Raw genomic sequence first — 137,841 nt, forward strand, 5'->3', positions numbered from 1 at the left:
AACACATGAATGTAGTTATAAACTAAACAAGTTTAGAAATATATATATATATGTGTGTATACATATATATACCACTAGTAAGTATAGATATTAATATGGCACACACACAAATATTCATATATAGGGTGAACACCAAGGGCCTGGCTCTGAAAAAAAGTTTACTTGAAAATATTGGTGAGGTCTTGGGAATTAAAAAAAATAAAAATAAAGAAAATAGTGGTGGTTTTCATTCTAGAGAAATGCAAATCCAAGATAAACCAAGATGTGATGAGGCTGCTAACGAAGCTAATGACACTCCAATCCCAGGGAAGAATCTAGAGAAAGAACAGCCTAGGTTTTCTGGGATGATCAGATCACTTTTGGACCATAGCTCCAACCTACAACCACAATGGCTGTCGCCATGTTGACATCTGAAATGGCAGTGAGTCTAGACACCGTGTCCTTGGGAAATTTTGAGGCAACGAGGTGAATTTAGCCATGGGGGTGCAAATGTATAACATCTAAAGTCTGTCATCAAACTGGGCAGTAGGTGGAAGCTCCTCTGCTGGGATGCATGTCATACCTCAGTGGAAGGAAAAGGTCTGTTGCAGTCTCAGGTGATGTTGGTCCACAACGCTCAGTACCAGGAGGCAGAGCAAGCAGCTGAAAGATGACAATAATTTTTGCATTAAACGCAACAGCTCCTTCCTTGAATAATTAGAAAATTGTAACAACCAGTATTATAATCTCTAAGTCATACAACCCTACAAAATAAAGCATATTGTCTTCATTTTATGGATAGGAAAAACCAATGCTCAGAATGATGGCTTAACAGAACCACAGCCACACACCTATTCACTGATAAAACCACAGCCACACACCTATTCACTGATAAAACCACAGCCACACACCTATTCACTGATAAAACCACAGCCACACACCTATTCACCGATGAGCCAAGACTCAAACGTGGCTCTTCCTGTAAACTGTACATTCATCTCCTGGTGCTGACACCAGCTTGTTGGTTCACAGCTCCCTTTGTTTCCATCATTTCCACTCATCATTCTATTTCCACCTGACTGGTCACAATGAGGTCTAGCATAACACATCTTGTCACTTGAAGTATCTCTGGTCAGAGTTGCTTTGACTTGTTTGAAGAAACTCATAGAACTGCCAGAAGGGAAAAGCAAATAAAGAAATAGTCTCATGAATCTTATTTTTAATGCTATGTAAACAAAATTTTCTCAAAGAAAATGTCTCACACAGAAGACAAAATATGGTTCTTAAAACTTGAGCTAAGGGCTGGCAAGATGGCTCTGCAGATAACAGTAGCTGTCACCAAGTCTGGTGACCTGGGTTTATCTCCAGGACCCACCCAGGGTGTCATCCGACCTCCACACCCACACCATGGCTCATGCATCACCCCTACCACACACAACAAACAAACAAATGATGTAAAAAACAAAAACAAACAAGAAACTCAAGAAGCTTGGAAATGACTCAGCAAAGTCAGCTTGCAAAGGGGTTCGTGTTCGGATCCCAGAATCCAAGTTTAAAAGCAAAGCGTGGTGCCTTGTGCCTGGAATCTAGTGACAGCAAGATCTCAAGAGGTGGAAACAGATTGATCTCTGCAAGTCCACGGCTGGCTACACTGATCTACTCCACAGAGTTCCAGGCCAATGGGAGACCCTGTCTCAAACAGAAGTGGGGGCTGTGCCTGAGGACTATCACCAGGGTTGTCCTCTAACCTCTATATGTTTATTATATATATGCTCAAGGCCCTCACACGTCCACTTTCACACAAAACCGGATTGGCATTAGTTCCTTGGGGGTGGCAGGGGAGTGGGGGAGAAAACACCCCTCTGCCCTTTCTCTTTGCATGGTTACCATCCAGAAGCTCAGTGACTGAGTGGGGCTGGAACTGCTGACCAAGGGTACGTACCAGGACCCACATCAATATCAAGGTTCCTCTAGGAACATTGTAGCAAGGTCTTCAGACAGAGGACATAAGTGCTAGAAATTCTGTGATTACACACTCTACTTCCTTCTAATTTTACACATGAAGAAATTGAGGCACAGGGGGTAGAGTAACTCTCCCCAAGACCCAGGGGAAGTTTGGCATGAGACTCTGGGAATAGACACATGGCCTCCACTCCACAGCAGTGCCAGTTCTATTAAACCAAAGGGGTGGTCTCACCCCGGCAATGGTGAGCACATGTGGACATGTTCTACAGACTTAACTCCTGTGCCCACAGGATGAAACAATTACACCACAGAAGCTCTTTTTCATCTCTATTATCTTTTTTTTTAATATATTTTTATTTCTTCTTTGAGAGTTTCATACATGTATACAATACACTTCGGTCATTCTCTCCCCCACCCTCAGCTCCTCCTGGATCGCCCCATATCGGCTTAACTTCATGTCTATCTTTTCAGTTTTTAGGGTTTTGTTGTTGCTGTTGTTTGTTTGGTTGTTTTTTATTGTTGTTGTTATTTTTATAGCCTACTGAGGGAAATTATTGCTGCCCATATACACACTGGTATGAGGCCTTCCACTGAGCATGGCCTACTTACCAGGCCATTTAAAGGAAACAGACTCTCCCTTCCCCAGCAGCCGTCACTTGCCAATGGGTCCTCAGCTAGGGGCGGGACTCACAAACCTCTCCCCTAACCCTGCTGAATGGTGGCTTGAGCTTGTACAGGAAACCACAGCTGCCTAAATTCAGAGGGGTGTGGTCTTTATTTATTTATCCTGCTAATCTATTATTTTTTATTCCTATCTGCTTTTATGCTTGTTTTAGTTTTTTGAGACAGGGTCTCCCTTTGTAGCCATGACTGGTCTGGAGCTTGCTATGTAGACCAGGTTGCCCTCAAACTCACAGAAATTTGCCTGCCTCTGCCTCCTGAGTGCTGGAACTAAATGTGTGTGCCAGTATACATGGCTTTATTCTTATTTTTATAACAAAACTTGTCTAAGATATAATTCATACACCATACAATTCACTAACTCAGCCGTGGCGGCTCATGCCTCAAATCCCAGCACTCAGGAGGCAGAGGCAGGCAGATCTCTGAGTTCAACGACCGCCTGGTCTACAGAGCCAGATGTACACAGAGAAGCCCAGTCTCAAAAAACAAAACAAACAAGCAAACAACAACAAAAACAATTCACTAAATCAAAGTATACATATTAGTAGATTTTTTTTTTTTTTGGTTTTTTCGAGACAGGGTTTCTCTGTGTAGTTTTGCGCCTTTCCTGGAACTCACTTGGTAGCCCAGGCTGGCCTCGAACTCACAGAGATCCACCTGGCTCTGCCTCCCGAGTGCTGGGATTAAAGGTGTGTGCCACCACCGCCCGGCTACATATTAGTAGATTTTTAAAGATCTATTTTTATCATTTTTAATTATGTAGAGGTGTGTGTGTGTCTGCATGTGGCCCAAATTGGCCAGAGGCATCAGTTCCCCTGGCACTGGAGTTCCAGAGGATTGTGAGCTGCCATGTGAGGGCTAGGAACTGTGCTTGAGTCCTCTGGAAGGGCAGCAAGTACTCTTAACCATCAAGCCATCTCTCCAGCCATTTCTGTAGTTTTTAGAATGTTGATAGTCATGGGGCCAGAAGCACAACTGTCCCTGAACATTTTCATCGTCCTGGTCTACACAGCCTTAGCAGCCACGCTTCACTCCCCCGCAGTCTTCAGCCCTAGGAATTTGTTAGTCTGTTTTCTGTCTCTATGAATTTGTCAATTCCGGGCACTTTATTTAATGAAATCATGCCAGCTATGGTTTCTGCTACTGGCATCTTTCACTCAGCATAACATTTCGATAGGTAATGTTACTCCATTCCTCTTTGTAGCCAAATAATATTGTGTTGAATGGATTAGCTGATGCACATTTGAGTCATTTCTACTCTTTGGCTATGATGGATAATGTTATGAGCATTTGTGTACACACTTTCTATCATGATATGTCTTCCTTGGTCATGTGTTTATACTTATCTAACAACTGCTAAGTTACATAGTACTTTTCTGTTTAAAAAACTTTGTGAGGAACTACCAAACTGCTTTCCAAAACGGTTGAACCATTTCTACCCTGTCTAACACTGTGTGAAGACTCCAGTTTCTCTGTGTCTTCACCAGTGTCTGCAACCAGCTTGATTGTAGCTATATTCGTTACCTTTCTTAGCACTCTGACAAAATATTTGACAGACACAGCTCAGGGGAAGTGGGGTGAACCTTGGTGGACGGTGTGGTGGGGAAGCCACAGCGGCTGGATGGGTGGCGTTCTCCGCAGTGGTAGGCGTGTGGGCGGGTGCATCAGCAGCTTGTTCACATCATGGTGGCTGACAGGATTCAGTTACATCCGCATCCCAAGGCTTCCACAACCTTCTAAAACAGCTGGTGATCAAGGCTTCAAACACACGCACCTGTGGGGGAGTTGACATCTAAATGGTGACAACAGCCATATTTCATTGTGGTTTTGACTTGTATTTTCAGTCTATCAGCTTTTTATTGAAAATATGCTTTTAGGTACATAAATATGAATATGACTTTTTGCTGGACTCTAACCCTTACCAATAACAGAATAACCCAGTTCTCCCACAGCATACTTTTTGCCTTAAACTCCGTACTGATTTTGTGTTTTTAGTTTTGTGAATATTTTCCTGGCATATATATTTATAAGTTGTTTTTAGAGTCACACCCAGCAGAGAGCTGATTTGCCTATTTTTTTTCTGTAACTACTCTTAATTGCAGTTCAAAACAGATAGTTTATATTCATTTTTACTACCTACAGATTTTACTGTCTCTTCAAATTTACTGGATTTTTTTTGGGGGGGTAACTTTTTTATTTCCTGAGTTTTGTGAGAGTGATTCAATTTTTCTTACTCTGTTTTGTTCTTTTAGTGGTTTCTTTAAAGATTCAAACTATATGATTTTTCTATTTTTTAAAATCTTCATACAAATACATGTGTTGAGCATACTGCCCCACTTTTCAACCCCCACTCTTCCTGTTGGTCCCCTGTGTCCCCCAGACAATTTTACTTCTGCTTTCATGTCATATATACGCCTGGTTTCATGTATCTGTCTAACATCTAGATCCACAGTGAGAGAAGACATGGAATCTATCATCCTGAGACTGGCTTACATCACTTAATACAATCACCTCCCAGTTGCATCCTTTTTCCTGACTCCATTCTTCTTTATGGAAGAAAAAAATCCATTATGTACATACACTACATTTTCTTAATCCATTCCTCAGTTGGTGGACACTTAGGCTGGCTCCATAATGGCCACTGTGACCAGTAGTACAGAAAATATCACCTGCAAAGTGTCTCCAAAGTGTGCTGACTGGGAGTCTTTCAGACAAATACTCAGGACTCACACAGCTGTGGTAAATCCACTTTTATGATTTTGAGAAACCTTCCATCTGACTTCCATAGTAACTGCCATTAGGGCTGGAGTAAGATGGAATCTCAATGTAGTTTTGACTTGCGTTTCTCTGAGAGCTGTTGAGACTGAACATTGTTTTTCCTATATTTACTGGCCATTGTTTTCCATCTTTTTGTTATTTGTTTTTGTTTTTGAGACAGGACACCACCATGCCCAGCTATATTTCATCTCTTGAAAACTGTCTCCTCAATTCATTAGCTCATTTGTTGATTGGGTTGTTTGGTATCTTGTTTAGTTTTTAGTTTTTGGTTTTGGTTCTTTGCATGTTACAGGTACTAATCCTTTGCAAACGTATGGCCAGCAAAGATTTTCTCCCACTCTGTATGGGGCCCAGCTTTTTAATTTCACGAGATCTAATTTATCAATAGTTGGCTTCATTTCATGAGCAACTGGAGTCCTTACCTATGCCTGCATCTTGAAGTGTTCTTCCTATAAGAGTTTCAGCCCTTACATTAAGGCTTTTGAACGATTTAGGTTTATTTTTGTGCAAGGTGAGAAATAAGAATCTGGTTTCATTCTTGTACGTGTGGCTATCCAATTAAAACCACACATTTAACTGCTTACTTCTGTTACTTAGTATCAATTTAACACGCTTCTCTTTTGCCTTTATTTACTCCTGCTTCATCTCAGGTCACGATTACCAGGGACTTCAGATCCAATAAGGAAACTATTAAGAATAACGACAGCAATTTGCAGTCACTTGTCTTATCCTACAGCTTGTCTCAGGCTGCTGACAACATGAATTCCTCTGATGTCACTAACCTGTCTGAAGGGCATGTGGCTCACCGCACAGGCAGGAAGGAGAAGTCAGGGGAGTTTGTTAAATAGAAGAACCTGTGGGTGAAAACTAAGTAGACACCAGGAAATCAAAAACAAACAGGTACAAATATAACCAATAGAGTAAAAATTCAAGTCTTCCTCAACACCAAAAAAAAAATTTTAAATAAAAAGACAAAGAAAACAGACTATTCAGGAAAATTGTAAAATACAGGTCAACACACATAGTAATATTTAACAAAATATTCTCGATCTGAAATGAACTACAGCAGTTATATTAAGATGCACAAAGACGAGGCTGGAGAGATGGCTCAGAGCACTGGCAACTCTTCCAGAGGTCCTGAGTTCAATTCCCAGCAACCACATGGTGGCTCAGCAACCATCGATAATGAGATCTGGTGCCCTCTTCTAGCATGAAGGCATACATGCAGGCAGAACACTGTATACACAATAATAAATAGTAAATAAATAAATCTTTTAAAAAAGATGCACAAGGGACTTAATTCAACAATTAAAGGAATAATTTTCCACCTGCCTCATAAAGCAAGACCCAGTTCTGTGTGTCGTACAAAAGACACGCAAGGCTTCCCAAAGGAGAATGTGAAGGAAGGAATGCCAAGCAATTCCAAACAGCAAGGAGGCGGGGTGACATCAGTTGACTTGGCAAAGAAGGACATGCTTAAGTGATAAAAGAGAACTTAAGATGATACAGCCCTCAAAACTGGGTGGCAGTGGTGCGCATCTTTAATCCCAGAACTCAGGAGGCAGAGGCAGGTGGATCTCTGTGAGTTTGAGGCCAGCCTGGTCTATAGAGTGAGTTCCAGGACAGTCAAGGCTACACAGAGAAACCCTGTCTTGAAAAACCAAAAACAACAACAAACCCCTACCTATCTTGAGTATCTATGTACCAAGTAATACAGCCACAACCTCTATAAGGCAAAAACTACAAAAGGCACAAGGAGAAATAGATTAATATGAGAAAAGGTTTACATAATATGCTAGAAAGACAAAAACAAAAATGGGCATAGAAGAGTCATACTGTTCAATCAGCAAACTGAATCTGTCTTGGAGGGTTGTATGTGAAATGGAGTTTTGCTGTGGATCCTAGGCCAGCCTGGAACTCAGTTCATAGGTCAAGGTGGCTGTCTGTCCTTCTCTCCCCCACTCCCAGTGCTGGGTAGGTCTGTATCCCTCAAGCAATCAGCAAGGTAAGTCTTACTGAGGTGTGTGTACCATTGATAGAAGGGGATGCCCTTGATCCTGGAAAGAGAATGCACTATCTACTCAAGGGTACAGGGACAGTCACAGGGAATTAGATTAGTATATCTCAAAAGAGCATAGGCCACTCCCTAGCATGGGAATACTATAAGCACTCTCTAGTAATGATGGAATAAAACCAGAAATCAATGACAGATTGGGGGGGAAATTGATTTTTTTAGTTCATGTGGAAAAAATTTAAAAATATATTATTAAAATGCTTTTCAGGGGCAGGAGATACGGCTCAGTGGTTAAGAATGCTTACTGCTCTTCCAGAGAACCTTGGTTCGATTCCCAGTACCCATATCAGGCAGTTCCACTTCCTTCACACACATGGTGTGCGTAAACTCACACAGGCACACCCACATATGCATAAATGAAACTAACTAAATAAATCTTTGAGAATTGCTTCTCAGAACTTTTGAAAATTAATGATAATGACACTATATTTCAGAAGGTATGGGATATATTTTAAAAGTTCATCAGAGAAGGATACATAGTTTCACATATTCATGCAAGTAAAAAATTGAAAAATAAATATAAAATTCTGCTTGAAACTCCTAGAGGGGCTTGGAGAGATGGCTCAGCAGTTAAAAGCACTAACTGCCCTTACAGAGGAAACAGGTACAGGGTGGCTCACAACCATCTGTAACTCCAGTCTCAGGGATCTGACGCCCTCTTCTGGCCTCTGCGGACACTGCATGCACATAGTACACACACACACACACACACACACACACACACACACACACATATATACAGAGGCAAAACATATCATATATAACAAATGTAAATCTGCTTTAAAACACCCAGAAAAAAAATATATCAAAGGAAGTAAAAGCAAAAGAAAGAAGAAATAAGCGCAAAAATGTAAGTCATAGAGAATAGTTACATACATAACCACATGAATAGATGAGCATTGGCCGCTATTAGTAGGAAAATGGGAGAAGACAAGACGCAGCAATTGCTCTGGGGCGTGGTCCTTCTGGCTTCGCATATCCACTCCCCCTGGTGAGCGAGCCTAGGCCATACTCTACCCACTGTGATGTTCCCTCAGAGTGAACCACAAGCCTCTGCCCCGTGAGCGTCTAAGGGCCCCAGCCAGTCTACCCTCTGTTGTCCTGGCTGGGATACTTGAGGATGCTGAGTCCCATTGCCCACCGTGACTCTAGCTGGGACCAGGGGCCGAGTCTTCCCACTCACCCCGGCCTTCTCTTCTGCCTCCTCATCCACTCTTAAGATAACAGGTGGCCGGGCCGTGTTGGTGCATGCCTTTAATCCCAGCACTTGGGAGGCAGAGGCAGGCGGATCTCTGTGAGTTCGAGGCCAGCCTGGTCTCCAAAGCGAGTTCCAGGAAAGGCGCAAAGCTACACAGAGAAACCCTGTCTTGAAAAAAAACCAAAAAACAAAACAAACAAGATAACAGGTGGTTACACTAAACCCACTCAAAAAGCTGGGCTCCTCTTCTGTCTTGTTTGGTTTTCCAAGACAGGGCTGGGCTCGGTACTGGGTGCTCATTCATAACCCAAGCTCTGGGGAGGCGGAGACTGCGGGATTCCTGGGGCTCACTGGCCAGCCCGTTTAGCTGAATTGGAAGGCTCCAGGTCCCAGTGAGACACTTTGCGTCATAAAAACAAGTTGATGGTTCCTGAGGAAAAACCCTAAGGTTGACCTGTGGCTGCCACACGAACACATACATGCACACACACAAAGACCAGCTTTCAGGAGATACCTTTATCTGGATAGGGTGGCCTAGAACCCAGTAACTTTGTAGAGGCAAAGCCAGTGATGACAGAAAAATGGCGGAGCTGAGGACTGAAAAGAATCTAAGACAACCAGGGCTCAGTGAGCACCACTTAACATTGTCACAGCCCAAGGAAAGACAGAAGGAAACAGGATGGTTAAGGGTGCCTTGTGAGAGCTACATCCCCACAGCGCATTTTGCCGAAGCCAAGAGATGCTCCCAGATGAGGCACAGTCACTAGAAACCGAGCACCCACCGCAAAAGAGGGGGAAATCCTTTGGCTGCCCAGGTGACAAATGGCTCTTTTGCATGCCTGTGGTGTGACCCTTGCCTTAGTCACCCTGCGGAGAGGACCTTTGTGGCTGCAGGCATCAGTTGGGGTCCTACTAGGTAACAGATGGCTGCTCCAAGGGGCGAATGAGAAGCGTTTTAGGGAGGGAACTGTTTACAGATAAGCGGCTAAGGACTGAGGGACCCCAGAGAGCAAGGAGGCTCCCCTGGGTACTTAGAGCGCTCTAGTTACACCGTTCAAGCTGTAGGCGGCAAGGGGTAGGGCCTGCTGCTAAGAACCCTGTGGGAGTTGTGGGCAGGGTGGACAGCAGCTATCTCCTGTTCTCTGGCCGCCCTCTACTCAGCTGCCACAGTCCACAGAAGTCAGCCTTTTGGGGGGGGGGGGAGAGAAGAGACCCAGAAAGGCTGGGCCGAGTAGAAATATTCAGCCACTGTCTGCTCATTTCCCAGTGATTCTAGAAATAACGGGAATTGGTGAAACATTTGCAAGGATGGCAACCACACATTTTCATTTGCCCAGGTCTCAGATGGCAAGGAAGGGAAGCCCCAAGAGGACAAGGCACAGGAAGGAAGATGTGTCCCCGGAGGCAGGGTTGGGTGAGTGGAGGGAGGCAGCGCTCTGTGCTCGCACAAATCCCAGGCCGGCGGCGCTCCAAGCCCTTGGTTAAAAATCAGAGTTGTTTACTCACCTGGAGCACTCCCGACAACCCCGCATCTGTCGTCATCTTAGGTGTACTCATGTGGCTCTCCCGCTGCTCCTGGGCCCATTCCCGGGATATTAAAGCACTTTTTAAGTTGCCACATCTTCCAAGGCAGAGAAGTCCTGATGGAAATGCAGCTTGAAACCAGCAGCAATCAGCAGAGATCCATCAATTAGCACTCGGCATTAAGCAAGGCAGAGTATTTTCTGAGGCTCTCAAGGCCCCTCCACACCTGAGCGTTTCACAGCGCTTGCTAGTTCTTGTCTGTTTGAATAATGTCCAGGGCTCTTGACTAGCAGTTTGACTGACAGGTTTTTTGTTTTGTTTTGAGGCTGCCAGAGAATACTGAGCCCTTAGGGAAGCTGTAACACAAATGGTTCAGCTCATTCAAGGCTCTTCACCACCCATCTTTTTTTTTTTTTTTTAAGTATCTCCGTTTTAAACCACTAATTATAATTTATTATAACAATACTTCCCAAGAAGCAGAGTCCTTACTATAATTAACTGCCTGAGAGTAGGCACAGCAACTGTTTATTTAGTTTCAGTCTACTTGTTCGGAATTTGTTACCCCTTGAAATTTAACTCATAATCAGATCTAGACTCCAAATGTTAGGGAATCATCACCATGGGCTGCATAGTCCCCAGCAATTTGCTCCTTTTTTTTTTTTTTTTTTTTTTGTGATGGCTGCTATTTTATGCAGCTGAGAGGGAAAGATTTTATCCTAAAATGTTAACATATTTATGCCTTTTCTGGGAGATTGAGATGCATGGCTCCCAGGCATCATGCACAGCTTTCAAGTGCTGGGTTGTGAGAATTGGAAATGTACTCTCTACTGTCATGCTTCATCAAGCATCGAAATGAAGAGGCGCTGTCTCCTGTGGTCTGTCCCAAGACTTGCACTGGCTCTGTCTCCTTATCTATAAAATTCGGGTGATCACAGAGCTGTGCGGCCGAGCATCATCTAAGCATTTGGCAGAGGGCTTGGCAGCAAGCATGCAATTCTGACTCTCATTCCGGGCCAGCCAACAAGGTCACCGTGGCAGCAGCTAGAGCAGATGAGAGAGTAGGTACTTGGGCTTGTGCTGAGGCAGGACAGGCTCTGCCTACAAATGAACAGCAGCCCTTTCTTCCCCATGCAGGTCAGACTTCTAAGACAACTCTCAGTGCGTGATTCAGACACAGTCACCAGAACCAAGTGGTTTGAAATTACTTGGCTCTCTAGTGGTCGGGTGACAAATACTTCGTTCAGGCACCTTCTTATCAAGCTCTTACTGGCTTTCAGGTCCTTTAGCACCCTGGACTCAGATTTTTGTCTTGAGAATGAAGTAAAGAGTTTTGTTCTTGGCTTCATGTACTGTGAATTCATGAGGATATTTGCGAGGCTTTGGAAGTGCCTACCAATATTCATGTTTCATAGGGTACCATGCCACCTACAGTTATAGAAATGTCGCGCTGGTAGTTCAGAAAGTTGGCACATAAAGATTTAGCTTGGTGACACAATACTAAAAGGACACCATACAGGTATGTTTGAAGCATTGCCCTTTTTTTTTGCAGAATAGAAATATTAACAGTTTAATTGCACTAGGAGGGCACTCAGTTGATAGACTATTTGCCTATCATGCACAAGGGCCCTGGGTTCAACCCCCAACACTGCTGTAGCATAAATTGAGTGTAGTGGTATACATCAAGGAGATAGAGGTAAGAGATTAAAAAATTCAAGACCATTCTTGGTGACATAGTGACTTTGAAACCAGACTGTTATATATAAGACCCTGCCCCCGACCCCAACCCCCAAAAAAAGAGTGAGGGAAAGAAAGAAGTAGTTTAATTGCTGTTTGTGGTGGTAAAGGCAGCATGGTTATTGCCAAACCACTACAGATAAGAGAAGTCATTGCACAATGAAGAATAACTCACTAGCCTTGGGTTGCTCAACCCTGAATGCTCTCCCACCAAGACTGGCCCAGGGCCCAGCTCTTGGGAGTATCCTGCTTATAGTGCCTGTATACTTGAGGCCTTGGCATCAGATAGTTTATACCAACAATGAAATTTATGGTGAACAATGTCATATGTCAAGATTTGGGGCCACGATGCACTGCTTTGACCTCTGAAATGCTGGGTGTCTTCGTTACTGTTCCATTGCGGTGAAGAGATACCACAACCAAGGCAACTCTTATAAAAGACAACATTTAGTGAAGGGCTTGCTTACCATTTCAGAGGGCGAGTCCATGATCATGGGAAGCAAACAGGCATGGTGCTGGAGCAGTAGCTGAGAGTTTACATCCTGAACTGTAGGCAGCAGGGAGAGAGAGAGAGAGAGAGAGAGAGAGAGAGAGAGAGAGAGAGAGAGAGGAGAAACTGGGCCTGGTGGGGGGCTTTTGAAATTTCAAAGTCCACTTTCAATGACACAAGTCCTCCAATAAGGCCATACCTACTCCAACAAGGCCACACCTCCTAATCCTTCTCAAACAGTTCCACTAAATGGGACCAAACATTCAAACATATGTGCCTATAGAGGCTGTTCTCATTCAAATGACCACTCTGGGGCAAGGAGCTGAAGCTATTTGCATAAGCACCGTGTGTCCACATGACTGCCCCCTGAAGGGTTCCTGCATGGCAGCAGTGACATGTGCCATGTCACATCACAGCTGGGAGAATCTGTGAGTGATTCTCCAGGTGATGACAGCTAAAAGGGGTCCTTAGCTTTTCCTGTGCCCTATCCTATGTTCCTTTCCCTATCCTTGATATTAATCTCTAGTACTTTGCTATAATAAATAAACTGGATCGTCTTTGGGGGATCCTCTGAGTCTTCCAGCATGTCATCAAAAACAAGAATTGTCCTGGGGACCCCCAGTGCAAACAAAAGAAAAATTGTCCATTGTACACCTCCTAAATATAAGTTAAACACATGGAGATCATACATGCACTCAAGGTTTTTGTTTTTAAGTGAGAAGCAGATCATTCTGTTTAACAAGTTTTCCTTGGCTAATACACAATGGATGTATTTTCTTCCACCCTTAGATACAGTCTACCCATTGTATAGAATGTATAGAATTTGGGGTATGTTTGTTTAATCAATTATCTACAAATAAACATGTAGCTGCTTTTCTCTGTTCTTTGTATTATAAACAATGCTGCAGTAAATACCATTATAGATAATCTCCTTGTGAGCTTTTCTAATTGTCTGTGATATAACTGTAATGCAATTATTGTATAACAAGGATAGTAATACCGAGCCATTGAGTGGGCTCAGTAAGTTATGTCCCTTGCAGCCAAGTCTTATGACCTGAGTTTGATCTCTGGGACTCACAAGATGGAAAGAGAATTCCTGTAAGCTGTCTTCTAATATCTACAAGAATGTCACATCATGCGGGTGCTCCACACACAAATTAATGAATATAGTAAAAATTTTAAAGACTGTAATACAAAGATTTAAAAATTATGATGAAATCACTTAAAGTGATAAATGAGGTGTGTCACAGCAGGTAAAGTTTTTAGGACTCCCACCAGGAGGAATTTTGATATTAGAATAATTGGAATTGGTCTAGAATCTGAAGAAATCCTCGCTTTCATTAATGGAAACCTGAATCCCCACTATTTCCAATGTATCAACATCATAGGATGTTATTTACTATAAGTCTAAAAATATGCAAGACTTTTTGCTGAGATTTATTACGATCCTGGCACAGCCATATCTGAATGGAATGACAGAAGTCATAAAGCCAGCACAGCTGCTTGACAAAGATCCAGCAAAGCTGAGCCACATGATGGCCACCATGTCACCTTTGGTTTTCATCTCTACCTGTTACATACTTGGGGCACTTTTAATATTTGTACAATTTGGGAATGTTAGATTGATGGAAAATTCCTTATAAATCATTTATGCCTTCTCCCAGGAATGCTGCTTCTAAGCTTATCCAGGAAAGTCCTAAACATACTATTCCCCGACACACACACACTTTGAGGGAGATGTCCTTATCTACTTGAAGGTTTTCCTTATGCCCTGGAGGTTGTGACACATAAAGAAGCCAGAGGTCTCTTCATGAGGCTATGAGACATTCTTGAAACATCTCTCCCTGCACTTACACTGGAACAAGATATTCAAAACAAAGTAAGTTTAAAAAGGTCAACAAGATTCGGTGGGCTAGAGGAATTGTCTGCAGTTCAGATTACAAGCCTCTTCCCACTGTACACTCAGACAATTACATAGCATACAATTCTGCCCTACATAGAGACATATTGATGAGCAAAGTATGGAGTGGAAAGATGATAAAAGTATGAGGTGTTAGGACTTCCCTCTCTTAGAAGTTAGCTCAAGTAGAGCTACTACAATGTCATATGACCAAGGAACAACAGAATGCCAGGATTAAACATATAGACAAATTCTATAAGGATATAAATGTGAACATTGATTGTATTATGCCAGAATTTGAGTAATAACTGCAGCAGCTTTAGCCTGAGGATTTTTCCTGGGTACTCTGACCACTAAGAGCTAATAATACATTGCTTGAGATATGGCAAAATGCCCAGGGTAGTTGAAGATTTTTGTTTTGGTCTAGTGTCCTTGAAGCAACCAAAACAACCAGCCTGAGCACAGGCTGTCATATGCCTCTAGATTCTCAAAAAATGGGTTATGGGGTTAATGAGTAAGAATGATAACTCTGTTTATTAATGATGTCAAAACTTGAGGGAAAATGATTGGAAATGATAACTCTGTTCTGTCATAGTTTATTAATGATGACTAAAAGATGAGCAAAAGGAAGTGAAACACATGTCCAAAACAAAAATGATATGATCTATGTTTTGGAACATCATGAATGTATCCCTGCTAACTAAATTCTATATAAATCAAGAAACACTCTGGCTGCCAGTCAGTCAGGCTGCAAGATTCTCCTGACCACCATGGCCTGGATCACTTCCTTCCCCACTGACTCCATACATCCACCGTCGGCGATAGCTCCCAGCACAATCCATTTGTCAAAGGTTTTCAGCTATAAAGACAAAAACCTGGCTCAAAACCCAAACACTGTAAGATCAAGTGTACCTACTAATAAGAATCTAGCCATCTCCAGAATAAAACTAATCAATCTTAGACAAAGGCAACAGAGCCCAGGGTCGACACCACATATCAATAACAATGCCTAACATTCAGAAGAAAAAAAAAAGATCAGAAAATGAAATCTGTAATCAACAGGAAACAGCAAATTAACAAGATACATGCATGACTGAGATATCAGAATTACCAGACAAAAGCTTCTAAATATAATTATCATAGATCTGTTAAATGATTTTAAGAAAAAGATGCAAAATGAGTGAGCAGGGAGGGAAGGAACTCTTAAAAATAATCAGAATTTTAAAAAAGTAAAATCTGTAGAAAAATGGACAGATTTGGGAAGTATATTAAATGAGGTGACCCAAACTCAGAAAGACAAAAATCTGAACATTCTCTCTTATATTTGTTCAAGTCCAGACTGTGCTACGTGTCAAGATCATATCTCAAAAAAAAAAAAAAAACAAAAACAAAACAGAAAACAGGCCAAAGACATCAATGGATTTTCCACCAGGACAGACAGGCAGGTGACAGATAATTACGAGAAAAGACCTCAGCACCACTGGCCTCCAAGGAGATGAAAACTTGAGACCACACTGAAGTGGCATTATAATCCTCATGGGATGAATCAGTAAGCAAGGCAGCAGTTGGGAGTGAATGGGTCTCACACGCAGATGATGGGGTGTGCCGTGGACGCCACTCTGGGAAACACTGGGTGCTTAGCATCTGCCTACCACTGTCCCAGAATCTGCAATCTTGGGAATTCGTCTCAGAGGAATGAAAACCACTGTTTCATGCAAAACTTGTGCATGAATGTTCCTAGGAGACGTATTCACAATTGTCAAAATATAGAAATGTTCAAATGCCCTTAACGTGTGGTGGTTTGAATGAGAATGGCCTCCAAAAGCCCTTATATTTGAATACTTGGTCTCTGGGTGGTGGGACATTTGGGGAAGGATTAGGAGGTGTGGCCTTGTGGGAGGAGGTGTGCCACTGGGGGTGGGCTTGGAGGTTCCAAAAGCCCAAGCCAGGTCCAGTGGCACTTGCACTCTGTTTCTCTCTTTTTCTCTGCCTCCTGCTGGTGGATCGGATGTAATTTCTCACCAATGATTCAGCACCATGCTTACTTGCCTGCCACTATGCCATGATGAGCATGGACTCGTCCTCTGAAACTGTAAGCCGCATAAGCTCTTTCTTCTATAGGTTTCCGTGACCATAGCATCTTATCACAGCAATAGAAAAGTAATTAAGGCAGTAGGTAAATAGAAAAACAAACTGCAATGTATTTCTCTAATGGAACCAATATATTTCTCTATTGGTCAGTGACACACAGTTGATTGGATTTTAGGGCATCGTTGCAGAGTGAATATGCCTTTCTTAAGATTACATGCTGTTGGAGTCAAACTCTACAACATTCTCACACTGACAGAGTTATAGAGATGGGGAACAAGTGTAAGGGTACCAGGAAACAAGGATCAGCGGGACGAGAGCAGTGCTGGTAATACAATAGCGTAAGGTCACTCCTGTGCAGTGATGGACAGCTCTCTATCTTGATGGGTAACTATGTAAACCACACGAGAGCAAACTGCATAAAGGCACACTTATGCACTCATCTGTGAAAACATCTGAGGAAGAAACAGTCCGCAGTGCTGTACCAATATCAGTGTCCTGGTTCTGTGGTTGTGCTCAGGTAGCATGCTGCTGCTTGGTGAGGGATGCACAGTCAGGATCTCCAGGTTACTTTCAAAGTGGAAAGACTTTGAAGGATGATTCATTGCCAAAGGCAAAATCAACAATGGTGTTTAGAGGGATTTATAACACACTGAGGAGGTAAAATACACAACAAACACCACAGAGTGGGAAACCGCATGGAAGGCTGTTGTGTTTCCGACTGTAACATAGGGTAATATTGAGTCAAGGTCAGTCGTAGTGATTAAAGAGTGCACACTGACTCTTTGATGTGACAGAAAGACAGACTGGAGGGTTAGATCTCTGTCAGGTGTAGCTAGAAAGCAAACAAGGCATACAATAGAATACTGCAAAGTTCAAGGCTAACCCACAAGCAAGCTGGGAATTATGGGATGAACAGAAAGAGCAAAATGGCAGATTGAGTCTAACCATGCCAGGATCCCTGGTGACTCCAAATGGGCTAAATAACGCAGTAAAAGATATACATTATCACTTGTGTTTTTAAAAATCTCCAAGTACCTGCTGCTTACAGAAAGTACACACTGGATTGCAAGTAAGGTTCAAACGATCCAAACACTAGTCCTAAGAATGTTAGTACAACTCTGTGTTAGAAAGATGGGCTTTGAGATGAGAAGGGTGGCCAAAAAATTGGGGGAATGATAAAATGAGGGCTGGAGATGTAGCTGAATGGCCGAGTGCTGGCCTGGCATGCTTGGGACTCTGTGTTCCCTGTCCAGTTTGGCATAAAACAAGTATGGTGATATATGTCTGTAATCACGGCACTTGGGAGGTACAGTTCAAGGTCATCTTAGACTACATAGTAACTTTATCACAGCCTGGGACCCTGAATCAAAATTAATAATAATAGTGAAAATCACCTTAACAGGATGCAGTAACCTTAAAAATACTCACGGATCAATCTTCCTTCATGTACAGCTCATGAAGCAGAAACTCAAGGCTGAAGCCAGGCATGGTCCCAGCCCTCTGTGAGCTCCAGGCCAGCCTGGTCTACATACTAAGTTCCAGGACAGCAAGGGCTATAGAGAGACCCTGTCTCAAAAAACCACCAACCAAGTAACCAAACAAACAAACCCTGAGGGCTGGAGAGGTGGCTCAGTGGTTAAGAGCGCTCTTGCAGAGGACCCAGGTTCGATTCCCCAGTACAGATCATCGGGTACCATAAACAAAGGATGGCGTAAAAAATGATGAGGGAGGATGACAAGATGGCTCAACAGACAAGCACGCCCTGGCCTGAGAGAGGATTCCAGCAACATCTCCATGTAACGTGAATTGCTAAACGGTCTTATTAATTAAAAAAAAACCCAGAGCCAGATATTGAGGTAAAAGCTGAAAGATCAGAGAAGCAGAGCAGCCAGCCACTAGTTCTTACCTCTACGAAATCCTCTACCAAAAGAGAGTGTGCGCCTCTCTCCACCCCACCTTATCACTTCCTCTCTCCACCCAGCTCTATCACTTCCTGTCTGTCTGTACAGACCTCCAGACCTCTGTGGTTAACTAGTGGCTAGCTCCTCCTTCTGATTTTCAGGCAAGCTTTATTTGTTAGAGCACAAATAAAATATCACCACACCTCCACAACAACCAGGAGCCCTCCCGGCACTTTGCTTGGGCACTATTATGATCTCTTTGTGATGAGGAAGCATGGTCCTGCCCACCACCATGACAAACTGAGTAGGACAAGGAGACCCACATGCAGGCCTGGGGGTGCTCTGCCCTGGGCTCTGAGGAGAAAACATGGGCCCACCCGGCCCCTGGCTATGTGGGCTATGGTGGTTACACTACTATGGTGAGCTAATGTATGGTGTGGTATGGGAGAGAGAGAGGCAGAATGGTTTGTGTCCTGTGGACAGAGGCATATCTGAAGAGGTGAAAGTGGTGAGGAGCAGGCTGAGGTGGGTGACTTGATTGCCACCCAGGGCCATAGTGATGTCTCGGCCTGGGCTGCTGCTGGGGCCCATGTCTGGGTTCATGGCTCTGTTGATTATGGCTCCTGATACCACTGAAGGCTGAGAGGATAGGGATGTACAAAGTTGGCCCTGCCCCTCACCTGCTGAAGCACTCAGGAGAGAGGGTCCTACACCCCACCTGGGCAGCACAATAGATCTGCAAACAGGGACATGGGTGAGCTGGGCCTGAGGGTGTAAGAATGGGAGAGCAGGTTGTTCCCCTCTTGTATGCCATGTGGTGGCAAGGGTGAGGGAAAGACGCCCTCCTCTCCTTGATCCTCACCACCTGCAGCAGGTGGGGGATCTGACCCAACCCCTCACCAGCTGCAGCACTCAGGAGAACAGGTCCTGGGCCTTGCCTGGGCAGCACAGTAGAGTTGATCCTGCAGAAAGATGCACAGATGACCCAGCCTTGAGGCATGGGAGGGGCATAGCTGGTATCACCTCCCTTGTCTGCAATTTGGTGGTAGGAACAAGGGAAAGATGCCCTCACCCCTCACCCCTCACCCCTCACCCCTCACCCCTCACCCCTACTGTCTCCAGATGGCAAGGAAGCTGACCCTCCCCTCTACCACCTGCAACACTCAGGAAAGCGGTCCCTGTACCTTGTCTGGGCAGCAGTGGAAATGACCCTGTTTACAGGGCCCCAGGTAAGCCAGCCTTGAGAATGTGAGCATGAGAGATCTGGCCCCACCACACATTTGCCATATGACAGCATGGGCAGGGAAGAAATGCCCTCTACTCCACCCGTCTATGCCTGAGACAGATGGGAGAGCTGCCCCTGCCCCTCATCAGCTACAGCACTGGGGAGAGCAGGCCCTGCACCTTGCCTGGGCAGCATAGTAGAGCCAACCCTGTTGGCGGAGGTGTGGGTGAGCTTGCCCAATGAAAATGGCCCAGGTGATTCAGCATCCAAAACAACTTCAAGGCTGCTGGCTGAGATGATCCAGCTTCACAGAATCCTCCAACCAAGACTTAACAATTATACTAATTTTCTCAGAGTCCCTCAAAGATTACCAGTGCCACCAATCAACAGGAAGTAGTCTAGAAAACTACTCGCACATTCCCAAAATATTGGTTATAAATGTTTGTTTTTATTTCAGTGGGTTGGGTTACAAATTGCTATTGGTCATAGTAAAAAAAAAAGTCTAAACAAAGGAGTTAAATTCAGAGCTCTCTTTCTAAAAGAAGAAAGGGGGCTATGATATAGAAATGATGGGGGGAAGGTAGATTATTGAATCTACTTTCAAACTAAAAAGGCAACTACTAGTCTTAAATAATATACATTGGTATGGATATTTGTATATTGATACAAATTTAAAGTTAATTTTGTTATACTGTGTGTATATTTCTACACTTTTTTAAGGTATTGTGTTTATGCAGCTCATTTAAAAATATAATGTATAATTAAGAAATACAGATTAATCATCATCTATAATAGTTAAACTTATAGTCATATTAGGTATGTGTTCAAGGTCATACACAGATATATTTAGATAGATGGTCTTCAAACACTTCAAAGACCTGCAGAATATGGCATTTAATATGTTTAAAAACCTAAGACTTTTCATGACAGTGAGACACATCTGCTCCTGGCAGAACCAATTTACTTCAGAGAAGATAATGGGTATTGAAGAAACTCCTTATGGAGTTTGCTTTCTTGATGGCAAAAGCTAGCCACGTGGGCAAAGAAACTGCCTTTGCTTCAATTGCTGACAGTTACTGTCCAAACTGGACAGGAGGATGCAAGAAAGGTGACTGTCAAATTTTGCCAAGACAGGGTAGGACAGTCCTTCAGAATTTCCTGCTTCACAGGAAAGTCTGTCAGATATGCTAGGCCTGTAGGCCAGAGCTAGATACCCCAACATTACAGAGGAACTTTGAGTGACTGTCCAGACAGCCTAATGTCCCTGTTATTAGGTAACATTTCATCCTTCTGAGGTCTTTGATGGAGTTAATGACTAAATAGTTAAACTTAGTTTTCCTTAGTTATGATAGCAAGCAAATTAAGTATAAAATTTTAGACTCACAAAAATAAAAGATAATAAAATATTTTCTCTAATTTTGCCAAATACAAATAGACTAGATATTGTAATTGTAATTCTTACTTGATAACTGTTTTTGTTGTATATAATTTTACTATGTTAAAGTTAAAACCTTCCTTTTTAATTAGACAAAAAGGGGGTAATGCTGTGGAATAATCCCTTTGAACACTGTGTGAATATATGTCACCATGACTGGATTAATAAAGAAGCTGACTGGCCAATAGCTGAACAGGATAAAGCTAGGTAGGAAAGCCAAATGGAAAATGATGGGATGAAGAAGGGCAGAGTCAGAGAAGTTGCCAGCTGGACGCAGAGGGAGCAGGAGATGATCGGGCCATGCTAATAAAGGTACTGCCTTGTGGCAGAGGGTAAATAAGAATATGAGTTAACTTAAAATGCAAGAGCTAGTTAGTAATAAGGCTGAGCTATTAGCCAAACATTTACAATTAATATAAGCCTCTGTGTGATAATTTGGAAGCGGCTCCTAGGACAGAAAAACTCTGCCTACAGTTGTCCTCTGACCTCCATAGTGCATTCATACAACCCCACATCATATATTATACATACTAATGGTGGTTCCCAGCCATGGTTAACTCCAGTTCTAGGGATCTGATACCCTCTTTTGAGCTACACAGCAACCAAGCACATACATGCAGGAAAAACACTCATACATATAAAATAAAATAAATCTAACAAAAATTTAACTGAAAGAACAGAAGTAACATCTACAATCATACTCAAGAGATTTTAACATGCCTCTTTTGGTCTCCACTTGCTTTTGGGACATTGAGTTTTTGAACATTATCGGTCGGCTATTTTCTAGACTGCATCTCAGTTTCAGCTTTTCTGATGTTTCCTTGTGATCAGATGTAGGTCATTTGACTTTGGCAGGGGTCTCACAGAAATGATCGTGAGTCCATGGTTCTCATAGAGATTGTGACACAGTCTGTTCTTTGTGGATGATGTATTTGATGGAGGGCGGGCCTTCCAGGTTCCTCTCCTCTGTAGCAATGTTATCCTTGTGCATCTGTGAATGGTGTAAACCTGCTCCTCATTGAGCACTTGGCTCATGAACTAACTTTTTTTTTGTCAGCATGGGCTCATGGTTTCTTACTATTTATCAATACGTATTTTGCTATGCTGGATATTGTGGCACATGCCTTTAATCCTAGCACTCCAGAGTCAGAGACAATCTCTATGATTTTGAGGCCAGCCTGATCTACATACATAGTGAGACCCTGGACTGTCCCACCATAAAACCCCAAAACATACATGTGTATTGTGGTGATCAAATAGCCCCAAGTATGGTCATGGAAGCTTCTTTAGGTGGCTTCTGTATCCTTTTGATGAGTCATTATTTTTTTTAAAAAAATTATTATTAGGGTGTATAATATGTATGTGGTGTGGGAGTCAGATGCACACATGGAAGTCAGAGGGAAACTGTGGAGTCAGTTCTCTCCCGTCGGGCTTGCACGTTGCCTAGTGAGCCATCTTGCCGGTCCCTTCAGACATTCCTTCCTTTATGGTACCAGATGATCCAGGCTTATTTTGCATGTCTTATCCCAGACCCAACATCAGCCACTTCTTTAAGGAGCTCTGGACACTGTTCACATAACATCTTTGCAAACAAAGATCCGGGTGTGAGGTGTGCTCTGTGAACAAGAGTTAAGGAATAATTATGTATACATACACACACACACACACACACACACACACACACACACACACACACACACCGTGTGTGTGCATCTATATTGAAACCATAATCTGATGGTTTAGAATGGAATCATAATCCTTCTGATTCTCCTTCAACACTACCATTTACTCTAGCATTTGCCCTCTCCCAGATACAGAACTATCTCTTTCCATCTTATAAAAGTTTTCAGGGATGGAGAGGTGACTCAGCCATTAAGCACATTTGCTGCTTTTGGAGAGGACCTGGGTTCAATTCTCAGTACCCAGGTGGTGGTTCACAACCATCCAAAACTCCAGTTCAGGGTGCCCAATGCCATCTTCTGACCTCCATGGACATCAAGCATGTATGTGACACACACTACATTCAGGAAAAAGACAAAATGAATAAATCTAATTTTAAAACAGTTAAAAGACTTCTCGTTTAGGTAGCAACATTACTTATATTGTCCCTAATATGTTTATTTATCTGATTACTCCACTGTATGTATCTCATTTTCCTGACAATGTCCCCCAACATGGTCATGGAATGTCTTACAGACGTTACCTGCACATTGATTTACACAAGTATCTGTTGGCTTCCTTCCTCTGGATTGTCTAACTGGTGTCAGCCACGCTTGTCCTGATCTGTTTTGAGTTTCTTTTTAGTCTTTACAAAGTAGGACACCACAAACGTAGTGTCTAGGTTTATGGATGCAATGCAGCATGGCTGTTTAACCTGATGGTCACCTGTTCTGAGGCAGAGCAGTTCCAGACTCAATCCTTTCAAATTCCTGGCTTTCCCATTATTCAGATTAAAATACAGCCTCTCTTGTTACTCAGTTTCCCTCCACACCACTCAAGAGAAGGGGGGAAGAAATACTGAACTGATTATTTTCTAAAACCAATCCATTTCTTGTTTTAAAAAAAAATGCCCTGTAGATGGTGCAAGGTTTATTAAAAGTGCAGGCATTTGGATGCTTTCTGCCCAGGATGCAGGGCAGTCATGGAGAGTCACAGCAGACAGTCTGAGATACTGGGAAGGATCTGGTTATAAATTAAGGACAATGCCTTGGGATGGGGAATTGTAGACACGTAACCCATGGGCCTCCTCTTACTATCAAGCATGTTCAATCTTTTGAAATTGCAACACTAATGTTCCATTGCCATCTACAACATTCCAGGTCAAAAACTACAGAAGAGTTACCAAAAAAAAAAAAAAAAAAAAAATCCCATTGTGTTCCAAGTTCATGCTTTCGTGTTGTGCTGCATTCCTGGCTGTGTTCAGCACACACAGCCAGCCTCACCTTCCTGCAGGCCCCGGGTTCTACATGTCCGGATGAATAGATGAAGGAACCTTGTGTTCAAGACCTCTGGTATAACCCACTGCCCTTCTGCCCTAGCTTTCCCAAAGTGCCTGCCTCTGTTCCCTGTGCCAAGTCCCTCAGGGGCCACCGGGCAGGCTCTGCTGCAGACCTGCGTCCCTCCGGCTGCAACACAAGACACGAGGGGTCAGAGCAGCGCCCGGGTCCTGGGTTGTAGCCTGAGGACCCGCATGGAGTCCTGGGAGCCCTGGCAGCCTGCCCCACATGGCTCCTCCCGTAGGCGAGCTGCTGGCTTCTGCTTGGGGAGTCCCATCTGCTGTGTACCCAATGAGGAAGCTGTAAAAGAACAGAGGGCAGTATGGGCAGTGGGGCCTGGGACTGGCGCTCCACCGCCATCATTAGGGGAAAACCCAATGGATAGAGTTGAGGCTGAGTGTGCCTGGTGCAGAACCCTGTCTAGGCCACCAGCCTGGTGATGACGCTGACAGACAGGCTATGCGCACATTCATGACCACGTCTCTTCTTCCTCTAAACAGTGAATTAGGGCTGTCGACAAGCCACTAATTATAGTTTATTACAGTAACACTTCCTAGGATGCAGCTCTTACTCCAATACCATGATGAGAACTTTATAAATGCCAGACTGATTCAATGAATTGCCCTGGATTATAAATATCTTCACTGGGAAGGCGGCAGTAAACACAGTGTTATTGCTACCCACTTGCATCGGGCCTATGGAGAATTTATTGTTTATTTATGACTTATTTTTATTCAAAAACTCTTGTATATCATTTTTATGTGGGTTCTTTTTGGTGCTCAATTTTGGTGCTTTTTTTTTTTTATACAAATCAAACAAAGTAGGTCTAGAATCAAGACAGTGTCCTAACGTCAATTCCCCCAGAGTGACACGCTGATATTTTTTTCTCCAGACTCCCTGTCAGGTAAACTCTTTGCAGAGAAGCCCTCAGGACTGAGGAGTGAAGTGCTGTATTCCCCTCCCTCTGTCCCTCTCTCTTCCCTCTTTCCTCCTTTCCTTCCTTCTCCTCTCCCTCCCTCTTTTCTCTGTTTCTCTCTTTCTCCCCCATCTGTCCCCCTCTCCTTCCCCTCTTTCAGTCTCACTGTGTTTGCTAGGCTACTCTCCCCCACACCCCACCCCACCCCACCCCCGGCTCAAGCAATCAGCCTCTTGAGTAGATGGGACCAAGTGCACCACTGGGTCCAGCTCTCACCTGGCTTCCGCCTTCAGTAGAGCAGGCATGTCCATTGGTTCCAGCAGAAGGCAGGGGACTTTGGTGGCAGATTAGACACTGTGCTTCAGTGCAGAACTTACGGGTCACACGTTTTCCTACCGATGAAAGAAGACAAGAATCTCAAGACTTGCAAAGCAGGATGCCGGATGATGTCGTATCATGTCTACCTTTGTACCCAGATTTAAAATTAAACAATTTAGAGGGGAAATAAAATCTCTTCTCTTGCCCAAATTATCTAAAAGATGCCTGAGAGGCTCTTCCCAGCTGGCGTGGCACAACCTGTTGTATCTGCTGAGCCATCCTCTCCCAGGACTGTAGAACACGATGGAAGAGAACAGAGGCTGTCTGGTAGGCAGTGTGGTCTCTGCTGGCAGCCATTCCTCCCCCTCCCCTGCATTCTTCCTCTCCAGCAGAGCTGGAGACCATGGCTGAGTGACTGTTTTCTCCAGACTGAAATCTTACCTCTAGAGGGAGGCAGGAGGTTCACGACATGTCTAAGATTCACAAGCCCCTCCCAGAGGTTAGCTAAGCAGTAAATAATTACCAAGGGAGAGAAGACTCTTCTGTGGAACTGCCTGGAAGTGGTGCAGGGAGCTCCAGAGATGCAGTTTTTGTGAGGCATCACCACCCTGGGAAGGACTTTTTGTGAAGCAACTGTCATAAGCCACCTATGCTCCCGTAAGCAACCCCCGATAAATTCACTGGCTTACACCGACAGACTTGGGCAATCCTTTGTCATTAGCACCTATCTATGCACAGATGTTCATTCATCTCCCTAGGAAAAGTTCCACGACACTTGAAAGTCAAGATGAATCCCCACATCCCCAAGAACCAGGAACAACTAAAGAGTGAGCCAGCAGAGGCTGTGTGAGGCTGTGTGAGCCTGTGTGAGCCTCTGCACCTGCCTCATGGCGTGTCCTCCCAGGTGCCATGGGCTGGGTCCTCTTCCCAGACCACACACAGGACTGGAACAGCAGAGGAGCAAGCCCCAGACAGCAGAGAAACTTGTGGGCTGGAACAGTAGCAAGTGAGGCATATAGCAAGCCAAGGAAAAGACAGCCTCGGTCCCTGCTGGCTTCCAGGGACTGTCCACCTCCCATGTACTGGAGAGAACCAACCACACCCTCTTGGCCAGACCGAGGGGTCTGCCTGGCTCCACGTGACAAGGAGAGGTAGAGGAAGAGAGAAGAAAAACTAGAGAGGAGCCAAGAACAGACTGGAAGCACATCGCTCCTCCTTTCAGAGAGGATACAGGAAAAGGAGAGCATCGGGCACAGGACAAGGACAGAGGGCTCTGACTATTGTAGTGACTGTGACCAGTGGAGGGTCAGGAGCCTCCTAGGGATGGTGAAGCCTGGGGTAGGGTAGGACTTGGGGTGGGGGGGACAAAAGAAGTTCCTTATTGAAGAGCAGTGTGGTCTTGCTGGAATGCAGCCAGATTCCAGGGCCATAACAGGAGGCACCAGGTGTCCCAGCAGCTTCTCCAACAAGCAGGGATAGGAGGCACAGGTGGACTAAGGCCTGTAGGAGAGGGCAATGGCAGAGCTCCTGCCAAGGCGGGGGGATGCAGATCCCGGGTGTCCCCAGTAACTGAAGGGCACATGATGACTTGTCCAGTGTTTGGACAGAGGGAAGGACTGAGCTAGAGGGCAGGATGTTGGAGGATTTTGAAGCATGCACAGAGTAGATCATCGGGAACTGAGGAAGGAGAATGCAAGCTAAGACACTCCTCGTGTCCTGAGAGTCCTAGACACCTCGTGAGGACCTTCGAGGAAACTGAGAGAAGCTGCAGCACTGATTGCAAGATGGCCACTAGGCGACAGCAGAAATGGCTGTCGCCGAGCTGATGCTGTTGCACATAACGGGCCCGTTTGCCTGCCATTTGCAGCAGGTTCTGTTTGAGCTCTGTTTTCCTCTGTTTGTTTCTACGCTCTAAACAAAGGGAGCCCGCACCTTAAGTAATCACCTTGCACCCACTTGCAATTCCCTCCCTCTGGTGCAATGTAAGTTTCCGCTGCAGGATTATCGTAGCAGAAAACAAGCACGTTTCAGTTGATAAAGTGTTTATCACATGAACACAAGGACCTAAATTTGATCCTCAAACCTATATGAAAAAATGGGGCATGGTGAGGTGTGTGCTTGTCATCCCAGTGCTGGGGAGGTAGAGACACGCAGATCAGTGTGGCTTATTGACCAGCCAGCCTAGCTGAACCAGTGAGTTCCAGGTAAAGTGAGAGACCTTGTCTCAGAAGAAACAAGACGGAGGGTGCCTGGGGAAGATGCCTGGAATTGACCTCTGGAGTCTACATGCACCACCCATGCATGAATACACACACACACACACACACACACACATGAATATACACACACACATGAATATACACACACACAGACACATGAATACACACACACACACACACACACACACACACACACACACACACACACCAGGACAAAGACCCAGATCTGGCCTCTGTACAGTTGTATTTACAGACAGTACAGGGTGAATCTTCTCTGTGAGCCCAGAAATAAATGCTTGGAGGGAAATGATTCACTCTGAATTCATCCATCAAATGTATGTTGAGCCTTTTTGCGTAAGAGGTGTACACCACACACTGAAAAGGCAGCGAACCCCTTGCCTGCTTGGGTTGAGGTCGAATTCTCCTGTCCACAGGCAGACGCCAAGGAGCAGCGCAGAGGTTTAGGACCTGACCTTTGGAGTCAGGTTGTTCTGAGTTCAAATACAGCCACTGAGCTACGTGACTAGAAGACTGTGTCTCTACACCTGAGAGACGGGAGGGGGTGAGGAACGTCACAGGTTGAGAAGGACAGCAGACGACCTACGGGGCACTGTCTGTCATAAGGGGCTTGCTTGCACCTGGAGAAGATGGACACCTCAGGACTCAACGTTTTTGTCGTCATCTGTAGCAGTGTGATGCACTAAATGTGTCCAGTTCACCTGTGGAAATCCTAACCCTTACTGTGACTGTATGCGGAAGACGGAGCGATCACAGGGTGAGACGGGACAAGCCAGCTGTTACAGTCACCCATAACCTCCAGTCCGCTGCTCCTTAAGCTAAGTGAGCCTTGACTCCCTTAGCCCTTCCCTGACTCTCCTTGCTGTGCCCACACCCCCGTCCACCAGATACAGAGTCCAAAAACACCCCCTCCCTGATCCGACTTCCTTCCCAACTGCCCTAACCAGCCTTCCCTTCTGATTGCCTCTGCCTGTCATCTGTTAGTCTCTGCATTTTCTAGGGTGAAGTTCAAGACCTTAGCCCGCATTTCCTTGTCCTCCACCCATGTCAGCTGCTCTCCCCACAGGCACATCCAGAGGAGCTGACTTGCCCCTGTCTCCCTCCCCTTCGCCTCCACCATGTCCCACAGGCAGCCCCCTCCTGCCCATGATCCTAGGGCCAGCTGGAGCGGAGAGGAGCTCACATCTCATCTCCTCATGGGTTTGGACTGTGTTGTGCCTCTGAGGTTTCTTTATATTAAACATCTTTGGAAACAGTAAATGCAGTTAGAAGCTCTGGGCTGGAAAATTCTGTCCTGCCAGGAACCGAATCCTATATCCCAAGGTCTCTAATAAGGAATATTAAATATTAAGGGTATGTAATAACTATTTGTTAGATAAATTAAATTACTTTAGAACCCTCCCCCATTTTATCATTGAAAGGGCCCTTTTTTCTTGCAGATGTAACGCAATTCAGTATCTCAAAAGCTTTAGCTGAGATCATTTTCTCAAGCACAGTTATTAATAATTTCCCTTAAAATGCTCATTTAAGTGCCCAACGCAGAGATAAGAGGTCTGCTTTCCTGTTGATGCTCACACTCAACCATAATTATCTGTCACAAGAGGCATGAAGAGGTATGAAGATGAAAGCTGTGGGTCCAGTGTGTCACTTCAGAACCCTGAGACGGGGGCAATTAGCAGCAGCCTTAAGTGCTAGGGTGGGGAGGGGCACCGCTAATCATCTGAGGCCAGTTGTTCTGAATGTCACAGAGATCAGTGTTCTCTCCCACACCACACACACACACACACACACACACACACACACCCCTACACACACGTGCACACATGCACGCACGCACACATGCACGCACGCACACATGCACGCACGCACTCACGCACGTGTGAGCACAAGCTTGTGTCCATACACACATCCTTGTCCCTGTCATGAAGGACTGTCTACAGACAGAGAAGCATGGAGACAACTGCATTGTGTGAGATACAGTCTTTCCTAAGCATGCAATTGTTGGCATCAGCCAGCCATTCCCCTTCACTCAGGGTCACTGTTGTGGGCATTGTTCACAGCATCATGCATCTGTGATTTCCCCAGCAGCTCCGTGCCTTTTCTTCTTGGCTGCCAAAACATTCAGTTTCTGTGTCTGTGACTTTTCAGTCTTGTTCTGACTGCCCAGTTCTCTGTTGTTATGAGGACAGACTGCAGAACAGCCCCGAGCCCCCGACAGATACATGTACAAATGCCGGGAAGATGAGCAGGTTGGCCGATCGTGACCAGGCATGATGCATGCTGCTAATGTGGAGAGCAGTTGTCCCAGCACATTTATTCTGGAAAAGCTGGAGTCTCTTGCTGTGTAGTCTGAGCTCATCTAAATCTTTTTCGAGCCTCTTGCCTCAGCCGGAGCTGAGGTGCCACCACGACAGAATGCTGGCAAGTTCAAGAGGTATGTAAAGAGACTCTGTTCCAAATGAGGATAGCAGAAGAGCTTTGTCCACTCTAGGAGTGGCAATTTAATTTCTGTGCACCAGCATTCACCAAATGAAGTGAATACTGCTAATCTGAAGTGTATTGGGGTTTGCAGCTTTTATGACATCTCATTTAGGAATCTGTGTTGGCTTTACAGCAGTCAGTGAGCTTGCACACGCTGAAGTAGCTCTACAAAAACAGAGTCAGCCCTGGGACGCCACAAGAATTTTCCTCCATTCTGCCCCACAGAATCTCCACTGCATGACATCTGGCCTGCACTCAGCAGGGACACTTGTCCTCACCTCATCTTGGCCGGCAAATCCTGCTTTTTGATGCAACTGGTGTTCAGCTGCTTTCTTCCTTTTTCCTTTCAGGCAGGGACCCATGCAGAGTGGGTCTCCTCGCCCTAGTTAAACCACTCTATGGACTCCCTCAAAGGCACATCCAGAGGTGTGTCTCCTAGGCGATTCTAAATCCCATCCCGATGACAACGAAGGACAAATGCTCGTCCCTAACTTCCATCACTCAGCCGCAGGAGCATGCAAGCAGAAGGGAAAACCAGATCGGAAACGGAAATGAACACACTGGCTGTGGACAATCCTAAACCTACAGGGGTGTAGAGCAGTCAGCAGAGGGGCTGGTACTCTCCAGCCAGGGGCAGCGTGAGGTCTCAGTGAGGAAGCGTGTTTGTGAGAGACACTAATCCATGAACGTTCCCCTCCACCACTGGAGAAGACTACACTATAGGCCAAACATCATGAGCTGCTGAGGTTTTCATGAGCCCCGTGGTCCCCCTGCTTGAAGCTGCTTGAGCTCCTTGATCCCTGACCTCTGTTGTCACATCTCCCTTCTGTCACCCCTGCCTCCCCCTCACAATGACCCTTGTGATTATACCTGGCCACTCCAAGGGAAGCTCTGGCCTCAAGACCCTCTCACCTTCTAACAGGGCACATTCACACACTTCCTGGGTAAGGATGTGGACGCTGTTCGGGACATTATTCTGTCTACAGAATAGTGTGACCCTGATGAAGCCATCCGCTTCTCCGATCCTGCCTCATCTTATACATAATGAAGAACTAGTCATTTATTTCTAAACGTCTATGATTCTGTAACGAGGCACGATGGCATACTTTGGTGAGATGTGAAGACAAGCCAAGTGCTGTTTCTCTGGCTATGGGTCCCTGAGGAAGCCACACAGCAAGGAGATGAGATGGGGATTCGTGGTTTAGAGCGTTAAATTCTGTTTTGAAGACTCTTGGAATAATATAAAAGACATTCTCAGAAGTCCTCCTCTTCTTTTTACCTCTGTACAGCTGCCTGGAAAAGCAAAGGTGTCTGCTGTTCTGTATGGATTTAGATGTGCAGACTCTCTCCTCAGAACACTTCATTTTCCCATGGATGCTTTACTTAATTAACATAACACATGACTGTTTCCTGCGTCTGCTGGCTTCCCATTTCCACCTTCCCCAGTGTGCTCAGGGGAACGTCTCTCTCTCCCTCGGGTATTCTGGTAGAGCTCAGGCCTTTCCCTCAGCTGTCCACTTCAAATCGCAGCCTCACATCTGGCCCTTCTTCTGCATCTGGCTAAACTCGCCTAGTGTACCCAAGCCCTCCTTTCTCCCACAAAGATGGAAAGGGGGGATCTGAAAATGTGGCTTCTTTTTTGTGGCACCTCATGGGCTACCTGACAGCTGTGCTGTCCTCTAGAAAGTGGGCAGTGGGGGGTGGGGCATCCAAATGTTGCAGACCCAAAGGGGGCAGGTTTACCTAAATGCCTGCAGTCCCCTACCCTACCTCTCCATCACCAATGAACCCAGAAAAGCCGCCCCGCTCTGCCTCTTCCAGTTGTGCCCTGGATCCAGCCTCCAGTAGCTCCTCCACCCCACATCCCAGCTCAGCCAACCACTCAACAGCTACATGAACCGCCACCATCCCAACCAAGGAAAGGGCAGGCCCCCCCCCCGCCCCCAGAAGCAATTCCTCTGTTTCCTTGCAGCACTCGGAAGCTCTTGGTCCTCTGCCCAGGGTGAGTTCTGGAGGTGCCAACACCAAGCCAAGGAGGGGCAGGTAGTGGCTCTGCCTTTGGTCCCAAAATTTACTCAACAACCTATTGAGGGGGACGCTAGCGGGCAGGCAGCTAGGGGGCAGGAAGCTAAGGGGCAGGCACCACTAAAGGCACCGGGAGTATAATGACATCAACTCCACCTGGTGGAACTTTCCTACAAGTAATTTATATGCTAACAGAGAAGAAATGGGGCTGAGCAAAGTAGGCCGGATAAAGTACACCAGTGAAGAGGGAGAGGCATTTCAGAGGAAACCGTTGAGTGAAGACTGAAGAAACTAAGAACCAAGAGGAGGCCAGGGGTATGGCTGGGGCAGAAAGAACAAGGCGAGTATCAGGAGGTGGGTTTAAAGGGGTAAGTGGGTGGAGCCAACAGTGAAAGACTTTATAGGCTACTATAGTAGTCTGGTTTTGTTACTATAATGAAGTAACCCAAGGCAGACTACTTTATGAAGAAAAGGTAGCTACTGGGCTCATAAGCTCAAGATACAAGTTCCAGGGGCCTCATCTCGTGATGGTCTGTTGCCAGCAGAATTTCAAGGTGGCCCGAGGCATCACATGGCAAGAGACTCTGTGTGTGTGTGTGTGTGTGTGTGTGTGTGTGTGTGTGTGTGTGTCCTTCTTCACATAAAGCCACCAGGATCCAATCATGGTCATTACATCCTGAGAACCATATCTAGTACAATTCCCTTTCTGTAGGTCCACTTCCAAATGTCAAATTAAGTCTCCCACATCCTCACACCTCACAGTGGGACTTTTGGGGCCCCTACGGCCGTATCCATGTAAGATCTCTGAAATCCCTCCTGAATCCAAGAGAGAGAGACTGGAAGGAACTGGGCAGAAGAATGGCATGATGTGGCAGGAACCTCTCTCTAGCTGCTCAGTGGCCAACGGACAACAGGAAGTAAGAGCAGAAGTATCTGGATCAGTCAGGAGGTCTGAGTGACAGGAGCAAAGCAGTGACAGAGGCTGGGACCTGCAGGACAAATGGTGAGAAGTGGTTAAGTTGCTGGTCTGCTCTGAAGAAGAGTCAGTTGTTCCTGTCATATTTCATAAGGACTTGAGAGATGCTGGAGATCATGATGCGGGGCCTGAGCAGCATGGAAGACAGAGTTGTCACTAAGTGAGATAGAGGAGGGAAAGATCGGGTGATGGAGCTGTGTTAGTGTGGACGTGCTCAGTTTTCTGTCTACTAGACATCGAGAGGAGACATCAGGGAGGCAGTAGGCATGTTCCTCTTCAGGGGAGAAGTCCAGGCAGGATGCATAAATTGAGTGTCATCGGCACCTAAATGATTTAAAGCCGTGAGGTGGAAAAATAGAAAACCCAGAAATAGACCCGTGCAAACACAACCAACTGATCTTTGACAAAGGAGCAAAGGCAATTAAGTAGAGGAAGAGTGGTCTTTCCAGCAACCGCACTGGAACAATCAGATGTTGATAGGGAAACAATGAAACTGACATGCTGCCTTAGGCTCTCCCTAAAAAGTGGCTCACCGTGGGTCATGGGCAGAGATGTAAACCACAAAACCAAGACGCTCGTGGAAGACACAGGGGGCAACCTGGGGTTTAGTGGCAAGTTTTTAAATGTAACCCAGAAGCAGAACTATGTTTTTAGTTTGTTTGTTTGTTTTGTTTTGTTTTGTTTTGTTTTGTTTTGTTTTAAGGACAGAAGGAAGTAGTTGACCTTATTTTTAAAAAAAAAGCCACAAGACTAGACAAGGGCACATGGAGGAAGCAGAGCAGCCCAAGGAGAGATGTTCTCAGGCTTCTCCACAAACAGCCCTCTGAACCCCCGTCTTAGGATTGGTTAGGGTTGGCGCGATGGCTAACCTTGTCAACGTGACTGAGAGAAGTGTCTAGGGGTTTAATAAGGCACACTTCAAGTTAGTTGCTTTTCTTCTTACTGACAAAATGCCTGAGAGAACTTAAGAGAGGAGAAGTTTGGGGCTGGAGAGATGGCTCTGTGGCATCAAGAATGCTTGCTGCCCTTGCAGAGGACCCAGGTTCAATTCCCAGCACCTCCATGGCAGCTCACAATCACGTGTAACTCCAGTTCCAGGGGAATCCACTGCCTTCCCCTGACCACATACATGGTGCACATACATGGTGCACACATATAGACACATGCAGGAAAATACATATACAATAAAATAAATAACCCTAAAAAAAAAAGAGAGCGGAGAGGTTTGTTTACAGTCATGGTTTCTAAGGGTCTAGTCTATGACGGTGGGAAGAATAGTGGTTGGAGGAGCTTGGTCTATGGCAGAGGGAACCTGAAGCACTTTTTCCACAATCTCATGGACCAGGAGGCAAGAGGGTGGGGCCTGAAGTAAGACCAGGCTGTCATTCTCAACCTCGCCTCCATGATCCCGCCCACCAGCTGGTCCCCAAAACCTCCCCACAAAGAGCTTGACCTCAGGTGTTTAAACACCAGAGCATGTGGGAATAGTTCACATTCAAACTGCAATAGAGGGGAGAATGGCCATGAGTGTGGGTAGCACAATCCCCATGCTGAGGGTCTGTACATAATAAACAGGAGAAGGGAGAAATCTCACCAGTGTAGGGGAGTAATCCGCTCCTCCACACCTTTCCCACATAATGACAGAAACCTTCAAAACCGGGAGCCAAGATAAATCTCTCCTTACATTATAGTGCTCAGATGTCATGTCATAGAGAAAAAAAAAAAAATGACTAACACAGTTGGAGATCCAAACACGGAAGTCAGCACGGAATATATTTAAAGAACTGGCCTGTCTGCACGAGCTGACCGAAGGGTTATATGGGCAAAGGAGCAGATAATGATGGTAGCGGATCTGAGAGTGCATATGCCACTCCTAAAAAAAAGGAAAGCTAGCAGCAATAGCGCCTAGGGTTGTGAAAACCTTAATTCAGTGCAGGGCAAAATAATGCAAGTGTCCCGGGATTAAAACAGGGACTTGAAAGTCTAGAAGAGGCGTGTCCCAGGCAGAGGAGGAGAAGGAGGCTGAAGAACCACGGCCTCCCCACCCCCTGGGGGCAAGTCTCCACCTGGCCTTGGCTGTGTTAATGGGCAGTCGCCAGCACAGCTACAAAGAGATAAGGTACAAGCCAGGTTTCTAGAAGGGAGCCAACTCAGAGTGGGACAGGCTACTGAAAAGCCAAGGGGGTCTGAGGATTAACTATGGATTGTCCATGAGGACCTCAGCAGCTAAGCTCTGGGCTGTTCTGGGCCAAAGCTCTGCCTAGGTGCATTGCTGAAGGAATTAGTGGGGCAGCAACTGGGAGAGGCCACAGGCAGTTCCAGTCACAGAACTGTCTGGAAAGAGAGCCAGAGATAATGGGCAATGTGTGACGGGGAAATTAGTCAAAGGGAAGGGTTTGTAAATGGAAGACATTGCAGCAAGCTGTGTCTATTGTGAACGGTCTAGAAGAAAGGGGCAGCTCAACCACACAGAAGAGGAGGGAGGAAGCATTCGGGAGCAGAGGGCTGGGAGAGGGGGGAGGAAATGTCACACTCCACCACCTAACACTGCGGGGGAAAACAAGCGAGATGAAAGCCATCTGGGAAATTCGAGTGTTGGGACCACTTCCTCATACTTCGCAAGAGCAGCCCATGCTCCGAGGAGTACCCAGGGGCAAAGTTAAACCAATGACACAGAACTTCAGAGGAAAATAAAAGGCTAAGCAAAAATGAACGCTGGGACCTTCAAGTCAGCCAATGACTGAACAGGTCTTCCCTGCAGGGAGCACTGGTCTGAGCAGGGAGTCACATCTTTCAGCACACTCCAATTGCCAATCCTTTACTTTTGAGACTAAAACTTCATCTTATGCAAAAATTGTTAACTTAGCTATGCTTTGCACCACTCCAGGCACAGGGCAGCTGTGCCTGAAAAGCATATCCTGTCTCCTCAGAGATAGCACATCCATGTTCACCCAGGCCTGAGGTAGCCACAGGATATGGATGCAAAAATGCCAGTAGACTCATCTTGAAGTGATGGACACTTTCTGAAACCAGGCCATGTGATATACCTACAACTCTAAGGATACATTTAAATCCACTGAGTTGTATGCGTCATACAGGTAAATACTGTGATGTATATAAAATGTTTTTATCTTAATAAACTTATAAAAGGAGAATATTGACCATAGAAAATATGGGTCCCCTGAGAAGGGGCCACCCACCCCTATCTCCAGGATGTCATGCTCATTGCCTAGAAACCAGTTTGTCTTCCATGCTGCTTGACTGGAAAACTCCAAAGTCACGTGTAGAAATCAGGGCTCTATCCTGTGGCAACCAAGAGTTCCTTGGCTATAACAAAGGCTAGTCCTGGAACTGTTTGGTTAGCTAGTTAATCTACACTGACTTGATCAGCAGCTTACATTAAATACATGTATCAGCCAGTGAAGAACTCAGCGGCGGGCAGTCTCACAGTCACAGCAGTCCTCAGAGAAGGACAGATGGAACTCACAGGAAGAACCAGTGCTTGCCCATTGGAGTTATCCTTGCTGATATAACAAAATACATAAAGCTGGGTAATAGATAAAGAAAAGAGGGTTATTTAGCTCAGTTTTAGAGATCAAGGGCATGGTGTCTCTGTGGTGTCTCTGGTGATGTCCTCGTGGTAGATGATCATGGAAGAAGTATGTGGAGGAGGAAGAAATCACACAGTGACACAGGAAGCCAGGGAGAAAACGGACAGGCCAGCCATCATATCCATCCATAACCTCCTTAAGAGGATAAGCCAGAGCCCCTATGGATACACCTTGCTAAAGCCAGGCCCTAGCGACCTACTCAACTCCCACTAGGCCCCACCTTTTAAATGTATCATTACCATATTGGGGGTGGATTTTTTGACATATGAGCCCTATGGACACACTCTTGCCAACCCCATAGCGCCCATCCAGCCGAAATTTCCTTGTTCACTTTTACTTATCTAAACTCCCATTTTCTCGAATAAGTCTAGCTCTGTGTCTGTTGGGCTCTTGCTTCTGACTGTCTCAGGGTCTCTGCACCTCAGGTGGATCTGTCCCTTAGCTTACAGGGCCATGCACGCGACAACACAGTTCAGCATGGTCCTCTGTGAAAACTGCCCGGAGTTGGCATAGGTTCCCTCTGAAAGCCACCGAGTCCTCTGAACTACCCAGGAAAGAACTAAGGAAGCCTTGGCTGGACCTTTTACTAGCTGCCCCCGCCTCTGTGATTCCCACACTGTGGCTGTCTCTAACAGCAGCAAGCCTCCGGGGTGGCTGAAGGATGTGGACAGTAGCCGCAAACTATGTAGGGTCCCACGCGGGATTTGCGTCCGTGTTCAAGGCTGCCTTTCTGCCACCCTCCCTGGCTGCTCACACAGCCATTCCTCCCCCGTCTGCCCGTCCTTCCTTCATTGGCACCTCACCCTCCTCCTCAACACAAACCTTTCCTGTCTGATCTGAGCAGCTGGATACAGAGACTCAAATCACTCCTTCTCTGGGCACCTTGGGGAACCATGCTGGGTGTCTTCCTCTGCTGTGAGATTAAATGGCTAATGCAGAGTGAGGTGTTCATTAGCAAGTTTGTAGCTAGCTCTTCCTGTGGTCAATGAGCCGTGCCATCCGCTGCAATGCCTTGGGAGCCTGCAGGTCTGGGCACTTTCCAGCTGCCTTCAATCTCGTCGCTTGTGACTCAGGGATGCCATTTTATGGCCAGGAACCTCACTCTCTTCCCTCCCGCACCACCCAAGTTCAAGATCGCTGGGCTATTGACTCTGAATAACAAACTCCTTTTCTACTACTTATTTGTAGCGAGCTCCAATCTCTCTGATAGCAGAGTGGCCTGAACTCCTGTCAACGTTTCCTTGTCCTGTTCGTTCTTGCCCTCCTTGGTTCTCTGTCACCCCCACCCCACCCCCACCACCCATCCTAGAGGCCACAAGTGCATCTCCATTTGTCCACACAAAACCCTTGGCCTCTGCGGGGACTCATTTCCATCGCCAGTCCTAATTCTTTGCCCTTTTAGACCCAGCTATTATTCCTTCTAATTTGCATTGAATGGCCCCTTAGCAACCATCACACACTGCTTTGGATACCAACTTGCTCCTGATCCTGCTAGATTCACCAGAATTGCAGCTCTTCCGGAGTACAATTTAACATGTGATAAACAGAGACGTGAACAGCTTTCATCGCATCCAGACACTCGCATACCCTCTGCCGAATCTACCGCACAGAACCAAGCTGCTCGGAAGGCACATCTGAGGTGGAGCACGCTGTTCCTTGGCCATTAAAGGAAGAAAAACCAATCTCAACAGTTTACTACCCTTGAAACACTATTAGACCCGAGACAGAGCTACTTCTGGTAGCACGAACTTGGAGTGGGAGACGTGCAGAAAAATAAGCAGTATGAGCATGAAAATGTCCAGTGTGACTGATAACCAGGAAAATGGAGATCAAAGCCACAGCAAGACTCTTCCTCTCTCCAGTAAAGTGGTTATTATATAAATACATAAAATAAGAAGTGCTGGAGAGAACCGGGAGAAAGGGGGAGCTTTGCATGCTAACGGCAATGTGAATTAGTACAGCCATTGTGAACAACAGTATGAAGACTCTTCCAAAATTATAACAAGAACTGACAGCTGGTGGAGGGATGCACACTTAATCTTAGCACTCAGGAGGCAGAGGCAGGAGGAGCTATGTGAGTTTGTGGCCACCCTGGTCTATATAGCAAGTTTCAGGCTAGCCAGGGATACATAGTGAGACTCTGTCAAAAAACGAAAACAAAACAAACAAACAAACAAAAAACCTCCCACAGAACTACCATGTGATCTAGGAACCCCACCCCTGGGTATATATGACAAGTAAATGAAATTACATCGGCACCCTGTTCCTTACTGCTCTGTTCACCACAGTGAACACAAATGGGTTTGGGGCTGGAGCTCAGTTGGTAGAGCGCTTGCCTAGCATGCATAAAGCCCTTGGTTTGACCTCAGCTCTGCATAAAAGTGGGGAGGTGGCAGATGCCTATAATCCAGCTCCCAGCAGGTGGAAGCAGGAGGATCAGAAGTTCAAGGTTATCCTTGGCTATGTAGTTTGAAGCCAATGATGCAGAGAGAAAAAAATAGAGTCAGAGACTGAGAGATAGAGACACAGAGAGAAACAGAGACAGAGAGGAAGACAAGATAAGGAAGAAGAAAAAGAAGGAAAAAGAAGGAAGGGAGGGAGGGAAATCATTTAAATGTCCATCAACTGATAAATGAATAGCGAAATGTCATACACGTACACAACAGAATCCTATTCAGTCAGAATCCACAGAACAGAATCCTGACATTTGAGACAACCTTCGACGGAACTAGAGAGCATTTAAGCCAGACACTGAAAGACAAATACCACATGGTCTCAATCATTTGCACATTGTAAAAACATTGATCTCTCAGAGTTGGGAGGAGAATGACAGTTACTAGAGGCTGGGAGGACAGCAGGGAGGGAGATACAGGGTGAGGGCGACCAGTGAGTCCTATGGGGCAGCTGCACAGAGCTGGAGGTTCAGATGAGTCTGAACAACAGGGTGACTGTAGGTGATAAAGCACTGCATATCCCACAGAGATGCGTTTGAAGAGACCGGCTGCAGAACCTGGTTTAAACAGTATAGATGTGCTGACTCGACTGTCTCACAGAACGCCGTTAAACCCGGACGTTTATGTATTAATGCATCAGCCTAAAGTGATTTGCATTTAAATTTTGAAAAGAATAAAGGAAAGACTTTAAACAATGTATGATATTTAAGGAAGTAAATCATTTATAATATCCTTTTAAAAAGCTGTGTGGTGGTGGCGCACACCTTTAATGCCAACACTTGGGAGGCGGAGGTAAATGGATCTCTGAGTTTAAGGCCAGCCTAGTCTACAGAGTGTGTTCCAGGACAGCAAGGGCTATGCAGAGAAACCCTGTCTCAAAAAGCCAAATAATAATAATAATAATAAAATTTTAAAATGATCACATTGAGCTAGAGTCCACTTTTCCCAGAACATATAAAACACTACTATGCTGGGAAATTAGTTCCCTGGGAGAAGAAACTGAAGGTCTAATTTGTAGTGTTTCTTATAGTCATGAGATAAATGCTCCCACCATGATGGTTTCAATGCATGGACTGTGGGAAGAGCTCTCACTGCTAACAAAGGCTCTGCAGACCTGAGGAAGCCTTCCTAAAGCAGATACCAAACACATAACCTAACAAGAAGCCCGGGAAACAACGAAATAAAGCAAGGACAGAGGTTAAAAATGGAGCCAGGAGGGCTGCGGGGGAGCAGCTCAGTCAGCAGAACGTTTGTCTCTCAAACTTGGGGATCGAGTTCAACCCCCAGAATCCACGGGAAAAGGCTAGATATGGTGGTGTGCACTTGTAATCCCAGTGCTGAGGAGGCAGATCCCCGAGGCTTGCTGGCCAGCCTGCCTCGGCCATTGTGAGCTCCAGGACACTGAGAAATCTTGTCTCAAAAATAAAAAGTGGGACCAGCAAGATGGCTCATCGGGTAAAAGTGCTTGCAGCATAAGCCTGGTGGTCTGAGTTTGTTCTCCAGAACCCACAAAAGGTGGAAGGAGAGAACTGACTCCACAGTGTTGTCCTTAGACATCACACACACACACACACACACACACACACACACACACACACACACACTAATAAATCAAAAATATTTCAAGGCCCTATGGATGACAACCCAAGGGGGAGACTACTTTTTTTTAAAGTGGACAATGGCTGAGGGATGATACCTGGGGTTGTTCTCTGGCCACACACACACACACACACACACACACACACACACACACACACACGTATGCACATGCACATACAGAGGCGATGGACTCAGGCATTTGTAAATATAAACATGCATTGCCAGTCATGGTGGCACACTCCTGTCATCCCTGCATACAAGATGCTGAGGCAGGGGGACAGAGTCTTAAAACAACAGTAAAATGAACACCGTAGAGCCCGAGACACATTTAAATACTCACATTTGTCTTTAAGGCTCCCCTAGGCCTGCAAGGAAACACTTACCTGGTCCACCATGTTCTGAAGACTAAAGTCACATGCTGAGAAGTGCCACTTTCCTCTTCTGCAAGTAGGTCATGTTCCTCCACCTCCCCCGGAGCCTGGGAAGCAGCAACTGCGCCCTTCAGTACTGCTCTCATCAGCATCAGCCTGGGGCTCTGACCTTGGGTCTGAGATTATGAGAAGGCCAGCCACAAGGCTAGGGATGCAGGAGTGTGGGGCACAGTGTCCCACTCCTGCTTTGCCCTGCTGGGTGGAGGTGTATGCCATGCCACAGCCTTGGAGGAGTTGTCTATGCCTACACCAAGGACCAGACCTGGCAAGTTTGAAATTGCTCTCCCTCCTGAAGCACAGCTGTCGGCTGTAAGACCTTCTTATTCTCAAAACATGTAATAAATACTGTGTGGGAAACTTGTACTTTTTGTGCATGCCTTTAATCCCAGCACTCAGGAGGCAGAGGCAGGTGGATCTCTCTGAATTTGAGGCCAGTCTGGTCTACAAAGAGAGTTTAAGGACAGCCAGGACTACGCACAGAGAAACCCTGTCTCAAAAAACAAAACCAAACAAACAAACAAAACTTTGTGCTTTCATAACTGGGCATGATGACTTATGCCTATAATCCCAACAGTTGGGAAGTTGAGGCAGAAAGATTTCTACAAGTTAAATGATAGCCAAATTGCAAAGTGAGTACCAGGCAGCCAGTACTACACAGTGAGGCTTTCTCAAAACATACACATACACACACACACACACACACACACACACACACACACACACACAGACACACACACAGACACACAGACACACACACACACACACAGAGACACACACACAGACACAGACACACAGACACAGACACACACACACACACACACACACAGTGATCCCACACTAGAATCAGGCTGTGCCCTGCTCTAAGCTGCTCCACATTGTACAAAACACAGGTTTTCTCAGGCTGTGTTGTCCTGGAAGATGACTCCACACCTGGGTGGACATGTGAAGGATACTGTCAGGTACCACAGACTGATAAATGACTTATTCCTGGGAACACCCCACAGATTTACTGGGGTGAGTTAAGACTATAGGAGCACACAGTGTGTTAAAATCATATCAGAAAAACCAGGCCTCAGAACCTACCAGATCCAGCATTATGATGGTGACAATCCCCGCTGTCCTGTCATCTGACCACCCAGTGTCAAGGACCAACAGGCAGAGAACCTCCATCTGTCCCAGGGGCTTCAGCCCAGTTTGGTCCCCACTGTTGCTGTGACCAACTGACATCTGCCTGTCCTCTTGTTCCCCCATCTAACCTCAAGGTCACCTACCCATTCGCCCGTCTAACTCAAAAGTCCTGCACTTTTGCTTCTATAGCTGAGCTCCACCCCACAGCTTTCCTCTCAGACGTGCGGCCCACAGTGGCCTGACTCACAACACCAGTCTCTCCAGCTGCTGGCTGTTTTACTTCTCACAGAGACATCATCATGCCTTTCATGCCTGCCTGCCTGCCTTCCTGCCTCTTGGGTCTCTGAACCCTCCTGAGCTCTGCTGTGGCCTCTTGGGCTTTTACAGCTTTGTAATCTACATGTATGCATATGGAGACATGTCAAGTGTGTGACATGTGACCTGAGAGTTACTATGTCCACCTCAGTCAGTGCTACCATGGAAATCTGGTAGATGGGTGCCACTGTGGAAACACGCATACATGTTCACACGTGTTACCAATAAACACATGCACAGCAATAAGGTTGTAGTGTGATACACACATGGGAAAGTTCAGAAATCGTATGAAAAATGAGTCAGAACATCCAGAGCCCCATCCCTTTACAGAACATGGTCTGTCCGCAGTGGTCCCCTTGTGCCTCTTCCCGGTCACTCCTCCACAGCCACTGACACTTTTGACTAACGGGCTCACTGGTTAATGGTTAGGGAGTGTGGAGGGGAAAGGCCATTAATACGAGACCAGAAAATGGAGCAGGTCCCTGTTACAGAATTTTCAGAAGCTTGGTCCAGAAATCTCCGACTGCTAGCTGGGACCACTGTCCCCTGACTCCACAGAGCCTCAGCCCCACACCCTGAGACGCACTGACAAGGTTGAACTTTGATCAATTAGGACTACACATTTTTGACATGGCTTTTATTTGCAAGGCATGGACTGCATATCTGGAAATGCACAGTGGCTCACACTAACTTCCTAGAACTGAACACTAGCCAGTCTGCGCTGTCCCCCTCCACATGGCACAAATGACGTATCAGGAAACTGAACAGAAACGGAGACGCCCTCGCACTCACCTCCCCGTAGCCCGTTAACCTAAGCCACAGAGGAGACTACCGCCCAGGCTGCTGTCATCTGGCGGTTTGGTCAATGAACTGTCCTTACTCTGTTCCAAAGGGTCACTTCATTCCTTGCCACCAACCCTGTCCCCACTACTGTTAACCCACTACACCAAGCAGTGCTTGGAGCGTCTGTTACTCACGCTTGTGAGATTCAGCTACACAGTTACAAATAGATCCTGACCATTCTGTATCACTGCTGTATGCAGAGTGAGTGTTTTGCTGTTTGAATATATCCTAGTGTATCCAAAAGTCTGCTCTGCTCTTCAGCTACTGTGAATAAAGCTTTTATTATCATTCTAGCACACATACACACACACATATATATCTTTGGGGTATGTATACACTAGGAAAAATCCATATCATATTGCATTACTCTATTAGACGTGGCTATAACATTTTTTCAGAGTAATTGTACCAAAACTGTAACATTTTATTCATAAAGTTAAATAAACAAGACTATTTTAAAATGTAATGAACTGTGTTGAAGAAGTTGTGGCAGATTTGGTGCTCTAGTGTACAGCTCATAACAGTTCTCTGCAAGCTAATATCACTGAACACTGCAATGAGAAGATCTGCTGATCCAAAATGAAGATTTTAGGTTATTGGTCCAAAACAGGGAGTAGTAAATATTTATTCATTTACTAAGCACACAAGAATAAACCATTCAGGCTGCGTGTGACCATGACAGGGCTTGCTCTGTGTTCCTGGACTTCTGTCACCATGAGGAACAGGCGTGGATGCTCTCCTCCAATCTAGCAGTAGCCAACACATGTAGATTAGAGAAAGCATGTAGAGCCTGGCTTAGAGAAGGGCCAAAAAGGAAATCGGAAATGTCTATCTGTAGCTGACATGGGCTCACAGCTGCAAACACCTGGAACATCAATGTGACCAACTCCACAAAACAACTGTCGAGGTAAAGGAAGATAACGTTAATCTTTTGAAGTAATAGCCTTCCTATGTCAAGAGATTTGAGGCAGGAGCAAATCCTACCCACAGACAGCAGTAAGAAACAAAGTGAAATATGTAGGACCAGGTGGTGAGAAGTGTCTAAACCTAAATAAGAAACTCATCAACGGTCCCAATAGTGGGAAAGGAGCCTGGGACAAAGGGGGCTGAGTGTCTGCTCTTAGGCAGGAAATTCCACACCCCAAAGACATCAGCTCTCATCTAACTAGTGTACAAGTGTAATGAACTACCAACTGCGGTGGTCTGACGGAGAAGGCCCCCACAGGCTCATATATTTGAATGCACAGCCCCCAGTTAGTAGAACTGTTCCATAGTGATTAGGAGATGTGGCTCTTTGGAGGAGGTGTGGCACTGGGAGTGGCTGTGTGGTTTCAGAAGCCCACCCAGGCCCAATGTCTCTCTCTGCCCGCTGCCTGAATATCGGGATGTAGCTCTCAGCTACCTCTCCAATACCATGCCTGCCTGCAGCCATGCTCCCCACCATGATGATAATGGACTAACCCTCTGAGACTGTAGGAAAGCCCTCAGTTAAAAGTTCTGTTCTGTAAGTTGCTTTGGTCAGGGTGTCTCTTCACAACAATAGAACAATAACTGGACACCAACCAAAGCACCAATGAGCATCTTCAAGCTACATAAGTTGATCAGTCAACAAAAGGCCACATATTATATGAATATATTTATAGGAAATGTCCAAAAAAAGGACGTTCATAGCCACAGAAATGACAATGACTGCTTAAGCAGGGACAGGGGTAGAAGGTAGAATAGTGATTAATGATAATGAATGGCTTCATTTAGGAGGGGCAAATTACTCTAAGATTAGACAGTAGTGGTAGCTTCAGTACCCTGTGACTATACTAAAAACTATCGAGTTGAATATTTTAAGTGGCTGAAGTATATGGTATGTAAGTTATAATCCCAATAAAGCCACTTGAAATTTCATGCAGAAAAATAGCCATACGTAATATGGAAAGCAAAAAAAAATTCAAGTCAGGGCTAACAATGATATACTAAAACATGCACTAAAGCCTACATTTAAATAGTAAGGTGCTCAGGCTAGGGGGATGGCTCATCCTTAGGAGCACTGACTGTTCTTGCAGAGGATCTGGGTTCGGTTCTCAGCACCCACATAGTGGCTCACAAACATCTCTAACTCCAGTTCCAGGAGATCCAATGCTCTTTTGACCTCCAAAGGCACCAGGCACACATGTGATGCACAGACATACATGCAGGCAAAACACTCACATGTATAAGATAAAATATTTTTTAAGAGTGATCCCCCTATGCCTGGCAGAAGAGAGAAATAAATGTTTCATCCCCTACTCACTGAGCCTGGGGGAACTGTGAACCCAGTACTAGAGTGGGCTCCAGGGATAGGAGAACTGTCCATGTCCTGTAGAAGTTCCAGGGTGACTGTCCTCAGGGCTGCCACTAACACATACTGCCTATAAATATGAATTATAAAGAGGACTCTCTCTTGCATAGACCCAGACCTGTACCGAGGGATACAACTTGGGTGGAGAATGTTGGCTGCACATTAGCCCCACTTGGCTCCATGCTTTTGTGCAAGGCAGGAACTACACAGCTGTGTGCAGCTGCCCTCATGGTTTCTTGCATGGCCTGGGTTTGCAGCCTACCCTCTCTTCGTTGGCAAGCCAGGCCTGAAACCAGAGTAGGGACTCAGAACAGCAGCCCGCGTGCCTAGAGTGTGTCTGAAAACCCCACCATGTACACGGCTCGCAAGTCAGAGCTTCTGCCTCAAGCCTTCACCAACAGGCTGGACCCAAGAACTGGAGGCTCAACCCAGCCTCTGTCTATGTCCCAGGCACATGAGTGTCCCAGGCACATGAGTCCAGGGCTTCCTGGCCAAGCAGGGTAGAAAAGCTATGGGGACATAGGGAGGGAAGGAAGCCCTTTGTCCAGCACCTGGCCAGAACCTACACCACAGCTGATAAAGCCCAGGCTGCTTCCAGAGACAGCGTCCCCTTTCCCGAGACTATTTTAAGTAGAGATGTTCAAAGCAACAAATGAACCACACTAGCTTCAGGCCAGGATGTTTGTGGCCTTGAGTTACGACACTGCTCTCTTCTCATCTCTAAACCCAAGTGATGCAAAGAACCACTTTACAAAAGGAAATTCTTAAAAAGTCAATATGCTAGCTCACATACATTTGCTTACTTTTTTAACACTATATTTCAATTTCAAGCTTTGCTTAATCTTTCAATCTTTTTACAAATTATATTCTTTGAGGAAAACAGTTTAGAAAGCCACATAATTGCCATTTTCCTGGATGTTCCTGTCCTTCTCTTAACTCTTTCTTCCTCTCCCTCAAATCCTCTCTCTCCCTCCCCCTCCCTCTTTCTTCTCTTCTCTACTCTGTGTATTAAACCTGAAATGTATCTTTTCTCTACTCAATAGATTTATTCACTTTGATCACCCTAGCCCATCCTGAAGCTCTTTTCCGGTGTAGTCAGGTACGCAGCTTTACCTGATGGACGCCTGTGGGTGGTGGGATCCTCTGGCTGTGGCTGCAGTAGGGCCCAGCTGTGTCCCTGCCACTGCTGACAAGACGGTCCTCAGAGCCTAGCATCCTCGGAGGGTCGTGCCTGTCTGAGCGGCTTCCCCAGCCCTGCCCGCCCTTTGTAGCCTTGTCTCTCGTTTGCCCTCCCCAGAGTACACCTCCCCTGAGCTCATCACCCCTCACTCCCCACCCCAAGCCCAGACGGATGGTTCACACTTACTGGCACAGACGTGCAGCAGTGTCTCAAGGCAGGACACAATCTTGGTGCCCTCACTTACCTTGTGTCCTCACCAAACGCAGCAGTGGTGCCAAGAGGGAGATGTGCTAATCAGTCAGCAGTAATTCCCGAGAAGGTGCTATACCTCCTGATGCCCCCGCCACCCTCCCCAGTATAGAAACAGCCTGGGCCACCTTGGCCTCATTTTCCTAATTAGGGCAGAGTCTCCAAGTTCTCAACTCTGGGGTGATGGAGGTGCTGTGGCCTCACAGCAGTGGATAGGCTCTTGGGATGTCCCCTTCCTGGCCAGCACACCCATTCTTCCTTCCTGGATTGTTTTCTTCCTAATGCCAGCACTGGGGTATTGGAGCAATTGCTAAGCCTCAGGTCCGCAATGGGAACCCAGACAGCACAGCCTGCAGACATGGTGCTCTGTAAGGTCAGGACCCTCTGCAGCATTCCCCTTCCGTCCGTCAGAGAAAGGGTGGTGGAGGTAAAGGCAGGGGTCCTGAGGTGTGGAGGGACACGAGACTATTCTTATGAGAATAATATTCCTATGAGAATAATAGGAAAAGCCAACGAAAGAGAAAAGCTTTTCAAAATGGGTCTGGGGGCTCTGGAAGCAGAACCTGGGTAGATTCTAGCCTGGAAGGCAGGCTGCAGCCACCTTCTACCTGTTGGCAGCCACTGGGAAACTGCAGTGTGCCCAGAGGCTCCTGACACAGATGAAGATGCTCTGACTTTTTCCTCACCTGTGGTTCCATCCTGTTTCCACAGCCACTACCGCAGGAAGGGCCTGGTCCTTCTCAACACCCCACTGCCCTCAGCCCCCACTTCCCTTCCTCGGCGCTCTCACACTGAGGCCTTCTGCCCCAGCTGCAATCCCCAAGATCCAAAGGGAGGTTTTGACCTGGATGGTTTCTATACCTCAGGGGTGGGGTACAGGTGTGCTGAGAGTTTGTGTCAAATGCACTTTCCAGGGTTTCCTGTCCCATGAAGCCTGACGGTACCCATGAATCACTGGTTTTTAGGCATGACTGTAACTAGATAGAAGAAAATACTGGGGGTGGTGAGAAAGAAAAAGGTTATTTTCTAAAACAAATTGGAATATTCATTGGTTAATCCAGACACGTTTCCACAGCTCTCTTTATAGAACTGTATGAGGTGGCGGGGGGAGGCAGGTGGATATGTTCACACATACTTATGGAGGTGAGAGGGGATTGAACTCAAGTTGCCAGGCTTGGCAGTAAGCGTTTTACCACTGAGCCATCTTACCAGCCTGAGAAGGAGCCCAGATCTAACTCTCCTGCTCTTGTTTAGAGACAAGGTCTCCTAGAGCCCGGGTGGGCTAGGAGTAAAACAGGGGGTGGCCTTAATTCCTCCTGCTCCCACCTTCATAAGGGCAGAGGTCTCAGGCCTAGGTGCCACCTTGGTTTAGGTAGTGTAGGGGATTAAAGGCAGGGCCTCTGGTACACTAAGCAGGCACCTATCAACTCAGCTACGTCCCCAGCACTGCTTTAAGACAGGTTTTCCTGTAGCTAAGACTGAGCTGGCCCCTTCCTCCACCACATTCCAAATGCCAGGATTCAAGGTGTGAGCCTCCATGCCCAGCTCATCCTCCACCTCTAAATGCCCTTGAGTGCAGATCTCAAGGAAGAGCCAGTGGTTGATGGGCCCATAGAACTGCAAAACTCGGGGGTGGGGGGAGGGATATACAAAGAATGCATCCAGGAAGCTCTCCAGCTGCCCCATTCTGGAGGAATCACGAGGCTCATTCTTTCCGGAGTCCTGGCAAATAAGCGCTTCCTGACGATCTAGACTGGATCCTAGCAGACAGGTGCACACAGCCTTGGAGGAGCACACCTGGGAATAGTCCTCTTGTTCTCTCTTTACCAGCGTGATGGAGGAGGAGCATCCATCACAGACCTCCTCCCTGTCTCCCACTCTGCGCACCCAACTGTGTAGCACTGGGCTTTGTGTGGGGTGACCACTGTGGTCTCCCAGCTTCATGTGGGCCTGACCAGTCTAGTTCAGTTGAGGCCCCTGGGTCTATGCTCAAGGCTGGATATTGGAGTGTGTCTCTCATAGTGGAAACCAGAAACATCCCAACTAAAATGCCACATATGCTCCTAATTGTTAAGCAGCCACTGGACAGAAACAGGCTGGGGAGATGGTTGTCTACCAAGTTCTTGCTATGCGAGCATGGGAACCAGAGTCTGAATCTCCAGCACCCACAGAAAAAGCTGGGTGCCGTGGCATGCACCTGTCATCCCAGTGTGGAAGGTGGAGACAGGAGGGAGCACAAGGCTTGCTGGCCAGCCAGTCTAACTAAATCAGTGAGCTCCAAGAGAAGAGAGAGAGATCCTGTCTCAAAAAATAAGATGAGCAGTTGAGAAAGACACCTGATACCTCTGTATGCATGCATACACACATGTACGTACACACATAAGCACATGTACACACATGAACATGTCTACACACAGCAACACATGTGCATGCACACATGGACACTCATGAACACGTATGTACACACACATTATACACATTCACACATACACACACCACCATCTCAGGCTATAAGCCCTGGAAACCCTGGCTTTGAGAGGGGTTTTTCTCAAGCTTGACCCAATAAGCTACACAGGCTGTGGAGCCTTGGTTGACCCTTCGGATCACTCAGGCATTGTTTTCAACTCACACACTGCTTGCTCCTCAGAGGATTTGAATCAGCTTAAAAGAACTGGCTTGTATTTGGGGGAAAGTAAAATAATAATTAATTATTGTGGTGGTTTGGATGAGAATGGCCCCAATGTTCATATGCTTGAATACTAAGTCCCCAGTTAGTTGAACTGTTTGAGAAGGATTAGGAGGTGTGGCCTTGTTGGAGGGAGTGTGTTACTGGGGGGTGGGCTTTGAGGTTTCAAAAGCCCAAGCTAGGCCCAGTGTCTCTCTCTCTCTCTCTCTCTCTCTCTCTCTCTCTCTCTCTCTCTCTCTCTCTCTGCCTGTAGTTAGGAGGTAAAGCTCTCAACTACTGCTCCAGTGCCATGCCTGTCTGCTTCCTGCCATGATGATCATGGACTCATACTCTGAAACTGTAAGCAAGCCCCCAATTAAATGGTTTCTTTTATAAGAGTTGCCTTGGTCATGGTGTCTCTTCACAGCAACAGAACAGTGGCTAAGACAATTATCCAGGGAAAAGACTGATATATCATAAAGTATCAATGAGGTTTAGTTGTTACATTCACACAGTTGGCTGCCAGCTAAAGGAAAAATTATGATCTTACTGTCTGAAAAAGAAAGGAAGCTTTTCCCCGGCAGCCAGTTTGTAAAGTTTAGGCCCCTGAATGCTGACACTAGCAGAACCACACTTCAGCTTATCTGTATTTCAAGCTACACCAAAAATGTCAACATTAATCCTAGTGCTGGCAGTGTTCGAATGTCACCGATCCTGGCAGAGAAACGGTCACATCAGCACTCGCAGGAGCGCACGGCCGTGAGACTTTCAAAGGAAGCACAGGCTGCCAGCAGCAGCAGAGGGGCGCGCTGGGGTCTCGGCCTGTGCAGCTCCTCTATAGACAGGGCAAAGAGGCAGGGAAGCAGGGGGATGGAGGGGAGGGGACAGTATGGGGGGTGTTCTCGGCAGGGCAGCTAAACTCCTAGTCCATTTGGAAGACAGAAAGTAGGCGTCATAATACATGCTACCAGGAGTCATCATGCTTCCAGAACCATGGGGAAGCGGAGTAGTTGTAGCTACCTTACGAGAAGTAGGGCAAGCGGCACACAGCTTCTAACAAGAGGACCTTGCATAACTAAGGCTAATCTTACCACATGGTAGGTTTGATGCTATTTTTACCCCTAGTACATTGATGAGGAAAGTACTGATTGGCTATTAGCCTGAGCTCTCATAGCTAGGGGATTGGTCCAAAAGCCACCTGCTCAGCCCTGTGGCCACACCCATCCTATCTACCCTTCCAGGGGGTAGTTCCCTGGGAGCTGGGCTAACAGCTCCACTCCTGGGCTTGTGCTAAGCCTTCCCACATAACCACATGATGCCTCTACAGTGCTCCAGAAGTGCTAAATAATGAGCTGTCCCAGGAAGCTACAGCCCATGGGCACCATGAGCTGATGAGAAACCTGAAGCCTTTGGGCCTTCTGCAGAGGGTTCTGAGAGCTCTGCAGCCCTGCAGCCCTGCAGCCCTGCCTGCAGCCCTGGGTCCTGCACACAGCCCGACCCACACAGGGAACCTCACTTGTTCTCACTCTCCATATAGACCATGTACAGTAGAACCTCTGCTAGAAACTTAATCTGTGGTAGTTTGAATAAGAATGGCCCCCAGAGGCTATATATTGGAGTTGGTCATCAGAGAGTGGCACTACTTATGAGGATTAGGAAGCATGGCCTTCCTGGAAGATATATGTCACTGGGGGTGGGCTTTAAGGTTTCAGAAGCCTAAGCCAGGCCCAGTGGATCTCTCTCTCTTCCTGCTGCCTATGGATCCAGATGTAGAACTCTTAGCTACCTCTCCAGCACCATGTCTGCCTGTATGCCACCGTGCTTCCTGCCACGATAATAGTGGACTAAATCTCTGAAACTGTAAGCCAGCCCCAATTAAATGTTTTCCTTTTTAAGAGTTGCCAGGGTCATGGTGTCTCTTCACAGCAGTAGAACACTGACTAAGACATAAATCAAGAGAAGTCATCATCGTTGAAGACCATCACAAAGCAAACATGATATCGGAGCCCCAGCAGTTTCAGACTTCTGATTTTGAAATCATTGATTGTTACCTGCCAAGGAGAGAGAAACCACAGAGGGGCAGGGTATAGAAGGAATGACTACAGGCAGGCTCAGCCTTGGACTATGTCTGTCAAGCTACACAATTTCTGAAGGACAAATGCGCATTACAAAGTGAGTCATGACAGGATTCACCACACCCTAGAGGTGTCAGACAACTTGCGGAGGTCTCAGGAAAATGCATTTCAAAGCATCCTTTCACTCGGGGGCAGTTGTGGGAGGCCAATGAGATGATGGGTCTGGGAAGTGTTACTCCAGTTTTCCAGTCAGTGGAGCCATTTGTTTTAGGCAGAAAAAGAACAACTCTATTGAATCCATTTTCATACTCTAATTAAATAAGCAGCTGGGAGGGGGGGTGACAAGACAGCTCAGTGAGTAAAGGAACTTGCCACCAAGTCTGAAGACCTGAGTTTCACCTTTAGAATCCATATGGTGGAAGGAGAGAACCACCTCTAGCAAGCTGTCCATCAACCTCCACATGTGCATCATGACATTTCACTCTGTGGCACACCTGTGCGTAACACCCACACCCACACCCACACCCACACCCACACACCCACACACACACACACACACACACACACACACACACACCCCACACACACCCACCCACACACACACCCCACACACACGGGGGGGGGGGCGGCGGAGGGGGGCCGGTTATCCCACCTAGGACTAAGTCCAAGCCAGAGTGAATTGAAAATGTGTTGTTCAAAGTCTCCAGTCTCACAGATTTTTCTCTCTGGCTCCTCTGGCTCCAAGAGAACAGTCTCCATCTTCCAGGAGAGGCATGGAGTGACCACATGACTTGTTCAGTAAAAGGGCATGCTCCCCAGAGGAGAGGCATGAAGTGGCCACATGACCTGTTCAATAAAGGCATCCTCCCCAGAGAGTGAAACCTAGGGACACAAAATGAGAGGAGATATGACCAGATAGTTTTGTTGTTGTTGTTGTTTATTTTGAGACAGGGTTTCTCTGTGTAGCCTTGGCCATCCTGAAACTCACTCTGTAAACCAGGCTGGCCTTGAATTCAGAGATCCACCTGCCTCTGCCTCCCAGGTGATAGGATTAAAGGTACGTGCCACCAAACCCAGCTTTCTTTTTAAGTAATTAAAAAATTAATATTTACAGTACTTTAAATTAATTTGTTAAATGCAGTAACAATATTGGCAGTAACATTCTCAGTAGGAAAGAACTTTCAATTTCATAATGGACATCTATGAAAAGATGCCTTTTGATTGACAGGTAACACCTTAACAAGTATTTTTAGGGCCTGGAGAGTTGTCTCAGAGATTAAGAGCACATACTGCTCTTCCACAGGACCTGAGTCCAGTTCCTAACACCCAGATTGGCACATTAAGCAGCTCACAACCACCTATAATTCCAGCTCCAAAGGATCTGATACCCTCTTCTGGCCTCTATGGGCATCTTGCTCAAGGGCACATACCCACACACAACACGCAATTCTTTAAAATGGTCTACTCTAATCTGTGACAATTTCATAAATGTATACAATACATCTTGATCATATTCACCCATTATCCTCTTGCCTCCCCATGCCTGCTGAATCCCATTCTGCCCAGTAAGTCCCTGTTTGTTCCTTTTCCTGTTTCCTGTTCCTGTTTCTAACAAAACACCCTGACAGAAGCAACTTCAGGGAGAAAGGGCTTATTCCAGCTCACGGTTCAGGAGCATGAAGTCCAAAGCAGCAAGCACCTCAGGCAGCTGGTCCAGTCACACCCACCATCAGGAAGCAGAGGGTGATGGGTACACACTTCCTCTCTACGTTTATACCATCCAGGACCCCAGCCAGGGAGGGCCCCGCCCACCATAGAGGTGGGTCCTGGGAAGATGAGATGGCTCAGCAGGTAAAGCAACTTGCCACCATGCCTGACAGCCTAAGTCACCCTGGTGGAAAGAGAACTGGCGCCTGAAGGCTGGTCTCCCATGTGATTCTGGATTGTCAGGTTGGTAATTAGCACTAACCACCACAGCCCAGCTACTGCCTTCATGTCTGTTTTATCGTTGTTGATGCAGGGAGAAGAGTGAAAACCAGTGAGTTTAATTAGGGTTGCTTGCATGAGCATAGTGGAGTTATTTACAGGGACACAGACAATTTACACCACTGACTAAGAACTCCTCCCCTCCCCCAGTGGGGGCCATTAACTTCCAATGGCTCTTGAGGAAGAGCTAACTGTTCAAGGACCTTTGATCCCACAGCCGAGGCACTCAGGTGCTTACACTTGGTGAAACAAACCAGTAAGGGACAGCCACCATTTACTGAGCACCTACTACACACCCTCTCCTTTAATCCCACAATAATCCTCTGAAATGGAGACCGGAAGCCTCATTTCACAAATGTGGAAACTGAGGCAACACGCAACAATACACGTTCAAGGTCACGTGGCCAGGAAGAAGCCCATCCAGTTCTCTTAAAGCTCAAGGCCAAATCCACCATACCAAAGAGACATCGTCTTTTCCTCAGGCTCACGCATAAAACCCTGGTGACCACTTTGAAACGTTCCTCAAGGGGGCCTACATCTGACTCCCACAGTCCCATTATTAGCAAAATCCACAGAGCTCTGTCCCCATCCCACCCCCAACCCCCCCCACCACCACCACCGCCCCTACACACCTGGCTGCCGAGGGCTGAGCAGACAATGTAGGTGTGGCAATGAGTAGGGCCAGGCTGACACAGAACCTGTCCTACTGGGATCAGGAGTAAGGTGGCCAGAGCTGTGAGCATGTCATATGCTTCGGGCCTGGTGGGCACAGAAACCAGGAGTAGCTGGGGCAGACTCAGAGGATGCACCTGTGCCCAAGCAGGGTGACCGTCAAAGAAGATGGTCCTGAGGTCTCAGTGGGACTTCTCCTGCCCCGACCTGCCACCTGGTGCCTGCCAGCTGAGGCCTCTGCCACCTCTCTCTTCCCCATGTGAAGATGGCCACCCTTCCTCTGTGATGAACAGACTCATAACAGGGCTAGTGACGCCAAGGGCCCATAAACCTCACAGTTGGAGGTCCTGGTATTTGGAGGGTATGGCCATCTGTGTGTCTGCATAGTTCAGAAATGACTTGCCACTTGTGACAATTCTGAATTGGCTCGGGCGGGGTCTTACGTTCTATGCGGGAGCAGCTGGAACTGGCACACCCAGGACTGTTTCGCACCGTGACAGATGCCTTGGCAAGAGCGGCTGGAGGAGCCAGGGAAGGTTGGGCCTCTGTCATCATGTTCCGTCACCCAGCAACAAGGACTAAGCTGCTCTACTCAGCAGCTGGATGCCAAGAAGGGGGCACAAAAACAGCAAGGCCTTGCTGGGCCTTTCAAAACATTCTGTTGCCCAATGTGGGGCACAATGGGCTGCAGAGTGAGTTCCAGGACAGCCAGGGCTAGGTAGAGAGACCCTGTCTCAAAATACAAAACAGAAACAAACAATAACAAAAGCAGATCATTAGAACCAGCTCTGACTTACAGAAATGAACGGTAGATTCCACTTCTTGATAGGAAACGTGACACATGCCTACAGGGGTTATTGGCAACTGTTTTTGCAGACAATCTGCCACACACAAAAAAAAAATACAAGCAGACCCTTGCACAGACCTTTCTGCCTTTATTTCTCCTTATCCATGCCTGGAATGTAGGTGTGATGACTTAGGCAGTCATCTTGTGTCCATGAGGCAACCTGGGAGATGCTGCCCACTGAGGACAGGAGAGAAGGAGGAAGGTTTTCCCAACAGAGGATCTGTCACACCAGGTCAGACTCCTTCCAGAGCTACCTGACATACACAAAGGTTATTTGGAGCAGTGTGCTCCGATGCAAGTGTGGACACCCACCAGAAGGAATTACAAGGACGCCCACACTGCAGCATTTCCTAGTTTAAACACCTGTACCTGGACGCTGGGCTGTTCAGGTGCTACAGTGCTTACCTAGCTCCAACGAAGCCCAGGCGTGACCCCTAGCACCACATACAACTGGGTGTGGTGCACATCTGCAATCCAGCCCTCGGGAGGTAGAGGCAGGAGGATATAGAATGTGAGGCCTAGCCTGAGCTACAAGAGACCCTGTCTCAAAAACAAGCCGAGCTGGACAGACAGCTCAGCAGTTACGAGTGACCATGTGCGAACATGAGGGTCTGAGTTTGGATCCCCAGCATCCACAAAAATACCTGAGTGCTGCGGCATGCACTAAAAAATGCCGATTGTGTGGCATGGGACAGGGACAGGGTCCTGGACTTACTAGCCAGGTAGCCAAGATGAAACAGTAAGCAAGAGACTCAAAAAATAAAAAGTGAAAGGGCTTGGGAGATGGCTTAGTGTTCCAGGGAACCCAGCTTTGACTCTTCAGCGCTGCATAGCAGCTCACAACCATCTGTAACTCCAGGTCCAGGGGATCCGATGTTCTCTTTTGGACTCCTTGGGCACCAGGCATGCATGTAGTGCACAAACATGTAGGCAAACACCCCTACACATTAAAAAAAATCTTTACAATAAAATAGGATGCACCGGTGATTGAGGAAGCCATCCAGACCTCAGCCTCCGGCCTCCAGATGTGCAGACGAATGACCTGTACACATGTACGCACAGGCGTCACACACGCTCGCTCGTAAGTACAAGGTCATCTTCAGCTACACAGCAAGTTCAAGGCTAGCCTGGGCCACATGGATGATATTTATAATATATATTAGCTCTAATCCTGAGTAGCTGTGAGCTTTCATAATAGTAAAACACATTCCAAGCCAAAGGTTTGGTGCTGAGGTTTGGGGAAGCCTGGGGTTATAGGAGAAGACTCAAGGCAGGCTCCTATTCTTTTATATACGTGCTGTTTGAGAAGAGACTCCCGTACAGCCTTTCAGCCACAGCGGAGCTTGGGAGCCGGCTCCTGGCTTGGCACTGCTTAGCGGGGAACAGCACTAAGTTCATCCCAGGTAATCGAACACACACCCGCCTCCCACGGCTTTCTCCCCTCTCGTCGCCGATCTCTACTGCCACCATCTGAGTAACGACTTCTCCTCCTGAATTCTCACAACAGGCAAATATCTGAAGCAAGAACAGGTGTGCACGGGGTCGGGGGGGGGGGACCCCCACACTGCCAAGTCAGGCAAAGGAAACAAGCTGGGGTTTGCAGACCAGAGTGGGGCACACAGGCGTGGGTCTGCCGTGACCCTCAAGCAGCGGCACTAGGGGAGGATGGCCGCCCAGCTGAACAGATTTCTTTCGCAGTAGCTGAACTTGCCTCCGCTATTATTTCATTCGTTTTCATGTGAAGTTTGGCAAAACTTTTGCATATATTTCAAGTTACTGAAATTTTTTATTGCCCCCGTCTATTTTCAAAGAGCACTCAGCTATCTAAAAACAAATGGGCCCTTTCTGAATGCATTTAAATATAATTAGAGAGGTACGGCTTCCGCACACAGTATTACTGAGACTTCGCGTAAACAAATTATTCATTACGCTGTTTGGTAAGATCTTGGGGTCCTGAAGTCTAATTTTTAACATTAATGGGTTTTTTTTTTTAGGAATACCCCGGGGCACAGAAAAACACAGCACCTGGCAGCCGGCCTCCAAATCCCGTAGATCTTGACGTCTTCCCTCGCGGTCCCGCTCGGAGCAAACCTGTTGCCGGCGCGCCGGGCTTCTACTACCCAGGCCGGGATGACCGGCTGACAACGTCGGTGGTAACGGTGGACTCGAGATCTGCGCCGACGACTCCCGCTCTCCCGGGCCGCGCTGGCGGAACCGCGGGTCTAGCCGGCTACTCTCCGCCTGTTCCCTGGTCTAACCTCCCACCCCGCTGCACGTTCTCTTCCCGTGTGCAATCTGTCAGTTTCTGCTCTCACCCACTGTGTCTGGAAACGTCCCCGGAGCAGGTCCGTGTCTCCCTTTCCGTAGCTCACCGACACAGGCTCTGCACTGCTCGTCACAGTCCAGCCGAGGTCCTCGACGGAGTTCTTCACGCCCGTTCTAATTAACAGCGGTTCTCCAGCCCCTCATTGACCCGTTTACTAGCGTGACTGTTTTTACCGTTTACACCGCAGCTCCTTGGTAGAAGGTTCTCTCCGCGGTCTGTGCCCAGGGCTGCAGCCCGGATCCTTCAGCACTCGGTCTGCCTGAGTCCTCCGCCTGGCCCTGGTCTCGATCTGAAGCGGGTGGACTCGGCTCCAGGAATGCGCGGTGAAGCTGGCGCGAGCTCGCCGGGGTCGCGCTCGGACCCCAGAGGATGCTTACCTGGTTCGCACTCGGCCCGGAATTCGAGCTCCCAGGACTGCACTAGGACCTGGGCTCGGTTCCCCAGAATTGCACTAGGACCCGGGCTGGGTTCCCCAGGATTGCACTCGGACTCGCCTCCCAGGTACGCGGGCTCGAGAGAATGCTTTGCGCAGCGACAGCGAAGGAGTCCGAGGCTGGGTGGTCAGCAGGGAGTCCCGACCAAGTTATCCCTCGACTCTCGTTTGAGGGGAGCTGCCGAGAGTCTGTGCAACGGCCTGGCAGAGCCTGTGCTGTCTAAGTGACTCCTCCAGACCAGCTTAGCCGCCCACAGACCGGGGTCTCCCTGGAGCTCGCGGTTGCTTCTCTTTAGTGAGAGAATTTGTGCCGCGCCGGGATCCACTCGAAACAAAACTACTTTTCCCTCTGCTGGTGACTGTTAGGAACTGCAAGCGAGCGAAGAAATGCAGAAAGGTTTGCTTCCCTGCTGGCCGCTCAGCTTGGGGTCGGTCTTCCCTCCAACATAGGCTTTGGAAATGTGCACTACTTTTAAGCAGATTATTTTATTGTGCTGTGTTTTGTTTTATATGCCACATTAAGAAAACGCAGCTCATCTTAGGCTTTAGAGTCATTTCTCCACCTTATTTTATTTTAAAGATTTATTTTTTATGTGTAGGGATGTTTTGCCTACGTGTTTGTCAGTGCACTACATGCATGCCTGGTGCCCAACGAGTCCAGAAAAGACCACTGGATCCCCTGGACCTGGAGGTACAGAAGGTTGTGAGCTGCTGGTCTACAAAGCGAGTTCCAGGACATCGGGGCTACACAGAGAAACCCTGTCTCAAAAACAAAACAAGACAAAAAACTAGAGCTCCCTTCTGGCATTTTTGGCCAGAGAACCAAGGACATTTCTGGAGAAGCCATATTTTGATTTTTGGATTTTATCTGTTCCTGGACTCACAATATGCGAGATAATCCTCTCAGAAAATGCTGGGCCTGGTAGTGCAAAGTCATGGAGGGAGCTGTTGACCTGAGGACAGAGCAGTGGCGAGTGGTGGGAAAAGGAATCAGGAGTTGGGGCTCAGGATCCAAGGGGCAGATGCTGGGCACCTGGGCAGGTCTGTGTGGACAAACAGGAGAGTTATTTTGGCAACTTTGCCACCGAGAGGACAAGTAACAATTCAAGCAGAGCCGCTGAGTCAGCATCTGAACACAGGAGTGTGGCACTCAAGAGAGGAACGAGGCAGGTGAAGGACTGTAAGGCAGAATCTGGTGGAGGAACTTTTCTGCTTTATGGACTGAGGAAGCAGACCAGAGTCTGGAAACATGTGGTGTGGTGCTCACACTTGTCATCTCAGGACTCAGTAGGCTGAGGCAACGGGCAGGGTAAGATCAAGGACAGCCTGGGCTAAAAGTGAGTTTGAGGCTACCCTGGATTATATGGTGCATCTCTACCTCAAGAAAGAAAAAACATTTCTTTAAGATGAAGTGGCATTGCATTTATGCTGGATTTGTTAAGAGGACTAATGAGTTAACAATACATGTTAGTGTGTTAAGAAAAGCACCTGGTAGTCATACGCATTACGAATTATTTGCCATTCTATTTCAGAGAGGAAAAGGCTAGGGTCTGTGGGAAAAAACCTTAACATAACTTGCTAATTTGCTGTTCATCTTGAAAAAAAAAATCAGATGTTCTAGCTTACACTTAAGAAAAAATTCATACTTAATATTAGTTAAAGAACGTGCGTGCCAGCCTGGTGTGGTGGTGCATGTCTTTAATCCCAGCACTCAGGAGGCAAGAGAATTGCTGTGAGTTGGAGGCCAGCCTGGTCTACATAGTGAGTTCCAGGACAGCCAGAGCCATGTAGAAAGACTCTGTCTCAAAAAAATTAAATAAGTGTATTCATTTTAAAAATGTGCATGAAATAAATCAAACTAGGGCTGGAGAGATGGCTTGGCCAATTAAGGGCACTTGGTGGCTTAGCATTTAAAAGCACTGACTGTTCTTACTGAGGACCGGGTTGTTGTGTTTTTTTTTTTTAGCACTCACGTGGCCGCTCTCAAATATCTGTAACCGCGGTTCCAAGGGATCAGATACCTTCTTCTGACTGCCGCAGATACTGCACTCAAGTGATATAAGCAGCTAAGCACTCATACACATAATAAATAAATTAAAACGAAAAAGAAAGCAAACTAGAAGAGTAAAGAAAAACACCTGGATGACAGTTGATTAACCTTGTTAAGCCACCCAGAAAATCTTGACCTGAGGGTTAGAAGCAAGACAGGAATGAAGTCAGGGAGGTTGGTGGAGCCTTGGGCTCGGGAGCCTGTTCCCATTCTGGGTACAAGAACTTCGCTCTGGATGTTACGGGGAACCACGCCACAAGCCAGAAGACAGAGAGCTCCCGACGCGACACAGAGGAGGTCGGAACTTCTGAGTCGTGAATGCGTGTTTCCGGAGGGAGTTTGAGCGCGGAGACCCACTAAGAGACCCGATTTCCGGCATGGAGCTCTTCCGCGGCGTTTCGGCGGCCAGACGCACTAGCTATGCGGCAGAAGCACTACCTTGAAGCGGCGGCTCGCGGCCTGGTGGAGAGCTGCCCTGGCCAGGCCCGCTACCTCCTGTAGGTGAGGGATGGCGGGCGGGCGGGCGGGAGGGCAGCCACAGTGCCCCGGCCTCACGCCTCTCTCTCTTTTGCAGTTGGGCCTACAGTTCGACACACGGTAAGGAGAACGCCGGCTGCTCTGTCTGTACCATTCCAGTGCTCCAGTGCTCCAACAGAGAAGGCTGATCGACTTGTCTCATTTTAAAAAAGTACCAGGTTTCTCAATTGCATGAAAAACCCAAATCCTTTAATGTCTTAACCCTTAGCATTTGACACACTGGGGGGTTTTTTGTTTTGTTTTGTTTGTTTGTTTTTTCCATGTGTTTTTGTGCTTTCCCTGCGTGTATGTCAGCACATGCGTGCTTGGTGTTGCAGAAGCCAGAAGAGGGCGTCGGAAACCCAGGAACTCGAGTTATAACTGGTTGTGAGCCGCCACGTGGGTCCTGGGAATTAAACCTGAGTCTTCCCCTAGAGCAGCAAATACTCCTAACCCATGAGCCATCTCCCCAGTCCCTGGATCAGTTTTTATTTTAAAATTTTATTCTGCTAAGTGTATAAATTTTGCCCTCATGTCTGCACCACTTGGAAGCCTGGTGACCAGAAGAGGATGATGAATCCCTTGGAACTGGAGTTACAGACAAATGTGAGCTGTGCAAAGTGGATGCTGGGAATCGAACCTGGGTCCTTTGGAAGAGCAGCCAGTTTTCTTAACTGCTGAGCCATCTCTCTAGCCCACACATATTTCTCTGTGTGTGTGTGTGTGTGAAGTGAACATTTAGAAGCCAGAGAATAGCTTTGGGGAATAGATTCTATCCTTCTACTAGATGGGTTCCTGGGGATGAACTCTGGTTTTCTAGCTTGGTAGGAAGTGTCTTGAGCCACAGAACCATCTTAACAGCACCACACTGACCAACATTTCAGAAGTAGTTTCCACCTGTCTTCCAGATATCTGCTTCTTTCTCCTGTACCTCAGTGTATTTTGTTGGTTCTCCTAATCTTCCAGGATCCAAATATTGTGGTGTCCCAAGAGCTCAGTTCTTGGATGACAATTTTTCATTCAGTCTTAGGGTTGGATACAGTATACTGAGATCTTCCTAATTCCAGCCTAATCTCTCCTCCAGATTAGACTCACACCCTCTCACTGCCTTCCTGACTTTTTGTTAATGACTAGTTCTTCCCACCTCAGTCAACAGTGATCCTGCCCTTACTCTGGAGCCTTTCTTTACTCCCTATCATCACCTCTTCTTGGTCCTCCTTGTGTTAGCCAATCACACTGGCTTGGAAATACCTCCACACTTTTACATCCGTTGCTTCCAGCCTGGTGCAGTTAGTGCTTCCCTCCTAGATTACTGCTGTCTACATCCCTGCAGTCCATGTCTAAGCCAGCCTGCTAGATGAGCTCCCTGACATAATTCCAGCTTGTTTCTTGGCTCCAGGCACACCAGACCTGCTCGCTGGTGTGGTCCAGGGCTTTTCCAGATGCCAGGTCACGCCTGGAACTCTCCACTAGTGCCTGCTGTCATTTTTCTCTGCAGATGTCATCTGATGAAACCTTCCCTAGCCACCCTTCTTTAACTACAATAACCAGACCAACCTCTGATCCCCTTCCTTAGCCCCACCCCCAGCCCAGCACTTTGATGTTGTATGTCATCAGGTTGTCCTTTGTTCACATTCCCAAAAAGCACTGGTTGTACTAATTATGAGAGGAAGGGGCTGGGGAGGGAAACCCTATGCACTTCACTTTGTGGTAAATGTATTGATAACTAAGCAACAAATGGGCAAAGTAGTGAAGGCCAGCAACCTGCCCATCTGCTGCTGAAGGAGTGGATAAAAGGAATTTTGTAAAGTACATTATTGCCACTTTGCTTTTACAAAGTTTCCTATCTGGAGTTTGCTTCAAGAGACTATCTCCTGATATCATCAGTATATTTTTCTTCTTCCCATTTATGATGCCAGTTATTTGAGGTAACAAAACATGCTGACTTGTTAATTTGACTTATGTAATTGTAGAGGAAAACAGCACTTTTCAAGAAACATGTCCATACTGCTTCCAGTTGTTGGTTCTGGATAACTCTAGAGTCCGGCTCAAACCCAAGGCCAAACTGACACCCAAAATACAGAAACTTCTTCATCGAGAAGCAAGAAATCATGCACTGAGTTTTAAAGAAGCAAAAGTGTTGAGAAAATACAAAGACTCCACAAGTGTGCTGGTAAGGTTGCAGCTCTGGAACGTAGAAACATGGTGTCATTTTGTCTTCTTTCCCTTAGGCTGGAAATCAGCCTGCCAGCAGGGAGTTACAATACTGGACTGTCAAGAGTCACACAAAATGTTTCTGTGATAGCAAGTCACCAAGGGCATGCTTCCTATTTATTTAGAGACAGGGTTTCTCTGTGTAGCCCTCACTGTCCTAGAACTTGCTTTATAGACCAGGCTGGCCTCAAACTCAAGAGATCTGCCTGCCTCTGCCTCCTGAGTGCTGGAATTAAAGGCTTGGGCCACCACACCAGCTAGTTTATTTTTATTTTTGATAACTGCCTAAAAACCAAAGGTTGACAGTCTTACCTGCTCTCACGTTACTGTTAAGCACAGTATTTTCAGTTTTGAGAATTCCTTGTGTTTGTCAGTGTACCTCACAGGATTAGTCACCACTTAATCATTTCTTCAGTGATCAATACTTTCCTCAAGTCCCACTGTTAGCATGTAGTACTTGTCCACCCAGCAAAGTGTTTAAAAGCGGGGTAAAAAATGGAATAAAACAAAAATTCCCTAGGGCTTACTAGATGGAACCCACTATCAGATATATTTTCTATCTTGCATCTGTGTGAACAGTATCAGCTTACTCAAGTGCATGTAGGTACTGGACATTCCAGTAGCTTAGGTCTGGCCTAAGACAGGGTCTTGCTATGTAGCCTAAACTGGCCTTAAACCTACTGTGTAGCCTAGGCTGACCTCAACCTATGAGCCTCCTGCCACAGGAAATGTTAGAAAACATCACTGCAACATACTTGGAAAATGTTCCTACAGAAAAGTAAGTCTTCTGAGGTTTTACTTTGCTGAAGTATACTCTACTATATTTTAGTTAGAGATCACTAGAAAGGTTCAGGGGATGTTTTGCTGATTTATCTTAATCTGTATATAGCCTTTTTCCCAAAAACAATAAGGCAGCAGGCCTTTATGCAGATTACTGTAGTCACTATTGCTGTGATAAAACACCATGACCAAGGCAACTTAGAAAAGACAGTGTTTAATTAGGCTTACGGTTCCAGAGGGCTAGATTCCATAGTGGCTGAGAGAAGAACAGCTGAGGGCTCACATCTTGATCCACAACCTTGAGGCAGAGAGAGACACTGGGAGTCACTGTCTTTTGAAACCTCAAAGCCCGCCCCCAGTAACACACTAGATCCAACAAGGCCACACCTCCTCATCCTTCCCAAACAGTTATGCCAACTGGATACCAAGTGTCCAAGCATGTGAACCTATGGGGTCATTCTTACTCAGACACCACACAGACCTTCGCTTGCACTTTTGTCTGTGTTTGAAATCTGAGTCCATCTTGACGAACTAGGTTACATTCTGCTGAGACATGGGCTGAAGTCTGTGAATGAGCTATGTAGAAAAGGCACTTAAGTACCAAGTGGACCGTGTCTTAACGGTGCATCCTACTGGGGCTGGAGAGAGCCCAGCAGCTAAATGCACTTGCTGCTTGTCTGGTTCCCAGCAGCCATTCCTATAACAACACAACCTATACCCTCCACTGGCAAAAATAAGGATTGGATCTGAACACTATGAAGAGAGCTAATTTCTAGAGGCAATGATGGAAACTGAAAGGTTTTATTAGTCACACCAACATTTACAGAATCACTACAGATCTGAAGGCACTACTTAAAATGTCAGTGATCTGCAATTATTATTGGGAAAAAACCCTAAAGTACACTAGCTAGAAAAGAGTCACTCTCTACTGCTGTTATAAAGAATATCCAAATGTTAGTGTCTGGTTTCCCATCCCCAGTTCCCATACAAACCAGTTTAATGTTGAGGGAATACAGTTCATGGTATTTTTTTAAATTATTGTATTTTTGAGATCATAATATGATTACACCATTTCCTCCTTCCATACCTCCCATATACCCTTATTGTTCTCTTTCAAATTCATGGCCTCTTTTTTGTTACATGCATGTGTGTGTGTGTGTGTGTGTGTGTGTGTGTGTGTGTGTGTGTGTGTGTGTATTCCTAAATATATAACTGCTCAGTCTGTATAATGTTGCTTGCTTATGGATATTTCCAGGGCTGACCATTTGGTATTGGATAGACAGTTGGTGAGCTCTTCCCTGGGGAAGACTATTTCTCTTGCTCTCCACATTCCTTAGTTGCCTATAGTTCTTTGTGTAGGATTTTTTTTTTTTCCCTAGCAGACTTTGGTCGCTAAACAGTGTCGTCACATGCATTGTGTAGGATTTTTAAAGCATTTAAAATATAAACGTTTAGCCAATACCTTCTTATGGGCAATTCTGTTGTTTTTAATTTGTCTTGTCTGATTCCTCCTGGTAGATTGCCAAGCTCCAGGGGGTAGTCTCTGTGCTAACTTGCCTCTGTCATACTGACATAGGACCTTAGGAAACCCGTGGTTTATTAAGTTATATTATCAGAGAACTCATGGGACGAATTTCTTTTTGTGATAGCTGGTTACCTGTAGAACGTGCAACAGAACAGTGAGGCACCATGGAAAGAGTAGAAGCTTCCTGTCAGCACTGAAGAGCAATGCTGCCCCTGCTACAAACAGAGCCAACCTGAAAACACCACAGAGAAAGACTCCAGGCTCCATACACCCAATATGTCATATGTCTGGTTCCAAAGGCAAGAACCCCTCCTTGACTATCAGGTACCTTAACTTAGCTGCTCTGAAGTATGGAATACCATTTACTGTGCACTCCTGAGTACTCCGTGTTCCAGGCCTTGGCACATTTTCTCTGTCCTCAACTCTTGAGTCGGTGCACATGGCTCCTATGCAGTCTCTCCCAGCACCTAATATACATCCACAGCCAACCACCAAGTCCTGCTGTGTAACTGTGAACCAGATGCCCTTCTATACACACTGACTTAAAATGCAGGAGGGTCGGCAGCCTCTACATTCTACTCTTCGTTGTTAGTTCCTACCTGTTCTTTCCTGCTGCTGCTGCTGCTGCTGCTGCTGTCCTGGGCCAGGTCCTCGTGACCTCTGCAGGACTAGGACAGTGATCTGATGAAGACCCGGCTGATGTACAGCTCTGTGAGCAGCAGCCTTTAACCCTGACTGTGGCATGGGTCAAATACATGGTCATGGCTCCCCAGGCCTGTACCTGCCTGCCCATTGTGTCACCTCAGCTTACTCTGTGCCACCAAACCTGAAGCCCTCACACCATGTTTCCAAACTGTTACTCTTTCCTGTGTCACAAATTCTTGTTGAAATCTAACTGAACAGAGGTTTGCCAGAGATGCCAAGTTTTCATTCTAGGAATCCTGGGTACTTTGTCATTGTGATAGTCATACATTTACGTGCAATCCCATAGACAGTGTTAAGAATTTGGAATATTTTGTTACAAAAGAAACTGAATGTGCTCAGTATCTTAAGCATAAACAACAAAATCTAGCAAGGACTCGATTATTTCTGTTTAATGTTTGAAATTCTATTAAGCTCCAAGCTTATGATACTGGGTTAAAATGTCAAGTCCAGTTTACATATATTATTGATTTTAGTCAATATTTGGTGTAAGAATTCAACAGAAAATTTCACTTTTTGTATAAATGTGGATAAAAGAAAATTTGGTATATTTAAAACAATTTCGTTGCATTTGGAGGTACTGGGAACGGGTCCAGTTGGTAGTCCTTGCTTTCTAAGCACAAAGACCTGAGTTCATATCCCTGGCACCCACATGAACACTCATACTGATGGTGAATGGCTTATTCTGTGGATGTTGTGGAGTGTGTCCTCTGTACCTGGCACTATCTAAAAGCACCAGAATCTAGACCTAAGAGGCTGGTGCCTGTCCTACAGCACTGCCATTCTAATGATGGGAGACTTGGTGGAATGGTGCCTCCTCAAGGCCTTTCACTGTAGAGGAATGAAGTTGTCTGCAGTTGTAAGGATGGAATGTTCTTAAAGTTCTCACAACTGTCATGAATCCTGCAGTCAAGTGTAAAGAGCACTCAGCCTGACAACATTACCTGCAGGTTTATCTTTCAGGTATCATAGATGCTTCAAGAACCGTCCAGTGCACCTCCTAAATGGTGCCAGAACCCAATATTCCATGAGGTTTTTGTTGTTGTTAATGAGAATTACTATGATGAGGATAGCCAGTGCCTATACAGAGCTGTAATGCAGTGTAGAAGATGCTGGAGTAGTTCTCTAAGCAGGAAGAGTGTTTTGTCCTTTGGCGATGTGTTAACAGTAGTTTTCTCTCGTTTCAGAACACCTACATCTGGACAATCAACACCCATTTGCTCCTCAAGGAATGCGAGCAAAAGAAAGAAACACTTCTCTCAACTGAAAGCTCTGCTTAGTCAGAGTGCATCTGAGAAGAACCCAACGCTGGACTTCAGGCACTTCTTATCTTCTCTGTGAAGAAATGGCCTTTGAAAGGACTGCCTAGTGCAGTTTCTGAGATGCAAGTTAGTCCCAGCCTTTGTCTCACTCTGAAGTCTGAGCACATGGAAACTAGTCCAAAAGCAAGCTCCTCTGAGCATCCTTCATTGCTCATGTGGAAAATGCCTCATTAAATCGAGTGACTGGGGCTTCCCTGGGTGAATGTGAAGATCAAAAAACAAACGACCAGACCAGAGAGATGGTTGCCATGCCTGACAGCCTATATTCAATCTCTAGGACCCACAGGGCAGAAAGAACCCACTCTACAAGTTGTTTTCTGACCTCCACATGAGTGTCTCCCCAACCCAACACACACACATATACAAAAGAATGAATATAATAAAGGGTTTTAAAACCTATGACAGTTCTTACAATAAAGGTATAATGGATATTGAATGGTAGCATTTACTTCAATTTTTAACTTTTATTGTCATTTCTTTCAAAAGGAAACAGATCTTCACTCATGAAGGTTTCTTCCATGTGTCAATAACTTTATTGCTAATATAGAAAAAGAATCAAGTGTATGTCCTCAGTCATATGCATAACAATACTAGTAACTGAACATTTCACATTTTGAAAACAAAAATGAGTATCTGCCCCCTCCATACCCCTTCTGGAAGTTGAACTCAGGACCTCTTGTGCTAGGCAAGCAGTATACAAAACTGTAAGAGTTAGGCTAAGAGCATAAGCACTGTAGCAGTGCTGAGCCAGGTGTGCCTGCAGCATCGACCCTGTCACTACAGAGCCTCTCATGACCTAGATCAGGAATTCTGCAGTGTTTCCTAGGTAACACAGGCCTCCTTACTGGTCACTGCAACCCATCAAGCCTTTTCCCCAAACAGATAGTAAAGAAACATCGATTCTGTTCCAGCCCCACTTAGCTGATGGTACTGCCAGAAGGTCTGTGTTTATTTATGAGAAACATGATGCAGACAGACATGACACTTGGTCCTTCGAAGGGGAACATGATGGGATGGGTCTGAGACAAAAACGAACATCTGGGAAGCTCTTCAATACTTTATTTTCTGGTTTCAGAAGAGCTTGGGATGATAAAATTCTGAGCATTAGTTCTGTTGGATCTTCAGGATAATGACAGGATGTCTTCTTAGGAACTTTTTTTTAAAATTCCAACACTTTTTCAAGTAATTACCGAAGAAATGTTTCAATTTTTCCTTTTGCCAATGAAAGTACACTTGCCAGAGGAAGTCTTAGAGAACATAAAATACGAATAACATTGCTGGGCGGTGGTGGCGCACGCTTTTAATCCCAGCACTCGGGAGGCAGAGCCAGGCGGATCTCTGTGAGTTCGAGGCCAGCCTGGACTACCAAGTGAGTTCAAGGAAAGGTGCAAAGCTATACAGAGAAACCCTGTCTCGAAAAACCAAAAAAAAAAAAAAAAAAAAAAAAAATACGAATAACATTTTCATTCAGGAGCATACAAAAAAAGCCCATATTTAAAAAAATATTTTCAAAACTTTTTTTAAAAATAATTTATTTAATTTTATTTTATTTGCATTTGTGTAAAGGTGTCAGATCTGGAATGGGAGTTACAGACAGTTGTGAGCTGTCATGTGGGTGCTGGGAATTGAACCCGGGTCCTCTGGAAGAGCAGCCAGTGCTCCTAACCCGAGCCATCTCTCCAGCCCCCAAACTTTTTAAAAAAATATTTATTATGTATACAGTGTTCTGCCTGCATGTATGCCTACATGCCAGAAGAGGGCACCAGATCTCATTATAGATGGTTGTGAGCCACCGTGTGTTTGCTGGGAATTGAACTCACAATCTCTGGAAGAGCTGCCAGTGCTCTTAACCGATCTCTGAGCCATCTCTCCAGCCCTTCAAAACTTTTAAAAGCAAAATTTTAAGTGTAATCATAAATACTCACTGTCTGTATCCACGTGGTACCCAATGGAATGAAGACAAAGCAAGAAAAATCAAGTCATGTTTGATGAATGTCTACAACTTTGTAAGAAACTAAAGTTTCTGAGATGGCAGAAAACAAGCACTAGAGTATTCAGATGTCATTAACTGCCCAAAATAGATCTCAGAAATGTTTATTTCATATATGACTAAGGGTAACATCTAAAACTAAAATTGCATGCCTATTGCACTGTTTGAAAAAGCCACCAACTATAAAGATGCTAAAAATATTCCAAGAGGGCTGGAAGGATGATCAGTAAGTAGAAGCACTTACACCAGACCCGACGGCCTGAGTTAATCCCTAGGACCCACATGGTAGAAGGAGAGGACCAATACGTACAAGTTGTCCTCTGACCTCCACACATGCACTGTGGTATGTGCCTATACCCCACACAATGTATGTGCATAACCACATGAGGCCTGGAGAGACAGTGCAGTGATTAAGAGCACTTACTGCTCTTACAGAGGACCCAGGTTTGCCAGCACCTATATGGTGGCTCACAACCATCTGGAACTCAAGTTACAGGAGATCAGATGCCCTCTTCTGATCTCCCTGAACAACAGACATGCACCTAGTACACATTCATACAAACAGGCAAAACACTAATACATAAAATACATCTAAAAAATCCAAAATGAAAATACTTTCCCTAACCTGTAAAACATTTCTTTAAACACTGTTACTAAGTAAGTGGTATGCTTTGAAGTGTGTACTATTTAAAAATGGTTTAACTCCGGCACTGCACCATATTACTAAAAGTGCTGGTTAGGAGAAAAACCATGTTAATGAACCAATAAGCCCAGTCACTGGAAGTTAGCTTTCTATCAGTTCGTAGTGGGGAATTGGATGACTGGAAAGACACTGTTTCATACTACTGACTTAAAATTTTACTGCAACTATAATTGTTCTTTTAATGGGCATAAAAGGAAGCAGAGGCAAGAGCTGACGACTGCAGGCTGACTTCCTTAATGCTACTGAAGACATTCAGACTAGCACCTCAAACAGTAAGAATGCTAAGCATTTGTTGCTAACTTGGGCATTTGGCCAAAAGACAGGGACATGGTCATGAAGCTTACCTGAGGTCCCACAACACTCAAATACCAGCTCAAAAACAAGATGAACAGTGCTAGCTGCAGCTCAAATCTGAAAACCACAACCACAACCGAACTCCCCTATTTATGGCAATATAGTGAACGTAGAGAAATTATACAACAAACAGCAATGTGAATGATCTAATAGCTCGGTCCCAGGAAAGACTTCGCTGAACATGGTGATGCATGCCTATAATCCCTGAACTCAGGAAGACGGTGAGTTCAAGGCCAGCCTGAACTGTACGGTGAGACACCGCCAACAAGCAACAGTAAAGAAATCACTGATAGGGGACAACCGATGACAGCATTGGGGAGAGCCATATATTAGTGCATGACTCTTAAATTCCCCCCAACTGTACCTCCATAAGTAAGGGACAGTTTTATTCAGGGAACAAAGAAACTGGAATATAGCTTGGTGGGAGAGTGAGCGACCATGATGGGCAAGGTACTGGGTTCCACCTTCAACATCACACACACAGGAAGACAGAATTACCTGAATATAACAGTATTTCTAGATATGTCTGGATTAGCTAATGGTTCTGAATCACATAGTTATTTACATTAATTCAAAATTTCAGTTTTGTATTTTTCCATGAAGTACAGAATTCAAATGTGATAATTCTAAAATTTGTTCCATACCCCACTTTAGCAAGTGATTAGGATCGCTATTGGATGCTTAGGATAGGATGTTCAGCAGCTAGAGAGATGGCTCAGCAACTAAGGTGTACTGCTCTTGCAGAGGGCCTGAGCTGTGTTCTGAGCACCAACTTCAGACAATTCACACTGCCTGTAACTCCAGCTCTAGGGGTATCCAAAACCTCTGACCTGCAGGTACATGTAAACACACACACACACACACACACACACACACACACACACACACAGCTCTAGGGGTGTCTAAAACCTCTGACTTGCAGGTACACGTATGAACACACACACACACACACACACACACACACACACACACACACACACGAGATAAAAAAACAAAATGTTCTTTAAAAAAATGTTTTTTAAAAAAATCTTAATTAGCTAGGATTCATTTAAGAAGTGCATGTCCCTAACCTTGGACACTGCAACCCTGTAAACCTGGGACCAATAATTTGCGCTAAGAACAAGTTCCTGGCCAAGACTAATGGCTCTGATCTAATACACCCCTGGCTTAGAAAAATAAATTCTGAAAACTCTATTATTCCATTCCTACTGGTTTTTAGACATTCTGAAGACACTAGTGCAGCTGAGTAATAATCTCTGTGTCTCAAAAGACACTCCATCAAACATCACTTGAAATCATCTCCATCAGCAGTTCATTCTAGCTGCTGTTCTGGTACACACCTATAATCCCACACACCAAAAAAAAAAAAAAAAAAAAAAAAATTAAGTGCCTTTTTAACTTCGCTAACTAGGGAGGGAGTAAAGAATGTGTATAGTCTCATGTAATCTAAGGTTTAAAGGTGAGGGTAGAAAGGTAATAAACAGAGAAGGTCCAGCAGTTAATGTTAGAACCGAGGAGGCAAAAGAAGGGACAGTGAGTAGAAAAGGGAAGAGACAAGACAGCACCAGCTAAAAGCAGAACGAACAGGTTAAAAGTGCAATCAACACCAGCACTGAGCAGGCTGAGGCAGGGAGACCTCACCCCCGGGCCAGCCTATGAGACAAAAAAAAAAAACAAACCAAAGGGGAAAAGAAGGCGGCAGGGCAAAGCTGGCCTGGGGAACTGAGGGTTACATATTAATCAGGGAAGTATAAACGTGAAGGAGAACTGAGAAGGTTCAGAGTCGGCATGCAGACCCTTGGGAGTCCCTCACATGGACACTGGGCCTGCCTCTTTGCAGTCTCCTGCATCCTGAGACAATCTGTAGCTACAGATGAAACCTACACTCTAAAAGAGTAATGTGAATGGGAAGCACATGAACTCAGATGAAGTGGCCAAACGCCATCTAGGAATGGGGCTCTGGACGAGGATTGCATTCCCCAAACTTCCCAGATTGCAAGACTCAGGACATTTTGACCTTTTTCAGTATGTGTCCAAGTGGTGTGTGTGTTAGGTCATCTAACCAAGGTCTTAGGCTTCTTCACGAGCATTCTACACCTGAACTACATTCTCAGCCACAGCTGAGGCTTATCAAACTCTAGCCAACACAGATTTCTAATATTTCCCAATTTCACTTTAAGCTTCAGGTATTAATTGGATATGTCCACCTGAAAGCACTTAGCAGATGCTAGGCATGTAACAAATATTTATACTCTGCCCCCAAGGAACTAACTATGGAATGAACTGTAAAACCTGTACTTCATTATTGCCCATAATCGCTTAAATGTGTGTGTGTGTGTGTGTGTGTGTGTGTGTGTGTTATATGTATGTGCCCAAGCTGAGGCTAGAATAGGATACTGGGTTTCTTCCTGTTATTCTCTGCCCCATTGCCTTGAGATAGGGTCTCACGCTAAACCTGAAGCTATCCTGGCTATCGTAGCTGGCCAGGGAGCTCCTGGCATCTGCCTGTGTCCACCCCAGTACGGGCACTTGTAGGCATGCCCAGCTTTTAATGCAGGTGCTGGGGAATCAAACTCAGGTCCTCAGCTGTTTCCCCAGGCCCTGTTTAAATACTTGAGGTAAGAATCTGGTGCTCAGCCATCTGCAGTTTACTAAATGCCATGGTGATACTGATCGTCCCACATACAAGTCTGGACTACTGACCAAGTACAGAAACCCCTTTTTTTGTTTCTGCTTCACTGACACAACTCCCTCCCCTTAGTCCCATGCCTTCTTGTCCTTTACCCAATGAATTAGATTCAGAAAAAAAGCACACACAAAAACTCTTCAAAAAGAACATAAAACTTTATTAAGATCTTATACTCTCATCAGATACAGCTAAGGAGGGTTTGTAAAAGACAAGGAGAATCCTCTTCCTGTGTGCTCCTGCCACCTCAGACCGGATGGCAGCAATAGCTCTGTAGAAATAAACCCAGTAATTGACACAACGTTCCCTTTCTATACAGAGAGCTGAGTTCACTGTTAACAGCTTTATAGAGCACAACCGGGAAGCCAGGCTCATCTTAGGAGTAACTGCTACCAGTCAGGAAAGCAGGGCTTTGTGACTTCGCATCCTGTCCATCAGAGTGGGAATTCAGGAAGGCCTCCTGCCTCCCAGTCACTGTCCTCCTGTCCAGACTTCTCAGACAGTCTGTGAAGCACACCCGGTGACACTGCTCAGACAGTGACAGCAGACAGCATTCTCTGACCTCTGAAAACCATGATGGCCAGCTCATCTAGCTTTTGTTGCTTCTACGGGATTTCTTATGGAGAAGCCCTGACTCAACGCTGTGGAGCTCTATCACACAGCGGCAGGCAGGGTGGTTTTCCTCAGGGAAGGCTGGCGCAGAGCACAGCTCATTTCCAGGCTCCCATCTCCCCCTGTGGTTCTTTTACTTACTGTAGTGTCGCAGGAGCAGAGGGGCACCAGGAAATCTGTTCAAACTGCCACTGCAGACAGCTCTCTGCACTGTTTGTGGAGAAAAGAGGAACGGTGTCCATTCCCAGCACAGGACCCTGCTGCCAATGTGACACACTTTCCCCTGAGGGTCAGGACAGGCTGCTCTCACACTCCTAATCTGCCTCAGGTACATAGTGGAGAAAATGTCCATGATTTAGAGTTTGGTATTTTATAACCCTCACCTAAGCCCATTTTTTTTTCTTTTTCTTTTTTCTTTTCTTTTTTTTTTTTAAGGCAGGGTCTCACCATGAAACTAATGGCACGAATCTCACTCTGTAGAACAAGTTGGCCTCAAATTCAGAGATCCTACGTCTACCTCCCAAGTACTGAGATTAAAGGTGTGCACCAGCACACCCAGCTTAGACTATCTCCTAAGGCTTACCATGTTAACTGCTGTAAGGCTGGAAAACTTACTTCTAGAACAGACTGTACAGTTTGTGTTCTGTTAGTGAGCTAACTAACAAATGAGGTTTGTGGGATTCGGGTTTTAAGTACTAGCATTTATCACAGATCTCATCAAGCTCTTTAAAAAAATAATACATTTTATCATAAATATTTAGATCAGATACTGGCATCAAAAGAGTATCTAAGTCTGTCTTCATGGTGAAAATATTTCAGCAAACTTCTAAAAGATTTTGTATCTTCCCAAGAGTACACCATTTATAAATTAGTTTTAAATGGAAAAAAAGGATCTATCTTAGATGGATAAATCACCACGTCAGCAAATCATAAATAAGTTCAAGATACTGAAAATAAGTTAACACACAAAACTTTTGCTTTCAAGAACATCAACAACAAAAAACTAACTTACTTGGCATACTTTCAAACCAGGCATAACCAGGGTGTGTAATGTGCATCTGTCCACCCTCTGCTGCATCTTTTCTTCCATCCCTATACCTAGGGAAAAGACAGCAGCACTGGCAGACACCCCACTGTGAGCGTCTGGCTGCCGCATGCACACAAGCCCGTGACAAATGGGGCTCAGGATGTGCCAGGAGCACTCCTCAGCCACCGTACAAGTTAAGTACATCTGTGGTCAAGTGGATTTGGCTCCCGACTGAGCTTCAGGAGTGTGCACAGAGAACCTGCTATAGGTTCTATGAGGAAATGTGTCCTAACTCCCAAAAGTTGTCTAAAGCACTGGAAGACAGGACATGCAGGGGATGGATGATGCCATACATGTAACTGTTTTGGAGAGAGGTCAAATTGTTAAAAGCACTGTTTCCCAATCTACTGACTATTAAAGATAAATTATCTGTCATTCCTTCACATGTAAATTCATTTCAACTATAGTCTCTAATACCGAGTAAGAAACAGAGTAGCCATTCAGAGTAGCAAGATATAATTGGCCTGTGGAATTTAAAAGGTGTTCTATTAACTAACTAGTTTGACTCTGATTACAATGAGAAATGCAAAGCAATGAAGGAGAAAATTAGTCCCCCTTGTCACTATCAAATACAAACCTGCAGGTTCACAATGTAACTTAAAAGAAAGCTGGAGAGCATGCACCTGCTCTAACACACCAGGATGGAGTAAAGGTACAGTTGCTTTGTATTTACATCTGTAAACATACAAGTATAAAATTCACCAGATCTACCCTGTAGTATAGCACTGCTGAATTCCCAATATACAGTTATTCAAAAACCTTAAGGAAATAAAATGTTCCAGGCTACTTAAATGAACATATGGATACTGAGTTCTTGAGCTACTCAAGCTAAGTGCTATTTTACATTACATGGACAAGGGAATAAGCATGTCACTGTCTGACATTTCCTTTACTCCCCATGGCTGGGATTTTGTTAAAGGGATCAATGATATAAGGTGACTGACCTCACAGAAGCAGTCAGCTGTGCTCTTGGCCTCTTGGTAGGACGTCAACACTTAAAACATTCTCAAAATCATGAAATGCACTTAGTTCTACAGTGTAATCAAGGGGTCTATTTAACAGGCCTTTTGTTCTGGATTGGCATTTGGGATGAAATTACTCTATAGGGGAAATGCTCTATAAGCTTTAATTTGACCCTCCACGTGGCATCCATGTCTAGTGTTGTTACTGACCTCTAGGGAATAAAAAACTCAAAGGCATGAGGACACACAGAACCACTATTTGGGTGGCAAAAAGGGAAAAGGTGAGGTTGAAACATTTAGTTTCTTCTATAATCAAGTCCTAACGATACCATAATACAGTCTCATATCAGCTCTTGGTCAGTTCTTCTCATTAGGAATTAGATAGTGTACAGTGATTAGATACTGAAAAATATAAAGAAAAACAATTGAAAATACATGAAGAAATAGAAACAGAATTTCTCACAAGACCTTGGATCAAAAAACCAAACTTACAAAAAGATCTTTTGAAAATAATCACTATTTTAAGCTCATTAATACACAGAAATCACTTGGTTTTAACTAAGTCATGTTAACTCACTAATAAAATAGTAAACAAACCAACACTTAAACCATTTATACTTCCTTGTCATTTCTTGTGTTTGGACCACTCTCTCAACAATGTACAAAAATAACTCTACAGGACTATTCACCTAACCTGTCTCCATGTCTGGCAAAGTCCTGGCCTTGGAGGAGACTGGCCATCAATCTTCACCGTAGATGTCCCCAGCAAAGGGCAGGTGCATGTGACTGCCAGTGACATTGGGCAGTCGAGACAAATCTGGCAGGCTCTGGATCCGGGCTCTGAGTTCTTTGCGCACCAGGGAAACTCTGGCTAGTTTGCGCTTATATTCCTGCAACAACAAACCTCTCGTTAGGCTTCATGTTGAAGAGGCAGTCAAGTTTTCAACTGATTCTCTACAGAGAATGTATTACTCAGTTAATGCCACATGAAAGATCAAAAGAGCTACAGAGGTAGTAAAGGAGTTGAATAAAAGTATATTACATCCATGCATGAAAATATCATAATGAGCCGGGCAGTGGTGGCGCACGCCTTTAATCCCAGCACTCGGGAGGCAGAGCCAGGCGGATCTCTGTGAGTTCGAGGCCAACCTGGGCTACAGAGTGAGTTCCAGGAAAGGTGCAAAGCTACAGAGAAACCCTGTCTCGAAAAAAAAGAAAGTATCATAGTGAAACACAGTGCTTTTATATTTAAAAAAAAAAAAAAAAAAAAAAAACCACATACATATTTTCTTAAACTGAAATTTCAAAGTGTTTTCTGTGACTGCTGGCAATAAACCATTGCAGCATTATCAGTAACTGGGATTTTGTCTCCAATACAAACCAGCTGCTTCATAATGCATTATAGTTCTGTTGGGGACGGTAGGTTTGAGATGGGTTCCTGGAACCAAAGCTGGCCTTGACCCAGTATGTAGCTTGTGTCTCTGAGCCTGCTGCCTCCACCTCCTGAGTGCTGGGATGACAGTCAAGCACCACCACACCCAGTTTACTGGTGCTGGAGACAGACCTGGGGTGGGGTGGGGTGTGTATACTAGGCCAGCACTCTACCGGGAGCACACTCCCAGCCCCTACAGTCTTTTCTCACTATCTCCACTTCTCACTGCTTTAAAATTAAGGTCATGACTATACCCCCACTATTACTAATAAATGATACATTACACACACTTTGAAATTCTGATAGCTGCATGTGAATGTAACTTACATTTGTAATGGTATACATTTTCTTTTATGTATTTCAAAACATTTAACTTCAAATTGGTTACACAGATCACGAAACTGGGCATCAAAAGCACAAAAACAGGTTTAAAAAGGCTGGCAACCAGTAACCCAAGGAATGAGACTAAAAGTCAATCAGGATCATCTCTGGTTTAGCAGGAAGAGAAGATTATAGAAAAAGATATTTCTCACTCTACAAGAATGCTAGAGACCCTCGATTAAATCCCCCAGGAGAGCAGGTGGAAATCCCCACATTTTTTTAGCCAACAGAGATGAGGCCTGAGGAGGGAGCAAAACAGTGGGTATGCAAAACCCTGCTTCAGTGTACCTCACTCAGTGCTGACTGCACACCTGTATCTGCTTAGGCATTTCTAAGGGGAACCCACTTGACTGTTTTAAAAGAGAACTATTGGCCTGAATACTCATCGGTATCTGAGAGTATCTGGAAAAGTGTCCAGACCCTATGAATTTTGTAAAAGCCTCCCAAATGATGCTAGCAGCCAGAATTGTGAGCCACTTCTCTATATTTCTGATGCCTAAAACAGTATCAATGATGAGCAGTCTTGGTACTTCTAAGCCTCTTCTACAGAAGTAGAATTACCTGGCAGGGCGGAGGAGGATCTAAGGGAACTGGGCACATTAGCTGCAAACACCAGATAGCCACAAACATGAGAGGTGTCAACAGCCTCACCTTTCCAACCAATTACGATGTCAAGCTGCACTAACAGATGTTTCAGGGCCTACGGTCTCAAAGGTTGACTCCTTTCTTGCCAGGGACACAGTCTTAGAATACTCAAGGTGTACCTCACCACGGTAGCTGAGTGGTAGACACAATACATTTAGAAGCAGGAGAACAGATTTCTAACTATGCACTTCTAAACATCAATTTTGGAGGTGGCTGAGGGGAACCTGAGTGGTAGAGTGCTTGCTTGCCTTGCATGTGCAAAGCCCTGGGTTCACTCATTAGTAACAGGGGAAACACTGTATTTGAAAGAGGGGAGATGTACAATGAACTACTAGAACATCTTGCTGTTTCTGACATAATTTCACTGTGTAGCCTAGGCTCCAACCCCCAGAATGACCTTAACCAAAGGAAAACTTGAATCCTTTCTCTTTTCCATCTTATCTAATTTATTTATCAGGTAGCCAGTTTTAAATACTGAAGTACAGCCAGGTATAGTGGCACCTTTAATCCATGTGCCCAGGAGGCAGGAGCAGGTGATCTCTGTGAATTCAAGACCAACGTAGCATACATAGTGAGTTCTAGGCCAGCCAAAGTGACAAAGTAAGAACAGTCTCAAATAACAAACAAACAAATAAATAAAATTTAAAATGTATAACATAACACTATAGACTAGAGCATATGCTTCAAATAGGATGTATGTGTGAAAACGAAGGTAAGAATTAGACGGGGCAATAATGCTGACATTTTTGTATTTGACATTCTGTGGTTTTTGTAACCTCGTGTATTTAAACTGTTAATGAAAACTGAAAGTAACCTCTACCTAGCTAGTATAACCAGTTTTTTTTTTTAATGTGCCATTAAATTACTCTACAACCTTAGTCCCACACTGTTCTGACCTTCACACATGCAATATGGCACACAAATACGTGCACACACAGAAGACATTCAGTTTTGAAAAGATATGGGCTTTTTCAGAGCCCTAGGCAACTTCCTCACAATATTTTCCTAATTTTAAATTGCTATCTATCAAACTTTGACTGTGTCATCCTTTATGTCTTTCTCAAAAACAGCACATACCACTATTCACTTCATATATCTAAGCTAACTCACTACAAAAAAAAAAAAAAAAAAAAAAAAACTCCACTGAAAGAAATAAACCCTAAGCAATCACGTGTGCTACCCTGGGTTACAACCCCAATAGTAAGAGGACCAGCACTGACACCTCAGGCAGCCTATAGCATGGGAACGACTCCTAACTTTGGTCTTTTATGTCTCCAGCAGTCTGTTCATTCACAAAGACCCACATCTCTCACCCCAGCCTGCTGACCTCTGTTCACTGGCCAGTCTCATGCCCACAAGCCTCAAGCTCGAAGTCTCTTCAGTTCCAGTTTCATACGCGCTCACTTGCACTGGTTCAACCCATACCCTCCATCCTTAAAAATCCTACCCATAAACCAGGTGTGCTACACACCTTTAATCCCAGCAAAGAGGCATAGGCAGTAGGGTCTCTGAGTTTGAGGCCAGCCTGGTCTATTTGGAGTTCCAGGACAGGCATAGCTACACAGAGACCCCATCTCAAACAAACCAAGTGCTGAGGGGCTGCAAGATGGCTGACTCAGCTGGTAAAGGCTAGGCCCAAAGGGGTGGAGGTGGTAACTTACCCATATGTTATAGAGCTATTTCACTGTCTAGAAAACTCCTCTGACCATCTTTCCACCTATGCACTAAGATGAGTCTGGCATCTTTGACAGCAGGAGCCTTCATCTTGCCAGGCTTTATCATTGAGTTAAGGTTCAGATTTAGAAGTTTCTAGCATGTCAAAGGCCCGGGCTCAAGCCTAGCACCAAAGGTGGTAACAGGGGAAAATACTCATCCCTTTAGTGATGTGATCAGCCTTGTAAACACGGCCAAGTGAGTTGGAACTTCAGACTAGATCTCTGTAGTCAACGCTTACTATATGTTGAATATCACAGCCAACTTCATAAACTCCATCTTGACCAAATACCACCACCAACACTGCTTACTCTAGCCTCAGCTGACTTCTTATGTATCGTGCTCACTTTTCGAAGTTCATTCTTTCTAACTCTAAATACTACAGGACTGTTTCCAAGCTTCATTATCTGTACTGGGGAGGATAGTTCTCCTACGTCCACTTTTCTCATGTTAACAGCAGAGCACCGAGTTGTCATGAAGCTGGGAGATAAACCACTGCCTCCTTAGTCCTCTCCCTGTATGACCTCCAACAAGGGCTACCTCTGATAATCCAAGTCTCCATGCCTTCTTTAGAAAGGACATCTGGTTTTACAGATCCAAGATGCTTAAATAACCTTGAACTTTCAAATCATGAATTGCTATGTTATTATCATTCTGCTGTAACATCTGAATTAGCTCGAAATAAGCAGCTAGATTCACAGTAGTTCTCAACCTAACGCTGGACCCTTTAATACAGTTCCTTTTGCTGTGGCGACCCCCAAGCATAAAATTATTTTCACTGCTACTTCATAGCTGTAATTTTGCTACTGTTATGAATCATATTGTAAATATCTGTTTTCCTGTGAAAGGGTCTTTTGTTCCCTGTGTTGAGAACCACTGAGCTAGAAGAATAAACTGCCCAGGCTGGGTGTGGTCATGCAAACTATAATCCCAGCACTTGGAAGGCACAGGCAAAGTAGCCTAAAGTTCAAAACCAGCCTAGACTATATAGTGAGTACCAGGCCAGCCTGGGCTACAGAATTCTGGAGACCCTGTCTTAAGAGGGGAAAAAAATTGTTATTTTAGGCCTCATATAGTTCTAAAACTCTTACTGATTTAAAGGGGTTTTTTGTTTTGTTTTTCAAGACAGGGTTTTTCTGTGTAGCCTTGGCTGCCCTGGAACTCGCTCTGTAGACCAGGCTGTCCTCAAACTCACAGAGGTCCGCCTGCCTCTGTCTCCCAACTGCTAGGATTAAAGGCATGTGCTACCATCGTCCGGCTGATTTAAATGTACCTTTAAACTTGTACCTTTATTCTTCTTTTCTTAAAGATGCTCCTACTCCTGCCCTCCCTCCCTCTCCATAGACAACTGTGACAAAAACAAACAAAAAACCCACAGGAGAACTGGTGTGGTGGTACATGCCTGGACTTTCAGTACTTGGTAGGAATGAGGTACAACTGTAAATTGAAGCCGGCCTGAACTAGTGATATCTGGTCTCAAAACCTAGTTAAATAAAATACATATTTTTCTTAAAAAACAAATGAAAACCCTGCAAATACAAAGGTGGAGAATTCCCACTGCATCCCCCAGATGCCAAGGCTCAGCAATGAGAAGGACCTGCCTATTATTAAAGCCCCAACCACTTCCTGGGACCCTTGGGCTGTGTCATAAAGAGTACTATACCAAACCAGGAAGTCCAAGGCTGATTCCTGTGAGGTGTTTTTGTGACCTGTTGGAAGCAACTTCAGCAGATTTCAGAATGCTATGAAAACAGGCTTAGATAAGCCACTCCCTCCCTTTGCAACAGCTATCTCCAGGGTTCTCGAAGTCTAACATGACTAGGTTGGCAACAGTCAACATCAACGTCTGTACTCTTTCAGAACAGTGACATCCTAGCACGACCATCATCCAAGACTCTCTCCACAAAAATTCTTAAGATGGAGAAAATGGAATATTATTTCCATAGAATTTCACAAATTGCATCTACATAAATATCCAAGCAGTTCATCTCTGTAAATTTCTGTGAATGTATCATTAAGCTGGTATCTGATCACTTAAATTCTGCTATGAATTTAAATATGCTGATATTTCATCTAGCACACTCTAACCCAAACCAAAAATGTCAGTCATTATTCTAAACACTTCATTTAATCTCTAAGGTAGAGACTACATGTTATAGATGATGAAACTAAGGCACAACCATTAAGAACCTTCACTCAAAGTCAAAAAACAGAGGCTCAAACCTATACAGACTGGTTCAGTCCCTATGCTTGCCCAATATGCCAACATGTTTCTTGAATCCTGGGATTAATTTGATGGCTATTCTGAATGTTATCCAACTGAAAATCACCTACAGGATCACTGAAAAAGGGTTCCCACCTCAAGATCCAAGGAGACAACTGTTACTTGGACTAAAAACACCTTTGGCTTTTTCCAGCAGTCCAGAGTCACCATTTTCTCTGATATAGACATTAAGTAACAGAAAACGAGTAAATAAGGTGGCCAGCGGCTAGTGCTTGTAGCCAGAAATGATGCCTAGCACTCTAGGAAACTCAATCTGCTGGGAAGTCAGTTTTACCCTTAGGATAGAGGAACAAGGTGCTGCCAAGCCAGGAGCTGACAGACAGCATACAACACTGAGGACTTCTTCAGTAATCAGGCAACCTCAAAAGCAAGATGCAACTTAAAAACCTGCTTCTACACATACTGATGACTATAAGCTGACATAATCAGCTTGAAGTTTTACTTTCATGTCTCTATAGCCTCTTCATTAGTATATTTTCTGGTTGCTATTATATCACATTACCTTGGGATTTTTAAATGTCATATAATATGACATCTAAATGGGATGTCTCCCAGAATCTTGTTTCACAGCTTTTAACAAAGATGCCATAAGAGAAGTTTGAGCTCATGTTTGGAATAAAAATTTTGTATAGTGGTCTATACTACATCTCTGTTGTATTCTCTACAGGCTGATACCCTGAGATAAGCATCAAGACGGAATTTTTACATTAAGCTGTCATTAGAGTGTTATACAGATTTCACTAAACCCAACTTTCCCCATGTCCTTGTCACTTAATCCCATCACTTCATCACCTCTAAAAGCAAACTCACTACTTTCATTGCTTTCAAATGCCTTTCGACATAAAACCCCAGGTTAGTGGGTCTTTCTACACTTCTTACCATAGCTTTCCTGCAATACTGGGCATCATTACTGACTGGATTCCTCTTCTGCTTTCTTGCCTGCACAACTCTGGTAAGTTTACTTCGATTCTTTGTTGCACTGCAGGTGTTTTGCGATGTGAGTATGAGCATGATTTGCCTAGGTTTAGGCTGCATTTTGTTTCCTTAATCTTGCTTTCTAGTTTCCCCAGATCAGGAGTTTGGTTTCTACCACTCATTCTGGGAAACTTAGTCATTGTGGCTTCACATTTCTTCTGTTTCTCTCTTCTGGTATTCCAGGCACGAAACAAGACTGCCTCAATTCTTGGATGTATTATTTATGGGTTTCACTTCTGTGTCTTTCTGTTCATTTCCCACTCTGCATTTGTATAGGAAATTGTCACTGGCCTCTCACAAGCTCACCAATTACCCATGGCTGTCCTCTACTGAGTTACTAGGTGAATTTTTTTTTAAATGTTTTCCTTTGGGGCATTTTTACCTCTTACATTGCCTGCCCAATTTGACATGGTGTCTGCTTTACCCATTAGACCCCTAGCGTATCAATCATTTGTTAAATTCCTGGCCTGTGATCATTTAAACAACAGTCACAGGTTAAGTTTGTTTCTAATGCTTGCCTTGTCTCTCTCGGCTGCCTTTTAGTGATCAGTGTGTTTTGTTTTGTTTTTTTTTAATTGATGTTGAAACAATGTTTCAGGCAACACTGAAGCAAACATGCTTGGGTGTGAAGTACCATGTTAATCTCACGAGAATTAGGCTATTTAAGGTGGAAGTAGATGTTAAGTGTCAGACCAAAAGCTAATACTAATAGTACTGTTCCTGGTTCTGTCCATGGAAGTAAAGCAAATTCCTCCCTTCCCATAGTCTCCAAAGCACCTTAAGACAAGTAAGTACCCACACACGTGTCTTCAGTGCCCAGCTCTCTCCCCTACTCTAAGGCACTGTTTGCACTTCCTCAGGTGCCCTGGCACTGGCTCCTGCCTCCAGATAAACTGTGGACAGACACTTCAGTCCCGTTGCTTAGGTAGTATCCCATGTTTACTAGTTCAGCTCAATACCATCCTAGCTACATCACCTGGCTAATAGCTAAGGAATAACTTAGTTCTGCATTGTGACATGGGAATTCTGGTTATTCCTATAAACTTCCAAGCATGTTACCTTATGTTGGAACAAGACTCACAGAAGCTTCATGAGTGAAACAGACTTTGTTCCACAGCAGTTAGGGGCTCCTCACCATAACCTAAAACATGAGACTTTTGGGCTGTTCTACAGAGACCGACTATAGGCCAGTAAGCCTAATCAAATTCTATCTATGAGATTACATCACTCTACACATCATCAGGCTGGCCTTAAATGTCTAACCATTACTAACTGTTCAAGAGGTTCACGCTTTATCTCAGCCAGCTCTGGAATACCTACCCATGAGTTACTGGTCAAGTGAGCTCCTCAAACACCACAGCTACTGTCATCACTCTTGACTGCCCACTAGAACCAGATCCTAAAACCCTACTGCCGAAGTCACAACACACTTCTGTTTACAGGACAGAAGAAAACCGCACTGTTAAGTGCTGTTGTTACTGTTTCGTTCCCTTGCCTCATCCAAGTTCGACCACCGAACTTCAAGATTTCCTGCCCATGCCCAACTTCCACACAAAGTTCACTGTACTACAGTTTATCCAACAGCTTCTTGTTCCTGTCAACTGTGCATTCTACAATCCATATCTCTGTTTTGTGCAGCAGGTTCTATGGCATAATTCAGTGCTGACACTTGTGAAGGGCAGAAAGCAGACACCAGGAGTGGCAGGTGTTAGTCCAGTCACACTTTCAGCTGCTGGCACTGTGTGCCACACCACAGGAAAATAAGACGTGATACTCCTGAACTGGATGAGATTCAGCAACAAAAAATTCCAGTGATACAAAAGCAAGGTTTCATGGATTCAAAGAGAATCAAGAAATGATTTCTACACATCTTTTGTTTGGCAGACTCGAGAATCGGCATGCCCATCAATATCAGTACCCAGAAATATTTAATCCATTAAAAACCAAATCCGTCCAAACTTGACCTTACCCATTAAATTTTATTCTTCTTTAGCTCCAAGGGCTAACATTTAAACTACATTATCTAGATTTTATAATTTACTTATTATGAGCATATAAATTTTATATCTTGAACACTAAAGGACTTTTAAGCCAAACTGTAAAGAAATTTTTAATTAACACCCTCCCCAACCCAACCCTGTGTACCACAAATGTTGGTACACTATATTCCTTAGAAGCTGTCTCATGCAGCTCAGGCTGGCTTCCAACTCACTATGTAGTTAACCATGACCTGGAGCTTCTCATCCTCCTGCCTCGCCCCCCCTCCAAGTGCTGGGATTACAGATATGTACCATTGTGGTGGTAGGGATCAAACTCAAGGCTTCATGCACGCTAGGCAAACACTCTATCAACTAAGCTACACCCCCATCCTAATCATCCATCCACCCATCCATCCATCCAGAAGGAGGTATGCATGTACAAGGGCACAAGTATAGAGGTCATAGGATAACCTGAAGGAGTCAGCTCTTGCCTTCCTCCACATCAGTTCTGAGGATCAAACTCAGGTCAAGCTTGGAAGCAAGTGACTTTATCTGTTGAGTCATCTCACTGGTCTCCCAATACTTGGTTTTATACACTTTTTAGTAAGTTTTTTCTTTAATGTAGTCTGTACATACACTTGTGGAGATTAGAGGACAACTTGTAGGAGTCAGTTCTCTCCTTTCTACCATGTGGGTCCCGGGAATTGAACTCAGGTCATCAGGCTTGGCAGCAAGCACCTTACCCACTAAGTCATCTTACCAGCTCTTTCTAAACATTTTTACAACTGTATCCTGTTCACCTGTAAAGCACCACCATAACACATTAAATTTAAACTGCAATCCCAACCAAGTGCCTCACTCTGTTGCACCATGACCTTAGGTCACAGCCATTATGACTTTGATGCTGTTGCGTATATTCTTTCTTGCCTTGTCTAGAATTCCTCAATACTCCTCCTTTGATTAAAAAAAAGAATAGATTTCTCACACATTGCACCTATAGCATGTGTCTTATGACGGACACTAACTAGTTAGGGCATGTTCAATAGTTACTCTACTGTGACCATTTTTCCTCTCCACACACCGCTGTCTTACCCACTCTTATAGTGCTAAGACAGCAGTGGACCAATCCCAGGGCCTCATGCATGTTAGGCAAGTACTCTACCACTGAGCTACAAACAACTCAGTACCCAGTTCACTGCTGCAGGGGAGACACATATTCTTCAGTGTAAGAAGGGAAAAGAGGGTAACAGGGATGAGTATGATCAAAATAATTGTATACATGTATGAAATTGTCTTAATAAAACTCTAACAAAAACTTTTTTAAAAAGTGTCTACCTAGAAAAAAATTGCCATAGTTATGTGTCATAAAAAAGATTTGTTTTTTATTGGAATTCATTTGAATATTCTCTAAAGACTAGAAATGAAAGATTCATTATATATTTTGCAAATTTACTTTGCTTACTTAAATTATCCTTAGATTTTTCTTTTTTCTCAAAGAAACTTGTCTATCAACCAAATACTTTAAAGGGTTGAATTCCCTAATTCTTCAATGCATAGATTAGAAAAGTAAAAGTGGTACCTAGGAGACAGAGGCAGATGGATCAAGGCCATCCTGGTATACATAGTAAGTTCCAGCAAAATCAAGGAGGGGAGGGGAAGGGAGGGGAGGGGAGGGGAGAAGAAGGGAGAAGAAGGGAGAGGAGGGGAAGAGAGAGGAGAGAAAGGGAGGGGAGGGGAGCAAAGGCTTTAAGCAAGTGTACTGGTAGCAATCAAATCTACAGAATTACCCAACTAAGCAAGAAGCACATATTCATTCACTTTTGTAGAAAATACACAGGAGCTAATTAGTATTTTACATTCATGCAGAACAGGTCTGACGCTGCTGTGGTCTCTGCCAAGCTCTGAAGGCATGAATACTTTAGAGCCATTGCAGACATTCATAATCCTTGCTACCTTATTGCAAGTCATTCTTAAAAGGAAGCCTGTGTTTCCTGTGGCTCCCCAAAGCAAGGTTTAAAAAACAACAACAACAAACCACAGGCCATGACCACAGCAGGCATCTAGACAACAGTCAACAGACACTGGAAAAATCAACTTCAACTCAGGTCTGGGTGAAACCAGAAATCCAGTCTTAAAATGAATCTCCTGACTTCTGATTCCCTCTCCACTCATCCTAAGTAACAGTTTGCAAACTAGTTAAGCAACTGTGATAGTAAATCTCTTTCTTCAACAAAGACCTAAAACAATCTGACAAAACCAATTCTACCCAATATTAATCTGGGCATGGCGGGAAATGCCTGTAATTCCAACACTTGGAAGACTGAGACAGGAAGCTCTTGGGTTTAAGGCCAGCCTGTACTACAGAGGGAGATCTTATCTCAATGAACAACAACAAAATGACCATGACAAGGCACCACCACTAACATTAGACAAGCCAAGACTGCATTCTAGAAGAACAAAACAAACCAAATATAGAGGAAACAGAATATAGAAGAAAAGCATTCTAGAAATGGTTAAAACAGGAGAAAAGATGAGCAAGATGGAGTAACAATTCTAAACATTTAATGTATGTAATAAGAATATAATGAAAAGCTCTAAGTAATTCAGAAGAAAAACTAAAATTCAACTAAGGTCTTCCTGCAAAAAGAACAAGCATTCAAAACCAATGGAACCAACATCCAGGTGTGTGCACAATAAACTCCAGCCTCTAATGTGGGGGTGGGAGGGTGGGGGAAGAGTTACTCAACAAAGCTATTCTTTACTGAAGAGAATTTAGACATAGTTGACCAGAATAACTTTTCTTTCTTCTCTTCTTCTTCATCCTCCTTCTCCCCACCCCCTCTCTTTCTTTTGTAGATCAGACTGACCTTGAACTCACAGATATCTGTCTGGCTCTGCTCAGAATAGCTTTTCAATTCAATCAATGAAACAATAGAAAATTTGAAAATGGATCCATTAAAGACCAATAGAAAGAACTAGATTGTTTTTGACAGAAGCTACAGTATGGATGGACCTAGAAGTTGTAATGCATATTGGACAAATATGTTACTATTCCAGTAGTCAAGGTCACAGACCATGGCACTGGTGGCTAGGTAAAAGGAAAGCATGGAACACTTGTCTCCGGGTGAAGAGCATCAGCTTGGCAAAAGGAAGAACTCCAGAAGCAGGACATACAGCGGAATGTACCTCAACACTACTCAAAAGGCTGTGAAGATGGGAGGCTTTGCAAGCATGAAGAATTGGATCTGGTTCCCAGAACCCATGAAAAATAAGCTGCGTGTGACGAGGCCGTCCTGTAATCCCAGCACTGAGGAACAAGACAGGGAGACAGCTCTCTAAGGCTCATTAGCCACCCAGCCTAGCCTATTTCGCAAGTACAAGACTAATAAGAGACCCTGTCTCAAAAATACCAGGTCTAGTGCTTGAGAAACAGCAGCTGATTTTGTCCTGTGGCATGCACACAAAAACCATGTATTTCCAGCTGGCCTAATTTTTTTTCCTCCTACGAACTTAAAACTATCACAAATAAGCAAAGATTTAACTTGAAAGAGATTCAGAGTAATATTTTTCCAACAGCAAGAAGTCAAATGTAATAGACACACCAAAATGTTATTTAAGCCAATAATTTAACAGTAAGAAACTCAAAGAACCAGGCAGTAGTGGCACATACTTTTAATCCCAGCACTCAGGAGGCAGAGGCAGGCGGATCTCTGAATTCAAGGCCAGCCTTGTCTACAAAGCTAGTTCTATGACATCAAAGGCTACACAAAGAAACTTTGTCTCTGAAAAACAAAACAAACAAAAAAAGAAACAAAGTAGGTAGATAAATACTATTCTGTAACAGGCTATAACTTGGCTATTAAAGTCAGATTGGTAATTAAGGTAAGAGTAGATGGCAGAGAGCTTGGTTGGCATGGGCAAAGGTCAAGGTGCCATCCCAAAATACAAAAGGGGCGGGGTGGTGGTAGTGCAAGCCTTTAATCCCAGCACTTGGGAGGCAGAGGCAGGCAGATCTCAGTGAGTTCGAGGCCAGCCTGGTCTACAAAGTGAGTTCCAGGACAGCCAGGACCATTATAGAGAAACCCTGTTTTGAAAAACTAAAGGGGGGGGGGAGGGGAGATGATAATTATATGGAAATGTTTACAGTAAATGTGCAAAATACGACAGTATACAAAAATAGTTATAGGTACTCATCTTGTTAAAAATTGAGGAATAATGAAACTGTAGGTAGCATCTATGCCTTTAGCAATGGGTGCAAAACTATGAACACACACTACCTTTACAGTATTAACAAAACTTCACCTGACATAGGCACAGTGGTGCACACTTTTAAGCCCAGCAACAGGGAAGTCTGCCTGGACACGAGAACAAAACCCATCCAACACTCCACTGTTACTACCTGGGCAGCTCAGACCAGCACTGCCAACATACTGTTTAAACGAAGTCCTGCCCACCTTCACTCTCCGTTCACTCAGTAACCAGGAGTAGTCAGCACCACTGCTCCTTCTTGCGCTTCGGAAATTCAAGGGCCTCTTTCATCGTGGTTCCGAGCTACTCTGCATTTCTTCTCACTCCTAAGAACCCTCAGCTGCTACAGTAACGAACTGTAGTGGTGCTGAGCAATGAAGGACTCTGCCTCTGCAGGCAGCACACCTGTTCATCCGCATACAGGCTCCCCCATCAGGAAGGGACAGGGGATTCCAGCCCACCTGGCACTGTCCCCTTTCCAGCCTCAGCACTGCTCACTCCTGCAGTCACAGACAAACTAGGACACTCCCACAACATAAAGAATGGCTCTTTTCTCCTTTGTTCACATTACTGAGCCAAACTTCTAGCCACTATACACCCTGAACTGAGGTCTTTCTGTAAGCAGTCCTCGTCCAGGCTTCTCTCCACTGTCGGTCATCCTCAGTCACCACGGTCCACCAATTTCACTACAGTGAACTGAGACGTGAGAGAAACTGCGATTAATTCCTTATTATACTTTGTAAATTAAACTTTATCTTAGGTATAAATGACAGAGAAAAAATGACCCATGTCATGATAAAAGAATGAGCACTCTCAATAAAAATACAAAGTATGAAAAAGAGAAAAAAACACAATTTCATATACACAATAACCATAATTAGTTGAAATAGCAAACATGAACGGTATTAGAAAGCAATCGAAGTCACAATCTGTACAATTAAATGTAAAACTTACAGGTCAGTATGCACATACAGGAATTAAGCTTGGCAGAAATAGCATTTCACAACACTAATAAAAAAGTCATTAATTTTGAATTTTAGGGGAGAAGGTTGGGACAGAATCTCACTATGCAGCAGAGGCCAGTCTGGAACTTCCTAGAAAGACCACGCTGGCCTCCAACTCCTGCTTCTCCTGCTCCAGTCTATAGTGGACTAAGACTAAGACATGAGCCACTATACCTTCCTATTATTAATCAGTAAAGGAACCATTAACTATCACTTTCAATCTATTACATCTGTACCATATGCAAAACAAATTCCAATAAAATTATTTGAAAATAATACAGATCACAGGATCCACAAAGATCAGCAAGCACTGACATTATGTATTTGCTTGTTTACTCACTTATTTCGGGTCTTTTCTAGAGTTTCTGTATAGTCCTGGCTGGCCTTGAACTCAAAACTCAGAGACTTGCCAGCTTCTGCCTACTGAGTGCTAGGACTAAAGGCAGAAAGCACTGACTTTAAAAAAGCATGTTTCCTTCCACAGACCATATTGTGGAATCCCACACTACAGTTTGTGGAAACTAAACAACTGGGGATCTCGTTGATACAGAAGAATTTCTCGTCTTCCTCCCCCCAAAACATCGAAGTGTCACTTTAAGTCATCCTATGGTGCAGACACACGCAATGCCAGCACTTGGAAGGCTGAGGCAGGGAGTTCTAGGTTCCAAATCAAATCCATCCATCCATCCATCCATTCAATACCCCCGTCAGATTATTGCTATATAGTCCAAGCTGGCCTTAATCTCAGGAACTCTTTGCCTCAACCTCACTAGCACTAGGATTACAGGCAAGTGCAATAGCCTAGATTAATAGTCTATTATCTGTTTACTAATCAAAGTTAATCAAAAGGGATTACCTAAACTGTTAGAAGCACTTCATGTTTTCATTGATTTCAAATGTTTTAAGAGTGGCTTCCTCAAGATATTAAACATCCACTTTTTTTTTTTTTTTTTTTGAGACAGGGTTTCTCTGTGTAGCTTTGTACCTTTTCCTGGATATCGCTCTGTAGACCAGGCTGGCCTAAAACATCCACTTTTTAAAAAAAAATTTATTATGTATACAGTGTTCTGCCTGCATGTGTCCCTTCAGGCCATAAGAGGGCACCAGATCTCATTATAGGTGGTTGTGAGCCACCACATGGTTGTTGGGAATTGAACTCAGAACCTCTGGAAGAAAGGTCAGTGCTCTTAACTGCTGAGCCATCTCTCTAGCTCCAAACATCCACTTCTTAAACTGATACTTTTGTTCTATTTTCTAACAATGGTAATTAGTGTCACTAACACTTAAACCAGTTTTAGAAACAGTGTAGCTGATACAAAAACAAGCTTTCAGTCCTCAGTCTCTACTTCAGGGTGATGCCACCTACTAATACAAAGCATGTTTAAATATCAAGTCATTGTCACATCATATGACCAAAAAAAAAAAAAGCTTACTTCTCAATGACAATTTACAGTGAGATCTTGCTCTGTAACTTCCTAGTTTATGTAAACAGTAGCTTTAAAAATATAATCATGAGCTGGGCATGGTGGCATACACCTTTAATGCCAGAACTCAGGAAGCAGAGGCAGACAGATCTCTGAGTTCAAGGCCAGCCTGGTTTACAGAGTGAGTTCCAGGGCAGCCAGGGCTACACAGAGAAACCCTGTCTTAGAAAACCAGAAAGATTTAAAAATAGAAAAACAAAACAAAACAAAAAATCCTGATCATAATTGAGGTGGTTTCTTCAATATAAAATTCAGCCATACTGAATGAACAACAATCAAACTCCCTAGAAGACTTTATTTCAAGCCAGCGATTTACTTGGAAAGCAAGGGTTATTAAGAGTTGGAGAAAAAGGACTTTGGATTTTGCCAAGGGGGGTATACTTCTTTCTGTAAGAACAGTAGCCAACATGGCTTTGGAGTGAAAGCACTGATGCTTTCACTGGAAGCACTGCTCTAAACAATCCAATACTGCTTTGTGAAAAACGTGGGTACTTTATCTCCCTGTACCTTATTTCCAAGGCTATAGCGTGTGGATGATAATGTACCCTGCTGCATAGGATTGAATGAGGTGATTATGTGAAGAGGCTAGAACTGTGCCCCCGAGACATGGTAAACGTTAGTTACCATCATCAGCTCTGTGTATGACTATTAACTAGAAAATCTGGCTAGAATGCATCAGCAAATGGGGGCAGGGGTGGGGGTGGGAGTGACCTATTTTCTACAGTTACATGTCAAATATAAATTGTATTTTTGAAACCAGTAATAGTCAACACCAAAAGTGAGAAAGCAGGTATAAATAGAATAATAAAACTTCGTTCTTCAATTTTCAAAAACATGAGACAATACAGGCTTTGGAGTTTGATGTTTATTTTTAGCCGGAAGAATATGCTAATGGTGATGACATCGTTAGACGGTACGCCGTGTCCAATTCCTGCAACAGAAGCTCGACAGAAGTTAAAGAAACCGTACCAAAGGCTGAAGACAACAATTGTTGACATACTCACCCTCAATGCTGCGAACGGGAAACAAGTAAGGATGTGTAAGACAACATCACAAACAGGTAAGTTAACTACCAAACTCATGTTCTAAGAAACCCAAGTGGGCAACCTCTTCAAGGACAGAGCAAAGTGCCAATGAGTAAGTGAGTTTGTGTGAGCAGAGAGGGAGCAAACTGAAAAAGGACAGTGTAAATTAAGAGTTGAGCATCTGGGGTGTGGAATAATCAAGGAGCTCTCTCAGAACTGCAAGAGCAAGCCAGTCCAAGTACCACCTGAGGCTTATTGAGAGAGAAACTGCTGAGCCAAGAATTAAACAATAATAAATCAACTTAAGAGGCAATACCATAATACGCCTACAAATTTAGAAGGAGCTGTCTGTAAATAATGGGACTCAAACAGGACATTCTCACATGGTACTGAAATTAAGAACAACTCAAGTAAGAACTAGTTGATCGAATGGTCTTTTAAATAAAGCCAAACCCAGCTCCCCTATGCTGACAACGGCTTCTCTGCTCAAAATGAATGAGACTGCTTCTGTATTACCTCCTGAGCCCCAGATTCATCACCACCAGTAACAACCATATGTAATCCATCAACAACCTTTTCCGGAACAGCACTGTATAAGCCCAGAGAGTGTGAGTGAGGAGGAATATGTTAAATGTGAGAATCAGAGGTGGAGAAATAATTTGGATATTTAATGATAGACCTAAAAGACAGTATGTGCTAAGAACAGAAATTCAGTACACCGAACAATTTATCGCCATTAACACAAGACTTATTAGACTTGTTATTTTCCTATTATGTTTGTGCTTGAAGGGTTTACATTTCTATTACATGGAATTTCACATAGATGATTTGGAATGCAACAAATTCTGTTAAGACCAAAATTCCAGATTTGTTTAATCAACCTGTAGGGAAAAACTGACAGCAAGAAGAAGCTTACCTGGGCCACTGCCTAAAATAGTCCATGATGCAAGAACTCTAAAGATACACAGATACATTAAGGTATAATAAAATTAAATAAACATGCACTAAAGAAGGAAAAGGTTACGCACTTCCAATTTATGTTCTTTCTCTGCAAGGGCTTCCTTTTGACAACGAAGAAAATCCGCTAACATTCGAGTGAGTTGCTTTCTATCATCTATTTCTGCCGCCAGTCTGCCATTATAGTCTGCCAGCAACATACAAGCATCCTCTACCATTTTAGAAAGCCTTTCTCCAGATTCTTTATCTAAGAAAAGCATAGGGTATTACAATTAATATACAACAAAACAATAACAACCTGCTCCCACACACCGCCTCTCAAACACCACCTTGGACCTCACTTTCTTTTCTTACCTGTTATTTTCTCAAGCAGGGACACTTCTTGAACTTCCACAGGCAAAGAAGCTATCCTCTGATGGACTGCTGCATCACCTGAGGCTGCATTTTCTAAATCTTGTAATGCTCTAACAAGGTCGAGAGTCTAAAAAATTACACAGCTTCAGAACCAAAAGAAATAAAGCTCTAACAAATATAGAGGATTTGACCTTTTTAGTACGCCTAATCCTTATGAAGTATTCACTAGCAAAAAGTCTGCAACGTGTAACATTTCTTAAGACACTTTTAAAAATACACTTAGACTAATTTTTTTCATGTGTTTTGCCTGTGTCTGTGAAACATGACCACGGCTGGTGTCCCAGAGGCCACAAAAGGTTGCCAGACCCCTTGGAACTGGAGTAACAGATAGTTGTGAGCTGCCTAATGGGTGCTGGGACCAAACCAAACCTAGGTTCTCAGGTTCAAAGCTTAAGTGAGGATAAGAGTAGCAGTGCCCTTAACCAATGAGCCATCTCTCCTGCCCCCAACCTTTTTTTAATATGTTAAGTAAAAGAAACTATGGTAAGTGTTGAACATGAGACAGCACTTTAGACCTTGAGGTATTCACATCCCAGTGTGCATGAAGACAAAGAGTGCAAAACTTACCTAATTAGCAAAATGAGGTAAGTGACTGGTTCATATGGCAGACACTTCAGAGGTAAGAGAAAGTAGCTATTAACTCAGACCTAGTGTATTAACCTGGAAAACTTTCATTTTCCTGAAAAGTTTTATGCATAATATATTGGGTTACCACCACATATTTTGTTATCTTTTAACAATTATTTTTACATGTTTGAAAATAAAAAATATTTAAAGGGACCAGTGTTTATCTCTCAGGATAGAATTTTAGTTTAAGTCATGTAACCAATGTGTTGGTTGTGTTTGATTTCAAAACTAAACTCTTAAACAGTGGATGTTTCACTACATCTAATCACACTCAGCAATGAGAAATGCATCCCTATACAGAGCGAACAACAGAGCACTTGAGCTAGCACATCGGTTAGAGCATTAGAAGCATGAACCGCTCTTGCAGAAAGAAGAGTTCCATTTTCAGGACCATGACAGGGAGCCCATAACTGCTGAAACTCCAGTCCAGGGAAGCAGACATCTCTGGACTCCTTGGGTACTCACGTGCATGTACCCAGGGGCACACGCATAACTAGAGAAACAAAATCTCTCTCTCCCTCCCACCCCCCCACACAGAGCATACTACTTCAAACAAAACCAATTTGTTACCAGAATGCGAGAGAGATTAATTTAGTGCCTTTCTTGTACCCAGAACACTGAAATGATCAAAGCCCAGAGGTCACATGGAGTAAAAATCCCACAGCTGTGTTGAATTTTTACCTGTGGTGGTTCACTTGGGGACCCTAAAGAGGAACAATTTTCATTCTCATCCACCTTTATTTGTTCGTAAGTCCGCTTCCTCGTCTTCTTATCTCCATCTGATTTAAAAACATTAAGTTTTATGAAAGATGTGCTTTCCCGAGAGGACCACAGGAAGAGATCAAGATCCTGTACTTACATAGAGCATGCTTAAGTTGCTCTAACACATCGTTTTCATACACAGATCGCTCTTCCCAAATAGACAACACTCTGCCAAGGTGCTTCTTACAACTTTCATCAGTTTCACTAAATAAAAAAAAAAAAAAAAAAAAAAAGTTAAAACAATGACAGTAAAAATGTATAGTGAGTGCTACCACGAAGTAATGGTGACTTAAAATGGAGCAACACTGGCTCCCAGCAAGAGCTACTCAAGTGAGCTGAGCACCACTAGCAGCAGCTCAGGCAAGGTATAACAGAAACACCGACCTTGCTCCCCTTAAGAACTCAGTAACAACTACACAGAGAAACCCTAAAGCAAGCAAGCAAAAGAACAACCACCCAAACAAACCCAAAAGAACAAAAAACTCAGTAAAAGAACAGTAAATCAAAATGGTTTTCGTGGTCAAAGTTTTAGGAGCAGACACTAGAGGCTTACAAAGATGATGCTCCCAAGAGGAAGGAGCTAACGGGCTGTTCCGGGGCACTTTTTATACTGCTGAGCCCACCACTACCTTTGGCACAGAAGTCAAGTGGAGCTTTACAGCAGCCATAGTTCATACAGGAATGAGAACATGGTGCTACAGACAGCACCCTGAGAGATCTAGCCCAGCTGGAGGCCAGGAGTACCATCTGAGAAACAAAATCTGAAGACTGGTTCTACAGGAAACGGGACATGGTGACTTTCAACAATCTGCCACTCCTTCAGCACTACCTCAAGGTGGTGTGTGTGTGTGTGTGTGTGTGTGTGTGTGTGTGTGTGTGTGTGAGAGAGAGAGAGAGAGAGAGAGAGAGAGAGAGAGAGAGAGAGAGAGAGAGAGAGAGAACGAACCTGGGAGAGAGAGAGAGAGAGAGGAGAGAGAGAGAGAGAGAGAGAGAGAGAGAGAGAGAGAGAGAGAGAGAGAGAACGAACCTGGAACTGGAGTTACAGACAGTTGTGAGCTTCCATGTGGGTGCTGAGAAACTAGTCCAGCTCCTCTGTAAGAGCTGTGCATGCTCACTCTAGTCCCTTGCCTGGGTTTTTATACCATTATTCACTCATCTCCAGTCTCAACTCCTTCACTTTCGAAAGTATCCACCCTATATCAAATCAAAGCAAGTTCTTCTCAACCATCTCTGAAACTCAGATCCTCAGCCTAAGCCTTCATCGCACAGCCTCTGCCTTCTGGCAAACTCTCCATATCTCCTAACACTTTCTCTCATTCAAATCTCCTTGCTGATCTTCGAACTTGCACAGACCACTACTGTTTACTCTCTAGACTCTTTTCCATAGGCAGATTTTTCTCCTTTGGCCGCTATCTCACAAAAAACGACACAGAGACTTTTGATTAATTATGAAAGCTCGGCCTTAGCTTAGGCTTGTTTCTAACTAGCTCTTATCGCTTAAATTAACTTATTTCTATAATTTACAGCTTTATTACTTCATCTGCCAGTCCTGCTTGTCTGGTGTCTCTGCCTTCTTCCCAATGCTCTCTCTGTCCAGAAGTCCCTGCTGTACCTCCTGCCTACTTATTAGGCATTTAGCTTTTTATTAAGCCTATCACGGTGACACATCTTCACACAGTGTAAAGGAATATTCCACAACACTTTTCCCCTTAGACAAATGGTGCATTTCATCCTTTAGAGCAATGGTTCTCAACCCTCCTAATGCTGTGACCCTTTAATACAGTTCCTCATATTGCAGTGACCCCCAACCATAAAGCATAACCATTATTTTTATTGCTACTTTATAACTGTGATTTTGCTACTGTTATGAACCGTGATATAAGTATTTTTCAGAGACAGAGGTTCCATCTCTAAAAGAGATATGACCCACAGGTTGAGAACCATTGCTTTAAGCACTGGTTCAAATCTACCCTCCCAAAGAGTTCTTTGCCCCTTCATATAGCTCAACACCTCCATACCCTCTCATTCTTTCTTTCCCTCCTTCATTTTTCTTTAGACCATGTCACCTGTCATTACAACAGTATATTGTATGTTATTACAGCATATACCCATACGTCTGTCTAGTTATTATCACCTTTAATACACTCCGAATCTAAGACCAACTAAACAGAACACTATCTTCCTTATTAATGTATACTCAGAGCCTACCATATACTATGAGGTCAACATAGATTCTAGTAAATTCTAGAAAGGAACATATATAATAGCATACATAAGATAGGGGCTGGGAATATAGCTTAGTTGAGAGAGTACTTGCCTAGCATATATGAAACCTTGGTTTGATCTCCAGCACCACATAAACCAGGCATGTTGGTGCATGTCTGTAATTCCAGCAGCACTTGGGAAGGACAGGCAGGAGGATAAGAAATTCACGATCAAAATTAAAAATAAAGAAAAAAAGAAATTCAGCCATTCTTGACTACATACCAAGTTCAGAGCCAGCTTGGGATAGATGAGATCCTATCTCAAAAATAGAAGTATCTACAGTGGGAGTTTTAGGATAGCCAGAACTACATAGAGAAACCCTGTCTTGAGAAACAAAACAGTTATTTATTTTGCAAGGTGCTGGTGCGTGCCTTTAATCCCAGCACTCTGAAAGGCAGAGGCAGGCAGATCTCTGTGAGTTCAAGGCCAGTCTGGTCAACAGAGCAAGTTACAAAAGTAACACACCTTAAAATAATATTCTACAACATCTGGTCTCTTCTAGGAAAGCCATGAATCAAGTATTCCAAATGCCCCTCAGCGGCAGACCAAATCCTCACAGAAAGCAAAAACCATCAAATTCCAAATGAAAGCTTCAAACAAATGCATTCCATTTTGTCTTGCTGATTCTAACCCTCACCTCGTGTACAGAAAGGATCCTACCTTGAAACATGCTTGAATGCTTCCACTATGACTGGTGCAAAGTCTTTGGTGAACTCCGGTCCTTTCCTTTTGCTGTTCTGAATGACATCATTGGCCAGGTAGAGAAAAGTAAGCTTCCTGTTGGGTTTGGCTAAAAAATGAGAAAAGGAAAAAAGTTAAGACACCAAAACATTCTCACTGAACGTAGACAAACTTTCTTCCCACAAATTCATCTACCACTGCTGCTGACAGCACCAGGAAAGCCACTCTCCCACTTCTAAAGTGGTCACGTGTAGGAAAACGAGAATCTCAGAGGCACACAGAGGGCAGTGCTGGATCTTGCTGTCCCCTTGCAGGCTTATCATGGCACCTGAGCCACTTGTACCCTTCATTCCTGGTCTCTCCATCATTCCCAAGCTAAAAGCTAAATACATTTTATATACAGACATCCTCATACATGCACAAAACTCTATCTCTGAGATTCTATCACGCATTAAGCTTTACAAAAACCTGACTATTTAATAAGGTGATGGTGAGTCACATTACTAAGACAGCATTTTAAATCTTGAGTTGAATTTAATATTGTTTTAATGGACTCAAAATGATTATGCTCTTGTGAAACAGAGTACAAAATATAGAACAGGTTACAAAACATATCACTCAATTATCTATGTTCACCCTATGCAATCAATATCTGCCATTTAAACATCGAAGAGACTAAATGATCCCAAGGTTAGATTTTTCCTCTTTATATTATATTATCTTAAATCACTGAGTCCATCTTCATGAAATATCCCCCACTTGCTATACTCCGAGGTATGCTCAATCCTTCTAGGGAAGCCACAAGATTTCAATAACTGTGGTCACAGTATGTTTTTACCAGTTACTGCATCACAGTACAAAGGAATTAAATGACTCAAAATTCATACAGGGTAGCTAGGGCTGTGGTTCAGAACCAGGTTCTGACGTGTGAGTCAAGCCTCAGCAATGAAAAGAATTACAAGCCAAAGGAAAATTTAATGCTCAAATATGGCTCCACCAGAATTTAGTGTGAAGCTCTAAGTGAGGCGCAATTACACTAGACGCAGCACCCCTGTGATGACTACAGAACACCAGTTGGGACTTCAGGCAGTATCTTCATCAAGCTGCTCTGACTAGTTTTGTAAATTTAGGAATATATTCAAACACCACTTTTCAGTTCACACCTTTAAGAGCGAGCTGGAAGCCCAGTCTTCTCCTATTACACAATAAAACAGAGAGAGATGGCTGGTTAGACGATAAGCTGAGCCACTCCACTCTTCAGCCTTCTGCCTGCACCTTTTCCTGATGTTAAAAGGTGCTGGTGTGGAGCAATGTAAAAATGGCACTAAGTTCAATGAGTTTCTTCTCTGGTTACAGGCTATGGCCAATGAAGACATCAAGACCCTCTCTCTCTGAAAAGAGGGATATAAGAGCAACTTTCCCAGTATTCTGCCTTCTCTTTTTACTTATGAGCACTCTCTCAATCTCATCCATGGGAAAGGCTGATTGAGTTATCAATTCAAGTTTTCACTTTCTCTCCCATCATCCCAAACCCATGGAAAAGGCTGATCGTTATCAAGTTTTTGTTTTCTCTTTCATCAAATTATTTTTCTAACTTTTATGTTTTACTTATGTGTATATATGCATGTTATTTGTCTGAGTGTATATGATGTACTGCATGCATCATAGAGGTCAGACCCTCTGGGACTGGAGTTACAGGTGGTTGTGAGCTCCCCCACGTGAACTCAGGTCCTCTGGGAGAACAGCCACTGTTCTTAATCACCAAGCCACCTCTCCAGCCCAATTTGACAATGTCTCTCTATATAATCCTGGCTGTCCTGGATTTTGCTATGTAGACCAGGCTGACCTCAAACTCAGAGAGCATCCTGCCTCTGCTTCCTGAGAATTGGGATTAAAGACATGCACTACCACATCCAGTCTCTATCAAATGACTTTATTTACTTATTTACTTCTGCAGCCCTACCACTGTCCCCCACATATCAAATGATTTTTAAAACTTGTTTTTTTATCTAAATGAGAGACTGCTTACAGTACTTCTGAATGGGAGCTTGAGCCAATGAATGGGGTCCTTTCTTAGTTATGACAACACTTTTTGAACTTTTACTATGTGCTACACTGCAGGGTGTTTACCCTCCAACCCCACAGTTCCCCAGAGTTTTCTTGAGTGCGAGCAGCAGAAAATATTAGATAGAAGGATTTAGAGTGTGGAGATTAAAAAAACAGAAAATACAGGATAGCCTCGAGAGGGCCTGGGACCTACTCCAATGGGCCCTGACTGTCTCTGCCCCAGGGTATTTATAGAGACGCCAAGGGGGTGGAGCAAAAGACTCCCCCCCTTCCCCAGCACAGCCAAGTGCAGACCATTTCAGACACCTGCACTCAGGCCCGTGGTCCAATCATCCTCTCTATGCAGACCTGCTGGGTAAAGCCACGAGGAACCTGAAAACGGGCTCCCACACTACACACTACTCTAAGCAATGTATATATTAACTAATTTAACCCAAAGAATGTAAGGAATTGTTATAGCTATTTGGTATTGAACAAAGAAATATCAAAAACGCTGTTTACCCATAGTGAAAGAGGTAGGCATGAAATCAGCCAAGATCTAATATCCCACATGTTCACTAACAGATAAAATGTGCTGTTCACCCTTTCTGAATGCTATTCAGCCTGACAAAGGAAGAAAATTCTGACAGTCTACAACACAGATGAACTCTGAGGACATCATGCCAAGTGGAATAATCCAGCCACAAACAGATAAGCACTATTCTTCTTCTTACACAGAACCCAAAGTCAAACCACAGAGCCAGACACAGAAGGGCATGGTTGCTAAGGTTCAGAAGTCAAAGATACTGTTTCATTTACAGTGAGATATTCCATGTTCACAAGCTGAAGAGTTCCAAGGACTGTGAATACAGCTCCATGGAAGAACACTTACTTGGTATGCACAATGCCTTGGAGGGAGACAGGTAGAAAGAGAAAAGTGGAGGGAGGGAGGGAGGGAGAGAGAGAGGGGAGAAAGAGAGGGGAGAGAGAGAGGGGAGAGAAAGGAAGGAAAGAGAGACAGAGACGAAGACAGAAAGAGAGATAATATGAATTGGCTGGGTAAGTGTGAACAAGAATTCCTGGAAAGAAGCTATGTCTGCAAAGGAGAGCTATGGAGAGGCTGGAACGTTACAGGCCCTGAGCTTAATGACAATTTAGCTATCTTTAACTCCCTAAACAGCCATTTCTTGACCACCTCTGAGCCAGACATAATATCCTGTGACTAATAGATAAAAATCCTTTAGAGTGTATGTATAGACCACACACGCACGCGCACGCACGCGCCTTTCCAACAATTAAAGAGCTAAGAAAGAAGCCTTAGGTGATGGTGCATGCCTTTAATCCCACCACCTGGGAGGCAGAGACAGGCAGATCAACATGAGTTTGAGGCCAACCTGGTTTAACAGCCAGGGATACAAAGAAAAATCCTGTCTTGAAAAACAAACAAACAAAAGAGCTAAGGAAGAATGCTGTCTAAGAACAAAGTCCTATAGCAGAGTTCTCCTCATTCTGCTATAATCTGCTTACCTGACGTACTCACCAATGTATTTGAAAAGTGTCTTAACTTTATAGCTTTCTTTGTTCTGTTACTATAGAAGTCCATGAAATTAGGCCAGGCACAGTGGCACTTGCCTTTAATCTCCACACTGAGGAGGCAGAGGCAAGCAGATCTCTGTGAGTTCCAGGTCATCCTGTCTATACAGTAAGATCCCATCTCAAAAAACAGACCCCCAAAAAAGTGGTGCTGAGGAGGCAGACACAAGTAGATCCCCTGGGCTTGCTGGCCACACAGCCTAGCCCGATCAGCAAGCCCCGAAGGTCCCAGTGAGAGGCTCTGTCTTTTTTAAAAAATGAGGCCACAGACAGCTGTAGAAGAATAACCAGAGGTTTTGCTCTGGCTTCCACCCACACACTGCATACCAGAAGATTGTTGGGGTCCTAACCATCAATGTACTATTTTCAATTTTTCCTCTTTTGGAACCAAGGTTAAAATATGAGACATTCTGCCGGGTGGTGGTGGCGCACGCCTTTAATCCTAGCACTCGGGAGGCAGAGCCAGGCGGATCTCTGTGAGTTCGAGGCCAGCCTGGGCTACCAAGTGAGTTCCAGGAAAGGCGCAAAGCTACACAGAGAAACCCTGTCTCGAAAAACAAAAAACAAAAAACAAAAAACAAAAAAAGAGAGAGACATTCTGAGAACTCCTTATAATCCTCTCACTCAAAAAAAAAAAAAAAAGGAAGGAGGGAGGGAGGGAGGGAGGGAGGGAGGGAGGGAGAGAGAGAGAGAAAGAAAGAAAGAAAGAAAGAAAGAAAGAAAGAAAGAAAGAAAGAAAGAAAGAAAGAAAGAAAGAGCGAGCTCCGAGCAAAACAGAAAACTTCCTGTGTGTGCATGTGGAGGGAGGGGTGTTTGCAAGTACATGTGTATATTACATGCATGCCTGGTGCCCACAAAGGCCTGAAGAGGGCACTGGATCCCCTGGAACTGGAGTTGGTAGCTACCATGCAGGTGCTGGAAATGGCACAGGACCTGGAAGAGCAGCCAGTGCTCTGAATCAATGAACCAGCTCTCCAGACCCAATAACTGCCACACTCCTGCCAAATACTATAGAACTAACCTGTAGCCACATTCCAACAGCAAAGATCAGATGGGAAATCTGGAATTCCATCTTCACAGGATCCTGACACAAAGTCCTGCAGCCTCTCCCTAGCAAGGAAGCAGCACTTCCCTGAAGCAGCGTGTCATGGGAGACCTGCTCTCACAAAAGCCCAGCAGTGACAGGCAATACACCCATTCCCTTCCTCCCTGTGATGTCAGTGAAGACCTAGTGAATCCCCACCAGCCCCAACAGCCACCATATGATGTGCTGTGTCTGAGATCCAACTAAAACAAGACTGTGAGTTTTATAACATCATGCGGTAAATCTGAATCAAAGCTAGATGTAGTGGTACTTACCTTCAAACCCAGGGGGACGCAGAGGCAGGGAAGATCTATAGTTCAGCCTGGCCTACACAATGAATTTCAGGACAGCCAAGGCTATACCGTGAAACTGGGTCTCAAAAACAAAACAAAATATGAATCAACTTTTTGGGGGGGTTTGTTTCTTATCTGTTGTTTTCTGAGACAGGTTCTCACTGTTCTTTGAACTTGGAATGGTGTTTCTGTTTCCCAAGTGCTGATGGCAATGAATCAGTTTTTATTCACCACAACTAGAGACAAGCTCTCAAATAGAATGAAAAAACACAGGGGGGGGGGGGGGGCCCGCACACCTTTAATCCCAGCACTTGAGAGACAGAGGCAAGTGACTCTCAGTGAGTTCGAGGACAGCCTGGTCTACAAAGTGAGTTCCAGGACAGGCTCCAAAAGCTACAGAGAAACCCTGTCTCAAACTCCCCCCCCCCAAAAGAAAAAACACAATAATCAATATATGCCAACACCAAGGAGATACGATAATCATCTTCATCTGACAAAAAGCCTTAAAGCAACCATCATAAAAATGCATGAAAATATGTTTAAAAATACATTTCAAATCTATGGGACACAAGCAAAGTAGTGCCAAGAAAGGAAACCAAACACCATAAATACACACTGCAGAAAAGATGTCTCAAATCAATAATGCAAGCTGGAGCGCCAAAATCTAGGAAGGCATGGAGGCACCACAAAATAAACCTAAGCAAGTAGAAGGGAAGAAATAATGAAGAGATCAATTAAATTGAAAAGGAAGAAGGGGGGCTGGAGAGATGGCTCAGTGGTTAAGAGCACTGGCTGCTCTTTCAGATGACCTGGGTTCAATTCCCAGCACCCACATGGCAGCTCACAACTGTCTGTAACTCCAGTTCCAGTGGATCTGACATCTTCACACCAATGCACATAAAATAAATTTAAATAAATTATTTACAATTTAAAAGAAAAAGAAGGCGGCAGTGGTGCATGCCTTTAAACCCAGCACTCAGGAGGCAGAGACAGGCAGTTCTCTGTGAGTTCGAGGCCAGCCTGGTCTACAGAGCAAGATTCAGGACAGACACCAAAACTATACAAGAGAAACCCTGTCTGGGGGGGCAGGGGGGAGGGGGAGAGAGAAAAGGAAGAAGGAATTGAACAAAGCCCACTCTTGAAAAAGATCAATGCAACTGAAAACTCCTAGTTCTGGCTAGCCCAAAACTCATAATGCACACCATGTTGGCCTTGAGCTAGAACAGATCCACCTGCCTCTGCCTCCCTAGTAATGGGATCAAAGGTGTGTACCACCACGCTGGCCAACTGAAAACTCTTTAGCATGAGTGGCCAAGGAAAACAGGAAGGAAGGCACCAGTCATCAGTATTAGGAACTATGCAAGGATGTCATTCTCTGAAGAGGCCACAAGTTTCTAATGGGCCCTTTACTTTTAAAATGAAAAGCAAAATATTGTGCAATTCTTTTATTTTCTGAGAATCGATCAATAATTCATTTACTACATACCTATAAAATGTCTACTGAGCTGTTCTGAAAAAAAAAAAAAAAACACACACTGGGCAAAAGGATCAGTCTTCCAGTAATAAAAAATTCAACACAGACATGTTAAAAAACACGTGTAATAAATGCTATGATAACAATACCAGAAAGAACTAGCAAAGTGAAACCCTCCTCTTAATAAGAAAAAAATCATATGCTCAAGTTACTATGGTTAGCAGCAAGGACAGATCTCCTACTCTGGAGTTTTAAGGCAAAAAGAAACTTGTGCTAGTTTTGCTGTGACATTTTAAAAGGTATGTGCTGTGGAACAATCCTCTTATACACTGTAAAGATTTGTCACTCGAATTAGTTTAATAAAATGCTGATTGGCCAGTAGCCAGGCACGAAGCATAGGCAAGGCGACCAAACTAAGGGTCATGGGAAGGAGAAGGGTGGAGTCAGAGGGTTGCCAGCAAACAGAGAAGCGAGATGAGAATGCCATACTGAGAAAAGCTACCAAGCCACATGGCTAAACATAGATAAGAATTATGAGTTGCCGGGCGGTGGTGGCGCACGCCTTTAATCCCAGCACTCGGGAGGCAGAGCCAGGCGGATCTCTGTGAGTTCGAGGCCAGCCTGGACTACCAAGTGAGTTCCAGGAAAGGCGCAAAGCTACACGGAGAAACCCTGTCTCGAAAAACCAAAAAAAAAAAAAAAAAAAAAAAAAGAATTATGAGTTAATTTAGATTTCAGAGTTAGCTAGTAGCAAGTCTGAGCTATCTGACCAAACGTTTACAATATAAACCTCTGTGTGGTAATTTGGGAAGCAGCTGCCAGGTACTGTAAGGATTATGTCCTTATGTCATCAGCCTACGACAGTGTCCCAGCCTAAAAAGCGGGCATGCCCTCCCATGGGCCCTCTTTCCGTATTTTCTCTGTACTTTCCCTCCGCACTCAGTCTCTCGGTTGGTCTCCCCCCCCCCTTCCTCCTAATAAAGCTCTAAAACGGTAACCATGGCTCATGATTCTTCCACCACCGCATCCAGCACTCTCTATGGCTGCCGCAACTGCCACGGGAGGCAGCCAGCCATGAGCACCGCATTTAACCCCTTCATTGGTGCTGTGACTCGGCGGCCAGCCACAAGTGCCGCCGCTTAACCCCTTCAGGTACTTGGGAACAGGTGGCTGGAACAAGAACCATCTGATTATAGGTAATGTTATGGGCACAGTGCCTGACACATGCTTTGCTAAGATGGAAAATCCATTAAATCTGTGTTTATGTTTAAATGGGAAACAGTGAGAACAGGATTCAGTGCTACCTGGGGTTTGGGGAGTCATGGGTTGAGAGTTGGAACACATGCCATGTGGGAGAGTGGGATTACTGTAATGGTTGAAAACTCTAAAACTTGAGCAAAAATGGGAATCTAAAAACCCAATCTTAGTGAATTCAAAGTAGGATAAACTCAGAAGGACTTACACAGAGACCGCTACACTCAAACTATGAATGACAACAGTGAGGTCTGAAAAGCATAAGAAGTAACTGTTCTCTATACAAGGGAACTAAAAGCCAATTTCTCATCAGAAACAATGGGCATGAGAAGACAGAGACAACATCAAGTCCTGAAAGGGGTGGAATTAACCAGCAATTGTGAGTGGGCACAGCTATTCCTGCCTGTAATCCCAGCACACAGGAGCCTGTGGTGGGATTACATGAGTTCAGGCACAGAGGGAGCTATGAAACAACCCTTAAAAACAAGATTTTATTTTTTGCCTGTATGGGTGTTTTGCTTGCAATGTATGTCTGTACTACTTGGGTGCCTGGTGCCTAGAATCCAAAAGATCCTCTAGAACTGGAGATACAGTTGTGAGATGCTCTATGGGTGCTGAGAATTGAACCCAGGTCCTCTGGGAATAGCCAGTGCTCTTGAGTACTGTGCCATTTTTCCAGCCCCCAGAAGACTGCCTTTTAAAGCTGAAAGAAAGCCTAAGGTGACTGTGTAATATTCTTTTATACTGTGTGAAGATGTGTCACTGTGACTGGTTTAATAAAGAGCTCAATGGCCAATACCAAGACAGGAAGAAGTTAGGCAGGACTTCTGGAGACAGAGAGGTCTCGGGGAAGAAGAAAGGCAGAGTGGCCAGCCAGATGGAGAGGAAGCAGGATGATCAGTACAGAGTATAACCAAGCCATGTAAAAGAACACAGATTAAAAATATGGGTTAATTTAAGTTATAAGAGCTATTGGGTGGCTTATAATAAGTTTTGGTTTTACTCAATCACTGGGTAAGCTTCAGTAAAACATTTCACTATTAGGATAAGAATTTGTACTGTATCAAGCTGATAATAAAAAAATTTTATAAATAAATTAATTTAAAAAAAGAGCTATTGGGGCAAGCCTAAGCTATAGGCCGAGCTTTCATAATTAATAAGTCTCTGTGTTGTTTTTTGTGAGCTGGCAGCCCTAAGAAAAATCTGCCTGCATAAGACCTTTCAAACTAAGGCAAGTTAGTTCAACACTAGTAGACCTAACATATAAGGCATACTAAAAGGACTCTTTAAAGCTAATCTGAAAAACACTAGATAATAATTAAAAGTCCTAAGAAATAATACTCAACAGACAGGGTAAGTATGAAAGCAAACACAAAAGCTAGGATTACTCTCTTTTTTATTTGTAACTGTTACATGGTTCAGAAGGACGGTTCAGTCACTGACTTAGCTTATGTAATTTTATTTCTAAATCCATCCAATCCCTTCCTGCAATCTCTTTCCAACCCTTCTCCCCTCCAGTTACCTTAGCTCCCAGTCACTTACTTGGGGAGGGGAGGGACAAAGAGAGGTGCAGGTTTGGAAGCCAGGACAACTTGCAGGAGTCAAGTTTTCTCCTTGCATCATGTGGGTCCAGGGGCTCAAACTGAGGTTATCAGGCTTGGCGAGTGCCTTTACCTACTGAGATACCTCAGTGGCCTCTTACTGAGGTCTTTAAGACAAAGAATGGGCACTGTCTTCTATGGAACAGAGACAATGGCACTAATGATGGCCTGCACGGCAGAACTTTCAGAGTAAGGCCTATAGTAATGGACAATTCCTGGATGACTACTACAGAATCACTAAATTTCTGGATTTTTGGAGCCTAGCTCATGGAAACGATCAGTGCACTCACTGATTCATCCCTGACAGGCTAGGGAGATAGTGGGAGTTTTAGGAAGTGAACCAGGTTAGGCTTGGAAAGTATACCTTGTCTTTAGTCAGTCACTTATGTCCTCTTTCTGCTTCTTGGCCACCATGAACCAAGCTTTGCTCTACTATATACATGCCCCTTGCCCTGACAGTCTGCCTGTTAGGTCCAAAAGCAATGGAGCTACTGATCACAGATGAGACCTCTGAAACCATGGGCTTTTGTTTGTTTTTGTTTATTTCAGACAGGGTGTCTTTGTGTAGCCTTGACTATCTTGGAACTCACTCTGTGGACCAGGCACCATGCTGTCAAGGGTATTTTATTTGGTTGGTAAATTGGAGTCCATCTCACTATGTAGACAAGGCTAACCTTGAATTTGTGTCTCTGTTTCCAGAATGCTTTGATTACAGACGTGCAACCTCATACCTGAAGAAAAATCAAAATGCAAAAAAAATTCACATTTATTCATTAGTGCCTGTGGTAGTTTGAATGTAATTGGCCCCCAAAAGCTCATAGGGAATGGCACTATCAGGAGGTTGTGGCTTTGTTGGAGTAGGTATGACCTTGTTGGAGGAAGTATATCATTGTGGAGGTGAACTTTGAGGTCTCATATATGCTCAAGCCATGCCCAGTGTCTCAGTTCACTTCCTGGTGCCTTCAGATCAAGATGTAGAACTCTCAGCTCCTTCTCCAGCACTATGTCTGCTGCCATGCCCCACCATCATGAGAATGGACTATACCTCTGAACTGTAAGCCACCTCATTAAATGTTTCCTTTATAAAAGTTGCCACAGTCATTGTGTCTCTTCATAGCAATAGAAACCCTAAGACAGTGCCTAAGACAGAAAGATGGGAAACAGAAGAAACAAGAAAGAGAAAGAACATACAAGTACACACAAAAAGTGCAAAGTGGTAGTATTATTTTTGTTAAGATAAAACTCACTTAACAAAATAACCACATTAAGGAAGACAATCATTCAGGAGTGCTTAGCACATTTGTGAGATTATGTAACCATTACTCTATGTAGTTCCAATACATTTTCAGTTCCTCCACAGACCCATCATATCCATTAAACATTCATTCCCACTTCTCTCCTTTCTTCCCTTCCCTCTGAACTACCACTTTCTAGTCTATGATTTTCTCTAATTTATGTATTTCATATAAACAGAATTATACAGTATATGACCTTCTGTGTAAAGCTTTTTGCTTCCCATGATGTTTATAAGGTTTGTCCACCCTGCTATATATATCAGCACTTTCTTTTTGTGGTTGAATATTACTCTAGTATATAGATATATCACATTTGTTTATCTATTCATCTGGTGGTGGAAATTCAAGTCCATGATTAAGAAAATCATTGAGTTTGGGGTTAGAGGCTCAGAAATTAAGAGTACTTGCTGCTCTTGCAGAGGACCAAGGACCAGTTCCCAGAACCAACACCGGGCAGCCCACAATTGCCTGTAATTCCAGCACCAGGGGATCTGATGTTCTCTTCAGGCCTCCAAAGGAATCTGCACTCACAGGAATACATTCCCCAACACATACACACATAATTTGTTTGTTTGTTTGTTTGTTTGTTTTCAAGGCAGGGGTTCTCTATGTAGCCCTGGCTGTCCTGGAACTCACTCTGTAGACCAGGCTGGCCTCAAACTTAGAGATCCACCTGCCTCTGCCTTCTGAGGGCTGAGATTAAAGGCGTGAGCCACCACGGCTCAGCTCCTTTTTTTTTTTTTTTAATCTAAAAATTCAGGCTGGAGAGAGGGCTCAGCAGTTAAGCAGACTGGCTGCTCTTCCAGAGGCCCTGACTTCAATTCCCAACAACCACGAGATGGCTCACAACCATCTCTAGTGGGATTTGCTGCCCTCTTCTGGCATAAAGGCATACATGCAGATAGGGCACTCATACATAAAATAAAGAAATCTTTTTTAAAAATGTTAAAATATCTAAAACTTCAACTAGTCATGAGTGTGTTGAGGTATACAGCAGAATTAACACCATCTAAACCATCAGCTGTAAACATATCAGCTGACTCAATGTAAAATGCCCAGGTAACTCTGAGTTAGAGTAACACTAAGGAAGACCTAACACATAGCATGTGTTCAGAGAAAGACATAGATATTTGTTATGGGAAATCAGCTCATGGGATTAAAGAGGCTGTTAAGTCCCCAGATCCACAGGACAAACTAGAAATCCAACAAAGCCAATAGTGTAGCTCTAGTTGGATCCCTGAGAATCAGGAGTGCCAACAGAGTTCTGAAGGCTGTAGGCTGGAGACTCAGGTTGAGCAGCAGATATTTCCATTAAAGTTGACACGTGGGGAAAAGCACTGCCTGGGGACTTGAAGGATGTCTCAGTGGGTAAGAGCATATGCTCTTGCAAGACTACGGATCAGTTCCCAGCACCCACATGGTGGCTTCACAACCATTCATAATGCCAGTTCCAGGGGATCAAATACCCTGTTGACATGCATGGGCACCAAGCACACATGTGATGCACAGACACATGCAGGCAAAACACTCACACATAGATCTTTTTTAAAAAATGTAGGGAGACCTTGTCCCGCCCCCCCCCAAAAAAAGATACTACCTTGTACTGGGCACTCGGAAGACTACAGCAGGAGGACTGCCAAGAATCCAAAGTCAGGTACCAGCATGAGCTATACAGCAAGTACCAAGACAGGGCCACATTTCAGCAAGACTTTTAACTCAAAAAACCAACCAGACAAAAAACAATACTTTACAATATACTGCTAAGACAATTGGAGGATCTGGTGGTTTAGCTGGAATACAGTCCTTAACTACTCAAACTAAATTTGTTTTTTAAGAATAATCTATAAAATTGCTCTGAAGAGGTAGAGACAGGTGTCGTTAGTATTCTACTCTTTTGTGGGGGGCCTGCCGCCCAGCTCCCAAATAAATCACACAGAGGCTTATTCTTAATTACGAATGCCCAGCCTTAGCTTGGCTTCTTTCTTGCCAGCTTTCCTTATCTTAAATTATTCCATCTACCTTTTGCCTCTGGGCTTTTCCTGTTCTCTTACACCGTGGCTTGCTGGTTGTATAGCTGGGTGGCTGGGCCCTGGAGTCCTCCTCCTTCTCTGACTCCAGTGTCTCCTCCCAGATTTCTCCCTCTATATATTCTCTCTGCCTGCCAGCCCCACCTATCCTTTCTCCTGCCTTGCTATTGGCCAGTTCTTTATTAGACCATCAGGTTTTTAGACAGGTACAGTAACACAGCTTCACAGAGTTAAACAAATGCAACATAAAAGTAACACACCTTAAAATAGTATTTTAGGACAGGAGGACCAAGAAATCAAGGTCATCCTCAGATGCAGAGCAAGTAAGTCAAGGCTGGACTAAGTTACATAAGACCCTGCCTCTAAGTAAATATGAAATGAGTAAACTCAAAATCACAACCTAGGAACAAACACTACTATTACTCAGGATGTTTGCAAATACTAAAGATGAAGGTAACATGCTGAGTGAAATGGTGAGCTTTACTTCAACTGTCCCTGAATCAGAACTACATTCCCTAAAACTGGACCAAAGTGCCACCGGACAAACATTCAACAATACAGATCTTTTTCTTAATCTACAAAAACACAACTGACTTTTTTCAGTTAAGTCTTTTTTCACAAGGAAGACAGAGAGAGAGGGAGGATAGTGAACAAGTTTGAGAACCACTACAACCACCACACACGCAGACTAAGACTAGTTATCAGACTAAAAAGGTTGCCGTCACAAAGATTAGGAGGGTAAGAGATTGAAATGATGCCCTCCCAAATACCAAAATGCTTTTTTTTCTTGCAACCTGTAAAGATGATTCAACAGCTAATACAGAAAAACAAGAACACACAAGAAAATTCTGAAGGAGGAAAGAGCTGTGGGGTTGGAGCAATGGGTGATGCCCTGCAGCCATGGTCAGAGTGGCAGCAGTACCTGAGAACACAGACCAGCAGGGCGGAACAATGAGAAGCCACCAAAGGTTATCTCAGAGGCTACTTCCCTCCCTTCCTCCAAGACAGAAATCAATTTGAAATGTTCCATGAAAATGCCATGGCAAATGCCCACATTCAAAGGATCAGGGCAGCTGAGAACACAACTCAGTACAGTTTCTAGAAAATTATACTTACTAACAAACTTTAAAGGTCTTCCCAATTCCCTAAACTAAGCTAGGTCCCCTGTACAGTTAGTTACTCAGTAGCAGAATCCACTTCCCTGGCTGCCATGTAAGCTCCGTGAAAAGAAAGCTGTGTCATTTTATCTGCTAAATCATCTTAGTCCATTAAGAGGAATGCAACAATCTTTTCCTGAATAAAGCAACAGATCATTTGAAATGTGTACATTCAAATGAATACTCATTTTACTAAAACAAATGAACAAACAAAAACACCTTGGGCTGGGGAAATGGCTCCTGCCTGGTGCATAACCTGAATTCAATTCAATTCCCAGAACCCATAGAAGTCAGGCAGTGCATTCCAGCAATGAGGAGGCAGAGACAGGCAGATCCCTGGGACACACTGGCTAGCCAGCTTACCCTAATCAGTAAGCCCTGGAGGAGAGACCCTATCTCAAAACACTAGGTAGTTTCTGAGGAGAGACATCATCCACAACCTCTGACACTGACATGTACATAAATATAGGTTGCACTCACATCCATGCATACAAACACACACAAGAAACTTCTTTTATATTATGTACATGGCATGTGTGTTCTTCGGTAGGCATGGGGAGGTCAAAGGACAACTCTTTCCACCATGGAGGTAGCAGGAAAAGAACTCAAATCATCAGGCCTGGCAGCAAACACCTTTACAAACTGAACCATCTTACAGGCCCTTTCCCCTCATTTTTTTTAAACCTGTTGGTTTAAAAATTATTTAAAAAATATTTAAAAAAATTATACTTGTTGGTTTAATGTAAGAGCACATGTTTATTTTTATTAGAAATTAAAGGTAACTTGCTTAACTAGGAACAACAACAACAGCCATTTTTTTTTAATGTACATCACAGGAAAGAAAACCTAAGAGGAATGCAACAATCTTTTCCTGAATAAAGCAACAGATCATTTGAAATGCGTACATTTAAATGAATATTCATTTTACTAAAACAAACGAACAAACAAAAACATCTTGGGCTGGGGAAATGGCTCCTGAAACCAAGAAAAACCTATTACAAAGCAGGGGGAATTTCAATTCAGAGGAATTGGTATTTCAGAAAGACCATGTCTGCCTATGGCACAGCAACACATCTTCTGCTTCTTATCTAATCACCCATTTATAGGAAATATAAATATTCCTTTGCCTGTGGGTCCCCGGGACCCTCAAAACCATCTCCTGGGGGTCCATGGAATCAGAACTACCTCTACAACAATGCTCAATTATCCTCTCTTTTCCTGCTGCTCTCACACACATTAGTGGTGCCTTGCAGCAGTCATGAGATGTGTGATGTAATAGACTGAATTCAGAAACAAACATGAGAATTCATTTCCCATTAAGGCACTTAAAAGATCTGCAGGGGCTGAGGTAGTTCAGTGGTAGAGTGCTTGCTCACTCAGCATTAAGAGACCCAAACTCTACCCACAGCACTACAAACAATGTAAAAACAGTCACTCCTCTTCCTAACATTCTTTTAGGAAAGACACTTTCATCAAAACATTCAAGGTTGCAGGAAGTCAACTTAGTAATTTTTAAATATTTAACGAATGTAGTAAATGCAAATATCACAAATTTAAAAAAAAAGATAAAGGAAAAAAGAAGCTAATATGTTTTAGGTATTAATTAAGATTATCTGCCGAAGATGGGAGACAACTACATGATGTTTATATTTGACATGTTTCATGATTTGTTTTTCTTGATCGGCCTACCAACTGATAATTTAGATTTTCCATCCAAAAAATGATACAAAATCACTTTATACTGCAAGTCTTATTCCTGGAAAGGGATGTGAAAAAAAATCTATGAAAACAAGGAAAAAGTGATGCAGCTACAATTCAATTATCTTCAAAGACACAGTTGGTATTGGTTTGAGAACAATTCTTTTGTTGTTGTTACTGTTGTTTTGTTTGAGACAAGGGCTTCTCTGTGTAGCCCTGGCTGTCCTGGAACTCACTCTGTAGACCAGGCTGGCCTCAAATTCAGAGATCCACCTGCCTCTGCTTTCCCGGGACTAGAATTAAAGGCGTGTGCCACCACTGTCCGGCCTATCAATTCTTTTCAACTATGAAAACAGTACACACAACATAGGAAATTGTCAATTTGTAACAGAATCTCTTCAAGGACATATTATATATTGCTATTTTTTTTTTGTTTTGTGTTTTTTTTGTTTTTGTTTTTTGTTGTTTTGTGTGTGTGTTTGTTTGTTTTTTTTCAAGACAGGGTTTCTCTGTGTAGTTTTGGTGCCTGTGCTGGATCTTGCTCTGTAGATCAGGCTGGCCTTGAACTCACAGAGATTCGCCTGGCTCTGCCTCCTGAGTGCTGGGATTAAAGGCATGCGCTGCCGCCGCCACTGCCGCCGCCGCCGGGCCTATACTATATTGCTGTTTTTAAAGCAAATATTCTAAAATCAAACAAATTAGAGCACGTAATATATAGTACTTACTTTATTGTTTTTTAACATCATCTCTTACTAATCTAAAGCATTATCAGTGAATACAAATTCAACAAATACTTAAGAATTTTCATCAAGAGGCAATCAGTTGAGCTAAAACAACTAAAAACTGAAATAAGAAAACCCAAAGGAGCCCATTATCTGCTTCATACATGCCACACCACCACACCCCACTTACAACACAATATAGAATGATAGTTTCCTAGTACATGACCACAGTGCTGAAGGGGATAAAGATCCTAACGCCGATGGGCAAAACCACAGGGAAGTGGAAGAGCACTCAGGTGAGGCCCTACAAAGTATCACCTGTGATGAGGAAAGGAATTTGGGGGCAGATTAATCCAGACCATGTGAGATCTATGCAGAAACAAGCTCACCACCACCAGCATGGTCTTCCCTGTCATTCAAAACATCTACTTACATGTCATTCTTTTTTTCTAAGTACAAAGCATTTCACCATGTAAGGGCACCCCTGAGCCCTGCTCAGAGCACACCTTACCATTTGCCCACACACCTGCACCACTCTCTGTTTAACATATCCAACATTACCTAACACAGATCTCATTCCTTCCTTTTCATTCATAATGGTAATCTTTATGTTGGAATACAGTGCTCAATCACCGCTTTTCACATGGCTTTTGTTTTGTTGAGGTGGTGGTTTGTTTGGAGGCAAGGTCTATCTATCTATGTAGCCCAGACTAGAGTTGAACTTTAATTTGCCTGCCTCAGCCTCCAAGTTGGAATTATAGGTAGACCAGAGCTATACATGCATTCTTTGTAACTGCAGCTTGTGTGAACACTAGATTTTGAGAGTTTTCTAACTTTTCTAAATGGCAAACTGGTCTATACCCTGACTGTTTAATCAAGATTTGGTTGTTCCTTAATTCAGTTATGCTGTTTCACATAGCTCGATCAGGAGTGCCCAATCTTTTGACAACACACCGTCACCCTTAAAACTCACACTCAAGAAAGAACCATGCAGCCGGGTGGTGGTGGCGCACGCCTTTAATCCCAGCACTCGGGAGGCAGAGTCAGGCGGATCTGTGAGTTCGAGGCCAGCCTGGGCTACCAAGTGAGCTCCAGGAAAGGCACAAAGCTACACAGAGAAACCCTGTCTCGAAAACAAAACAAAACAAAACAAAACAAAAAAAAAAAAAAAAAAAAAGAAAGAAAGAACGAACCATGCAAAGGGGGCTGCAAAGATGGCTCAGCAGGTAAGAGCAATTGTTCTTGCAGAGGACTGGAGTTCGGCTCTGGGCACCCACAGGGTAGCTCACAGCTGTCTGTAATGCCAGTTTCAGGTTTCAACATCCTCTTCGGGACTCCTCAGGCACACAAATGGTGCACAAACATACATATGCACCTTTACACATAAATAAAATTTAAAAAACATTTTCTGTGCAACAGAATGACCAAAGAACAACAAAAAAAAACACATTTAAAAAAAAAAATCGCATACTGTCATGTCCAGACTCTGTTGGGCAGCATTTATATGGGCTGGTGGAGCCCGCCAGCTGCAGAAGCACACACCTGCATCTAGCTCACTGACTAAAAAAGAAAGCAACAACGAAACTGCTGGGCATTACTAACTTGTGTGAGTATCACAATTTAAAGGCCATTTTTTAAGAGCTATAAATGTAACTCAATGGTCTTCTTTCCTTACCACACAGGACCTAGACCATGTGCCCTCTTCACATCCCTACAGTTTTATCCACTTCAGCATCCTCATGTCTTATAGCAACAAATCATTTAACTATTGCAAACTAGGAGACTATCACTGTACACAGAACTGTAAGGCTGGGGGTTAGAGAAACAGTACTATGGTGTGCAAGGCCTCGGGTTCAATCCCCAGTACTACACACCCCCAAAAGTAAGTTATTTTCATTTTTGTGATAAGGTTGCAATACACCACTCTGTGCCCATGTTCTCTATTTCAGGATATATTCCTACCAAGAGAACGTTGATGTCAACAGGCATATATATACTTTCAACTTCATTAGAGGTCAAGTTCATGTCTAAAGCAGGTATACCACTTTAATTCTTCCACCAAGCAGTGTTGTTAATGTTTCTCTTTATCCTCAACAATTCTCGATATTATCATGCTTTTTTACTTATTTATGGGGACAGCATCTCTCTATGTAGCCCTAGCTGTCCTGGAACACTCTATATCCACCAACTTCTGTCTCCCAAGTGCTGGGAACTAAGGGCATGTGCCACCACACCTGGCTTATCATATTTTTTAATTGCCAAACTAATCAACCATTGATATCATTGGTCTATTTTTTTTCCTAATTACTAAGTGTCACTTATGACCTTTTTAGGTTTCTTCAGGCAAAAAGCGCATAAAGGTGCTGTCTTTTGTGATGGCGTCCTACTGTCCTGGCCCTGTGTTGGCTGCATGTGTTTGTAAATGCTTTCTTGCCTGCCCACTCCCATAAGTCTATGGCTGACTTTGAAATTCACAGCTACCTTCCGAGCTCCCACTATTAGTGTTTCTCAGAGCTTTTTGTTTTTCCGAGATAGGGTCCCCTCTGTGTAGCCCTGGCTGTCCTGGAACTCGATTTGTAGACCAGGCTGGTCTTGAACTCACAGAGATCCGCCTGCCTCTGCCTTCTGAGTGCCGGGATTAAAGGCGTGTACCACCACTGCCACCACCGACACCACCACCACCACCACCCCTGGGATTCTCAAAGCTTTTGATCCCCTCAGCTAAAACCCAAGCCAAGTAATCAAACTGAAAATCAGAACAGTAGCTCATTTTTTTTTTTTTTTGGTGGTGGTGGGGGGAGGTTTGAGAAAGGGTTTCTCTGTGTTGTTTTGGTGGCTGTCCTGGATCTCGCTCTGTAGACCAGGCTGGCCTCGAACTCACAGATATCCGCCTGGCTCTGCCTCCCGGAGTGTTGGGATTAAAGGTGTGCACCATCGCTGCCCGGTGCTCAATTTCTTTTAAAAGCTATCTTCTTTTTTTTGGTTTTTCGAGACAGGGTTTCTCTGTCTCTTCTTTGCGCCTTTCCTGGAACTCACTTGGTAGCCCAGGCTGGCCTCGAACTCACAGAGATCCGCCTGGCTCTGCCTCGCGAGTGCTGGGATTAAAGGCGTGCGCCACCACCGCCCGGCTTAAAAGCTATCTTCTTAACCACAGCAAACACACAAGACAATCTGACCTCCACATGTACCCACATGCAAGTAAGTACACACAAACAGTAAGTGTAATAAGAAAGGGGGCTGGAGAAATGGCTCAGAAGTTAAGAGCACTTGCTATTGCAGAGGACCCAGGTTCAGTTCCCAATACCCACATCAAGTCGAACCACATCTACATGTAACTCCAGTTCCTGGGAACCCAACGCCCTCTTCTGGAATCCGTGGGCATCAGGCACAGCAAGAAGAGAACATACATAATTAAGGCATACAATCATACACATGAAACTAATTTTATTAATGTAATAATAAAAAAAAAAAAGAGTTGCCTGGCGGTGGTGGCGCACGCCTTTAATCCCAGCACCTGGGAGGCAGAGGCAGGCAAAGCTCTGAGTTTGAGGCCAGCCTGGTCTACAGAGGGAGTTCCAGGACAGCCAGGGATACACAGAGAAACCCTGTCTGGAAACACACACACACATACAATCCATCCCAAAAAAAAAAAGGTTAAAGCCCAGACACTTTATATGAAATCTATGCGAATGTCTGAAACAAAGAACAGCGCCACTGTATTCAGTGATTTAAAAATTAAAGGTACAATTCAGATTAAGCCAAAGAAAAAAGACAGGATCTCACTATGTACTACGTAGCCCTGGCTGACCTGGAGCTCGCTTACCTCGAACATAAGAGACCCTTACTCCTGGGTGCTAAAATTAAAGGTGTGTGCCACCACACCGGGCCACCAATACCTATTTTATTTTCGGTGGGTCTAACACAAACTAGCTCTTTACACATAAAGTTACTCAGCAGGAATGAACTGAATGTTTGCATGTCAGGGAGTGAAAGACATCCGTTCAAAAAAGTTCGCTTTGCTATGGGTATCACTATTAAACACTCTGTAAAACGAAGACGCTGAACTTAGGGTCCTTAGATTAATGTCATTTCCAGGTAAGGCATCTACAATCCAAAAGCTAAAAGAAATTCGCCAGATGAGATCCTCTTTCCTACCACGCAAGCACTCTTTACTCCGCATCACGTGGAGTAAACTCGCGGTTCAAAAACTGTCATACCTGCATTAGTTATGCATGAGCAAACTGCTCTATCATAGAAAGGGCACAACTCCCAACGCTACATTTTTTTTCCTTTCAACTTCCTGACTTTTTTTTCCTTCTCTTATCCTCCATGAAAAACTACAGGATGAGAAAAATGCCGACTGCGTGAGTTTCGGGTTCTAACCGGGTGTTGGGCCCAAGCCTCTCGATACTGATCCAGTTCTTGGTTGTGGGATTTTTTTTGACTATTTACACTTTTAGTATGTCACTGCGGACCAAGCACCGGTTCTCACGGAGGCGTGGTGAACGAAGAGAGGGACACACTACTCCCTCCGCCCGCAGACCCCGGGAAAGTACTCGCGAGCCCTGGCGGGGACTCAGGACAGCGCGGGTGGGACACGCAGAGCCAGGGCTAAAAGCCGAGTACCAGGGAGTCGGGGTGGTTCACGGAGTGGCAGGGGCAAGACGCCGGGACCCCAGAGAAAGGACGCGGGATCCAAGAAACTGGGGTGCGGCGCGAGATGCTAGGAGCCCGGAGTGGAAAGCGGAGAGCCGGGGGCAGGGCGCGGGATCAGGGAACCCGGGACCGGATCACCGCGAACCTGGGTCGCAAGGAGGCGGCGCGGGAAGCTAGGGAGCCGGGACCGAATTACCAGGAACCTGGGAAAAAACTAGGGAGCCCGGGAGGAACTCAGGGAGCCGGCGCGGGGAGTTCGGGGTGGCAAGCTAGGAACCTGGGGAAGAGACGGGGAAGCCTGGAGCAGGACCCCGGACCCAGGAAGCCGGGAAGCCCGGGGCGGGACGCGCCCGGCCGCTCACCTTTGCGGAGCTCCCGCTCCCACACCGTGACGATGGGCCGCGAGTGTTTGCGATGGTGGATGAGCCACAGGGACAGGGTCTGCACGCTCTGCTGCGAGTTGCTCAACTCGGACAGCTTCTTCTCCAGCGCCGCCTCAGAGAAGGCGGACATCCCTCCGAAACCACGTCCGCGCCGTCCCACGCCGTGGAGCCGAGGGGAGGAGAGTGTCGCCGCCCTCGTCGCCGCCTCGCCCCCACACCCCACCCTTCCCCACGCCCTCACCACCGCCACCCCCGAGTCCGAGGCCGGCCGCAACCTCGCAAGATGGCGCCCGGCCGGCAGTGACGTCATGCGCCGGGCCCCCGCCCCCCGCGCTGCTCATCCTGGGAAAGGAGACGCCGCCGGGAGGCGGGAGTGGAAGGGAGGATCCGAGCGGAAGGGGCCGGAACTATGAGAGGGAAGGGAAAAGGGGCGGGGCGGGGCGGGGGCGGGCCTCCTGGGGCGTGGCCAGGCCTCTGGTGAGCGGTTCTGGGCTTTCTGAGTCCTTGTTTCTAGGGAAAACTGCTCTGCTACATTAATAGTGATGACAGATCTCTGAGTAGCTTTGTCCGTTGATATAAATTGGTGCAGCCACTTTGGAGGACAATATGCATGATCGATTACATTAAATACTACATAATCCTGATAGTGACAACCGCCGAGGGTTGGGGGCCCGCATAGGTACTATATATAGTATGACCCTGTCTAAAATCGAACAGGGCTGGGGGTGTAGCTTCGCGGTACACTGCTTGCCTAGCATACATGAGGCCCTAGGCTCAAACCTCAGTTCGGTAATTAAGTAAGCGAACATACAAATGTGGGCTGTAGCTCAGTTGGGTAGCGTTCTTGCCAAGCACGAAGTTCTGTGCTCCTTCCCCAACAGAGCATTAAAAAACCTGGCCTGCTGGTGCATGCCTGCAATCCCAGCACTTGGAAAGAATCAGAAATTGGAGCCTAGCCTTGGCTACATGGCAAATTTGAGACCAGCTTAGGACAGTGAGACCCCCGTCTCAAAAAAAGGTGGGGGACTGGGGAGACGGCTCAGCTACTGAGAGTGTTTACTGCTCTTACAGAGGACCTGATTTCAGTTCCCAGCACCCACGTAGGGCGGGTCACAACCACTTGTAAGCCCAACTCCAGGGACTCCTAACACCCTTTTCTGGCCGCCTAGGCACCTGTATGCTTGCATACATGCACAACACATAAAAATAAAATAAATACTTTTTTTTAAAAAAAAGCAAGAACCAATATAATTCACCCAAGGAGTCAACAAGGTTTGGCTTTTTTTCTTTTCCAGACTCAGCTATTGCCAACTGAGTATGATTGTTACCATTCAAGTCTATAGATGCCAGTCATCATTGCTCTGTGGCCTGCTGGGCCAAGTCCTGTCCTCAGTACTTGCTTTTCCTGCTCCTCCAGGTGTGTCTTGAATCCCATCCAGAAGCCTAGGAACTGAAAGGTGCTTTGTGTCCTCAACGCTAACTACCCATCTCCTATGAGTTACTCCTGTTTCCAATGAAGAGTGTGCAAAAGGAGGCCACAGTGTGCCACCAGAAGCACAGGGTCATGCATGACCTTCCTAACTTCTTTGTTGTACTCTGCACACAGGTAAGGGTACCCAGACCCTGAAGGCTTAGACTACATGAGTTACAGTCACCGAGCTGTTCACCATGTGTTTATGTGTGTTGAGGGGGAGGCGTTTTCAGAGGGGGTGGGGGTGAGACAGAGTTTCTCTGTGTAACAGCCCAGGTTGTCCTGGGATTCACTTGTAGACCAGGCTGGCCTTGAACTCACAAAAGATCCAACTGTCTTCGCCTGCTCCCTCTCCCCAGTGCTGGGATTAAAGGCCTGTGCCACCTTGCCTGGTGTGTGTGTGTGTGTGTATGCTTTGTGTATGTTATATATATATATATATATATGTGTGTGTGTTGTGTTTATGCTGTATAGGGTGTGTATGCAGCCTGTCCACACACATGCAGATGAGATCCATACTTCTGCAAAGCTCCCTGAAGAAGGAATGGGTGCTGGCTACCTCCAGGCACTTTTCTTACCCTCAGAAAGCTGGCCAATGTTTCTGTGCAACATCTTCAACCTCAACAGCAAAGTTTATTATCAGCTGTTTTATATCAGATTCAAGACCAAGAATTCCATTTAAAAAAAAAAGACACACAATTCACTGAAAACTTGAGGACGATGAAAAAAAATACATCCTCAGTGCTTGCAGTGACTACTGCCAACAGCAGAACCCTGAGAGCAATGGTAATCTGCACCAGGAGCTAAAGTTCAAGCCGGTCTGTTCCTTGGAACAGTGGAACTTTGGCACAGCAGGTAAACAGCTAAACTGTGAAGCATACACATCATCACATGCACATAGTGATTTGAAAGATGGAGATAGTGGATTTGTTTGTTTGTTTTAAGGTATGAAAACAAAATTACAATTTAGCACTTTTTTTTATTGTTTTGTCATTTGAGATAGGATCTCATTATATATCTCTGGCTGTCCTGAAACATGCTACCTAAACCAGACTAGCTTTGAACTCAGAGAGAATCCGTCTATCCCTGCCTTCTGAATGCTAGATCAAAGGTGTACACCACTATTGTGGGGTATTTGATCGCACTGTGAAACTCTGAGACTGTGTTAATAAAATTAACCTTAGATCGGGGGCAGAGCAGCAACTAGTTGACAGGAACTGGCCACAGAGGGAATGAAGGGACCAGGAGTAAGGACAGAGAGATGCACAGGAAAGAGTAGGGATTCGAGGTCTTGGGGTGAGTGCAGAGACACTTCTCTTGCTAGGTCTCGGTCAAAAAGGAAAGTCAGCTGATTGCTTCTCAGCTTCCCTGATCTAGCAAGTTTTCACTCCAACATCTGATTCCCAAGTCTTTATTGGGAAACGCAACGATAGAGACTTAATTAAAACCTACATTTGGCAGCTGAGCCGATGTTAGCGGGGTGCTGACTTCAAGACCACAGGGCACTGATGGTAGTTAAAATATTTGTAGATTCAGGTGTGGCAGCTAGGCTGACAGAAAAACAAAAAAACAAAAACAAAAACAAAACACCACCATACCCAGTTTTTTTTAAAGTATGTATTTTATATGAACTGAGAAGTACTTAAGTGTGACAGATTGTCTGGAAGAAAACACAACATATTCCACAGTTGAATTTGGAAAGGATCCAAGTTGGATCCTTAAACTGCTTTTATATTTTCATCCTTACCACAGCAATAAGTTTATGCATCACTTATGTGGTATTATTAATTTAAGTGAGTATACATATAGATGTAGCTCAGTAAAATGCGTGGGTTTGTATAATTACTACTGTATGTGTGTATGACACGGGGAGCGGGCACAGGTGGTGCTCAGAAAACAGCTCTGTGGTGTTGGTTTCCTCCTGCCACCTTTATTTGAGTTCCAGAGATTGAACTCAGGTTGTCTGGCTTATGTGGGAAGCACCCTTACCTGCTGAGCGAGCTCATTGGACTGGTCGTTTGTTGCTACTGTTGTTGTTTCTAGAGACAGAATGTCTTGCCTGGACTGCAAGAATTCCTGTCTCAAACAAACCAAAAACAAAGAACCATGTACTAGCTGTGTGCACACCTTCAATCCCAGTACTCAGGAGGCAGGTGGATCTCTTTGAGTTCAAGGCCAGCCTGGTCTACAAAGGGAGTTCCAGGACAACTAGAGCTGTTACACAGAGAAACCCTGTTTTGAAAAGCCAAAAAAAAAAAAAAAAGAAAGAAAGAAAGAAAGAAAAGAAAAATGAACCATGTACTCTCAGCAGGCATCAAGTGTTTATTAATCTGTTTGGTAGCCAGATGTGGTAGTGTGTGGTTCCTTTGTTTTTTTAAGCTTTATTTTATGTGGATTGGTGTGAAAGTGTCAGATCCCTTGAAGTGGAGTTACAGACAGCTGTGAACTGCCATGTGGATGCTGGGAATTGAACCCAGGTCCTCTGGAAGAGCAGTCAGTGCTCTTAACCACTGAGCCATCTCTCCAGCCCCATGTGTGGTTGTTATCTCAGCAGTTGGCAGGTTCAGGCCAATGTGAGCAGCCTGGAGAGTTCAAGACCGGCCTGGAATTTAGAGTAAGACTCTGTCAAGAACAACATTTTAAATCTGACTTAAGCACAGTTTATCCCATTTTTCATAGTCTGACATCTTGAAGCTTGGAGAGAGTTTAAGAGGGAATTCCCCTTCCACCTCTTCTACAGTGTCCTCTCCTGCATCTACACTCTTCATTGTCTTCCTGGCCCGCCCTGCTGTTTATCCAGTTCCTTGGACCTAATTCCCAGCCCTTCATGTAGTTTAAACCTACAGACCTTCAGAGACCCACATGGATCTTTAATGCTGCTCCTTTTGCATCTCTCTTCTCGGTGTTCACCAGGGACTCCATCTGTCTGCTTCCTGCAGTCCTTCCTCATCTTTACAAACCACCTTACTCCAGCCTTCTTTTCTTCCCTCCCAATCTAACATGTACAGTTTCTTTCCTACCCACATTGTTCAGTGACTTGTAAGCCTTGTTCAGTACTGGTGCTATTAGTTGTTTCTAATTTAATATGTGTGCTCTCTTGCCAAGAGAGGTTTTACTCTCAGGGAACCTTCTGTCTCTCTTGGTCCTAAGTCCGACTCATCTGTGACTGCCCTAAACCTCCAATGTAGTCTGCACTTAAGTACCTGCTTCTACTTCAGCCTGTTGGAGCCATACTTAGAAACATGATGCCAGGTGGTGGTGGTACACGCCTTTAATCCCAGCACTAGGGAGGCAGAGCCAGGTGCATCTCTGAGAGTTCAAGTCCAGCCTGGTCTACAGTACATAGCGAGATCCAGGACAGGCACCAAAACTACACAGAGAAACCCTGTCTCAAAAAAAAAAAAAAAAAAAAAAAAAAGAAAGAAAGAAAAAGAAAAAAACCCCAAAAACAACAAAAAAGAAACATTGTTATTCACTGTTGTTTTTACAATATCTGTAATAATAATAATAATAATAATAATAATAATAATAATGTGTCTCGTACTTATGACTTACTTTCATTTATCTCTCTCTTATTTTAGACAAGGTTTCTCTATGAAGCCCTGTTATCCTTTGAACTCACAGAGATCTGCCTGCCTCTGTCCTCTGAGTGCTGAGATTAAAGGAGTGTGCTATATTTTCTTCTCATAACCACAAATTAGAAAGGAAGAGGTAAAATTATCTCTCTTCATAGAAATCTTGCTGAGTGTGGTGGTGGGGTGGAATATCCACCAGAGAAGACTACTCAAACACAGTTTTAAACCAATTGAAAGTCTTTATTAGCCACCCAGCTACTACACTGAGTGTTCAGGATCCCAGTGTAACCCTGACTAAGCTTTTCTCTGGGTGAGCTTTTAAACACACACACACACACACACACACACACACACACACACACACACACACACACACACAAAGCTGGGTTGACATCCTTCTGTTAACAAGAGCAGATAGCCAGAGGCAGAACTACAGAAGCCACACCAAAGAAGCAAGCTTAGTACACTTTGAGACTCTCCCAGAACTGTGGAGTGTGGTGGATTAGGTCTTGTTTTCATTTTGGCAGATGATGTTGTCTATGTGTTGAGTTTTATGGCCAGGATTGCACTTCCATCATGGAGTCAGTTGTGTTAAGGCCTGGGGCCTGTTACAGTGGGACAGGCCTGTATTCCAAGTATTTGGGCTGCTGGGGTGAGAGGATCATGAATTTAAGAACACTCTGCGCTGTGTGATAAATTACAGGTCAAGCTAGACTACAAAGTAAGACCCTGTCTCAGAAAAAAAAAAAAAACATAAGCAGGGAGTGGTGGTGCACGCCTTTAATCCTAGCACTTGGGAGGCAGAGGCAGGAGGATCTCTGTGAGTTCCTGGCCAAGCAGGGATACACAGTGAGATCCTGTTTCAAAACAAAACAAAACAAAAACATAATTCTAACTAAAAGAAGGCAGATACAAAAGACTGTATATTTTGTGATTCCATTTATATGAAATATCCAGACTAGGCTAGTCCAGAAATAGGAAGAGGTTGCCATAGGGATTGGGGGAATGGGTGGCTATTTAACGGGAGTTTCTTTCTGGAGTGATGAGAATATTCTAAAACTAGACAGAGTTGATGACTGCATTGGAGTATTGATGTACTAAATACCAGTGGCTTGTATGCTTAAAGATGGTTAATTCAAAAATTAAAAATCAGCCAGGCAATGGTGGTGCATGCCTTTAATCCCAGCACTCGGGAGGCAGAGGCAGGCAAATCTCTGTGAGTTCAAGATTAGCCTGGTTTACAAAGTGAGTTCCAGGACAGGCTTCAAAGCTACACAAAGAAACTTTGGAGGGGGGATTAAAAATTAAAGTAAGATGATTAATTCCCCATTGTGTGAATTTTGCCTCAGTACAAAAAGGAGGAAGAAGGTGATAGGAAAAGTAAAATTTATTCCCAATTTTATCAGTTATACTTATTTATTTATTGGTGCGGGGTTTTGAAGCCGAGAGTTCTACATTTGTATGAGCAGGCAGCAGGAAGAAAGAGAGCCACTGGGACGGGCTTGGGCTTCTGAAACTCCAAAACCTGCCCCTAGTGACACGCTTCCTCCAACAAGCCTGCACCTTCTAATCCCGGCACTCCCTATGAGCCCATGGGGGCCATTTTCATTCACATCACCATAAGGAGTTTGCATAGCATGCAGGAAGCCCTGGGCTCAACCCTCAGCATCACATACACGGGGCATGGTGGTGCACACTTCTAATTCCAGCACCAGGAGATGGAGGTAGAAGAATCTTCCAAGGTCACCTTTGGCTACATAGAGAGTTAGAGGCCAAGTTGGGACACATGAGAAGCTATCCACATAAATAACAAAAATAAGAAAGGAGAAGAAAAAAGAAACTGGCAAGCTGAAGTAAGTCCAATCTTTTCAAATTAAGTAAAGAATAAGTATATAAATTGGGGGGTGGGGGATGGGGTGGGCAATGAGATGGCTCCGCCAGGAAAGATATTTGTCCCTAAGCTGGAGCTGAGTCCTGGAACTGGTGAGATGATTCAGCAGGTGAAGATGCTTGCTAACACGATGCAAGCCCAAGTTCATCCTCTAAACCCACGGAAACATCACAAAGCAATCTTCTGACCTTTGCCCCATTTCTCTCTCTCTTTCTCCCTCCCTCCCTCCTTCTCTCACACATGGTACACTAACACACACTATACTTACCCTCACAAGTCACACACACACAGAAAATATTTCTTTTAATTAAAATGGTTCAATGATTCTGTACTTGCCAGAGTTAAAGAATCCCACAAATGTTCATCTACAAACACTACAAGTAAAAACCCACAGGTGATAACATTACAGGTTTCTAGGTTTAAATATCCTTGTCAACTGACATCATATGTTATATATATATATATATATATATATATATATATATATATATTTTTTTTTTGGTTTTTCGAGACAGGGTTTTCTCTGTGTAGCTTTGCACCTTTCCTGGAACTCACTTGGTAGCCCAGGCTGGCCTCGAACTCACAGAGATCCGCCTGGCTCTGCCTCCCGAATGCTGGGATTAAAGGCGTGCGCCATCACCGCCCGGCCATATGTTGTATATTTTATGAACAAGTTAAAAGACTTGGAATTAAAAATAATCTTACTATCTACAATATAGCAATAGTCTTAGGATAAATTTGTCTTTCCTCCTCTGTTTTGATAATTTGCTGATACAATAAATTGTAGAAAGCAATTCAGCCTGAGCATCAGTAGACACAAACTGTCGAGGTCCTCACCAGTCACTTATTCGGTTTCACTAGGAGCCTCTAGTTCTAGAGGGGATCAGAGAAGAGCCACAGCAGACAGGGCTTGAGTAAGTGTTCTTATACACTTACATGACGAAAGATTCCAGGGTGTTGATAAAATATTGGTGTCTAAAGACGGAACTTGTGTGTGAGGCTGGAGAAATGACTGATCAGTTAAGAGTGCTTACTGCTCCCAGTGGTGGTGGTGGCTGCTAGCGAACGCCTTTAATCCCAGCACTCGGGAGATCTCTGTGAGTTTGAGCCCAGCCTGGTCAACAGAGTGAGTTCCAGCCATGGCTGTTACACAAAGAAACCCTGTCTCGAGAAAGAAAGAAAGAAAGAAAGAAAGAAAGAAAGAAAGAAAGAAAGAAAGAAAGAAGGAAGGAAGGAAGGAAGGAAGGAAGGAAGGAAGGAAAGAAAGAAAGAAAGAAAGAAAGAAAGAAAGAAAGAAAGAAAGAAAGAAAGAAAAAAAGAGTGCTTACTGCTCTTACAGAAAACTGGTTCAATTTCCAGCACCCATAACAGCAAAGCTCACAACTTCTACTTCTAGCTCCAGGGGATCTGATTGATGCCCTCTTCAGGCCTTCTCAGGCACCTGCATGCCCATGCACATATCACATAGCTACACACATACTTACACATATTTACTAGTTAAAACTAGTAAAAATTAAAAGTAAATCTTCTTTTTTTAAAAAAAAGATGAAACACTTGCCATCTTAAAAAAAGAAATCTGGCTGGGCAGTGGCAGCGCACACCTTTAATTCCAGTACTCAGGAAGCAGAGGCACGTGGATCTCTACAAGTTCAAGGCCAGCCGGGTCTACAGCTCGTGTTCCAGGAGGAAAGCCAGGGCTACAAAGAGAAGACCCGTCTTGGAAAACAACAACAACAACAAATAGAAGTCTGTCTTGCTTCCATCTCCATAATCTTCAGTATTACTGAGCAAGTCCCAGGAAACAAAGAAAATGGAGATGAGTCAGTAATTATCAATGCCTTGCCAATCTTTTACACACCAAGTCCCTCCTGGACCACACACCAGCAAACCCCACACTTTCCATCACTACATCTGTCGTTATTTCAAAATGCTTCTCCACAATAAATGAAGTGTTTCCTTACCAGTAAATTTGTATTTCTCATTAAGGATTCAGATCGGGGCTGGGGAGGTAGCTCGGTCAGTAGAATGTGGACAAAGCCCTTGGTCCTGTTCCCTAGAACCACATAAGCCCGGAGTGGTGGAGGTACGCACCTGCAACTCCAGCACTCAGGAGGTGGAAGCAATTGAATCATCAGTTCAAGGTCATCCTTGACTAAGAGTGAGTCTGAGGGTAGCCAGAGAAGCTGTCAAACATCAACAACAAAACCCCAAACCCCTCCCGCCAGACCTTCATTGTCCTAGACTGAGCACGACACATCTCATATGTGTCTGTGACTGCCTGACTCCGATACACTGTTTCTCAAACATTGACAGGGTTGATATTTTGAGATAGGTAATTCTTTGGTGTCTGCTACAGTGTAAATGTGTCCTTCCAAAGTTCATGGGTACAAACTTGGCTGTGGTTGTTGTTTGAAACATGGCCTCCTGCAGTCTAGGCTGGGTTTAAACTCACTATATGGCTGAGGCTGGCCTTGAACACCTGATCACTCTGCCTGGTGTATCACCAACACCTGGTTTATGTAGTGGAGATATCATACCCATATCTTATATTTTGGTTGTGAGCCTAGCCTTTAACGGCTGAGCTATCCCTCCAGCCCCATACCCATATCTTAATGGTGTTTAGAGGTGCAGCAGCCTTTGGAAATAATCACTGTGAGGTGGAGTTCTGAGGGTGTGTTCCCCTATGACACTCTTGGTTACTTTCTGAGAAGAGAAAGTAAAAACTCAGCTTCCAGGTCTGTTCTGTTTTGCCATTGGATGCTCCCTGCCACATTATCATGCAGCAAGAAGGCCCTTACCATAGGCTGAGTGGACACCATCACCATGGCTTTTGAACTTCCCATTTATTTGAATCTGGAGCCTTTCAATAAACTTCTATTTTTTTTAAATAAATTATCCAGTCTCAGGAGTTTTGTTACCACAACAGAAGCAAACAAAGTCAGAAGTTTTACTGTGGATTAGCAGCATCTTGGCTTCTAACTGATGTAAGCCACGAAGTACTGCCCTTGTCCTTGTAACATTGCCAAGTGGCCACCACAGACTGAGGTGCTCTGGCTGGCATGCCAGGGGGTACCACCTCCAGTGAGGAGGACTCCTTCAAAGCTGCCCTGACAACTGCACTACATTGCCTCTATCTCCCTCTTTTTCCCCCTTTTCCTCTTTTTTTTTTAAGACAGAGTATCTCTGTGTAACTCTCCTAGCTGTCCTGGAACTTGCTTTGTAGACCAGGCTGGCTTCAAACTCACACAGAGAGATCAGCCTGCCTTTGCCTTCCAAGTGCTGGGATTAAAGGGTTCACCACTATGCCCAGTTCTGAGTGTATAATTTTTGTTGTTGGTTTTCAAGACTGTGTTTATCTGTGTAGCCCTGGCTGTCCTGAAACTCTCTCTATAGACCAGGCTGGCCTCGACGGCTCTAGTTTACTGTAGCCAGTGGTTAATTCTTGCTGGGAACTCCATAGGAAACTTCTGGAAGGCTAAGCCTTGGCAGATCTTTACAGAACTCTGCAGAAAGCTGAGGCCCTGTGGCTCAGGCTTCCTGCAATGCGTTAGTCATTTCTACAGAAGCCCAGACATCATCTTCTTGAACAAGCAAGTCACTGAGACTCATCTCCCATGGCGGCTCATTTCGTTATCGTTCTGATGCAGGTGAGAAGCTTGCTTACTCAAGCATTGTGCCAACATGTACAAAATGAGCCCAACTTCACTTCTGCATGACACCTCAATGGATATGTGAAAACCACATTTCAACCAGTCATACAATCATTTACCAAACCTATTTGTGAAAAAGAAGAAAGCAACCTCTGATATGAAACTGTCCTGGCCCTATCCGCTTACCTACTGTGATGGTTAATAGTCACTGTCGACTTGAATGGACTTGGAGTCACCTAGGAGACACCCCTTGGGACGTTCCTGAAAGGTTTAACTGAGGTGGGAAGACTTGCCTTGAAGACTCGCATTTCGTGGACTGGAATCCTAGACTGAATAAAAAAGGAAAAAAAAAAGAAAAGAAAAAAGGAAGGAAGGAAGGAAGGAAGGAAGGAAGGAAGAAAGGAAGGAAGGAAGGAAGGAAAAGGTGTGGTGGCACATTCCTGTAATCTCAGCACTTGAGAGGTGGAGGCAGGAAGTTTAGCGGTCCAAGGCTAACCTTGGCTACACAGTGAGTTTAAGGGCAGCCAGGGCTACAGGAGACCCTGTCTCCAAGAGTTTATGGCTTGTCACTACAAAGGAAAAAGAAGACTAAAAATGAGAAAACTGCTGGAAAGCTGTCTGGCATCCCCTCTGCTTGGCCCCCACAGATGGTGGTGCTCTGGCTGGCATGATCCACCATGATGGATAGCATTCCTCCCAACTTCGAGTCAGAATAAAATCCTTGTTCTCTTAAGCAGCTCATCAGGGATTTAGTCACAGTGTTGAAAAAGTAAGGACTCCATCTCCATTGTAGAAGAAACTGGCCTTGTGTTCAGAGAGACCACGGTATTTTCCTGATGAAAACGCTTTCATAGAACATCTACACCAGACAAAGACTGCACCACGGTCTTCAAAAAGTGATACAAAAACAAAATAAAAAGGTCTTGAGACATGGCTCAGCTGTAAGAGCACTTGTTGCTCTTGCAGAGGACCCAGGTTCAATTCCCGGTACCAGGCATGCACGTGGTATACTGATGTACATGTAGGCAAAACACATGCATAAATTATTTACTTTATGCATATGGGTGTTTTACCTGAATATATGTGTCCTACATTAGTACGGTGGCCCTGCAGGCCAGAAGAAGGCATCAGACCCCTGGGAACTGAAGGAATCCTCTGCAAGAGCAGCAAACACTCTTAATTGCTGAGCCATCCCTCTAGTGCATAAATAAATACTTTAAGATGATAATTTCATTAGGTCTTATCCAAGTAAAGACACATGCAAGCTGGGGCAGTATGGAAATAACAAAGCCCCACTTCCTAGAATGCCCCATAGGAATCATCTATACAGAGAGTATCCAGAACACGGTGAATGCCCTTCATAGTCACTTCTCTATTGCGCCCCCTGCTGTACATGCTCCCTCATTGCAGAAAGCCCAAACCCACTTGCTCAACTACAGGTATCTGGCGGTCCTCGTCTGAGAGCACGGACCTGCTCAACAATTAATGTGGCCGGGCACTGGGAGTACAGCAGTGGCTAAAACAGCCAAAAATTTCTCAGACCTTACGTGGAAACGAAGAATGAGCTGTGTAGTGTCAAGTGTGATATATGAGATCAGTTTATGCCTACTGGTTTACGGCGAAGTGAGGCAGGAAATGGGTGTATGGGGTCTGGAATTTTCCAACTGGTTTGCCAGGAAAAGTCTTCCTGAGGTGACATTCCCAAGATCTGAAGGAGGGAAGCATGAACCACATACTTACTTCAGGATGTGCAAGCACAAGGAAGGCTTGGGGCCTAGAACGGTGATCGGAGACGAAAAGAACAGGAGACCTTTAGAAAGACGAGGCACGCACGGGGAAGAAGACTGGTCATATGGGACCTCCAAGGGCTTTGCCTTTTACTCTGAGAGAGACGGCAAGTTGTTGGAAGGCATTTGAACGGGAGAACAGAATGGCCTGACATTTTAATTAAAAACAAAAGCATTCTGTCTGTTAAGACACAAAGAACCCAGAGGAGGTGGGACAACAGACCCACAGAGACCAATTACAGCTAGCGTGAGAAGAGAGGATCAGGGAGGCTCTGGGTGAGTTTGGGAGGTGGAACAGACGAGGTTGACAGATGGGGATGGAGATGAGAGACAGAGAGGTCGAAGATGGTCAAGTTTTCAGCTGAGCTAAAACCAGAAGACTGAAGTTATCGTTCAACGAGACAGAGAAGACAGCGGGAAGCCAAAGATTTGAGAAGAAAAACTACAGGACTTCATTTTAAATTTGCAACAATAAGTGGCAGTGTTGGGTAGGCAAATTCAGAGCAGTCTGGGCTGCAGCTATAATTTGGGGAGCGTGGGTATGGATAGCTGGATCTACAATTGAGACTGGTTTAAGGTCACCAAGCAGGGCATGCAGACAGATGGAGGTCAATGGCTGAGTTCAGGCTATCCCAAATGCTCAGAGGTTGGGGAAGTGAGAAGAGATAAACTGCAAATATCCAAAATAATAACCACCGGCATCAAGGGAAACAGCAGTGCGGACATTTAGAACCTGAGGATGCTTTTGAAGGCAGCAACAGTCAGCTGTCGACTTTTGTTGGCAGATGGTAAGATGAGGTCTGAGACTCCGCTCTCAGAGTTAGCAGTGCTTTGTCTAGACCTTTTCAGGAGAAATACTTGATTTCCCAGCATTATTTTTAATTTTTTTTGTGTGTGTGTGTGTCTATGCACATACATCTGGGTGCTTTGGAGGCTAGAAGAGGGTGCTAGATGCCCTGGGATGGAGTAACAGTCAGTTGTGAGCTGCCCAATGGAGGTATTGGGAATCAAACTTGGGTTCTTTGCAAGAACAGCAAATGTTCTTGACCACCTGACCACTGGAGACAGTCATCTCTCCATTCCCTTTTTAACAATTTTTAAAAATAAAGTATCACTATCTAGCATGTTGTATAATTTACCCATTTATCTTTTCTCTTGCTACCTATTATTACGTTAAGTAAAAGCTTCACGAGGGCAGGAATTTGGGTCTATTTTGCTAATTAGCAAAACAGTAAGTCCAATGAGATGACTTGTGCTTATAATCCTAGCACTTGGAAGGCTGAAGCAGGATGGTTGCTGTAGGTTTGAGGCCAGCCTGGCCTCCACAGTTCAAAGCTAGCCTGGGTAAAATATTGGAACAACTTCCCAACCAGGGAAGAGGGTGTTCTTGCTTATTGGTGACACTGTCATCATTTAACTGTTATCAGATTCTGAATTGGCACAAACAACATTCTTCACGGTTTAAAAACCCCGTGGGAAGCTGGGTTATTGGCACGCTTTTCAGAACTGTTATTAAAATGTTTTTAGAAAACAAAACAAAACACCACCAACATACAAGGTTTCTGGTCACAGTAGGAGCTCAGGAAGGATTCCTTTTTGCAAATCCGTTGCGATGGTAGTTCGTTCTTTTGACAGTGTTCCCAAATGATCTAATATGGTCATGCTATGTTCTTAGCTAAGTCCTGGAATACTAGGCTGGCTCCTCTCTGTTCAAAGCTTGGCATTTTATGGTGCAACCCAGCAAGTCCAGCTTGTTTGATAGGTGCACCTCAGACCCACATCATGCCTCACTGCTCAGAACTACACACTTTCCTGGGAACCGAAGGGACAATGAAATCTATGATCAGCTGGACCCTCACAGCTCAGCATGTGCGCTCATCTCCAATGGGGGCATCCCACCCCTCAAAAATAAATAAAATAGAAGGCAATCAGCTCTCAAGCAGGAAGTCTCTCTTAAGATAAGGATGTTCAATCTAAACTCCCCATGTTTCAGCCCGGGAGATCAGTAGGCAGGAATTTGCGTCCCGTCTATGGCATTAATAAATTCTAGGAGTTTCATGAAAGCGATTGAACTCATAGGAAACTTCATTCATGTGCAATACAGAACCAGTAAGGTCAATATTGTTGGGATGTTTGGAGAGCTGGGGGAATTATGTAGAGGACTGTAGTAGATTTTAACAAATTATATGTGTATATGTACATATATGTACACATCTGTTCTTTTTGACTTCATGATCCTATCCAATATCCGAATTGCCTCTTTTGTTTGTTTTTGTTAAGAGAAAATGATAGTCAGTGAGATGGGTCGGCAGGTAAAGGTGTTACCGCCAAGTGTGACAACCTGAATATCCAGGACCCACATGGTGTAAGGAGAGAGCAGACTCCTGCAAGTTATCTTCTGTTCCTGCCACTAAAAAATAATGATAATGATAATAATAATAATAATAATAATAATAATTAATGTTCTTTATTCCCACTTCAGTTTTAAATTTCTTTTACATTTATTTATGTATGTGTTTGTGGCACTTTACTGACTAAACTATTTCCCCAGCTCCATCTGGCTTTTAAAAAAATTATTCTTTGATAATTTCATACATGTATATATTTTCATTGTTTCATCCTCCCCTTACACTCTTTCATCCCCTTCCACTGAACCGCACTTGCCCCCAAGTCCCTTCTCCTAGTTTTAACTCTGTGTGTGTCACATTGAGTGTAATTAGGGGTGCTCCCATGAGCATGAGTTACCACTGAAGAACATGACTCCCCTTCCCCTAGAAGCCAATAACTACCGATAACTCTTGGTAGTTATTGGGTGTAGTGGGGGGGTGGCCTTGCTTCAGGAAGTACGTCACTAGGGGTGGGCTTTGAGGTTTCCAAAGGCTCTTGCCATCCCCAGAGTGCTCTCCTGTTTGTGGTTTGATTTCTCAGCTGCTGCCCCAGCTACATGCCTGCGGCTGCTACCATAATCACTGACTCTTAACCTCTGGAACTGTAGACACAAAATAAACTTTCTTCTATAACTTGTTGTCTTAGCTACTGTTCAGTTGCTATGAAGAGACACCATGACCAAAGCAATTCTTTTTTTTTTTTTTTTTTTAATTCAAGAAACTGCAAATAGGAAACCAGAGTGGGAGCCCCAGGCCGGGACAAATACTGGCTACACCTCCCCCACAGAACAAGGGGAGAAGGTGGTCCTGCACCCTTTCCCCATCAAAGTGGGCCCCCTCCTCACTGCTGCAGCATCAAGGGGCGGGGCCCCATCTTCCCTGGTATTGGGTGGTTGGTAAGCAGCCTGCTGCACCCCAGCCCCCCTTTCCCCTAGAGTGTCTTGGGGAGAATGCAGGCAGAACCAGAGGATCAACTTCTGGCGCTGGTAGCAGCAATGATGGTTGTCTAAATATGAACATTGAACAAAAAAAAACAACACAACTGTCCACAGGCAATTTGTGAACAGAGGACAAGATGGAACCAGAACCTTGGGGGGGCAGGGAGGAGCAAAAGGGGGGACTCAAGGCTGGCTCCTCAGTGCCCCACTAGAGGAAGGGAAGCTGCCTAGAGTGGGAGTGGTGAGTTAGCGCCCCATCTGCCTTAGGTGGATGCCGCAGACTAGGAGCCCACCCTGGAGATGGGTGGGGACTCCCATCTGTCACTGCATTGGGTCCCAGGTGAGAACAAGGTGGGTGGGGCCATCATGTCCTACTTCCTGTAGTTCTAGGGGCTTTAGCCAACCTAGTGCAGGATCTAGGTAAGAAATGGGCAGAAGTGACTGAGAAACCCACCTGGTGACAGTTTGGTGGGGGAGTGGCATGCTGGGACCTAAGCATCCCTGCACCGACCGACCGCACCTACTGCTGCCAAGTCAGCCAATGGGGCTTGTCAGAATTGAGATGGGGCTGGGGCCCTTTAAGGCCCGGGAATGCTCCGGGGACCCTCTACAAGGAAGCCAGGAACAGCAGAGCAGAAGGGACCTGCCAGAGAAAGAGCCCAGAGAGCAATGTCTCTAAGGGAGGTGCGCAGCAGGACAGGCTGCGGCTAAATATGAAGTTAGCCTTGTCGGGAGAGGGCACGTGTGCTGGGGAGGAGGGCACAGGGACTGAGCCAAATCCTGCTCCCATGGGTGCCGCAGAGCCTGCAGCTGATGCGGTAGTGTGCAGTGGGGGTGGGGCTTCCAGTCCCAGGGTAAAGCTGCTCCTTTGAGGGCCAAGGAGCAGGCGGCACTGCACGTGGTCACTGCTCCTCCTCTGAGGACTCCTGGGAGATGCCCTCCTCTTCCTCCTTCTCGCGTGTCTTGGCAGCACCCTTATTTTTGCTTCTTTTTGGTGGGGCCCCGAGGTATCTTCGGTGTTAACACTTCACTGGGCTCCTGACTCCTCACCAGCAGGGTCCCAGTAGTACTCATCGGAAGGTGCTTGATCGGCCTCCCCGGCCTCACTTCTCAGTTCCGTCCTTCTGCGTGGAGGCCAGAGGACTTTGAGCTGGACTCATCTTCCTTCTCTACGGGCCAGTAAGGGGGACTGACTGTGATGGCCTTCTTGGAACCGCACCAACACCAGATATAGCCCAGACTCAGAGTCCATTAGAGCCTTAAAAGAGAAAAAGCAACCGGGCGATGGTGGCACACGCCTTTAATCCCAGCACTTGGGAGGCAGAGGTAGGTGGATCTCCGAGTTTGAGGCTCCGCCTGGTCTACAAAATGAGGTCCAGGACAGCCAGGATTTAATTGAGGGCTTGCTTATAGTTTTAGAGGGTTAGTCCATGATCATCATGGTGGGAAGCAGATAGGAATGGAGCAGTAGCCAGTAGCTGAGAACTTTATGTCCTGATCCATAGGCAGCAGGAGAGAGGGAGTGGAGAGAGGGGGAGGGAGGGAGAGAGGACTAGACCCTGCTTTTGAAACCTCAAAGTCCACTCCCAACAAAACAAGGCCACACCCACTCCAACAAGGTCATACTTTCTAATACTTCGCAAACAGTTCAACTCCCTGGAGACCAAGCATTCAAATATATGAGCCTGTGGAGGTTATCCTCATTCAAATCACCACAGGTGTCTTGGTTATGGTGTTCTATTGCAGCAATAGAAAAGTAACTGCCGGGGCTGGAGAGATGGCTCAGTGGTTAAGAGCACTGACTGCTCTTCCAGAGGACCCGGGTTCAATTCCCAAATAAAAGAAAAAGAAAAAAAGAAAAGTAGCTGATAGTCTTTCACAGGTATCCACAGCTGTGAGTTCATGAACAGCCATGCCATGTTCAGAAGAAGGTATTTCATAGCATTCTCCTCATCCTTCAACTCAATTCGTTCTGCCCTTCTTAATGACCTTCCTCAGCCTTGCAGGGGGTGTTATAGATGTCTCCCTTGGTACCGAACACTCGACAGTCACTTATTCTCCGCACTCTGGCCAATTGTGAGCCTCTGCATTAGCCACCATTCACTGCAAAGAGAAGAAGCTTCTCGGACCAAAGGATCAGAGCAGGACTAACCTACGGGCATAAACATTAAGAAGACCATTTACGCAAAACAGCAGTGGGTCCCTCCTTGGATCTTCTGTTTACAGTATCAGGCATGAACTCCATCCTGTGCATCAGGCCTCAAACACAGAAATCAGTTGGTTACCCCATAACAACCATGCCACTATTGAACCAGTAGACACATCTTACTTGGCAATTTAGTATCATAGCTTGCACAGCTCACAGCTGAGTAAAACCGTTGAGGATTTTTCTCCCCAACAGACTGGGTAGC

General features: G+C 44.6%; 2 protein-coding genes and 1 pseudogene across 4 annotated transcripts; 2 read left to right on the forward strand and 1 right to left on the reverse strand.

The window, feature by feature from the left end:
* The first annotated feature begins 60,445 nt into the window (after nucleotides 1–60,445).
* C19H18orf21 (chromosome 19 C18orf21 homolog) lies at nucleotides 60,446–67,614 on the forward strand. Its single transcript, XM_059246430.1, has 5 exons — nucleotides 60,446–60,616; nucleotides 60,694–60,716; nucleotides 62,609–62,808; nucleotides 65,279–65,478; nucleotides 67,044–67,614. The coding sequence occupies exons 1-5, from the start codon at nucleotides 60,540–60,542 to the stop codon at nucleotides 67,195–67,197; spliced, it is 654 nt and encodes a 217-aa protein (XP_059102413.1). The 5' UTR covers nucleotides 60,446–60,539; the 3' UTR covers nucleotides 67,198–67,614.
* A 5,436-nt stretch (nucleotides 67,615–73,050) lies between these two features.
* Nucleotides 73,051–119,951, reverse strand: Rprd1a (regulation of nuclear pre-mRNA domain containing 1A). Of its 3 annotated transcripts, none has more exons than XR_009375210.1 (8): nucleotides 119,711–119,951; nucleotides 98,428–98,557; nucleotides 95,600–95,706; nucleotides 95,422–95,519; nucleotides 94,054–94,180; nucleotides 93,771–93,946; nucleotides 74,536–76,462; nucleotides 73,051–73,733 (listed from the first exon to the last, which is right to left on the reverse strand). XR_009375210.1 is itself a non-coding variant. In XM_059246011.1 (8 exons), the coding sequence occupies exons 1-7, from the start codon at nucleotides 119,859–119,861 to the stop codon at nucleotides 76,313–76,315; spliced, it is 939 nt and encodes a 312-aa protein (XP_059101994.1). In that variant the 5' UTR covers nucleotides 119,862–119,951; the 3' UTR covers nucleotides 73,051–73,733; nucleotides 76,267–76,312. The 3 variants fall into 3 exon arrangements, 2 of the variants coding, with proteins under 2 accessions (XP_059101994.1, XP_059101993.1); XM_059246011.1 differs by having other exon boundaries at nucleotides 76,267–76,462; XM_059246010.1 differs by having other exon boundaries at nucleotides 73,051–76,462.
* Nucleotides 119,952–133,397: 13,446 nt separating this feature from the next.
* On the forward strand, nucleotides 133,398–133,558 carry LOC131896214 (small nucleolar RNA SNORA24; annotated as a pseudogene).
* Nucleotides 133,559–137,841: the final 4,283 nt, after the last annotated feature.

This window comes from Peromyscus eremicus, chromosome 19, assembly GCF_949786415.1.
Source record: "Peromyscus eremicus chromosome 19, PerEre_H2_v1, whole genome shotgun sequence".
Lineage (NCBI taxonomy): Eukaryota > Metazoa > Chordata > Mammalia > Rodentia > Cricetidae > Peromyscus > Peromyscus eremicus.

Excerpts from the sequence above, each read along its gene's own strand:
- C19H18orf21 (XM_059246430.1), top strand. The coding sequence starts at position 60,540 with ATGCGGCAGAAGCACTACCTTGAAGCGGCGGCTCGCGGCCTGGTGGAG. Across the intron at positions 60,617-60,693 it reads GGCCAGGCCCGCTACCTCCT|TTGGGCCTACAGTTCGACAC; the intron begins GTAGGTGAGGGA and ends TCTCTTTTGCAG. Across the intron at positions 60,717-62,608 it reads GGCCTACAGTTCGACACACG|AGGAAAACAGCACTTTTCAA; the intron begins GTAAGGAGAACG and ends ATGTAATTGTAG.
- Rprd1a (XM_059246011.1), bottom strand. The coding sequence starts at position 119,861 with ATGTCCGCCTTCTCTGAGGCGGCGCTGGAGAAGAAGCTGTCCGAGTTG. Across the intron at positions 95,707-98,427 it reads GCATTCAAGCATGTTTCAAG|TGAAACTGATGAAAGTTGTA; the intron begins GTAGGATCCTTT and ends TTTTTTATTTAG. Across the intron at positions 76,463-93,770 it reads AGAAAGAACATAAATTGGAA|GAATATAAGCGCAAACTAGC; the intron begins GTGCGTAACCTT and ends TTGTTGTTGCAG.